This window comes from Microcaecilia unicolor, chromosome 2 (assembly GCF_901765095.1).
Source record: "Microcaecilia unicolor chromosome 2, aMicUni1.1, whole genome shotgun sequence".
NCBI classification, from domain to species: Eukaryota; Metazoa; Chordata; class Amphibia; order Gymnophiona; family Siphonopidae; genus Microcaecilia; species Microcaecilia unicolor.
This window is the reverse complement of record NC_044032.1, coordinates 332,690,661-332,834,839: the sequence shown is the minus strand read 5'-3', so window position 1 is coordinate 332,834,839 and position 144,179 is coordinate 332,690,661. Positions and strand designations below refer to the sequence as shown.

Genomic DNA, 144,179 nt, shown 5'->3' with positions numbered 1-144,179 from the left:
GTTGTGTTTCCAGTTGTAGTCCATGCGGTAGTGGCCATTTTTGTAAGCCAGTTTTAGTTCCCTTTCCTGTGTTAGCCACGTTACAGAACTTAGTTCTTACCTTGAATGTGGCTAAAAGAGGGCATTGTACAGCATTCTGCCAGCTCTGACCTACTGCTCATCTCAGTACCAGGGAGACTCGTTGCCAGTGGGGCACAACCTCTGATCTGCAGTTAACTGTGAGTAAACACGGTTATTCCAATAAAGGACGTTTTCGTAGAGATTAGTCTTCAGGTGTCAACTGGTGTGCCAAGGTTATATAGCAGCAATCAGTCCTAGAGGCCTGCATGTATGCAGGTCCCTGGAGCACTTTTAGTGGGTACTGCAGTGCACTTCAGCCAGGTGGCCCCAGGCCCATCCCCCCCCCCCCCCCCCACCTGTAACACTTGGGCTGGTAAATGGGAGGCCTCCAAAACCCACTGTACCCACATGTAGGTGCCCCCTTCACCCCTAAGAGCTATGGTAGTGTTGTACATTTGTGGGTAGTGGGTTTTGGGGGAGGGGGTTGGGTGCTCAGCACCCATGGTAAGGGAGCTATGCATGTGGGAGTGTTGTCTGAAGTCCACCACACTGACCTCTAGGGTGCCCAGATGGTGTCCTGGCATATCAGGGGGGCCAGTGTACTACGAGTCGTGGCCCCTCCCATGACCAAATGGCTCAGATTAGGACGTTTTTGAGCTGGGCGTTTGTTTTTTTTAGCGATAATGGAAACTAAAAACGCCCAGCTCAAAAACGTCCATTTTTTCGAAAATACGGTTCGGCCCGCCCCTTCACGGACCCGTTCTCGGAGATAAACGCCCATGGAGATAGGCGTTTCCGTTCGATTATGCCCCTCTATTTAACCTACTCTATTATCTACAAAGATATTTTGGGAGACCAGCATGTTCACGTCAGGGTGGGATTGCCATTTCCATGTTTGTAATGCCCTGAAAAAAAGATACTGTGAGACAATACACTCCCTTCTGAATTTCCCATCCCCCATAATTTCACCACATTTATACCTCTAATCACAGAAAAATGTTATACCGAATGTTCTCCTACTATTGTTTAGCTGCCCTGTCAGTTTCCTGTTATTTCCTTCCATTGTTCTATTGTTCTTCTCCATTGTTCTATTCCCTTAACGATACTTTGACTTTGTTTTAGCATAATTCCTCACAATGTAATCCATAACCAAGTTGTAAAAAACTGTATTTCCACCATTCACAATGTATTGTAAGCCACACTGAACCCGCAAATAGGTGGGAAAATGTGGGATACAAATGCAATAAATAAATAAATAAATCTATCACATGCCAACAAATCCATGAGACTCAAGCATAGACCAGTGTTTATAGATAATCTTCCTGATCACAGTAGTTTGACAGGAGTGTGGCAATACTTCATCTAGACCAGTGGAACAAAATGATAAACTGGTTTGTGTATTGCCACACTCCTGTCAAACTACTGTGATCAGGAAGATTAGCTATAAACACTGGTCTATGCTTGCGTCTCATGGATTTGATTCACAACCTATGTTTGCCTACACACGAGATCGTAATTTAGGGGAAATTTTATCATCAGTTAATAATCCCTCACAAGTTGATGGAAATTTTGACACAAATGGACACACCAGTTGTGGGAAATGTGTATATTGTCAACATGTGTGGCACACAGATGTGGTTATCAACCCTGCTACTGGAAAGCCTTATTTCCTTAAAGGATCTACAGATTGCAACTCTTCTCAAGTGGCTTATGGTATAGTATGCCCATGTACCTTGCGGTACATTGGGCACACTACTAGAAAGATCAAACAAAGAATTGGAGAACATTTAAGCAACTTGAGAATAAAAAAGCAAGAGGCACCACTTGTAGATCATTGGCAGCGAACTCAACATGATATTAAAGATTTAAAATTTGTAGTTCTTCTACGAATTCATCTACCACTAGGAGGTAATGCATCTGGTATTCTCCTCAGAAAAGAGCAGGAGTTTATTTTTCGCTGGCAAACAGTGACCCCTAGTGGTCTGAACAAGGAAATTGAATGGCAAGCCTTGTTGTGAACTTTTCCTGCGCTTACATATCAGCTGTTCTCTTCTTCAAATACTGCGCATGTGTGGGCGTTCTTTGCTGGCCTTTTCTCGGGTCGGATGGATTCTTGACCTGTTTTTGCTGCACAGTAAGTTTAAGATAGTATTTTGTTATTAAGAAATTTTTGGAATCACTAGTTTATAATACTGAGAAGGTTTTTATTGATTAAGTTTAGTTTTGAGGATTTTTAATGTATTATTTTTACTTTTATAGATTAAGTTCCCCTGATGACACCAGTTTAATGGCGAAACATGGCCTATGTTGGGAACAGGGAATTTAGAAATTCACATCACATGAACTGAGAAGAAAAGGTGTTATTGGAGCCTCTGTTTTAGATCAGCGTCCATGAACTAAAAGATGACTGGGGCGCTGTTTTGAGAAGATATTCTATGAACATTTACAATTTTGCTCGCACCAGCACCCAAGCTAAGTAACTTCAAACATTTAATAGCTGTTTTCATCTTAAAATTTCTTGATATTTTTTAACATTAATATCTGGCTGGTGGTAGGACGTGCGATGATGTGAGAACTGTGTGTAAATGCTTCTCAAAACTCTGAGACACTTTAGCACACCAAAAAAACTGAGCACATTTAATTTAATTATTGTTTTATTTATTTGTTATTTTTTTGTTTTTTGATTTAGTAATGAGGTTTCTGGCTGAGTTGTTGAGTATAATTATTGAAACCGATCCTTTAGGAAACCCAGAGTTTGGACAGTAAACCATATTATCGACAAAAAAGATGGCCGGCCATCTTTTTCGATATTACGGTTCCGGCCAGCTTTAGCGCCGCCGGCGATCTATTTGGCTGGCGACGTTCGATTATGCCCCTCTTAGTCTCCTAAATATCTTCAAAAACATCAACATACATGCTGTGCCATCATCTATTTTTGTTTCCCATTTCCCCCTACCCTAACCCCCCTCCTCCCCCCCTCCCCCCTTATCCCCCCTTTTGCTCTCCACCTTCCGCACTCCAGCCCCCCTTTCATATCCCCCCTATAAGTGGCTGTATCTATTCCCCTTCGTCTCCTCCCAATATCGTTTCCAACTGTATCCATTCTTCTGCTTGTGAATTATATTTTCCCCGATGTCTGTCTGTCAATTTTTCCAAACCCATCATGAGTCGTAATTTTTCCTTCCAATCGTGCTCCGTGGGACCCTTCTTCTGTTTCCATTTTACTGCTATAGTTGTTTTTGCTGCTGCTAAACACATCCTTTTGAGTCTACATTGCCATTTCTTCCCTCCTTTAGTCCCATAACCGAGCAAGCACCATTTGGGATCACATGGGAACTGTTCTCCAATCGCTAATGTTATGAATCCTGTGACTAGCTCCCAAAACCCCTGTATAATCAAGCATTCCCACCATATGTGAAAGTATATTTCCTTCCCTCGCTCACATCTCCAGCATACATCCATAGCATCAGGGTACATTGCTTTTATTCTGTCAGGGGTGTAGTACCAACGACTCATGACCTTATAGGCATTCTCCTTGACTAATACACATACTGATGCTTTTTTGACTTCCAAACACATTCTTTTCCATTCACCCCCCCCCCCCCCCTCTGAATTCAGTTTTGAGATCTTGTTCCCAGGCTTTCATATATGATAACTTTATAAATCCTGTACCCCTGATGTGCTCATACAATTTAGAGATTCCTTTACTTCCCTTATTGATTGCCCCCCATAAATTCTCAAATTTTTTGTTCTCTAGCCAATCCCCTTTGTGCCAGTGTTCCTTTACCATATAACTTTTGACTTGGAGATAAGCATACAGGTCAGTCTCAGGCAGATCATATTCTTGTCTTAGGACTTCAAAGGTTTTGAGTTGACCATTTACTGTTAGTTCCCAAAATCTAATCAAGCCTTTATCAAACCAGGTTTTAAATATCTTATTCTCCCGACCCCCTGGAAATCCTGGTTCCTGGGTTATCCAAGCATATGTTGATCTATATTGTGGGCCCCTTAACTTCCTTTTGAGTCTGCCCCATAATCTGAGCAAATGAGAAACAAATGGATTCAGTGTCAAGTTTTTATAATTAGTCTCTGGGGAAGACCCCCATAACAATGCATCTAGTCGGCCTTCTTGTACAAAGATATGCCCTAGCAGGGGCATAGCCACGGGTGGGCCTGGATGGGCCTAGGCCCACCCAGTTTGGGTTCAGGCCCACCCAGCAGCGGAGCGGAGGGAGCAGGCAGCGCTGATCCTGCATCTGCCTCCTTCTCTCTGACGGCAGCGCTTCCCAGAGGCTGCCTACCGCCACCACGATCTACCTCCTCCCTCTGTCTCACTCTCAACAGCAGCGGTAGCGTCGCGATTCAAACACGCTGCCTGCCTCCTGCTTCTAACCCGGAAGCGTCTCCTCTGCAGAGGAGACACTTCCGAGTTAGAAGCAGGAGGTAGCGTGTTTGAATCGCTATCGCTGCTGTTGAGAGTGAGATGTTCCTGCTTCTTGTGTGCAAGGGACCCCCCCCCCCTTTGTCATGCAAGCCAAAGAGACCTGAGCTGGCCCCGTACAGGTGAGGGAAGTGTCCTATACGGACAGATGTCCAGTGTAGGCTTCTTAGAGGATCCGGAGGAAGGAAAGGACATCGGTATCTGTAGGATCGGATCCTAACTGAGGTGCTTGTGAGCCCAGTGTGCGCTGCTTTCGCGCGTCATTTCTAATAATAGCAGAAACCGCTGACTCCATACAGGTGTGATGCATGTGCTTCTGCAGAGCCAGAAAAGGCAGGTCGCTCGCCTCTAAGGCAGAGACAGCCTTGTGGGTACTGAGTACTGTAATTGCTTTTGGAAGGATACTCTCCTAACCGTCAATGGTTCATAGAAAGAGACATTCTGGAGTCTGCATGTTTAGAGAGCCCAGGAGAGATGCCCTTACTCCGCTCTCTGTACTTCAAATCATATCCCTGTGCTATTAGTAAACTTCCTGCTTTGTGGTTTGCTTGTTTTCTTGGTTTGATACTGTACAGCTTGTATATGTTAAAAGGCATGTTAGTTTAAAAACTGCCCAAAAGTGTGGGACCCTACCCTAAGGAATATGCAGTATGGGGTGTTTTTTTTTTTTTTTGGGGGGGGGGGGGGGGCGGAGATAAGGATGGATAACTGCCTGTACTATCAGTTTTTAGTAGCAACTGTAAAACATGAAATCCTCTTTTTCAGCATTAATTTACCCTAAAGGGACTGTGGTCATTTTACAGGGAGTCACTTTACCAGTCTTATTAGTTTTTAGTACAGCTGCAGGGCAGCATCAAAGGAACAATGGCTTCTTGGGACAGAAAGTTTTATTATTACATGAGCTTGATATACTATTATTAGCATATGTACCTAGCATAGCACTACACAACACAACACAAAATAAAGAAGGCAGAAAAACAAGAGGTGGGGAAAACCTGGGGGGTTGGAGGGAGGGCGGAAGGGGGAGAATGAGGAGGTGAGATTAGATATGGCAGCAAGCAAACAAAGAGAGCAGGGGAAAGTGAGCTACATTGATGCAGCTCCCCTATACTTTGCAGTGGTACCCAAAACCCTGTTTATCTGCACATCTATAAAGAGTCGGAGCTAGGCTTGCTGTTTGCAAAGATTTATACTTCAGTTTCATAGACTGACATAGAGAAGCTACAAATCTATGCTTTACAATGGGTAAGAAGGTTACTTTCACTTGTTGCTCATTATCATTCATATCTCATAACAAACTTCCTTTCATACTACGTGACTTAAGTTTTTCACTAAACATTTAATATCAACTTATCTGAAAAAGGCCCTGAATCCCTTGCCACTGTGGGGTAGTTGGAAATGTCCAATAAAGTCCTTCAAACGTTTAGTAATCTTCAGACCTCAAAACGGTTCATTTTCAAGCATATTTTTATAGGAAATAGCCCTTGATTTCGGTCGGGAGCTGTTCTGAAACTGAAGTTACTGGATTTAGGGGTAGTGGTAATTCAAAATAGCTTGCATAAACAGTGGTGAAACTATGGAGCGATCATGAGTAGAGGTCATTATAATGATTGGAACATGTCCACTTTGAGAATCAGGTGCTCAACATTAAAAGTTTATATTTATTTACTTATTTATGGCATTTTATCCCACATTAAACATGAATTAAATTGGAACCTGGGATCATTTAATTTTTTTTTCCTGGAGACAGTAATGCATTGCCCCCCCCCCCCCCCCCCAGGCTCTCTCCCCGGCTATAGCCAGCTCTGCAATTTTGAGGGGAGGTGCACAGGTGGATGGGGGGGGGGGGGGTGCAGAGGTGGACCGGGGAGAGAGCCTGTTGTTAAACATTTACCAGCACACCACTGTCTAGTGCCCACCCATCCAACCTGTTGGCCCACCCAAAAATTGACTTCTGGCTACGCCACTGACATGAGAGAAATCTACCCTACTCCAAATTCCAATTTGCTTAAGCTGTGCTCAGTGGCGTAGCCAGAAGGCAATTTTTGGGTGGGCCAACAGGTTGGATGGGTGGGCACTAGAGTTGCCAACTTTTTTGAAAGAAAAAAAACAGCAAACCTGATGCACCCATGCTCTGTCCCTACCCCACTCCCCATAACTTCAATGAGGGTTGCAGTGCAGGCTTCAGTGGCTGCAGGCCAATTTAGAGCTAAGGGAAGTACAATAGACTGCACTATTCAGCCCCACTGAGCCATGGTCCTCCAACACATATATGGTATTGAAGCCAAACACATTCTGCATCCAGAGAACCTCCCGGCCCTCCACCAACAATGGATACAGAGCACAGCAAGGACAATTCTCCATAAAACTCATCATATAAAGAAATTTTGTTTTCTAGTGTAATCTCAATTACAGACATATTATAAATTAACTTTAAAAAATCTATAAAACAGAAGTCACTCAGAACCTTGAGCAAATCTACCATGCCAACACTAACTTCCAAAAACAAAGATCCTACCTATGAAAAAGAAGTGCCTTAAATATTATAGTAGGGCCCTACAATACAAATACATTTATCAGGAAAGCTGAACAAGCCAAATTACTACAGAATGCTACATGGAAACTTCATGCTAACAGAATACCTCAGTCACACACACAAGACACAAATGCCAAATACAGAATAAGTGACCACAAACTCTAGAAATATAAATTAAATGGAAACCCCAAGAAACTAGACCTTGCATGTAGTACAACACCAGAGAAACAAGAAAGAAAGGCATTTGCTCCTGTGCAAAATATAAAGATGGCACATGCCAGGGATGGTGTTAGGGGTTGGTTCCTTGGCCAGAGAAAGCCTGCATGCTGGAAGCTGAAGGCGCAGCCTGGTAATGGACTTTGGGGTCCTTTCTTAGATTTCTGCCCTGGACCCCAGCCATGTTTACCATCAACTTTGGCAAGATGTACATTCCAAATCCAACATATTATATTCACAACATTGAAAATAAAATATTTTTTAATACCTTTTTGTTGTCTGGTCATTTTTTCTCAAATCATATTGGTCCCAGTGTCTGGTTTCTGCTTCCCTCTGTCTTCTCTTAACTCACTTGCCAGGGTCTCCTATTTGACATTTCTTCTTTCTTCATGTCCATCATCCATCTCCCATCTCTGTTTTCCTATATTTCCTTGTTCATTATCTCCCCTGTGTTCATATCCCCTCATCCATCATCATTCCTCTGTGCACCTATGCACCCCATGCCCAGCATATCCCTTCTGCGTTCCTATTCTCTCCCTTATCTGGTATCTCCCCCCCCCCGTGTCCATATACCCCCCTCTCCAGTGTCCAGCATTTTATCTCTATTCCATATCCCCGTCCCCCCCCCCCCCCCCTTGGTCAGGCATTACCCCTCTGTGCCCATGTGCCATCCCCATACAGCATCTCACATTTGTGTCCCTGTCCCCATGCTCCCACCTAATGCCCATCATCTCCCTTCTGTATCTGTATACTTCCCTATGTCCCCTTTCTCCCTCCTCCACACCAATGTGTCCCTCTCCTCTCTGATCCCACCCCCCCAACCAGCTTCTCTTCTTCTCTTTCCTTCCCCTTATACATCTGGCTGTTTCTCCCTGCATATCATCATCTGCATATCCAGCACCTCTCCTTCCGCCCCCCCCCCCCCACACGTCCAGCATCTCTCTCCCTTTCATCCAGCCCCCCTACATGTTCAGCACCTCTTTCCTTTTCATCCAGCCCCCATACATGTCCAGCACCTCTCCCCTTCACTTCAACCCTCTGCATATCCAGCACTTCTCCCCTTTCCCTCCACCCCCCCTGCATATCCAGCATCTCTCCCCTTCCTTCCACCCCCTATATATCCAAAACCTCTTTCCTTCCTTCCAACCTCCCCTCTGCAAATCCCAAAACCTCTCTCCTTCCTTCCAACCTCCCCTCTGCAAATCCCAAAACCTCTCTCCTTCCTTCCAACCAACCTCCCCTCTGAAAATCCAAAACCTCTCTCCCTTCCCTCCAACCCTCTGCCCCTGGCACGTCCAGCACCCTGCTGTTCCCTCCCCTCCCTGGGCCAGCACGCAGGAAGTTACATCAGCGTGGAAGGCCCCGGAGCAGGACGTCGGACTCGGACGTCAGCGCTGCATCTGTAGCGTTGCTGTTAGGTAAAGTGTAAAGCGCCGCCGCGGGGGTGGGAAACTGTAACGGCAGCGCCGACAACATTAAATGAAGCGCTGCGGCAGGGGCGGGAGACGGTCACGATAAGGATCTGCTTCTGGGCGGGCGGGCCTGAGGCTAAACTGGGTGGGCCTGGGCCCATCCAGGCCCACCCATAGCTACGCCCCTGGCTGTGCTGCCCAATAGTACCATGTGACATTTTGCATAGCCCTTCCCCCCTGCTCCACCGTACCCCACATTATTTTCCTTGACAGCCGTGCATGATGTCCTCCCCAGATAAATTCCCCCAGCTCCGACTGTATTTTCTGTAACTCCCCCTTAGGGACCAAAATTGGCAAAGTTTGGAATAGGAATAGTAACCGCGGAAGTATATTCATTTTGACCGCCGCTATGCGGCCCCACCACAAGAGCCAGCCCGTCTTCCACTTACTGAGATCTCTCCGGATAGCCGCAATTAATGGTATATAATTCAGCTGATATAACACGTTGAGATCTCTCGGTATATGTATGCATTCTCCCAAATGAGCTTAATTCCTGAATGAGCATCGGTACCGTTAACAGGGGTGTCCCTATATAAAATAATAAATCATCTGCAATTTTGTGTTCCCTCCCCCCCATTCGAACCCCTTTCACTTCTTTTAGTTCTCTAATTTGCTGTGCTAAGGGTTCTATAGAGATGGCAAACAGTAACGGGGACAGAGGACACCCCTATCTTGTTCCGCGTTGAATATCAAATGGGCTCGACCATCCCCCATTTACCTTAATCCTGGCCACTGGATGTTCATACAACCTTTTCACTCATCCTATAAAAGGTCTTCCCATTCCCATTTCTGTCATTACTTCCCATAAGTACTCCCATTCAACTCTATCGAACGCTTTTTCCGCGTCCACTGCAAGCAGCATCATAGAGTTTCCCCTTCTCTGGGCTCCCCACATCAGATTAAGGGTCCTCCTAATATTGTCCGCCACCTGTCTATTTCGGATAAAACCCGATTGATCTTCGTGTATGAGAGATGGTAAAACCCCACTCAACCTATCTGCCAAAACTTTGGCTAGGATTTTTACATCCACGTTCAGCAGGGATATCGGATGTTATGATCCACACAATGTGGGATCCCTCCCAGGTTTTAACAGTACCAATATCCCTGCTTCCTGCATACTAGTCGGTAAACTCCTATCTACAAAATAGGCATTGCCCAGCCGGACCAACAGTGGCCCTAGCTCTCGTTGAAAGATTTTGTAATATTTGGCTGTGAATCCTTCTAATCCTGGGGACTTCCCTCCCTTTAGGCCTTTGATGACTCCTAATACCTCTTTCAATGTTATGGTAGCTTCAAGCGATTCTCTCTGCTGAGCCGTCACTCGCTGTAAGCCAAGGCTCTGCAGAAAAACCCTAACCTCCTCTTTGGAGGCCTCTGACTCCTTCTTATAGAGAGTCTTATATAAGTTCATAAATTGCTCTCTGATTTCCCCATCTTGGTGAAATATCAAATCTTTTGGGCCCTTTATTTTGGTGATCATATTTTTTATCCTTCTGTCCTTCAATCCCCTAGCCAGCAAATTACCTGCTTTGTTACTGAACTCAAAAATTTTTGCTGCATTAACTGCCTGTGATACTCCATTGTTTTCATCTGAATCGATTGCAATTCTGCTCTCCACTGTTTAAGCTCTAATAGTTGTTGGGGCTTCCTCTCCCTCTGGTGCAATGCCTCCAATCTAGCCAATTGTTTCCGTACTTCCAATTCATGCATCACCCTCTTCTTTTTCTTATATGCCCCCTTCTGAATTAGTACCCCCCGCACTACAGCTTTTAGGGCATCCCACAGTATCCCCTCCGAGACTTCTCCTGTATCATTGATTTCTAGATATTCTTTGATAGTTTCCTGCACCTCCTGGCAATCTGCCTCCCCGTCTAAAAGTGATTCATTAAGTCTCCATATTTGCTTTTTGCCCTGTTTACCCATCCCTTCTATTATAACCCAAACTGAGGCGTGGTCAGAGACATGTATGTTCTCAGTTTACGCCTCCCGTACATCCCTCCATATACTCCTGCTCCCCCAGATCACATCAATTCTTGCATATGTTCCCTGCACATGTGCATAATGTGTGTATTGCCTCTGGCCTGTATGCTTCAGTCTCCATATATCAATCAGGTCTAATTCACGCATCAGTCTATGAAATTATCGCCCAGTGTACCCTCCCCTTCTCTCCCGCCGATTGGAATGATTGAGTAACTCCTACCATCATCACTACCCCTTCTACAAAAGGAATCAAGCCCACCCTGATTGTATCGAAGTACTTTTCCTATCCCACATTTGGGGCATATACATTTATTAAAGTAACACTCTGATTATTCATCTTCCCTTTAATAGCTAGACATCTCCCTTCTCTATCCTTGTATATTGACTCTGTAATGAACTGCAAATGTTCTTTCACATAAATCACCAGTCTTTTGCAGGTTCAAGTTCCTTCTGTAGTTCCCCCTGAGGCGACAGACGGCCTTTCTTCCCTTCTACCGGCTGCCATTCTCTCTGCTCCTTCCTCCGCATGTTGCGTTGGGGTTGCTGTTCGATTTAATCTTCTCTCGGAACATCCGTGCACCCCATCTCTCGCAATACTTTCCATGCTCCCTGATGCAATTGAAGGCGACGGGTGTTATTTCCTACTGTAATTTGTAGTCCAAACGGGAACAGCCAGCGATATCTCAAACCAGCTTTTTGGAGATAATTGGTAACTTCTTTAAAGTCCCTCCTTCTTTGCAGCGTTTTCCGTGCTAAGTCTTGAAAAATCTTAGTTTTAACCGATTTCCAAGTGATCTCGCCCATTTCTCGTGCTCTCTTCCATACCCTTTCTTTTACTGGAAACTGATGGAAACAGGCCACTATGTCTCTGGGCAACCCGCCACTTGGTGAGCCAAGGCTTCTATGTGCCTGCTCCAGTTCTACAGGTTCCTTCCACTGGCCTTCCGCCATGTTAGTGTCTTGCTGAAGCAAAAAGGTGCAGATCTCTTTCACCACCTGTTCAGGATTCTTATATTGCTCCTCTTCCGGGATGCCTCGGAATCGTAGATTACACCTTCTCGTGCGATTCTCCAGGTCCTCCAGCATTATTTCCAAGTCTGCCCGAGATTGTTGCTTGGCTTTAAGGGACCCCCGGACTTCCTGCAATTCCGTCGTTAGTGCCTCTGTCTTCTCCTCATTTTCTGCCAGCCGGGTGCCTATCTCTTTTATTTCATCATGCAGCTCCGCTATGGTGGATTGTATACTGCGTCGAGTGGACACCATCTCTGTTTTGAGTTCTTTAAACCATCGGGCAAAATCCCGTTTGCTGAGCTCAGACTCACTTTCCAACTGCTCCTCGGGGTCCAGGTCTGAATCGCTTTCGTCGGCAGCCATCTTTGCTCCGCGTGGCCTGAGTCCCGCTCCTTTACTTGCGCTCGCTTTTTCAGTCCCGAATTTAAATTTAGCAAGTTTTTTCTTCGCTGCCATGTTAACTCTCAGTTTCGTCTACTTTGGGGAGCAAATGCCACAATTTTAGGTGAGGGAAGGTTCAATTCTGCTCCAGAGATAGCAGAGCTTACAGATTAAGCAGCCATCTCCAGGGTTGACGTCACTTCCTCCGATTTTCCTGTATTTTGAAATCTTGGATCCATATTATAGTTGACTTGAGTGTTATAAAGTACTTCTATTATTTTATTTTCCTAGAAAAATTTAAAATGTAATAACACTTTCTGAATGAAGTTTATAACCTTGAAGAAGTTGTAAAAAATTTGCAAAAAAAAAAAAAAAACCCCAAATTGTTTCAGATAATGTCTCTGGATAACTACCTAATTGCAGCAACACATTAACAAATTCAGTCAAACAGTTTAGAATTTGCAAAGGAACCTCATTCAACAAATATGATGAACAAACATCAAGGATACATGACTTCTTTAAGAGCCTAATGAGAAACTTCTGAAATGATGCAGATGAAACCCTGTCAAAATTTTCCCACATCCTTTCAGCACACCAACTGTGCACTTGACCCTATCTCTTCTGCCTGGATATCTATTACTCATCACTGTCTTCTTCCTTTTCTTCGCTAGATAGTCTTGCCCAGGGTACGGCTTCAAAGTCTCAGAAACATGCTCTTGTCTGACCGCTAATTTAAAAAAAAGCAATCATTAGACCCAAATTCTGCACTTAACCAATACCCAGTTTCAAATTTACCTTTTGTTTCGAAAAATCCATCAACTCCTTAATTTTGTGGATCATAATAACATCTTGCAATCTAATTGGCTGAATGAACTAGATGGCTCTTCCCATCCTATCATGGCTTGCCTCCTGGCCTTGTTTAGGGAGAAAAGGAATGGGACTTGATATACCGCCTTTCTGTGGTTTTGGAACTACATTCAAAGCAGTTTACATAGTATATACAGGTACTTCTTTGTATCTGGGGCAATGAAGGGTTAAGTGACTTGCCCAGAATTACAAGCAGTTGCAGTGCAAAATCAAACCCAGTTCCACGGGATGAAAGTCCACTGCATTAACCACTAGCCTACTCCTCCAGTTTCAGGCCCACCACATCTTAGAATTTTATGGTTTTCTCTTCTTCACTGAGTAAACCTGCAGGCTGGTAAATCTTAAGTGAAAAAAATCCTGTTCCACTTTTAACTCCCTGCACTGCTCCTATTATACCAATTTAATTAAAATCCACCCCAGCACTTATCCATACACTCCTCCTCTTCACATTCTAAAAAAAACCTAAACTGAGAACAGTGTTTTTGTGGATGTGACTTCACACTTCAAATTAAAGGCAGCAATCCAAGAAAATTAAAGTTACTTTGAAATCAACAAGCTAAGGGGCATGTTTTCGAAGCAGTGTTAGTGCCTTAATGCATGGCTGAACGCACGTACAGATGTGCGTTAGTTGCCATGCATTAAAGTCGGCATCTACATGCATTAGGTCATGCGTTAATGCCAGGGGTGGAGAAAAGGGCATTTTGTAGGCGTGTCTACAAGATATGCGAAGGGGCATAATGCAGGTGCTTCCTTGTGAGGACTTTTCGCCATGAATATAGGTGTTGTTAAGGGATTTTTTATTTATTAGCGTGCATCAGAAACGGAAATAGCATGATGACTCAATGCCTTTATCTACCTACGCCATCAGCCTATAAAGACACATTGTAACACCCATCAATCATTTCTTTCAAGATGGAGCTTTATCTAGCTGATGTGTCAGTAGCAGCAGCAGCATTTGTTGGGGTGTTGGGGGCTCAGGCCCCAGCACAGATTCTACCACCCATTCCAGCACAGGCACAGGGGATTCCAGTGCAACATGGAACAGCAGCAGCAGCCAGTGCAGAGGCAGCACCGGCGCCATAGGCAGGAACAACACCCCCGGCACCCATGCATTTCCCCCATCCGCACATTGCTGTGAGGGATGCGTGAGGACTGTGTGGTCGCCCTGTACCAGTTGAGCTCAGCAGTTATAGTGGCATTATATGAACATCTAAGGGCCGTCCTCGATCCCATTACAGACAGGTCCCACCTGATACCTGGTTTGACTAAGCTGTTGAGCTTCTTACATTGCGTGGCCTCCGGCAGTTTCCAACAATCCATGGCCACAGTCGGTGGCATGGGCCGCTCCTCCGTCTCTCACTGTATCCACCAGGTACTGTGTGCCATGATGCACTGGCTTAGGGACTATGTTCATTTCCCTAATACTAGGCAACAGTGGGAGGCCCTGGGCAACTAGTTTCAGAACATCGCAGGCCTACCGCACATGATGGAAGCAATAGATTGCACACATGTGGCCCTCGTACCATGTGAAAGGGAAGCGATATATAGGAACCATAAGCTCTTTCATTCCCTAAATGAGCAGGTGGTGTGTGATGCAAATATGCAAATCCTGAATGCGGTAGCCAGGTTCCCAGGTTCCCAGGTTCCCCATGATTCCTATATCCTGCATCACTCGGCTCTGTTCCAGCAGTTCGAGCAGGGCAGGTACAGCCACGGTTGGCTAATAGGTAAGTGGAACAATGATGTTTTTCAAACAAGTAATCCTGTTATGATTTATGTACTCAGTCTGTCATGCCTGTCATTTATTTAGCAACATCATAGTGTTAGAGAAAGTGGGGGAACTCTCCTTAGTCTATGTCAATGATTGGAATGCTGAGCTGACAAGTTGCCCATTCCAGGAGGGAGGCTTATTGGCCGGTCCTGATTTTAAACTTACATCTCAAAGCACTATGGTATTTGTAGTCCATGATTCTATTCATTGGCATCAGCCCTGCAGGTCCCATAATGCACCATGATGAGGTTGGCAGACATCCAAATCAGGCCAAAATTTCTCCCTCCTGGAATGGGTAACTTGGCACATCTGGGAATGATGAGATCATATCACAGCCCAGTGCTGTGTTTCACAAACCAAGGTCCCCGAGCCACCCCTGCCAGTCAGGTTTTACAGGATATGCACGATGAATACTCATGTGAGAGATTTACAGCCACTGCATCCACTCCATGCAAATCTCTCTCATGAATGTTCACTGTGTATATCCTGAAAATCTGACTGGCCGGAGCATCCAGGACTAGGTTGGCAACCGTCAATGTAATTGTCTGTCATATGCCTCGTGCCGCCATGCGGCTTCTGTGTGACTGCTGCTTCTCTCCAGGCTTCTCTCCAGGTGTTGTTACTTCACATTTCTTCAGAGCTGCTGATAACGCTTAGTTGTTTTATGGGGTAGGAATAGCGGCCAGGGTGCCATAAGTCCCCAATCTCTCTGGGAGCAACCGGTTGTGTAGAATTCAGGCATGCCAGCTGATACAGATGCAGGTCATACTGGAGATCCACTCCAGGGAAGATCCCACTGCATGCTGGGACCTGTACTCTACCATTTGATAGAGAATGCAAAGTGGAAATGTGAACTCTCAGTCAGTGTGTCTCAAACCTGGTCATGGAGCCTCCACAGCCACTCGTGTTCAGGATATACACAATAAATACTCATGTGAGAGAATTGCAGCCACTACACCCATTCCATGCAAATCTTTCTCACAGTGCCGTAGCGAGGGCAGCTGACACCCGGGGTGGGTCACCGCTGCGCACCCCCCCCCCCCCCGGGTGCAGCACGGCGCACCCTCCCCCCTCTGGAGCGCGTACTTACATCGGAAAGCGGCGAGGGATGGGCAGGAGGGCCAATCCGCCCCGACTGCATGTTGCTGGGAGCTGCGTCGGCTCTGCTGTTCCCTGCGCTCTCTGCCCCGGAACAGGAAGTAATCTGTTCCGGGGCAGAGGGAGCAGGGAACTAGCAGAGCCGACACCCCCCCCCCCTTCCTACACCACTGCTTTCTCATGAACATTCATTGTGTATATCCTGAAAATCTGACCAGCAGGGGAGCATCAAGGACCATGTTTGGGAAGCACTGCTCATAGTCCCCACATCCAAGCTGTGAGATCCATGACTGCATCCTCCCTGTTGTGTGAGTCTTGATGCCACTTGCCAAGCCTAATTTTGGTATATGTCTTCAACTTAGACTATTTTTCAACGGATCTGGGTTTTTGCATGTTTGTTAGTAGCTATCATCATCTAGCAGACACAATTGCTGTTTACAGTATGAGCGATAGTGCAGGATGTAGATCAGACACCGTGAACCCAGTATATGGGCCACAACAAGCTCCTCAGCTGTATCAGGATATCTTCATTGTTTTTAATGGGGAGATTCCAGCAACTATGACTGATATACACCAATGGCCCTCTTCAGTATGTGCTTTGGATGTCAATCACTATCACATGTTCCACCAAGCTCTCCTACCTTTGGAATATTACCCTAATAGCTGCCTAGTCCCATAGGCGCCCGGTATAAATGGCTTGGGGAGGCTAAGCCCCCCCAGCCGCCCGCAGCAGTCTCATTCTCCGACGCGACGCCGGCCTGACACGCCATCTTTATCTTTTCCATTCTTCTAGACCCATCCTCTCTGCAGTGCTCTGAGTGCTGCTGGCCGGCTCACCATCACCTGAGCGCCATGCCCAGCTCCGGCGCACAGCATCCCTCCTCCTCCTCTTTTTCTTGCCTAGAGATTAATGACGCGGGGATCCCAGATGGGGACAGTCAGAGCTCGCGCGAGGAAGGGGCGAGATGGATCGGCGGAACCTCGGAGGGTTGACTGACACTGACGATGGGTGGGATATTCGTGATGTGCAGGCTGTCAGCCAGTTAGCCTTCCCTACACGAGAGCGATGCAACTTCCTGTTCCGCGCGGGAGGGGCCGTCACTGAGTAGGGAAGGAAAGGCTCAACGCTGAAGGCTGGTTAACAGTGGTTGTCTGAGGTGTTCCCACTTCCTTCCCAGACCCAGACCATAATAATTCAAGAGGAAATTGTGGCACGCAGCGCACGTTGGATTTCAGGAGAGGTAGGTGCTAACTTTGAAGGTTTAAGTCAAAATAAAAAAATAAATATTTTGTTTCATGCAGATCTCTTTTGTTTAAACATAACTAAATGGGCTCTAAGCCCCTAATGCTTTTGGTTTTCTTATATTTTGTTTGTGATGACTTATACTGTGCCAAAATTGAAATTTGAAAACTGTTCTCTATCTGGTCGTTAATAAAAGGAGCTCATTGTGAATTTCCACCCTAAAAGGATGTTTTGTGGCTGTACATGACATGAGAATTGTGATATGATCCCTTGTTTCATATTGTTGACGGTCTGTGATGTTGTCCTTTTGGATGGTATATGGTGTATTAGGGTCAGCCCAGTGTAATATTTATGGTACAGTAAGGTTCTGAGTGTGTTTTTGCACAAAGTTGTGCATAATGGTTTGCAGTTGAGTGATTGTGGTTAGTATATGCCTTGAGTAACTACTTTATTCGACATATGATATATCTCATATCTAAATTTATTAAAAGGTATTAATTGTGACATATTTTTACTTATTTTTTTTCTGTGTTGTCAGACAATTATGGATGTAAGCTCCGCCCCCTTTAGCCTCCCCAAAAAGTTGTGCCACCAACCGCCTATGCCTAGCTCTCATTGTAGACGTAATGACAGAGCTGGAGATGGCAGCTAGGTGCTTCATATCATCTCATCCAAAGCAATCTATGTGCAGCTATTGTGGCAGTAGGTATCAGCCATGGGTGGAGAACACCCTCAAGTCCTCTATAGGACACTAACTGCGATGTGTGTTTTGGGTGGGAGAAAACAGTGTACGATACTGTTCACGGCGTCTGTTCTCAGCATATACAGTATTGGCCATAGGTCTCACTTCATTGCATATCTCACCGCTGTAGAATGTGTTAGGACAGTGTGATGGCATCATTCTTCAATTTTGTCCACTTACTTCCACATACATTGAAAGCGGAGCTACCAAGCCACCTCTTAAAGAAAGGTAGTCTTATTGCCTGGACATGAATGTTTACATATCTCATCCTAGTGCCTTATGCCACCTTCAGGGCTGATTTCCATTGATGAAATCAGGGAATCTCAATGCCACATTGTATTGGTATGTAATGGCAAAAGCAGGAACGGCCTCTTGGTCACGTACCTGAAAAGGGAACCTTGGCAGCTCCACATCCAGTGTGTGTCAATCTCTTTTTGAAACTCTGGAATAGATCAGAGGATCACCAATAATTTGCGCAGCAGTGGTCATTGGGTATACATGTCTTTCTGGATCTTCCCTGTAACCTCATGCTTGCATGGGTGCCTCGGTAGTAAGGTGTTGTAAGGCTAATGCTGCCACCTATCACTTCCTTTGTTGCTCGCTTTGTTCTCCACTCATGACCCCAGAGCCCACAATGTGGCCTCTGCACATAACATATGTAGGAGTTAAGCATGGCCAAATAGTTTAGGCTCCGATTGATGTTGGCCAATGTGAACATAATGTGCCCAGGAAGGCATAGCCTTTCTGTGTGGGATGAATTGTTTTGGAAGTGGCACCATTGAAAAGGTCCTAATCATAGCTCTTTTGAGATATGTCTGTGTGTTTGTGGTATCTCATACCTGATGTGAAACTAGTATTCACCCCTCTATTGCCACATGTGAGACAGAATACAGTTGTCGCAGCTGGCTTCTCATTCCACTGCATGAGCCTGTGACACCTGCAGAGGTGGCATATAATGAGGCCCACAGAGTGACTCGCGGGATCATCAAGTGCAATCTTTGGTATGTTAAAAAGTCACTTCAGGTGTCTTGATAGGACAGGTGGTGCCTTACAGTATGGCCCCGAGACTGTCACTGAGATCGTGCTGGCCTGCTGCATGCTGCACAATATTGCTGTCTAGCATCAGATCCCAGTGGAAATTAATCCGGATCTCCCACCAGATCCTCCATGTCACCCTGCAGGTGTCCAGGTAGGCACAGTGAGTGGGAGACAGGTGTGGCAACAGGTCATCGAGGAATACTTTACATGTAAGTTTGAACAAGCAGCATATAATATGTTCAGGTGTGTATTTAGGCCTCCTCATGTGTTCTACTGCAGAATGCGCTGTTCCTGTTGTACCCTGTGCACTCTCAACACAGATCCATCTAACATTGGCAGGTGAGCTATAGGAGAGATCTTTCACTATCTTAATCACAATGGGATAGTCACTGTATGACTGTTAGTATATGTGTTGGGGTTTTTTTTTTCTGGCCTTACCTATACAGCATTTTAGCATTACACCTATTCAGATGCTTGGCATGTCCCTGCATTTCCAGAAGGGGTTTGCAAAGACACAAATTTGGATGCAACATGGGTCCCATACTTGTCTGGACCTAGCTTTTGTTGAGTGGTGCAGCTGTCGCAAGTCAAACAAATCACAATTGTCTATGTATATATACATTTTTTCACACCATCACTGGATCACCTTCTGCCAAATGTCACTGTTTGCTAAACTAGATCCTGGACTCTGCTCAGCCAGTGTGGGCATCAGGATGTCCACAAGAATGACACATGACAGCAAAGTGCAGGCAGTGAAGGTAGCACATGGAAATAGTTCTCATTGAATATATTTTGTGGATATCCTGCAAACCTAAGTGCCTGGCCTGCTTCCAGCACAAGTTTTGATACACTTATGCTTATTCAGTTTGTGAGCTGTTGTCTTATCTCCAACACCTCAGGTGGGACACACAGTCAACTGGTGTGGAGCACTAAGTGTGAGTGTCTGTGTCATAGTTGAAGTGTGTATCCTAAACTTTAAGTGCCAAACAGATCAGTCTATAGCATCTTGCATTACTATTATGTGATGGTTAATTGAGCATAGGTGTATATGTTTCCAACGTCCTGTGGCGAGCTATCATCTGTAAAACTACATAGTCTACGTGTGGGATTTGTAGATATAGTAATGTGTAGCTAGGATGATGATAAATATCATGTTGTCTGGCTTGTCGTTGACCAAATGTACAGTTGCGGGTTGTCAGCTCATAATGTGTTTATTCACAAGGGGGTGTAAGCCCACAACAAGCCTAGGGCTTCCAGTGTGTCAAACCATTCCAAGATACATTTTGTTTCAATGTGCCTGCATACATCGTGGTTCACAGATTGCAGATCAGTCAACTGGCGTTTATTATCCCTGACATGATGAAAGTCTATCCGTGTGCAATGATGGGACCTCATACACCACAGATTGTGATTGTGGAGCTGATGGAGTTCTGAGCATGTGGTTCTCTCTTCCTCTTTATGATGGTGACTCTAACCTCCAATTTGACCCAGTCCCCTTTATCAGACTACTATCCTAGCTAGCTTTTTCTGTCTCTGGACATCCATTTTATAGGGACAGTTGGACTAATGTGCCTACCTCTATAGCCATCTCCAAAGGGCCATATGCAGCTCAATATCTATATGTGTAGAATCATCTGGTGTTACATATCCATCTACATTTGGATATGGAGTGCATTGTAGAAATGTTTCTATTTGCCCTCCATCCCTCTTCACTCAGTTCCTCCCTCTAATCTTTCTCCAGCTGTAGATATGTACAGACAGGTTCGGGGGACTGCTGCAGTGAGGCATGATGTCCTGCTACACCTTTGTGTATATCATTTTAACCAGATATTGTACTGTTTTCTCTCACCACAGGCAGATGCTTACTTTGTGTGCAGCACATCATCAACCTCTTACTGTTCTTGTATGTGGTACCTTACTTTCAGAATGAGGCCACTAACACAAATGTTTAGCATGGGGTTTCTGTGCTGAGTGCAGGTCCCGTGTCAGAGCTTCCTCATACACTCTCGTACAGATTGTATGTTTTACCAGATGGAACTTGTCAATACCTTGAATGTGGTCTGTTTGCACATTAAGGAGATCAGCCCCCACACGAGTCAAATTTCAATTCTCTGGGAAGGTTGTTTCTTAGTTTTTTTTTTTTACCTGCTTGGGGTGACATAGCCTGCCATGATATCCTCTGTAACATTATTCAAGATGGGTGTGGAGATTCTTCAGGTGAGACAAGGTGGAGCTTCCCCACATAGCTTTCTCGGGTTCTTGAGCATCACAAGCAGTGTAGTCGGAGTATACTTGCTGGGGGAAAAAAAGCATTACCTGCATTGAGTGCACTTCACGATTCTGGTCTCTGTACAATCTGATCCCTGTATGGATCATGTTTGAAACTGAGGACAAAGATATACTTCATCTGTTAGGGTGTGAGGAGGCCATCAGGTGCTCTGGGAGGAGTGACATGAGAGAAGGATCTCTGAACTACAATTCCACTTTCCCTCTTCAGCTTGGAGAAAAAATGGCTGAGGGGAGATATGATAGAGGTCTATAAAATAATGAGTGGCATGGAACGAATAGACATGAATCGCTTGTTTACTCTTTTCAAAAATACTAGGACTAGGAGGCACACAATAAAGCTACAAAGTAGTAAATTTAAAACAAATAGGAGAAAATATTTCACTCGTGTGATTAAACTCTGGAATTTTTGCCAGAGAATGTAGTAAAAACAGTTAGCTTATCAGGGCTTAAAAAATGTTTAGCTTCCTAAAAGAGAAGTCCATAAGGCATTAAGATAGACTTGGGGGAAAATGCACTGCTTATTTCTAGGATAAGCAGCATAAAAAGTATTGTACTGTTTCAGGTATTTGTAACCTGGATTGGCCACTGCTGGAAACAGGATGCTGGTCTTGATGGACCTTTGGTCTGTCCCAGTATGGTAACAAAACCATGTCTTTCCTGCTGCAGCTGAATCTGGTTCACAGGAAACGTTTTGCAGTTTTTTTCCATATATGGCAGCAGCAATACTGCTAGGGTTCCCACATTCCACCAGCCACATGGCATGACAACAAAATCAAGCCCCTCCCCCCCTAAAGCTACACTATATGCTATTTTGAGGTAGCTCTTCTGTTTGCCGTTTTGGAGACCAAGATCTGGTCCTTTGAGTAGAATGAATGAATAAAGTCAGTGCAAATCAAACTGATGTATCTTCACAAAAAATAACCCTCCCCCATCTCAAAATAGTTTCCACAATATACATTTAGGTTTGAACGTTGTTGAGCCCAATGTTCAGAAACTTCTGAGCTCCTAAATTTATGCTCCTAAATTAGCCTCCTAAATCTGAGCTTTTTACAAAACTGTGCTAGCGAATCCCACATGGCAAATGAGAAGAAGCCCATAGGAATTGAATGGGATTACTCTCATTTGCCACACCGAGACTCAGTAGTACGGCTTTGTAAAAGAGGCCCTTTGTGCCCTATTTTCAGACCAACTTAGGAACATAACTTCTCAGCTAAAAATTCATCTTAATTTGCTCATAAATTTAGGCCTGCCATTTCATTTGCCTAGATTTATAAGCCTAGGACTGAAAATCAGTGCTAAGCTCTTAACTTCTTTTCCTCAAGCTAAAGCCACCCCTATTGCCACCCACTTTTTATGCTCCTAAATTTAAGAGTACAGTGAAATTTTGTCAGCCTATTCACTCAATCCTAGTAGATTTTCAAAGAGGCCAATTTATGAGCATAAATCTCAAAGTTAAGAATATTAGTCCTTTGAATACTGGGCCCATTAATTTTATAATGAAGGAAAATACTTAAGGCCCTGTTTACCAAGGTGCGCTAGCATTCTTAGTACGTGCTAAATGCTAGAGATGCCCATATATTCCTATGGGTCTCTCTAGCATTAGCGCATGCTAATTTTTAGCACACAATAAAAACACTAGTGCGCCTATAGTGTGGTTTAGTTAACAGGGTCCTAAATCTCAAATGAGATTCACCTTTGCTGCATACCACTCTGAAGATAAAACAATGCATGCATAAAATTGCAATGGACTATATACACAACATGAAACTTTATTCTTGCTTTCTGTAACATTATATAGCCTTTACAAATGAAATACTATACAAATTAAACATAAAACTAGGGAAAATATCAAGGTTAAAAACCTTTAGTTACAGTTTTTAAAAATTCCAAACAAAAATTCTTAGCTTTTCATACATTTTAACTTAGCACTGGAAGCCAGAGATATATTTTACAGCATATATAAAACATCATAGGTTTAAAGCACTAGAAAAAGAAGTCCTCCATAAAATTCTCAAAACATGTACAGCATAGGCAATGACACTGCAACCTTCTCCTTCTTTCCCCTTCTATCCATCCTTACCACATTCTCGACAGTATCTCCATTTCTCTATCCATTCAGTCTTTGGACCCTATACTAAACCTGCCAACCTAAGCAACAACTATGAAGGCAACATTTAAGCAGAGCATCAGTCTCTGAACTAGTTGGGAAAAGCAAGACGACTTTAGAAACATTTTCCCAGCAAGTTCAAAGAAAAAGAATAATGGATGATAGCTTCACTGCAATCATAACAAAAGCTCCATTCATCAATCAATATATATTCAAAATTTTAAAAACAAGCAAAATGAGATACTCTAAAACACCAAACAGAGATAAATTCCAAATGTTTCTGTATAGATATCAGTATGTTGTGTGGAGGAGTGGCAACAGATGGGTGTGTCTCATTGGTGTAAAACTGCAGGTGTGGCAAGGTACGTACAGTATAGGACCATGCTATATTATGTGGTGCCCTAGGTAGCAGCAGTGGGAAGGGCTGCCCCTTCAATGTTATGACTGGCCAAGGGAATGTTATATGTGAGGCCTTTTCTCTGGGGGAATATGTGAATGTATGCATAGGTGTTTATGCGGGAGGCAGACTACATGAATGGTGTCCCTAAATGTAGATCAATGTAGCATGGGTTATGGGTATGTGTGGATCAAAGTGCCATGTGCAAGAGAGCTTGGAAGAGGAGAGTATACTTATGAATATATATATATATATATATATATATATATATATATATATATATATATATATATATATATATGAAATTAATTATATATGAGTTGTATGGCTTAGGGGGTATATGCAGTACTGTTGAATGGGGTATCTAAAAGAAGAGCAGACTTTGTAGAAGTAATAAAACAGGTCACCTATGTAGGAAAATGTAGATGCCTATTTACATCCTATTTTATGGACATGGCCACTTATGTGTCTTTATACAATACTAGGGATAAACCAGGAAAAATCACATCTAGTCTGAAGCCGCAGATATTCACACCTAAACTCTGTCCCTGAACATATATACTTTTATGGAACCTGCATGTGGGCACCTTCTTGTCATCAAACATACTTCTTTATGCATGAAATAGCTATGGTAATTAGCAAATGTAAAATAGCCATAATGTGTGAAAAATCCTTTATAAAATAACCTCCTATGTGTGGTAGGTATGTAAAGTGATGACTGGGGGTTTTGGAAGATGGACAATCTGAAAACTTCTTTTGTACCCCCCCCCCCCCATAACATTTAATAGCACACTATAATAAAGAAATGTTTTATTTTCAGGAGGAGATCGGAGGATTCATTCTCTCAAAATGGTGACCTAGTTCTGGTTTTTCAACTTATCATTATTTCTAATTTCTCTTTCCAGCATGTCAAATGCAGTGATGTTCTGTTCTTTTATTGGGAGAACTCTGGCCCCAGAGAGATGGAGGGTGAGACTCACTAGACAGAAGTTACAAAACAGCTGCCAGACAGCATCAATACTGAAACCATGGGGATAATTCTATAAAGAGCGACCTAGTTGTAGGTGGCAAGAAGGTGGACAAAGTGAAGTTTATTCATGGCCATGCACATCAATAAATCATCTCTTCTAGAATACCTACTAGCAGAAAAGTACACTCCATGATGTGATGGTGCTTACTTTGCCACTGAGCGTCCACATGGGCAGAGTTTAGATACAGCATGAAAAGGCACACAAATACTACTTCTACTAATTTCAACAGCACTAATAGATGTACAGAGCACTGTACACACACATGTAAGACTGTGCAACAGAGCTTACAATCTATTCAAAGAGAAATTAGGGATCAGGCAGTTGCATTTATTAAAGGAATGATTAAAACATGGTTATTAAATAGGTAACAAGTTGAGAGTTAAAAGTAGCTTCAAAAAGGTGGGCTTTTAGCTAGATCTGAATAGGGCTAGAGATGGAGCATGCCATACTGATTCAGGAAATCTATTGCAGGTGTATAGCATAACACGGTGGAAAAACAGAGGCAGCAGTTGATTATAATTAAGTGTGGGAGATGATCATAGCACTAATGGAATAACAAAACAGAGTGAAAAGATCCTAAGATAGATCCCTGAGTGGGATCAAAATAGAGGAGGATCCACCAGAGCCTATACAACTATGATAGGAGAATGAGAAGAAAACCATGACAGATCAGAACCCAGGAATTCAAATGAGCACAGCATATCAAGAAAGAGGTGGCTATTAATAATGTAGAAAGCAGCAAATAGGTCAAGAAGAATGAGGATTGAATAAAAGCCCTTGGATCTGTCCAGAAACACATCTGTACAAAAATAGCTCAAGATGGAAGAACTCAACAATGCAGCAGTTGTTGATACTTTCTCAGCTAGATTACTGTAATGCACTGTACTCTGGAAATTCTACTGGTCTTCTGAAACTTCCAAAGTGAATGCTTTTAAGGTTATAAAGATACAATAGTTTCTCCTTTGCTGTTACAATTTCATTGTTTGCCAGTTCAAGTTCATATCATACTTGTTAGTTGATACAGTTTTTAAAACCTTCAGAATATCTGACATATTTAACTGAATTGCTGACTTCACACACATCTCATTCTTTACATTAATCTTTCCTTCTGTTAAGGGTATACATTTAGGACAAGTATTTAAAAAGTTCCTGCTTATATTTGGAACAATTTGCCTTTGACTATCAAAACAGCAACCTTATTTTTCTTTTCAAAAGTATTTAAAAACATATCTATTTCAAACATATATGGTTCACAAATTGTTAGTGTCAATTTTATGAATTAGGCCCCCCTTTTATCAATCCACAGAGTAGCTGCCAGTACAGTAATGATGACAGCCCATTCACTTTACATGGACTCCATCAACATTGCCACACAGATTGATAAAAGGAGTTATTAATATATTTGAACTTCCCAGGTATGTTTGCTGGCTTCTTTTGTGAAATCTGCCTTGAATCAATTTTGGGAATGTGGGTAGACTAAAAATGTTTGAGATTAGATGAGTAGGAGAGACAAGGGTGGTAAGTTTGGAAGAGGAGGGCAGAAGATGTGCAGTTTCACAGATAATAAATACAAAGTAATAGAAAAAAAGCAATATACTACTACTAATAATCATTTCTATAGAGCTGCTAGACGTACGCAGTGCTGTACATTGAACATGAAGAGACAGTCACTGCTCGACAGAGCTTATAGATACATGATTCTGCATCAGGAATCACTGCACAGAATAGATGTAAACCTCTCAAATTATTTTCATACAATATTTGTCAAGCTGCAGAATCCTGTATAAGTTGCAGGTAGCAGCAGAGTTCTTTTTTGGAATCCCAATGTAGAGATAATCACTATATTTCAAGCCAGTGTTCAAACAAGCCTAAAAAAACATGAGTTATCCTACTGAGTAAGGGTCAACCTAGCCTGTTTCCAACAGTGGCCAGTCCAGGTCCTGGATCCTTTAGCTGTCGTCATTGAATATATGTTGAAATCCTCTGCTCAGCGTGCAGCGGAAGCCAAGGAAGTAAACAGAATGTTATGAATTAATAGGAAAGGAATAAAACAGAGACTATAATGCCCCATAATTGCTCCATGGTGTGACAGCTCCTCAAATATTGTGTGCAATTCTGTTCACTACATTAAAAAAAAAAAAGATATAGCTGAATTAGTAAAAGGTACAGAGTAGGACGACCAAAATGATTAAGGGGATGGAATGACTCCCCTATGGGAAAATAATAAAAAGAGGTAGGACTCTTAAACCTTAGAGGAGACAGCTGAGTGGAGATAGAATACAGGTCTATTTTTGAGTGGAGTGGAATGGGTAGAGATGAATTATTTACTCTTTCCAAAAAGTACAAGGACTAGTGAGCATGCAATGAAGTTAAATAAATTGAACACAAATCAGAGAAAATATTTCTTTACTCAGCATATAATTAAGCTCTGGAATTCATTACCAGAGAATGTGGTAAAAGCCATTAGCATAACGGGGCTTTAAAAAAATGTTTGAAGAAGTTCCTTGAAGAAAAGTTCATAAATTGTTATTAAGGTGGACTTACGGAATATTCACTGCTTATTCCTGGGATAAGCAGCATGGAATCAATTTACTCTTTTGGGATTCTGCAAAATGCATATTAGATGGATTGGCTTCTGTTGAAACAGGATACTGGGCTTATTAGATCTTTGGTTTGTCCCAGTATGGCAATGCTTATGTACCAGAGAAAGAGTATACAGTCTAAGCCAGTCAACCTTCTAGCCCTTGGAAGAAGATAGAGGACAAAGCATGAAAAACCATCAGGAAGGAGAACTCTGTTTGTGCGCCATACTTTAGAAATGACCTTACACACCAGGAGCAAATCAGATAAAGCCCTGGAATCTGTGGAAAACTAGAGCCAGTGACATATATGGGGTATAACAGCAGAACAGCATGAAGTAGCTACAGCACATGGCTAAGCTCTATGCTGAAGGAGGGAATAGCGACCATATTCAAGGACTGGATCTGACATTGCCTAGTTTTTTCATCAAGGAGCCGTAATGCTGGAAATTAAATGAGCGTTCCCTCACAAACTCTGAATTGGACTGTGACTAACTACTACTACTACTTAACATTTCTAGAGCGCTACTAGGGTTACGCAGCGCTGTACAGTTTAACAAAGGCCAGTCCCTGCTCAAAGGAGCTTACAATCTAAAATGCGAAATGTCAAGTGGGGGAAGTCTAGATTTCTGAAAAGAGGTATGGTGGTTAGGTGCCGAAGGCGACATTGAAGAGGTGGGCTTTGAGCAGGGCTTTGAAGATGGGTAGGGAGGGGTCCTGATGTATGGGCTCAGGGAGTTTATTCCAGGCATGGGGTGAGGCAAGGCAGAAAGGGTGGAGCCTGGAGTTGGCGGTGGTGAAGGGTACTGAAAGGAGGGATTTGTCTTGAGAGCGGAGCTTATGGGTAGGAACGTAGGGGGAGATGAGGGTAGAGAGGTAAGGAGGGGCTGCAGATCGAGTGCATTTGTAGGTTAATAGGAGAAGCTTGAACTGTATGCGGTACCTGATCGGAAGCCAGGTAGTAAATCAGGAAAAGCCTATCAGGGTAGCACACTGTTTCAGGAAGCTGCATCTGAGCTCCAATCCATGAGATCACTGCTCCAATACCTCAAGGCAGTGACTAAAAGCTAGCCAATATATCTTTGCCAAGGGAAACCCATACCTCTTACCTGGCTGAAGTTCACATTTTTTAGCTTGGTGATTTAGTCGAGTACTTTTGTAGCGATTTTATATTATTTTTTATTTTAAATTGGATGCCTCTTTATACACGAGACCCTGATGAAGCCATAGGCAGTGGCAAAACGGGTCCCACTGGACTGGGTTCAGAAATGCAAAGAACAATGTTTTTCTCTGTGCCTCTATCGGGCACTTTAAGAATCCATGCTAGAAGTTAACATGGATTGAAGAGTATAATTGCTTCTTGAATTCTGTGGGAAGTTTTCAGTTTTTGATAATAAATGTGAACACGAGTACTAATGAGAGATCTTTTTGGATATTGGGTTTGGTCTCTCTTTTCCTGTTAAGACATTTACAATTTACCAGAATGGCCACCAGTCAGTGGAAAACTGTGTATGGATTTACTAAGAGTGAGGCTAGAACTTGCTACCTGGACCTTCCCATTTCAACATTAAGGAGATTGAGGGTAATGATTCTTCATCTTGGATTGAACTTTTAAATTTGAAGATTAATACAACTATTCTAGCCGAATACTGCAAAACTGAATAGTGAGAGGTTTTAGGATGTTGAAAGAACAGCAGGTGTTCAAAGATGATGCTGATTTTCTTGAGAAATGGAATCAAATTCTTAATGTGCTCATGTACTTTTAATGTTACTCATTATTGATAGGAGTCAAGAGACATTCAATACTGAAGTAAAGGATAGCGTCACTAAAAATTAGTATGACAAACAATATGCCTCATTCATGAAAATACTGAAAAAAATGTGATGAACCAGATTATCACAAGAATAGAGTATATCCATGGATGTACAAGTCTCAGTAATATAAAGGTTCTGAAATGTCTACCAATCTGTCTACAGGCAGCAAGTTGAGCATTAATGATACTTCAAGTTCAGGTTCAAGTGGAGATAGCGATTCTAGGCCACTTTTTTTTTTTTGGCCAAAGGGGACAGTCAAGGGTGCAGGACACAAGAACAAGAGGGTCCCAGAGATTTAGAGGAAGAGCGAGAACACGGAACAAGTGTTGATCAATCTTTCTAACAGAGAGTTAAACATTGATTGTCTCTTGTCCCCTCTAGATTGAGAGAGATTTTTCAGGCCCTTATTAGTCAAGGTACGTTTCCATGGTAAACCACCAAATCCTGACAAAACTATTTTAAATCCACATTCAACTTGGATGCCTATGGGTGTTATAGCTTCACAATTAGAGGTTTTCAAACAAAATGTTTTTGAGAGAGGTGGCTAATTGGGCAAAACAGCAGAATTATGATTACAATTTACCCAATAAATTGAGAACTGTACCTAAAAGTTTGAAAGAAGATCTCTCAATTATAATAAGGAAGGCAGATAAAGAGGGTGCTGGGGCGACATTGAATACAAATGATTATAGCAGTGAGATTCAGAGACAATTAAATGATGATTCCACATACAAGAAATTATCGTTAGATTCCATTAAAAGGTTACAAAAATATAAATAGAAATTGACTACAGAGATTACAGATGTTTAAACCACAGGCACCCATTAACATCAGTATTTTATATACTGCCCAAGATTCATAAGAGCATTGAGAGTCCACCAGGAAGACCCATCATGGCCTCCACAAATTCACTCTTAGAGCCCCTGTCTTGTTTAGTAGATGAATTTTTGAAAATGCAAGTAATCAGTATAAGGGATATCTCACATTTTTTAAAATCTTTTTGTCAGAGATAGAGCTTGCTGGTGTTGCATACATAATGGCTACTTTTGAAGACTTCTTTATACACCTTTATACTACTACTACTACTACTAAACATTTCTAAATTGCTACTAGGGTTACGCAGCGCTGTACAATTTAACATAGAGGGACAGTCCATGCTCAAGGAGCTTACAAACTAAGAGACAAGTGAACGGACAGTCCGATAGGGGCGGTCAAATTGGGGCAGTCTGGGTTTAGTGAACAGAATAGTTAGGTGCCAAATGCAGCATTGAAAAGGTGGGTTTTAAGCAAAGACTTGAAGATGGGCAGGGAGGGGGCTTGGAGTAAGGGCTCAGGAAGGTTGTTCCAAGCATAGGGTGAGGCGAGGCAGAATGAGCGGAGCCTAGAGTTGGCGGTGTTGGAGAAGGGTACAGAGAGGAGGGATTTGTCCTGTGAACGGAGGTGACGGGCGGGAACATTGGGGGAGATGAGGGAGGAGAGGTAGTGAGGGGCAGCAGACTGAATGCATTTGTAGGTAAGAAGGAGAAGCTTGAATTGAATGCGGTATCTGATTGGAAGCCAGTGAAGTGACCTGAGGAGAGGGGTGATATGAGTAAATTGGTTTTGGCGGAATATGAGACATGCCGCAAAGTTCTGGACAGATTGAAGGGGGGATAGATGGCTAAGTGGGAAGCCAGTGAGGAGTAAGTTGCAGTAGTCAAGGCGAGAGGTAAGGAGAGCATGGAAGAGAGTTTGGGTGGTGTGTTCAGAGAGGAAAGGGCGAATTTTGCTGATGTTAAAGAGGAAGAAGCGGCAGGTCTTGGCCGTCTGCTGGATATGCGCAGAGGAGAGGGAGGAGTCAAAGATGACTCCGAGGTTGCGGGCAGATGAGACGGGGAGGATGAGGGTGTTATCAACTGAGATAGAAAGTGGAAGAAGAGGAGACGTGGGTTTTGGTGGAAAGACGATGAGCTCGGTCTTGGACATGTTCAGTTTCAGGTGGCGGTTGGACATCCAGGCAGCAATGTCGGATAGGCAGGCTGATACCTTTGCCTGGATCTCTGCGGTGATGTCTGGTGTGGACAGATATAGCTGGGTGTCATCAGCATAGAGATGATACTGGAAACCATGAGATGAGATCAGGGCGCCCAGGGAAGAGGTGTAGATTGAGAAGAGAAGGGGTCCAAGGACCGATCCCTGGGGAACACCAACAGATAGGGGGATAGGGGTGGAGGAAGATCCATGAGAGTGAACTCTGAAGGTGCGGTGGGAGAGATAGGAAGAGAACCAGGAGAGGACAGAGCCCTGGAACCCAAATGAGGACAGTGTGGCAAGAAGTAAGTCATGATTCACAGTGTCAAAAGCGGCGGTTAGATCAAGGAGGATGAGGATGGAGTAGTGGCCTCTGGATTTGGCAAGGAACAGGTCATTACAGACTTTAGAGAGTGCTGTTTCTGTTGAGTGAAGAGGGCGGAAACCGGATTGAAGTGGATCGAGGATGGTATGAGAGGAGAGAAAATCAAGGCAGCGACTGTGAACGGCACGCTCAAGTATTTTGGAGAGGAAGGGTAGGAGGGAAATGGTTTTTTGAGGAGAGGTGTGACTATGGCGTGCTTGAAGGTGTCAGGGACAGTTGCAGTGGAGAGAGAGAGGTTGAGGATATGACAGATGGAGGGGGTGACAGTATGAGGGATGATGTTAAGTAAATTGGTGGGGATGGGATCAGAGGAGCAGGTGGTGGATTTCGATGAGGAAAGAAGGCGAGCGGTTTCCTCCTCGGTGATGACAGGAAAGGAGGAGAATGAGGCCTGGGTTGGTTGGGTGAGGGTTGCAGGGTGAAGAAGAGATGGCTTGGTAGTGAACTCAAGGTTGATCTTTTGCACCTTGTCGCGGAAGTAATCAGCCAAGATGATACCCTTAGAGTCATACAGGAAATTCTTAATAAAAGGGAGAGGCCCTACACTGTTCCCACTGAATTTCTGTTAAATATCTCACACTTGGCGATGAAAGAAAATGTTGTCACCTACTTTTCTTGCAAATTAGGGGAATAGTGATGGGAGCAACATTTGCCCCATTAGTAGTTAATCTATATAAATCTAAATTTGAGGACAGTTGGGTGTACTGTTCACCTCTTTCTGAAAATATTGTAAAATGGCTATGTTACATCAATGACATTTTTGTCCTTTGGAAGTGCACTAATGATGAATTGGCAATGTTTTCCAAAAGGATCACCACGTGATGACAATCTTAGCTTTTCAGTAAAAATAGCTATTGATAAAATACATTTCTTAGATCTAGAGATCACACAAGATAAGTCTGAATTCACAATTAAAAGTATTAAGCAAGCCCACTGATAGGAATACATTCCTATCATATGAAAGTTCTCACCCTTAAATGCATTAAGTACACTCTACCCTTGTCACAATTTCTTAGAATCAAAGGAAACCATTCAGCACTACCAGATTTTAACAGTGTTCATGAATAAATTACAACAAAGAGGATATCCAAAAAAACGTTCTGAAATCTTCTTACAAAAGAGCTAGATTTTATAATAGAGATTTTTTGTTAGAACCTAGAGTAAACAAAGTGGAAGATACAGATATACAAACCTGTCCTTAAGTTCACTTCAAGAGGTTCAGAGGTAGCGAACCTCCCTCCGATGTTTGCTGAAGTTGATTTAAGGGTGGCATTTGCACGTGAAAAGAACTTGAAAGAAATATATGTCCAGTTGAGGTTAAGACTACTTGTATTGTGAAAAATATAGTAAATGGTCACTTTAAATGTAAGCAATGCTGTATATATGATATGACGCTGCAGATCAAAAAATTTAAAAATCTTCGTAATAGTAAAAGTATATAGTTTACAGCATTTCACTACTTGTAAAAGCGAGCTTGTTGTCTACATCATCTGTGCCAAAAATGTTATGTTTGGATGATCAACCACTGTCTGAAAGTTCGGCTACTTGAACATAAGTTAAACATGAAAAAGTGCAGGAGCAACGCTCACCTCATAGATCATTGCATGGAACTGTTACATTAATTCAAGGATTTGAGATGTTTTGCTATTGATTGGAAATCTGCACACTAACGTGGAGGGAATCATTAACAGAGAAGTGAGGCAAAGAAGACTTACAGATAAAACACATTACAACCTGCAGGTCTAAACCAGGAAATATACTTGACGGTATTTCTTTGAAAATGACTTTTTGTTTTTCATTGCTGTCAGTTTTCCCGATTTGAACACTAGAGGGCAGCAGCACCATAGAGTTTAATAGTAATAGGCTGTATAGTACATTTTATTTTATTTTTTTGTTGTTACATTTGTACCCCGCACTTTCCCACTCATAGCAGGCTCAATGCGGCTTACATGGGGCAATGGAGGGTTAAGTGACTTGCCCAGAGTCACAAGGAGCTGCCTGTGCCTGAAGTGGGAATCAAACTCTGTTCCTCAGGACCAAAGTCCACCACCCTAACCACTAGGCCACCTTTGTGATAGTTTTGTATATGGGAAGTATGGTTAATATACAGGTTTGATATATGCTATAATAAACTTTTTTACGTTTCATATGCAGCATAGGTTTTTTAAAGTGCCAATTTTGGTGTCTAACGTCAGCAGCGACATGCGGTCTCCGCTCAAAGTAAGTGTCTAAAGTTCACATTTTTTGGTTTGGTGATTTAGTCAAGTATTTTTGTAGTGATTTTATGTTATTTTTTTTTAATTTTAGATTGAATCCCTGTTTATACACAAGACCCTGAGGAAGCCATAGGCAATGGCAAAACAGGTCCCATTGGACTGTGTTCAGCAGTGCAAATAATATCACTGCAAATCTATGTCAGGAACTTTAAAAATCCATGCGATGAAGCTACAAAGTAGTACATTTAAAACGAATCGGAGAAAATTTTTCTTCACTCAACGTGTACTTAAAACTCTGGAATTTGTTGCCAGAGAAAGTGGTAAAGGCGGTTAGCTTAGCAGAGTTTTAAAAAGGTTTGGACGGCTTCCTAAAGGAAAAGTCTATAGACCATTATTAAATTGGACTTGGGGAAAATCCACTATTTCTGGGATAAGCAGTATAAAATGTTTTGTACTTTTTTGGGATCTTGCCAGGTATTTGTGACCTGGATTAGCCATTGTTGGAAACAGGATGCTGGGCTTGATGGACCTTTGGTTTGTCCCAGTGTGGCAATACTTATGTACTTATGTAACATAGATTGAAGAGTATGATTGCTTTCTTGAATTCTGTGGAAAGTTTTTCTTCATTTTTTGATAATACATTTTGAGTACTACTAGAGAGATTTTTTTTATTATTTTTAATGTGTGGCTGCAGAAGATGCCACAGTGTGTCTTATGAATGCCAAGACTGCGCACCAGCCCTGGATGCCTGCAGTGCACCAATGTGAGGGATACCAAGGGCATTTATTTGAAAGGGTGTTGGCAAGAGATGTGTCCCCTCTTGAATCTGCATCCCAAATACTAGATAATACTTTCATATTGGGAGATGTGAGATGCTATGGAAACTGTAGGCAGCAAGTCCCACACCCCTTTTGGGCAGTAGGTCCCAAAGCAAATGAAAGAGGAGGAAGTTAAGCAGGAATCTGCCTGTGCCTTTGCAAAGGCTGAGCAGAGCAATGTCTATTGTCCCACCTATATGAGAAATGTAATTGACTGTCCTGGACACCCGGAGACTATCAGCAGAAGGTGATGCTATATAGACTGGAGTGTGCCATTGCCAAATCAATGCTTAGACCTGTGGTTAATAGAGGTCACACACAAAACAAATCCTGGATAAGCAAGTGCCAGCTTGAAGGGAACAAACCATGGGGAAGAAGAGAACCCCAGCCCCATCATTGAGACTTTGAGTGCCTGCAAACTGAGGGCAAGTTCAAGGCCTACTATGGAAGGCATCATAAGAAGGGGCTAGCTGAACAGGGGGGCTTAGTTACAAGTCTGCATGGACACCATGAAGCTATGGGTTGCTGCCTTGGAAACTTGTTTCCATACCCAGTGGAAAAGTGAGGCTAAGGATCCCACCATGCATGCAGTGCTAGCCCCCAATACCTATAACCATAAAATTGAATCAAGAACTTGTCATTAGCCTGGATTTAGGAGTGCTTCCATTGCATAAAATTGACACCCCCTCCCCTCTAAAATTCTAAAAACAAGCTGTAAAACAATATATATATTTTTTTAATTTTTAAACAATTTGTTTCTCTAGAGGTATGAATAGGTAAACAGTCCTCTCAAAGAATATGAAAATTAACATTTATAACTCAGTTTTCCAGAATTTTTCCTGGTTCAAGGGGTGCAAGCGTAAGTTTAAAATAGTGCTAAACCACCTTTGAACGGAGGGTAGGTGGGCAGAATGCATGGAAAAGTGGGTTATAAATTAAAGCAACATCTCTCTCATAAGCAAGATGGCTTTTACTATCTTGACATCAGAAGGAACCACAATGACAGTAAACAACTCTCTATGATAAGATATCAAATAATCTCTGGTAATATTAAATGGATTATACAGTGTTTGATTCCCCTTCAAGAATGCTAGAAAGTAAGCTCACATACAACTAATAGTATATCAAACCTGATGCACAAAAAGGAGAAATTAGTTCTTACCTGATAATTTTCTTTCCATTAGTTCTTCACACTATTCCAGGACAAGTGGGTAGTTATGTCCATTGAACAGCAGGTGGAGATAGAAAATCCAGAACTGAGCACTACCTAGCCACGTGCTAACCGCCTAGTTCCTCAGTACTGTACATAAGCCAGCAGAAAACCAACCTAAATGCATGAACAGCAACCAACAAACAAACAAACAAGGCAAAAAAAACCCAAAAACCAATGACAGGATCCAGAACAGTGAAAAGGCAGTCAGAAGCTAAATAGGCCGAAAACACCGGGAGGGCTCCTGGAATAGTGTGAAGAACTAATGGAAAGAAAATCATCAGGTAAGACCTAATTTCTCCTTCCATTACTTTCTATCCCACTAATCCAGGACACGTGGGATGATCAAAAGCAATCCCTGTGAGGGTGGGACATCGGCCCTGCTGCTCTTAAGACCGCTGCCCCAAAGAACACATCTGACCGTACAGCAACATCCACCCTATAATTCTTGCTGAAAGAATGCAACGATGACCATGTCGCCACCCTGCAAATGTCTACCAAAGAAGACAAAGATGTCTCTGCCCACAACGTCGCCACACGCCTAGTCGAGTGGGCCTTCTAACCCAAAGGCGAAGCCTTCCCTGCCAGGATGTAGGTGGACGACACCGCCTCCTTCAACCAGCGGGCAATGGACGCTTTGGAGGCCATTAGGCCCAACTTCGGTTTACCAAACAAAACAATCTATCCAAGTGACAAAACTTATTAGTCGCCTCCAGATACCAGATAAAAACTCTTCGAACATCCAGAAGCCGCAAGGACGCATACCGGCTCCCCACGTCCTGCTAACGAAAGGAAGGCAGCTCTACCAACTGAGTAAGATGAAATTCCGAGACCACCTTGGGCACAAAAGATGGCACTGTTCGTAGAGACACCCCCTCTCCGAAAAACAGAGAAAGAGGTCCCTGCAAGAGAGCGCCTGGAGCTCAGAAACATGACGGGCCGAAGCGAAAGCCACCAAAAATACCGCCTTCAGAGTAAGATCTTCAGGGAAACCTGACGAAGAGGCTCAAAGGGAGGACGCTGAATTAGCCAGTCATCTAGGTAAGGGTGCACTCGAACACCCTGCTTCCGGAGGAAGGCTGCCACCATTACCATCACTTTGGAGAAGGTCCGTGGGGCCGTAGCAAGGCCAAATGGGAGCGCCTGAAACTGGAAGTGCTGACCCAGTACCGCGAAACGAAGGAACTGCTGATGGAGGCCCCAAATTGGAATATGAAGGTACGCTTCTTTCAGATCGAGAGAGGTGAGAAACTTGCCCTCCCGCACGGAGGCAATGACGGACCTGAGGGTTTGCATTCGAAAGTGTGTAACCCGCAGGCACTTGTTGACACTCTTGAGGTCCAGAATGGGCCTGACCGTGCCTCCCTTCTTGGGGACCATGAAATAGATGGAGTACCTCCCGTCTGCGCTCGTCGAGGGGCACGGGCCCAATGGCCTGAAGAGACAGTAACGCCTGAACAGTGGGCTTGACTTGTGCCTCTTGGACAGAACCTCGACACGGAGACTGTAAGAAGAGAGGAGTGACCGGGCGGCAGAATTCTAACCGGTAACTGTCGTGCAGGATGTCCAGCACCCAGTGATCTGAGGTGATGGAGGACCACGCGTCCTGGAAGAGGTCCCCTATCGGACTGAACGCGTGGACCAATGCACCATCATTGCAACTGTCGGGCAGGAGGACCTGTCTTGCCGGTCCCCTTCCTGTCCCCTCGAAAGGACCGACGGGGCTGAACCTTAGGACATTACCCAAAGGCCGGGAAACCTGGTCTGTATTTCTTACTGTCCTGAAACCGAGGATGAGAGAACCCGGACTGCCGACCAGATGACCTAGGCCGATCCTCATGCAGCTGCTGCGGTCTAGACTCTCCGAGCTCTTTCACCAGATTACTCAAGTCCTCGCCAAACAGTAACTTCCCCCGAAAGGGCAGCTTGACCAACCGGGCTTTGGACGCCGCATCTGCAGATCACGCCCAGAGCCACACCTGTCGCCTTGCGGAGACTGCCGACATACCCTTGGTCAAAGCCCTAAGCATGTCGTACACGGCGTCTGCTAGATAAGCGAGACCTGCCTCCATCCTAGCTGCCCGCGAGACACTCCTGGCTCCCAACCTTTGATGCCATTGCAGACAGGCATTGGCCACAAAGGAACTGCAAATCGCAGCCTGCAAGCCCAAAGCAGCCACCTCAAAGGCCTGTTTCAGGGCCTGCTCCAATTTCCTATCCTGAAGGTCCTTTAAGGCCACCCTGCCTTCCACAGGCAAGGTTGTCTTCTTGGTGATCGCTGTCACCAAAGAGTCCACCTTAGGAAAGCCCAATTTCTCCCTTTCCTCCGGAACCAAAGAGTAGAGACGGGCCATGGCTCTCCCCACTCGCAGACCCGCCTCAGGGGTATCCCACTCTGCAGAGATTAAATCCTGAATATCTGGATGCATCGGGAATGCCTTAGAGGGACCCCTAAGCCCCCGCATGGGACCAGACTGCTGGGAACCTGAAGAATCCCCCCCCCAGGTTCAGATATGGAGAGAGTCGATAAGGACTCCGAAATCAACGCACCCAATTCATCTTTTTGAAAAATCCGGAGCACCCGAGGGTCATCCCCGTCTCCCGAGGGAAGCTCCCCCTCCTCTAAAGGCTCCAGGACCGAAGGGCCCCCGATGAAGCGGACTCCACGTCTGACCCCGGAGAAACGGGTGAACAACTCTCCAAAGGGTCGTCCAACAGGACAGGCCGAAATCTCTTGGGAGGAGTAGGGGCTGAGTCCGACTCTGCACCCCCCGGGACCCCCGTAGGCAGAGCAGCGCCCCCCTGCTTCAATAAAAATGCCTGGTGCATTAACAAGACAAATTCCGGGGAAAAAGGCATACCCTGATCAGGTAAGCCCAGCCGATGGCAGACGGAGGGGGGGGGGGGAGCGGCGGTGGTGACCTCGGGAAGGTGGAGGGGGAGCAGCGGGGGCAGAACCTTGAGAGGAGGTGGGGGCGGCCTTTCCCCGGGCCATGGCCCAGTCTCTCGGCGGCCCTGAGACTGCCCCTTTCTCTCCCACCGGCAGAGCACGTTCCCTGACCACGGAGGACAAAATGGCCGAAGTTCCCGCCTCCGTCAGAGAGGAGTCGCCAAGAGATCCCCTAGGGACCCAGAGCGCTGATCCAGGCCCGTTATCCCCAGAGAAAGACCACCAGGATCTCCTCCTCCACTCGGGGACATGGCCCGAGGAGTGTCTACCTGCACAGAAGGAGCAGCACTTCACCACCTCAGCGGGGACCAACATGCCGCAGCGCCAAAAAACACCTGGTCAGAGGCCCGACTCGCAAGAGCACACTGCAAGCCCACTAACTTGCTCCCTCTTATTTTTTTTTTTTACTTTTGGCGCTAGTGTTTAATAGAAAAAAAGGCGCGCCGCAGGAACCGCACGACCATTACCACGGCCTGCTAACAGATCTCCAACTCACCATCTGGATCCTGAAACAGGGTGTGCACCCCCCAAACTCTCCAACCTCCTCACCTCCACAGCCAGAACTGACACCGCCGGACTGGAGCCCGTTCTGATACGGCCAGAAGAAACGTGGCTCGCTCTCTTTTTTTTTTGTTGTTGGTTGCTGCACAGACACTGCCACAAAGAGGCTCAGGAGGGAAATAAAGGGAAGAAAGCCTCCAGGCGGGAGCAAGACAGGGACCCAGCACCACCAGGTATGTCTAAATTTCCTCAGGTGTGACTCAACTGGGAACCAGTCACCAACTGGACCAGGAGAAACCAACTGGAACACAGAGAGGAACAAAGTATGTCCATCCACCTGCTGGAGATAGAAGATACTGAGGAACGCGGCGGCTAGCACGTGGCTAGGTAGTAGTGCCCAGTTCTGGATTTTCTATCTCCACCTGCTGGTCGATGGACATAACTACCCACTTGTCCTGGAATAGTGGGATAGAACGTAATGGAAAGCATTTGTAACACCTGCAGAGGATTTCAAAGATAGTCAAAATCAGATCATGCTAAGATTTTCCGAAGTATTAGCAATAAAAGAAAAGAAATCTGTTAATTTTCTGGCAATACATGCTTTGTACAAAACTGATTAGCATCACTTGCTCAAAGCAATCTGCAAATATCACTTTTCCATTCGACTGCTGCCTTACATTAATTCTAATCTACAAGAAGAGATGTGGTAGTCTGAGACAGCAGCAGTTAACTTGTTCATGGGGACTCTATGATCTCTTTATTTAGGAAACAGTGCCCTCAGCCTTTGGCTTTGAGCATTACAATAGAACCTCAGTATCTGCATTATACATCCAACATCTCAGTACTCTCCATAAATCATTACTGGAGAAAACATTAAAGATTTCAACAGAAGACCCCTGTGTTCATACATCTATTCCATTAACATTTTGTTTTTGTGCTGTAGTTGTCTATTGAGTCCTCTGTGATAGTTTCATCCTCTTCAATATCTTTCTTGATTTTCTTGCCCTGTAAGTCAAAGATTTCTTCAGGGGGGAAGCCATGGGGGTCTGCCACCTTTACCGCCAGCATGTCGAGGGTTAGCACAGAGCCGGCAGGGATCTTCACTTTCGCTACCACTGACTTGCCCAGCTGTAGAAAATATAGGGTGTTTGTTAAGAAAACCAATGTAATTTAGCTTACCTCAATCACATTTTAATTCTGCCTGTGTTACTTAGCCAAGATTGTCAAACAGATTGCTTACTATTCATAACAATTACTGGACGGAACTACACTGTATTACATAGGGTATTAATACTTTTCAGATCACTATATTACAACACAAAAGGAAATCAACAAAATCTGCAGTAATTGAAAGTTTCATTAAAAACTATTCCCGTTTACACAAGCAGGAAAAGCATGTAGAACACGGCCTATAGAATTCTTTGCAACCCCTTCATGCATGTGTTGTGTGTAGCTATATTGTCTGTGTGCTTTTAACTTAAAGAAGTGCACAACATTTGTAGGTGGGAATAGTGTTGGTGGGCAAATTGAGAAGTTGCTCTAGATGACTAGGATAGTTAACGGTAGTTTGGGGGGGGGGGGGGGGGAGAAGATAGTTTGAAAGGAAAATTCCCTTACTACTTCTAAGTTTCTAATATGCAAAGCTGGGACTGCTCACCTATAGAAATGCACTGGACCATTTCTTTGAGGGTCTTATTTCACTGAACCACCAGTCCAATTTGGTCCATTTTCAAACTCTGGAGCCCTTTTACTAAGCAGCTGTAAACACTAATACACACTTACTGACTGCTAAAGGCACTACAGTGAAACATGCTCAGGATTTCCACAGTAGTTCTGGGATGGGCACAAAGCAATCCCGCGCTAAAAAATATAAAATATTTTTTAGTGTAGGGGCATGTATTGAGAAGAGTAGGCGTGCCCTGCACTGATCAGTTAGCACAGGTAAATCACCGTGTGCTGCTAATTAGCGCGGACTTAGCACGTGAGCCCTTAATACCTACAAAATAGGTGGCAGTAAGGTCTCACACAGTAATGGCATTAAGCCAATTGGGAAATTACCGCGTGGCCATTTTACAGCCGCGCTAAGTGGCCTCAGCACGTGAGAAATCCACATGCTAAAACAGCACAGGCCACATTTTAGCACAGCTCTGTAAAAAGGGCCCCTTTGTATTTTCACCTTTTCTCCCAATATGTCAAATTTGATCCCATTTTGTTAATTTTCAGAGTGGTTTTGCCCTCTGACAAATAGATGGGCAGACAGATATTCTTGACCTCTTTTGCATAATTCTTTCCAACTTCTATTGGTTTGGAAATAAAGCTATAAAGCTGAACAATTAGTTTTGATGTGTTTTATAAAGCTACCAATTATAAACCAAGCTAATAATTATAGTGATCATGAAATTGATTCTCATCCATTAACAAGCTCATCAGCTCTCTGTAATCCCTTCCTTTATTAGGAGCTTCTGGTTTTCACTCATCTATATATATAAAAGGCACCATCAACGTTCTAATGAAGCCTCACTTCCGTTTTGCATGGTGGTGTAGATATCCGGTTTCACGAATCACAACCACATCCACACTAAAGGGGCAGGAGTAAGGAGTAGGGAAACACGTGGAGCGTGTTTCCCTATTCCTCCCCCAGCCTACAAAGCAACCCTCACTGCCCCCCCAAACGAAACACCCTGAACCAAAGCCCCTACCCCCTCTTCACCCCATCACACAACCCCCTACACCAAATACCCCCCTCGCAGCATCACACAAGCCCCTCTTCCTGCCACATCAACAACCCCCCCCCCCCCTAGGAGCGCCTCCAGAGACGACAGTCCCCCCTACACCCCCTCTCCCAAGTCGCCGCCACTCCCCCCTCTCCCTCTGCCCAGCAACTTTCCCTCCAGTCCCGCCCACAAACCCACCCAACAGACCTGCCGCGCCGCTCCCATCTCTGCCCGAAGCTGCAGTACCGGACCAACAAAAACAACATCGGCTCCGAACTGCTCCTCTCCTGCTGACTCTGCTGCCCGAGTTCCTCCCCTCCCCCTGCTGTATCGTCAGGGCATGGTTGAGGATCTCAAAGCACAGAACACCCTTCCTCTCTGTTGCGTTGCCGGACGAAGTGAGTGCAGAGAAACTCAACCGCTTCCTCCCCCTTACTTCTTCCTTCCCTCCCCTTACATTTAAAACAACACCAGGGGCTTACAACTCTGCCTCTCTCTGTTTATTCTCTCCCTCAGCCAGAGAACTAGCATTAAACTGACCTGAGTGGAAATTGGACTCACTCAAACATAGCCAGCAAGCTCCAATCTGCAGCTCTCCTGCTGACTCTGTTGCCCGGCCTGCTCCCCCCCCCCCCCCCCCCCCCCCCCCCCCGTCTCGCCAGAGCATGGCTGAGGATCTCAGTGCACTGAACCCCCTTCCTCTCTGTTGCAGTGTCAGACAAAATGAGTGCAGGGAAGTTCAACCGCTCCCTCCCTCCCTTTACATTTAAAGCAACACCAGGGACTTGCATCTCTGCCTCTCTCTGCTTATTCTCTACCTTCGCCGGAGAACAAGCATTAAATAGCCCTTGCGAGTGGAAATCGTAAAACTGGTGTACAGAGAAATGGGAGTTACTTGATGCTTTTCTTGACAACTGACCTCTTCTGTATGCCCTATTTTCCAGACTGCCAACAACACTCTTTCTACACATTCACTCTTTAGGGGAGAGGAGAATCGATGGATGGCAAAAGGGGGGGGGGGGGGGGGGGGCAGGGGAAAGAGGAGAATCGCTGGGTAGCTGGAGGGGGCGCAGGGGAGACAGGAGAATAGCTGGGTGGATGGGGGGCAGGGGAGAGATAACAATCACACACACATTCACTCTCACAGACACACTCACACACGGTGCTGCCACCCACGCAGAGGGGGGGAGAGGCAGGGGGTCCTGAGACCACAAGGGAGGGGAGGGGAACGCAGAGGGGGAGGGGGTCCTGACACCTGAGAGGGGGGATGGGGAGGGGGTCCTGAGGGGACAGGTATCTCTGTCACACACACACTCTCACAGTGTCTTCCTCTCTCTCACTCTCACACTATGTCTCACACTATATCACATTCACTCTGTGTCACACAGTCACTGACACACACTCTCGGTCTCATACACTCGGTCTCCCAGAGAGACTGTGTATCGCACACATACTCTCTCACACTCTGTCTCACACACACACACTCTCTCACACACAGTGTATCTGTGTGAAACACACTCTCTCACACTCACTGTGTCTCACATACTCATTCAAACAAACACACTGTCATCCTCACACACATACTCTCTCACAGACACACTCACACCCACTCACTCTCTGTCACACACACACACACTCGCATATTCACTCGCTCTCTCTCACACAGTCACTCCCACACACACTCTCACAAACATACACACTCCAAGACCAATCTTGCTAGCGCCCGTTTCATTTGTGTCAGAAACAGGCCTTATTTACTAGTTTTCTATGTTATCAATAGAAATCAAACAAAATAAAACATGGAAAAGAAAATAAGATACCTTCTTTATTGGACATAACTTAATACATTTCTTGATTAGCTTTCGAAGGTTGCCCTTCTTCGTCAGATCGGAAATAAGCAAATGTGGTAGCAGATAGTATATATAAGAGAAACATCAAAGCATTACTTTGACAGTCTGACAGAGTGGGAGGGTGGGGGTATGCATGGGGACATCAAAGCATTTCATTGATATCAAGTGGGAATCGAACTCAGTTCCTCAGTTCCCCAGGACCAAAGTCCACCACCCTAACCACCAGGCCACTCCTCCACTCCCAAAGTTACCTCAAGAAGTCAGACTCAGCATGCAGCAATACTAGAAAAATTGAAACTTGCATGCAAAATATCACAGATGCACATTTCCAAAAGCTGAAATATTCCAATTAATAAATTCTAAATAAAAAATGTTTTCTACCTTTGCTGTCTGAGCATTTAGTTTTTCTATTAGCTTTGGTCCCAGTGTCTTCCGTTTTAATCAGTGTCTTCTTTCCTTTTGATATCTTTTCTCTCACCATGACCACCATTCTTCTGTCCCCTTATGCGTCCTGTCCTACCAGCTGTAGCCCTGTCCCTATCCTTTCTCCAGTTTCAATATCTGCCCTCAGTGTTCCAATCTAGCCCTTAAATTCAGTCATTTCCCCTCCATCCATATCCAGCATTTCTCCTCACTCCCCTCCCCTCTATCCATGTGCATCTGCTTCCTCTGTCTTCCCTCCCCTCCATCCATGACCAGCATTTCTCCTCTCTCCCTTTCACTCCATCCATGTGCATCTCCTTCCTTTGTCTTTCCTTCCCTCCATCCTTGTCCAACATTTCTCCTCTTCCCTTCCCTCCATCCATGTGCATCTCCTTCCTGACTTCCCTCCCCTCCATCCATGTCCAACAACTCTCCATTCTCCCCTGCCCTCTTCTCCATCCATCCATATCCAGCAAATTTCCTCTCCCCTACCCCCATTCATCCAACCATGTCCAGCAATTCCCCCTGCCCTCCCCTCCATCCATCCATGTCCAGCAATTCTCCTCTCTCCCCCTGCCCTCCCCTCCATCCATCTCCAGCAATTCTCCTCTCTGCCCTGCCCTCCATCCATCTATGTCCAGCGATCTCTTCTCTCCACCTGCCCTCCATCCATCCATGGCCAGCAATTCTCTTCTCTCCCCTGCCCTCCCCTCTCCTCCAGCGATCTGTTCTCTCCCCTGCCCTCCCCTCCCCTCCATGTCCAGCGATTCTCCCTGCCCTTAAGAAGAGTGTATGAGGCCACAGATGGAACAAACAGGCAAACTCAGGAGTCCAAAGGAAGCAATACTTTATTCATAACCTGACACGGCCTTTGTTTCGGCTATCACCTGCATCAGTGCCACCCCTCCACCAATTTGATCCACCCTATCACCGTGATATCAATTGTACCCTAGTTATCACATTGGTTATCTTCTTTCCCCCCAAGCCTCATAAACAGACCTTTTTAAACTGAGAAACAGCTCTGGAGTGAGAGGGCAGAAGAAAATGGTGAAAGGGAAATGACTTAGGAGTAATATAAAGAAAATAATTCTTTACAGAAGAGGGTGGTGGATGCATGGAACAGCTTCCTAGTGGAAACAAAGGCTGAACCTGAACTGGAAAAAGCAGAAGATCCTCTATGCTTGTCACATGAGAGAGGAAGGGTTAAGTAGAGATTAGCAGATAGCAGACTGAGTAAACCATATGGTTTTTATCTGCTGTCATTTTCTACATTTTTCTGTCTACCTCTTCATTTAGTGGTACGCATTCTAAAATTCCCATTTTTTAAAGACTCCAGGCATTTGCATACATACAAGTGAAATAATTTGCATTTGTTAATTTCCATTCCTTGAGTCCATACCAGTGGGTTATGTTACCCTACCAGCAGATGGAGACAGAGAATCTGAATTTTCCAGTGCTATCACCGATATAATGTTTGCTCCTAAATTAGGAGCATAATCTATTTTGGAGCATAGAATATGCTCCTAAATTTTAGGAGCATAACCTTTATAGAATAAGGACCTAAATGGATAAATACCTTGTCTCTGCAGGCAGTTTCGCAGGGCAGAAGCTGTTTGATTGGAGAGCCCATTGCTTTCTCAATGGTGCGGATGGATTTCACTAATTCAGCCAATTCAGATGGCTCCAGAGAAGCTGCGTGATCACTTCCTTTCCAAGTTTTATCTAAAGTCACATGACGCTCCACAACCTTTGCACCCATGGCTACAGCAGCTATTGTAATAGCAATACCAGTTTCATGACCAGAGTATCCAATGGGAATATCAGGAAAAGCAGACTGGTATGCCTTAAAAAAAAAATAAAATAAAGATGCACAGTTGATGACTATAGTATATTCTATACACTATCAAACTTACTAATCATTCTGTACTGGTATTCAATGTTCTCTGATTATTATGTTGTTCACACTTGCCTATATATACACAATTACTTGCATTACTCATGTTCTAAAAGCACTGATGTTTACGATGACACATATGGAATGTACTGTAAATTTTTAAAACAGTACTTTAACTTGTAGCAGATCTATTAAAAGAAACAAATGTGAAATGAGACAGAAAAAAAAAAAGAGTAACAATTCTAACAAGTGTTAGTTTTCAGCAGGGATGCACATTCATTTGAAATGATCATTTCCCATGTTGTTCAAATAAACACGAAACATTCTGCTGTATGCCCCTAGTTCCTAGATCGTTATATTGTCACAGTTTCTAGTTATGGTCATCCTCTGAATGTAGCAAAATCACCGAGTGCCCTGCCTTGGCATAGGTATTTTATACTAGCTTCAAGCTAGGCTTAGACATCTCTACATATCCTGACTAGTAACACAAAAGTTTTTAAAGCAGTGACTCATCTTAGTAGGTCCACCCACGCTAAATTAGTAACACAGTTTTAACATCAAAAGGTACTTACTGATCTTTCTATTATAGTTCTCTATGAAAAATAGCAAGTTCATCTGATTTTACAGATTTTTCGTTCAAATTTGATTTTTTAATTTTTTAAGATCTAATTTTTTAGAGGAAGGAAAAGACCTCAGATGCTCAGCCTGTTGTCTCAGCTTTTTACAACAAAAAAAAGGTGTGTGAACGTCCTCACAGATCTAAAAAAGAAAACCTTATTTTCAAAAAGATTGTTATAAGATTTTAATTAATTCTTTTCTGATTATTCACATTAATTGCTTTTACTTTGTTTTAACACTTTTTAAAAATGGAGGAAGCCATTTTCCAAAGCTGTCAATACCACAGGGGTAGACTTGCAGGCATTTTCTCAGGTAAAAGTGTTAATCTATATTAAAATTGAAACTAATGAGTTGAAGTACAAGAGTTCATGTACCTCTGGATTTTACTTATAAGTTCTTTTTGCGATCAGGAAACTAAGAATGTGACGCTGACGGTTTGTCTCCCGAAGAACCAGACTGTGAAACGGAGGCGCTCTGTTGAGCAAACCGAAAAAGAAAGAGAAGAATTTCCTCTGAAACGGATAAGTGTCCTCCAAGTCTCAAGGCTTCAATTTAAAAATACAGTTTGGAATTAAAAGTAAAAGCAATTAATGTGAATGATCAGAAAAGCAATAATTAAAATCATATAAAACATCTTTTTGAAAATAAATGAGGACGTTTTTTAGACCTGTGAGGACGTTCACACGGCTTTTTTTGTTGTAAAAATTAAGAAAAAAAGCCGAGCATTTGAGGTCTTTTCCTTCCTCTAAAAAAAACATTAGGGCCCTATTTACTAAGGTGCATTAGTGTTTTTAGTGTGCCTACACTTAGCATGCGCGCTAACCATGTAGGCGCCTATAGGGATATTACATAAGTACATAAGTAATGCCACACTGGGAAAAGACCAAAGGTCCATCGAGCCCAGCATCCTGTGCACGACAGCGGCCAATCTAGGCCAAGGGCACCTGGCGAGCTTCCCAAACGTACAAACATTCTATACATGTTATACATGCCTACATATTGTAGGCATGTACATGGTTAACGCGTGTTAAAAATGTTAGCGCGTGTATAACACTGCTTAGTAAACAGGTCCCTTAGATCTTTAAAAAAAAAAAAATTTAAATCTAATTTGAACGAAAAAAAAATCTGTAAAATCAGATGAACTTGCTATTTTTCATAGTTTGAGTATACTTAGCCGCAAGATTTTATTTATTTATGACATTTATATCCCACATTACCCTAAACAAGCTTGAGTTCAATGTGGCTTACAACGAACAGTATTGGATACATAAAGAATAATGCATAAGAAAGTAATTTGTTGTAAGAATCCAATTTTACAATACAGTATCTTAAACATACTGGGATAGCTATGGATGTTTAATATTTAGAAAATCTATTATGAATAAGAAATTGAACATGAAGCAAAGAGAAAGTTAATGGTAAATAGATATATGCCATAAGAGCATATATCTCTCTACAAACTAATCCTCTATGAGTCCCCCTTCTCAGCTAAGATGAACTGCTACTACAATCACCTTCCCACTAGCTCTGGCAGTGAAACAGCTATTCTGTGGATCCCATAGCAAGCCCAAGCCACTGACCTTTATTACACGGAGATTGACATCCTCTGGCATAAGAGGGTAGGCACTAGTACACTGGAGAATACAGAACTGTTGATTAACAGCTTTGACAATTTCATAAACACGTTTCATGGTGTTCATTGACTGCATGCCACTAGAAATCACCATTGGTCGCCCTTAGAAGAAAAAAAAAGGAAAAGAACAAAATGTAATTTTCAAGCTTCAAAAAATTTAAACAGATGACTGTAAAAACAGCTTCAATTTAGGGACACAATAGTGTCATGTATTAGCAGAGATTCATTTTACTTAGGTGTCATAAAATCATTACAGATATGGTTGGCCACTCTTATCAGTAAATCATGCTAAGGACTTATTTATACCCCAGGTTTACTGTACTGCAATCTAACAAACACTGCCTGGTGGTAAATGTTCAGATTATGGGTGTTCAGGATATAACCTTATGATGTTTGGTCCGTCTAGTTTTATCACCAACTGTCACCTGTTTACAAAGGTAGTAGCAAAAATTACTTCCAATCAAATGTCTTATTTTTTACTTTCAGGATTGGCCTAGATTTAAGAAATGTATCATTTTTGATTAAAATAAGCTTTCCACATATTAGGGATAATTTTATAAACAGGATGCTTCTGCAAGAAGTCCAAAAGTCACCTATTTTAAGCCTATTTTATAAAGTCAACATAGGCATCTATGTGTCTTTATAAAACAGGCTCTCAGAATCAGCTCATGCATATTTACATGTTCTGAAACTGGTGAAAATGAGAGCATGTACTTTATTCCTTAAATTCTACATATGGCACTAAAAAAAGGTGAACACTCAATATGCACATGCAATTTAATTGAACAAGCCAATTAGCACCAATAATTGGGAACTAACTGGCAACACTTTGAATTTATGCACGTCTGCCTAGTCGGTATATATGAAGAGAAGCATTCAAATTATTGCGCATGGATTCAAAAAGGGGATGTGGCCATGGGAGAGGCATGGGAAAGTTAGGGGTACTCCTAGAATTTGCATGCATTACAGAATATGGTAGATCCATGCCTAATTTGGGCAACATTTACTGAACGTAGACTTGTGTGTGTACCTGAATACTTCATAAATATATGCATATATTGCAACTCTGCTTCTGCTCCCCCCCAAACTATGCCACATAAGTACAGTGTTGCCATACTGGGACAGACTGAAGGTCTACCAAGCCCATTATCCTGTTTCCAGCAGTGGCCAATCCAGGTTACAAGTACCTGGCAAAATCCCAAAATAGTACAATACATTTTATGATGCTTATCCTAGAAATAAGCAGTGGATCTTCCACAAGTCCATTTTAATAATGGCTTATGGACTTTTCTTTTAGGAAGCTATCCAAACCTTTTTTAAACCCTGCTAACTGCTTTTACCACATTCTCTGGGAACGAATTCGAGAATTTAATTACATGCTGAGTGAAGGTATATTTTCTTTTATTTGTTTTAAATTTACTACTTTGTAGCTTCATTGCATGCCCTCTAGACCTAGTATTTTTGGAAAGAGTAAACAAGCAATTCACCTCTACTCGCTCCACTCATCATTTTTTATAGACCTCTATCATATCTCCTCAGAGCCCTAGAGGCATATTTTCAAAGCACTTAGCCTTCCAAAGTTCCATAGGTTTCTATGGAACTTTGGAAGGCTAAGTGCTTTGAAAATATGCCTCCTAGCCACCTTAGCCTTTCCTTATAGGGAAGTCGTCCCATCCCGTTTATCATTTTCGTCACCCTTCTCTATACCTTTTCTAATGCCACTATATCTTTTTTTGAGAAGCCTCTGCATATCATTAAAAAAAAAAAAAAGGTAGGGGCACCTTTTTCCATGCACCTACATTTTATCATATGCAGCCACACAATTTTATAAAAGCATTTTTTTGTATGTGTGTTACACAGGATTCACATGCAGAAAAGGCTTACATTACCACCTTATTGCCCTGCCCCATACCAGACAGAAGGACAACATAATAAGGACCTATGAAGATTGAGGCCAAAACCCTTGTGGAATCATTGCAGAACTGATATGCAATGCAGAAGAAATGTTAGGGTAGACGTAGCATTCTAGGAATGCTCATTTTTTGTTGTTGTTGTTACATTTGTACCCCGCGCTTTCCCACTCATGGCAGACTCAATGCGGCTTACATGGGGCAACTGAGGGTTAAGTGACTTAGAGCTCTAAAAGTAATCTATTCTGCTAGCAAATATGCTGAAAAGAAAGGGGAATTTTCAGGACAAAAAATGTATATAGATGGTAAATGTTCAAAGGTGCCACTGACATGGGTTTAAAAAACAGCAACAGTTAACACTTGTACATTAAGCATATAAAGCAAATGGATTTCTAGGTAACTGAAAATATGCACATAGGTTTGTGCATTCTGTGAAAGTAAATACATAAAAAGGGCGGCTTTCTGAAGGATGTTTGGAGATCTTATATTAGATTTATGCAGATATATGAGATTTTCAAATGGTAGCACCTAAGCAGCATAGGGCTAAATTTACACACAAGGGGGTAAAGTGTGTACACATTTTACTGCATGGGTACAGGCAAATTTTTGCAAAATGAAAAGGATATACTTCCATTTTCAAAGCTTTTTCAAGTAATTTATGCAGACGTTTATGTAATTCTGTGCCTGAATTTATTTGCGTACACAATTCTCTAACATGTATACAACTTCTGCTCAATCTAGCTAAATTTACAAGCACACTAGTATACTCACATATCAAAGGGCAATTTTACCAAAGCCTATTTCTACAGGTAAAACACTGCTTCACATTGAAATGCTCTAGAAAACTGCCTTCCATGCTAAATAAATATACCTGTGTGTATATACAGCTAAATAATATGGTCATTCACAAAGGAAAAATATTCAACATTAAGGAATCTTTCCAATGTGGTATATATCATTCAGTGTAAAAAATGCAGTGAAGGATGCTACACTGGAGAAGCAAGTCAGATGCTAAAGAAGAGATTTAATTTACACAGACACCATATGAAAAATGCTACTACCAACCAGGATGGCACTTCTGTGGGGCAACACAACCCATCTTCAAATCCTTGCTCAAAGCCTACCTCTTCAATGTCGCTTTCAGCACCTAACCATTGTACCTCTATCCAGGAAATCTAGACTGCCTCAATCTTGATTGACTGCACTTTTTGTCCTTTAGATTGTAAGCTCCTTTGAGCAGGGACTGTCCTTTGTTAATTGTACAGCGCTACGCAACCCTGGTAGCGCTTTAGAAATGTTAAATAGTAGTAGTAGTAGTAAAACCAGAACACTGTACCAGTGATTTTATGATAAGAATCCTAAAAGGGAACTTTAAAACAATACAGGAACGTAAGACCTTTGAAGTCAGAATGATTAAATATTTTGACACCCACCAGACAGGACTTAACAAAGATCTGGGTTTTCTAGCCCATTATAAACCATAAAATTGTACTGCTGTGTCACCCTCCTGTCTCCATGCATATCTCCCTGCCCCTCATCCACCCGACTCTCCCTGTCTCTTACCTACCCACCCCCATCCTGTTAGTCTGTCACTGAAATGCTTTGATGTTTCACTTATATATAATGTCATCTACCAACATTTGCTTATTTCTGATCTGACGAAGAAGGGCAACCTTCAAAAGCTAATCAAGAAATGTATTAACTTATGTCCAATAAAAAAGGTATCATCTTATTTTCTTTTCCGTGTTTTATTTGTATTGATTACCTCAAAAAGTGGACTAACACGGCTACCACATCCTTCTACAGCTAAATAAGAAAGTGATTTTCAAGCATCTCTCTCATCTTTGAAGGTTGTGTCATTGAGTACAGGCTTAAACTTTGCAATTAAGGGATAACATAGTAACATAGTAGATGATGGCAGAAAAAGACCTGCACGGTCCACCCAGTCTGCCCAACAAGATAAACTCACATGTGTATACCTTGATTTGTACCTGTCTTTTTCAGGGCACAGACCGTATAAGTCTGCCCAGCACTATCCCTGCCCCCCTAACCACCAGCCCCGCCTCCCACCACCGGCTCTGGCACAGACTGAGGACTTGCTCTACACTGTATTTAGTGGCCTAAGGTGTTACATGACTGGTTAATTCGATTCCACAGTGGGAAGTAAAGGAGTACAGTGAGGCTGTCTAATTCATTTTATTGAAAATAATAGTAACTTTTAAAAATGCTCACTTTGCAGTTATTTATATTCTCAAAAATAACCTTATGGTGCTGACTCCTAAGGTGAATCTTAGCATCAAGAACTATGACTGGGATTATTCTTCCCAATGTGCATAAATTTGCATTTGTTCACATTAAATTTCATCTGCCATTTGGATACCCAGTCTTCTTGTAATTTTTCACAATCTGCATGTGTTCTAACAACTCTGAATAGTTTTGTGTTGTCTGCAAGTTTAATCACCTCACTTGCCATTCCCATTTCCAGATCAAATAAAACAGAGATTATAACAGACTGAATCACCACAGACAATCTTGACCTCCTATTCATCACTGAAACCTGGATTCATGACCTTAAAGACCCCATAATCTTAGATTTATGTCCTCCAGGATACAAAATTACCCACTGGACAAGAAAAGGAAAAAGAGAAGGAGGAATAGCCATAATATACAAATCCGAATTCACCATCACGACCACAGCCAACTCCATTCTACCACAACTTGAAATCGCTTCGGTAAGAATTAATCACCCAAACTTGCAAGAACACCTTAACGCAGTCCTGCTTTACAGACCGCCAGGCAACTGGCAAGATTCCCAAATACACTTTATGGACTTTATCTCGAAAACTTGCGTCTCTACCTCAAATCTTATCATAATAGGAGATATCAACTTGCACCTTGAAGATCTCAACTCAACAAGCACCCAAGAATGCGAAGATTTCCTACAATTATGGGATCTTCACAGGACAAACACGCAGCCAACACATATCAAAGGACACACACTAAACATTGTCACATACAAACTCGATCCTGACTCAAACCTTACACTGATAGACACAAAATGGACACCCGCACCATGGACTGATCACTATAAAGCAAACATCACTCTCCAATGGAGAACAAAAGACTTACAGAACAAACAAGAATGTAAAACCTACACTACGAGAGAAAAAATAGATCCAGTAATATTCTGGCAACAGATCTACTATAACGGATGGACAATAAAGACAGACACAAACCAATTTCTCCAAGAATGGGACGATAGATGCAGATTCATATTAGACAATATTGCACCAATCCAAACCAGAACCTCACAGAGAAAGAATTCAATACCTTGGTTCAATGAGGAACTGAAAAACACTCAAAACACAAGTTAGAAGGTTAGAACGTGCATGGAATAAAAAGAAAGACGACCCCACACTCAAAGCCTGGAAACAACTCCAAAGAAAATACAAATATACCATAAGACAAATCAAGATACCTGTCAGTACCATCGACTATGCTGAACTCCTTGACTGTTTAGACCCGGACCCTGGCGTATACCCAGCAGACAGAATATGGACCAATTTCGAGACATTAACAGAGGAAACCATTTCCCAAACGCTCAAAAGATTTGCCAAATCTAACTGCAAACTAGACATATGTCCAAACAACCTTATGACATCTGCTCCTCAACAATTTATAACAGACATAACGAAACACTTGAATTACATGTTACAAAATGGAATCTTCCCGAAGGAGAAAGGAAACATACTACTCACCCCCATACCCAAAGACGCAAAGAAAAGTCCCAGTGAAATAACCAACTACAGACCAGTAGCATCCATTCCCTTAATAATCAAACTAACGGAAGGGATGGTAACCATACAACTTACAGACTATCTAAACAAATTCTCTATACTCCACGACTCCCAGTCAGGATTTAGGTCTAACCACAGTACCGAAACAGTACTAGTTACACTCATGACCAAATTCAAACAAATGATTGCAACCGGAAAGACATGGTTGATCATGGAATACTACTACACATCCTTGAGTACTTAGGAATTGGAGGTAATATTCTCAACTGGTTCAAGGGATTCCTAACCAAATGATCATACCAAGTGACATCTAACTCGACTACTTCAGCCACATGGATACCTGAATGCGGAGTTCCACAGGGATCCCCCTCTCGCCGACTCTATTCAACTTAATGATGATACCCTTGGTCAAACTATTATCAAACCAAAACCTCAACCCATATATATACGCAGACGATGTAACCATCTACATCCCATTTAAACAAGATCTAAAGGAAATCTCCAATGAAATCAACCAGTCTCATGCACTCATGGGCGGATGCATTTCAGTTGAAACTTAATGCAGAAAAAAACCCAATGCCTAATACTCACCTCACAACATAACACGAACAAATTCACTACCATCAACACACCAAATCTGAACCTGCCAATCTCAAACACCCTAAAAATTCTGGGAGTCACCATCGATAGTCACCTAACACTCGAGAGTCACGCGAAAAACACAACCAAGAAGATGTTTCACTCAATGTGGAAATTAAAAAGAGTAAGACCTTTCTTCTCAAGAATCGTTTTCCGCAACCTGGTACAATCAATGGTGCTAAGTAATTTAGACTACTGCAATGCACTCTACGCCATCTGCAAAGAGCAAATAATCAAGAAGCTTCAGACAGCCCAGAACACAGCAGCTAGACTCATATTCATGATGTATTGTAAGCCACATTGAGCCTGCAAAGAGGTGGGAAAATGTGGGATACAAATGCAATAAATAAATAAATCATTAATAAATATGTTAAATAGCACTGGTCCCAATACAGACCCTTGGGGCACACCACTATTCACCCTCCTCCAGCAAAAGACTTGGCCATTTAACCCTACCTTTTGTTTTCTAGCTATCAACCAATTCCTAATCCCCAATGGCGGCCAAAAAGCAAACAGAATGCTAGGAATTATTAGGAAAAGGATAGAAAATAAGACAAAGAATATTGTCTCTGTATTGCTCCATGGTGCGACCACACCTTGAATACTGTGTGCGATTCTAGTCACCATATCTTTAAAAAGATATAGCAGAATTAGAAAAGATTCCAAGAAGAGTGACCAAAACGATTAAGGGGATGTAACTCCTCTCATCTGAGGAAAAGCTTAAGAGGTTAGGGCTCAGCTTGGAGAAGAGAAGGCTGAGGGGGGATAATGATAGAGGTCAACAAAATACTTAGTGGTACAGAACAAGTAAACATAAATCGATTTTTTACTCTTTCAAAAAGTACAAAGACTAGGAGATACTCAAAAAAGTTATATGGTACTACTTTTAAAATGAACAGGAGCAAATATTTTTTCACTCAACGAATAGTGAAGCTCTGGAACTCGTTGACAGAGGATGTGGTAACAGTGGTTAGTGTATCTGGGTTTAACTTTGGACAAGTTCCCAGAGGAAAAGTCCATGGTCTGCTATCAAGATAGACCAGTGGCGTAGCCAAGGGTGGGCCCGGATGGGCCCAGGCCCACCCAGTAGCAGCACATCTATGATGTGGCTGGCAGGGATCATCAAGCCGGGGCAGCCAAAAACTCCCAACAACGGTCCCTCCTGCATACCTTGTAAATAGCAGATCTTCGCCTGCAGTGAGCAGCGACTGATACATACTGCTTACACTGGTCCCACAGCCTTCCCTCTGATGTATTCCTGCCTATGCGGAAACGGGAAGTTGTATCAGAGGGAAGGCTGTGGGGCCAACATGAGCAGTGTGTATTAGTTGTTGCTCGCTGCCAGTGAAAATCTGCTATTTAAAAGGTATGCAGGGGAGGGAGATATTTGAGAGACCATATGGCATGCAGGTGAGAGAGGGAGAGACCAAATCACTTGTGGGACAGGGTGGAGTTCTTCTGCCCACCCATCTTGGGCCCAGGCCCACCCAAAATTGGGTGTCTGGCTACACCCCTGAGATAGACATGGGGAAGGCCACTGCTTGTCCCTGGGATCAATAGCGTGAATCTTGCAATTTTTTTGGATTCTAACAAACAAAAGAAAGGGGAAAAAACAAAAGCAATACTCAAAAAGGGGGAGAAGTGGGGGGAAAAAAAAAAAAAAGAGGAAAAAGGACCCGGGGGCATCAGATATTCATCAGTGGCAAGGCTATTAGGTCTCCTATAGCACAAAGCTATTCCAAACCCTTGAGCCAAAACCTCTACTTTATTCATCATTTAAATTTCTATTATGAATGCATTTACGTAAGTACATAAGTAATGCCACACTGGGAAAAGACCAAGGGCCCATCGAGCCCAGCATCCTGTCCACGACAGCGGCCAATCCAGGCCAAGGGCACCTGGCAAGCTTCCCAAACGTACAAACATTCTATACATGTTATTCCTGGAATTGTGGATTTTTCCCAAGTCCATTTAGTAGCAGTTTATGGGCTTGTCCTTTAGGAAACCGTCTAACCCCTTGTTAAACTCTGCCAAGCTAACCGCCTTCACCACGTTCTCCGGCAACGAATTCCAGAGTTTAATTACGCGTTGGGTGAAGAAACATTTTCTCCGATTTGTTTTAAATTTACTACACTGTAGTTTCATCGCATGCCCCCTAGTCCTAGTATTTTTGGAAAGCGTGAACAGACGCTTCACATCCACCTGTTCCACTCCACTCATTATTTTATATACCTCTATCATGTCTCCCCTCAGCTGTCTCTTCTCCAAGCTGAAAAGCCCTAGCCTCCTTAGTCTTTCTTCATAGGAAAGTTGTCCCATCCCCGCTATCAATTTAGTCGCCCTTCGCTGCACCTTTTCCAATTCTACTATATCTTTCTTGAGATGCAGTGACCAGAATTGAACACAATACTCAAGGTGCGGTCGCACCATGGAGCGATATAACGGCATTATAACATCCTCACATCTGTTTTCCACACCTTTCCTAATAATACCCAACATTCTATTCGCTTTCCGAGCTGCAGCAGCACACTGAGCAGAAGGGTTTCAGTGTATTATCGACGACGACACCCATATCCCTTTCTTGGTCTGTAACTCCTAATGTGGAACCTTGCATGACATAGCTATAATTCGGGTTCTTTTTTTCCCACATGCATCACCATGCACTTGCTCACATTAAACGTCATCGGCCATTTAGTCGCCCAGTCTCCCAGTCTCGTAAGGTCCTTCTGTAATTTTTCACAATCCTGTCGCGAGTTAATGACTTTGAATAACTTTGTGTCATCAGCAAATTTAATTACCTCGCTAGTTACTCTTATCTCTAAATCATTTATAAATATATTAAAAAGCAGCGGTCCTAGCACAGACTCCTGAGGAACCCCACTAACTACCCTTCTCCATTGTGAATACTGCCCATTTAACCCTACTCTGTTTCCTATCCTTCAACCAGTTTTTAATCCACAATAGGATTTTTCCTCCTATCCCATGACCCTCCAATTTCCTCTGTAGCCTTTCATGAGGTACCTTGTCAAACGCCTTTTGAAAATCCAGATATACAATATCAACTGGCTCCCCTTTGTCCACGTTTGTTTACTCCTTCAAAGAATTGAAGTAAATCGGTCAGGCAAGATTTCCCCACACAAAAGCCGTGCTGACTCGGTCTCAGTAATCCATGGCCTTGGATGTGCTCTGTAATTTTGTTTTTAATAATAGCCTCTACCATTTTCCCCGGCACTGACGTCAGACTCACCGGTCTATAATTTCCCAGATCTCCCATGGAACCTTTTTTAAAAATGGGCGTTACATTGGCCACCCTCCAATCTTCCGGTACCACGCTCGATTTTAAGGATAAATTGCATATCACTAGCAGTAGCTCCGCAAGCTCATTTTTCAGTTCTATCAGTACTCTAGGATGAATACCATCTGGTCCAGGAGATTTGCTACTCTTCAGTTTGCTGAACTGCCCCATTACATCCTCCAGGTTTACCGTGAAGTCAGTAAGTTTCTCTGACTCGTCCGCTTGAAATATCATTTCCGACACCGGTATCCCACCCAAATCTTCCTCGGTGAAGACCGAAGCAAAGAATTCATTCAATCTTTCCACTACGTCTTTGTCTTCCTTGATCGCCCCTTTTACCCCTCGGTCATCCGGCGGCCCAACCGATTCTTTTGCCAGCTTCCTGCTTTTAATATACCGAAAAAAATGTTTACTATTTTTTTTGCCTCTAATGCTATCTTTTTTTCGTAATCTCTCTTGGCCTTCTTTATCTGCGCCTTGCATTTGCTTTGACACTCCTTATGCTGCTTCTTGTTATTTTCAGACGGTTCCTTCTTCCATTTTCTGAAGGCATTTCTTTTAGCCCTAATAGCTTCCTTCACCTCACTTTTCAACCAGGCCGGCTGTCTTTTGGAGTTCCGTCTTTCTTTTATAATTAGTGGAATGTTTGGCCTGGGCCTCCAGGATGGTATTTTTGAACAGCGTCCATGCCTGTTGTACAGTTTTTACCCTCTCAGTTGTCCCCCTAAGTTTTTTTTTCCACCGTTCTTCTCATTTTATCATAGTCTCCCTTTTTAAAGTTAAACGCTAACGTATTTGACTTCCTGTGTATAGTTACTTCAAGGTTGATATTAAAACTGATCATATTATGATCACTGTTATCAAGCGGCCCCAGTACCATAACGTCCCTCACCAGATCATGCGCTCCACTAAGGACCAAGTCTAGAATTTTTCCCTCTCTCGTCAGTTCCTGCACCAGCTGCTCCATAAAGCTGTCCTTGATTTCATCAAGGAATTGTACCTCTCTAGCATGTCCCAATGTTACATTTACCCAGTCTATATTTGGATAATTGAAGTCACCCATTATTATCACATTGCCCATTTTGTTTGCGTTTCTGATTTCTTTTATCATTTCTGTGTCTACCTGCTCATCCTGGCCAGGCGGACAGTAGTACACTCCTACCACCGTCCTTTTCCCTTTTATAAATGGAATTTCAACCCACAATGATTCAAAGGTGTGATTTGTGTCCTGCTGAATTTGTAATCTGAGTCAAGGCTCTCGTTAATATACAATGCTACCCCTCCACCAGTTTGGTCCACCCTATCAGTACGATATACTTTGTACCCCGGTATGACAGTGTCCCACTGGTTATCCTCCTTCCACCAGGTCTCAGTAATGCCTATTATATCCAATTTTTCATTTAGTGCAATATATTCCAACTCTCCCATCTTATTTCTTAGACTCCTATATTAGAAAATATAAAGACAAAACTCAAACCACACAAGTAGCTCCTAAAGTCACTACATCTGAGGCACTAAACTTAAAGCCTCACTAAAGTTACAAAAAATTGCAATAAGAGAACAGAAAAGAAAAGAAAAGAAAATAAGCGGCTACTTATCCTGCATTTGCATGCTCAGAATTGGCCAAAGGTAGGAGACTAATAGCCTTGCCACTAATGGATATCTGATGACCCCGGGTCCTTTTTCCTCTTTTTTTCACTTCTCCCCCCTTTCGAGCATTATGTTAGTGTACTCTGTTCCCTTTGGGTATATACTACTTCAGATTCTGTCAAGTACTTGTGACCTAAAATGGTCACTGCTGGAAGTAGGATGCTTGGCTAGATGGATCACTGGTCTGACCCAGTATGGCAAATAAATTGTTTATTATTTATATTATGCATTTATTTTGTTTTAGAACTGTGACCAAACAGTGAACTATATAATTATGAAGCAATTACTCTAACCTCCAAACAGCAGCAGATCAATGTTGTGATATCACCAGTTATGGCGGTAACTATATCTGACTTATTACCATGTATGGAAACATAAGAACACAAACCTTTAATCTGTACCTGTATATAATAAATATGCACCAGATACTGAGGCAGAGTTTCCTTCCTTTTTTCCTGTGTTTTGATTGCCGGGTTTATCATTGTTTCTACTGTCTGACTTTTTTTTTTTTTTAATGTAAATATGTGCAGTAACTGACAAGCTGATAAGTAACAGAACACATCAATTATTCTACTACTACTACTTAACATTTCTAGAGTGCTACTAGGAGTTTTTGTGCACTGAGCAAGAAAAAGGATTGGGCAAACAGCAACTGATGTTCAGGGATTTGTCTGCAAATTGTATGCAAATTTCTCAAATGCTTATTCTTTTTTTTTCAACACTTGATATATCGCAAGTAATCAGAAGACCCAACCCAACCTGTTTTAAGCCCTTGAAGATTAGAAGTGAATACTACTGTTTTACAGTGTTTATCCCTGCCTGCAATTTCAGGAAATGATAAATTGCATCAATTTTCTGGATAGACCATGGACCCTACAGTGGTGGAAATAAGTATTTGATCCCTTGCTGATTTTGTAAGTTTGCCCACTGACAAAGACATGAGCAGCCCATAATTGAAGGGTAGGTTATTGGTAACAGTGAGAGATAGCACATCACAAATTAAATCCGGAAAATCACATTGTGGAAAGTATATGAATTTATTTGCATTCTGCAGAGGGAAATAAGTATTTGATCCCCCACCAACCAGTAAGAGATCTGGCCCCTACAGACCAGGTAGATGCTCCAAATCAACTCGTTACCTGCATGACAGACAGCTGTCGGCAATGGTCACCTGTATGAAAGACACCTGTCCACAGACTCAGTGAATCAGTCAGACTCTAACCTCTACAAAATGGCCAAGAGCAAGGAGCTGTCTAAGGATGTCAGGGACAAGATCATACACCTGCACAAGGCTGGAATGGGCTACAAAACCATCAGTAAGACGCTGGGCGAGAAGGAGACAACTGTTGGTGCCATAGTAAGAAAATGGAAGAAGTACAAAATGACTGTCAATCGACAAAGATCTGGGGCTCCACGCAAAATCTCACCTCGTGGGGTATCCTTGATCATGAGGAAGGTTAGAAATCAGCCTACAACTACAAGGGGGGAACTTGTCAATGATCTCAAGGCAGCTGGGACCACTGTCACCACGAAAACCATTGGTAACACATTACGACATAACGGATTGCAATCCTGCAGTGCCCGCAAGGTCCCCCTGCTCCGGAAGGCACATGTGACGGCCCGTCTGAAGTTTGCCAGTGAACACCTGGATGATGCCGAGAGTGATTGGGAGAAGGTGCTGTGGTCATATGAGACAAAAATTGAGCTCTTTGGCATGAACTCAACTCGCCGTGTTTGGAGGAAGAGAAATGCTGCCTATGACCCAAAGAACACCGTCCCCACTGTCAAGCATGGAGGTGGAAATGTTATGTTTTGGGGGTGTTTCTCTGCTAAGGGCACAGGACTACTTCACCGCATCAATGGGAGAATGGATGGGGCCATGTACCGTACAATTCTGAGTGACAACCTCCTTCCCTCCGCCAGGGCCTTAAAAATGGGTCGTGGCTGGGTCTTCCAGCACGACAATGACCCAAAACATACAGCCAAGGCAACAAAGGAGTGGCTCAGGAAGAAGCACATTAGGGTCATGGAGTGGCCTAGCCAGTCACCAGACCTTAATCCCATTGAAAACTTATGGAGGGAGCTGAAGCTGCGAGTTGCCAAGCGACAGCCCAGAACTCTTAATGATTTAGAGATGATCTGCAAAGAGGAGTGGACCAAAATTCCTCCTGACATGTGTGCAAACCTCATCATCAACTACAGAAGACGTCTGACCGCTGTGCTTGCCAACAAGGGTTTTGCCACCAAGTATTAGGTCTTGTTTGCCAGAGGGATTAAATACTTATTTCCCTCTGCAGAATGCAAATAAATTCATATACTTTCCACAATGTGATTTTCCGGATTTAATTTGTGATGTGCTATCTCTCACTGTTACCAATAACCTACCCTTCAATTATGGGCTGCTCATGTCTTTGTCAGTGGGCAAACTTACAAAATCAGCAAGGGATCAAATACTTATTTCCACCACTGTATATACAAATTCCCTAGCCTAGACTGGAATGGACACATAACAATTCGATGTGAAGGAATTTGGAAGGGTAGGTCTTTGGCAAAATTGATACGGAAACGCCACCATGACATGACATCTCCAAGATGTTCTGAAACACAGATGTATTCCATTCATCCCTAATGGATGACTCCACTGCAACTTTAGCATGCATCAGTCTGGGCCAGTGGATGTTATTTCTGCAAACTCCCATCATCATGGACATTAGGGTCAAATAAACATTGAAAATGACAGCAGATAAAGACCATACAGCCTATCATATCAGCTATTAAGCTCCACAGTCTTTTTGTCTTCCTCAGAGATCTTCTGTGCTTTTTCCATGCTTTTTTTAACTCGGATACAGTCCTTATCTCCACCAGGAAGATGTTTCATACACCACCCACACTTTACTTGAAGACATTTTTCCTCAGATTAATCTCAAGTCTATTCCCATTTATCTTCTTCACCCTATGAACCATTGTTCCAGAACATTGCTTCAACTGAAGGAATCTCAGCTCAAGCTGAATTGAGTAATTTATGCCCAACAGTAGCAGCTCCATTCATTCATCCCAGCCTGAAATGTGCTCCTTTTCAGACAACTGTTCAAGTGGATAATCACATTACTCCCCATTCTAATGTTAAAGTACTATGACTTCCAGACATATTAATTCAAGCTCATTAGGCTCATGCTTTTTTTCTCCCAAAGTTACATACAGGTATAGTATATTATATTATAAAAAAAATCATTATGCCAATGCCAGGCAAAAAGACAAACTTGGTGCTGCAGATAAAGATTTCCTAGAATAACTAGTTACATTCTGTGATTAGTATGTACCTCCGAGTATATGTATCCTTGAGATCCAAACAGCACAGTCAGTCTCCTTTGTTTGCAAAGGAACTAATGCTGCCAAGGGAAATCATACTAAAATTTGTGTATACTTTCTGTCCCCTAGGATGGGACAATATCCTCCAATTTTCCTGGGTAACAGATGTACTTAAGAGTTAAATCCCCACCCTCTTTCATGCATTAAACAGATTCAAGTATTCTGACATTTAAGAAAGAGAGTGCCACAATGGTTATGCTCTCTAGATCAAGAAAAAAAACAACCCTGGTTTAGCTGGACTGTTGCATGAGACCTAGAGCTTTTGAACTCCAGAGAAGGCCTCAAAGCAAGTAGAAAAAACAGGATGCATCTTTTCTGAGGGGGGGGGGGGGGGAGAAACCTTCTATGCTACATGTTTTGAAGCTGGTAAACAAAGTATTTGCTGCAATCTATAGTGACAAAAAAAATCTCCCTCTTAAAACAGGGTAACTAGGCATCCCTAGCTTAAGAACGCTGATCCTTGTAGGTGATAGTGTAAGCAAGCAAAGTTCAGTAGTACAAACATTGGGATTGTTCCGTGAGCAACAGTTGCTGCTGGGGAGTGGAAAAAAGTAGGGCAGGGCAGTTTAGCTGTTTTTACCCAGTTTGAAAGCTTGAATGAGGAGAGATCAAGTCTCTTATTAAATCTGTGTGCCCTATTACTTCAGGGCTAGACCCTTGACCATTCAGATTATTATTATTATTATTATTACACTAGTAAAAAAAGGCCCGTTTCTGGAGCCAATGAAACGGACGCTAGCAAGGCTTTCCTGTGGCCCCCCCCCCCCCCCCCCCACCGAACGCACCTTGGTTGTTAGTGAGGGCATTGCGCCGCTGTGGCCGCCGTCGATCTGTGACTATGGCCCCCCCCCCACCCAACGCACCTTCGTCGTGAGTGGGTGGCCCATTGTGGCGCCCTGGCCGTCATCGACGTGAATGAATTGCTCCGCCTCCGCCCTCAACGTCATAATGTTTGATGCGAGGGCGGGGCCCCGAGACTGTGATTTTGTTGGCTTCAGAGCTTCAAACTTACGAACCTTGGCTTCAGTGACGTCATCAGACAATAGAACGTTGAGGGTGAGTTTTATATATATAGATTTGTATCCCACATTATCCCACCTTTTTGCAGGCTCAATGTGGCTTACAATTCATCGTGGATACTGGAAATAGAAAAGAATGTACATTTGGTTTTACAGCAAGTTTTGGGTACATGATGGTGTAATACATAATACTGGAAATAGAAGAGAGTGTACATTTGGTTTTGCAGAAGTTTTGGGTGAAATACATGATAGTGTTAAAGCCACAGACATTAGATACATGATAGTGTGAAAGCAAAAGACATTAAAGAACATGCCTGGATATCATAAAGAATGTAGAGTTACGCGTGTTGTTCTTTATGATATATTTTGTTGAAGAGATAAGTTTTCAGGAGTTTGCGTAAATTGGTCATTTCATAGACCGTTTTCAGGTTGCGTGGCAGTGTGTTCCAGAGCTGTGTGCTTGTATAGGAAAAGGTTGATGCATGCATTACTTTGTATTTCAAGCCTTTACATTTGGGAGGATGAAGGTTGAGGATTGTGCGGGAGGATTTTTTTGCATTTCTGGGTGGCAGTTCTATTAGGTCTGACATGTAGGCTGGGGCGTCACCAAGGATGATTTTATGGACCAAGGTACAGAGTTTGAACGTGATGCGTTCTTTGAGTGGGAGCCAGTTGAGTGGGGGTGTTGCGCTTTCGTATTTTGGTTTGCCGAATATAAGTCTGGCTGCTGTGTTCTGGACTGTCTGGAGGTTTTTTTTGAGTATTTGCTCTTTGCAGCCAGCATAGAGTGAATTACAATAGTCCAGATGACTAAGTACCAGTGATTGTACCAGGTTGCGGAAGACATTCCTTGGGAAAAATGGTCTGACTCTTTTTAGTTTCCACATTGAATTGAATGGAACATCTTTTTAGTTATGTTTTTTGCATGATTCTCAAGTGTTAGGTGTCGGTCAATGGTGACTCCAAGGATTTTTAGGGTGTCTGAGACTGGTAAACTTAGATTAGGTTATTGATGGTGGTAAATTTCTTTTGTTGTATTGCAAGGTGAGTACTAGGCATTGGGTTTTTTCAGCATTTAGTTTCACTTGAAATGCATCTGCCCAGGAGTTCATAATGTGTAGGCTTTGGTTGATTTCGTCAGAAATTTCTCTTAGATCATGTTTGAATGGGATAAAGATCGTTACATCATCAGCATATATATTTGGGTTTAGATTCTGATTTGATAGTAGCTTAGCCAAGGGTGTCATCATTAGGTTGAATATGGTCGGTGAGAGGAGGGATCCCTGTGGAACTCCGCATTCAGGTGTCCATGTGGCTGATGTAGTCGAGTTTGATGTCACTTGATAAGAGCGGGTGGTTAGGAAACCCTTGAACCATTTGAGAACGTTACCTCTGATTCCGAAGTATTCGACGATGTGTAATAAAATTCCATGGTCAACCATGTTAAATGCGCTTGACATGTCAAATTGTAACAGTAGTATGTTGTTGCCGTTTGCTATCAATTGTTTGAGTTTGGTCATAAGCGTGACTAGTACGGTTTCCATACTGTGATTAGAGCGAAATCCTGACTGGGAATCGTGCAGTACCGAGAACTTGTTTAGGTAATCTGTGAGTTGTTTGGTCACCATGCCTTCTGTTATTTTGGTGATTAAGGGGATGGATGCTACTGGTCTATAGTTCGTTAGTTCATTAGTATTTTTCTTTGCATCCTTGGGTATGGGGGTGAGTAGAATGTTACCTTTCTCAATTGGGAAGAGTCCATTTTGTAGCATGAAATTCACATGGTTAATTAGATCCATTATAAATGGGGGGCCGACTTCATGAGGTTGTTTGGGCATATATCTAATTTACAGTGAGATTTGGCGAATCTTTTAAGTGTCTGTGAGATAAGATCTTCTGGTAGTATAGTGAATTCAGTCCAGATCCTGTCTGCTGGGTGGATTCCGGGTTCTGGGTCTAGGCATTCTAGGAGTGTAGTATATTCGATTGGGCTGGCTGGTATTTTGAGTCGTAGTTGTATGATTTTCTCCTTGAATTATTTCGCCAAGTCGTCGGCTCCTGGAATGTCTTTGTTGTTGGTGGTGACTGGGGTTATGTCTAATAATTTATTCACGAGTTGGAAGAGTTTGTGTGTGTCTTTGTAATTTGGCCCGACTTCAGTTTTGTAGTATTGTCTTTTGGTTTGTCTTATGGTATATTTGTATTTCCTTCGGAGTAGTTTCCAAGCGTTAAGAGTGGGATCATCTTTTTTTTTGTTCCACGTACGTTCTAGTTTCCTAATTTGTGTTTTGAGTTTTTTCAGTTCTTCATTGAACCATGGTATTGAGTTTTTCCTGTGCGAGGTTTTGGTTTGGATTGGGGCAATGTTGTCTAGTATCAATTTGCATCTATTATCCCAATTAGAGAGGAATTGGATTGTGTCTGTCTTTGTTGTCCATCTGTCAATGTAGATCTGTGCCAAAATTCAGCTGGGTCTATTTTTCCTCTTGTGGTGTAAGTTTTTCGTGTTTGTTTGTTAGGTAGGTCTTTCATTCTCCATTGGAGGGTGATGTTTGCTTGTGTCATGCTGCAGGACAGTCTTTCATGGGAATTATGCAATGTAATTCTTTAGAGTCTGATTATTTTCCTTCATTGTTGAAAAGGTAATAAAGCAAGCCCATTATTGAAGAGATCTTCTATGGATCTAATGAGACCACAACATTACTGCCCAGTTTATAACCTGCCTTATTTATCTAAGCTCCTTGAAACAGCAGTTCTGAAATCAGTTTTTTGAATATGTTGAACAGCATAGTTATTGGATATTTTTTTTTTTGGGGGGGGGGGGGGGGAGAGGTCTTTCAGGGTTTAAATGATTCCCCAGTGCAAAGACTGTTTTGATGGCAAGTTTGGATAGCTTAAACAATAAACAAGAAAAGTTCAATTCAAAAGAAAAAAAGAAAAACTTAACTAGAAAGGAAGGAAAAGCCTCAAAGAGCTCCAAGTCAGCAGTGACCTAAATTGATCACAAGGATCTACTCATCATCATCTGCAAAAACCTTCCATTTTTCAGTGTAGAGTCGCAACTTGCAAAACCACAAAATCAAAATACCCACAAATAGTATCAAACTTCTTATTCTCTAGATGTCAATGCACAATATAGCCATTTGCTTAGTGCACATTTATCTTATAGGGCTCGGCTTCGTTCATCTCATATGAGCCACCTTCTTGATTAAGAAGTCCCTTATGACCAGTGATGGCCAGCGTTTCACAAAAATCTCTTATCGCTGCTACATCAGGGTCCATTCACCTGGGGTTCTCTTAACAACGATGACATATCCAGCTGCGTGTAGCAAGTTATTTTGGATAGCTTACAGAACAGTTTGGATTAAGAGGATGGATGTACTATGTGGCACATAGCAATACCATATCTAGGTCTTAAAACCGCAGACTGCTGGTTGGCTCTTGACATTAAGAAGTTAAGGATAACAGGTATCTACTCTTTCCTGGAGTGGTGGGGAGGAGGGAGGTTGGGAGGGGAGGGAGGCATTGTTAATCTTGCTAATTAGGGGCAGCAGGGGTTTACTGTTCACTACTTTAAGAGCTCGAGGATGCGCAGGTTGGCAATGTGTAACATGCTGGATTGTTAATAATTGGGGGGATAACATGAGTTGCGGGGGGGGGAGGTAATGATCAGGGTGGGGATGGGAGAAAATTGGACAGTTTTGATGACGAATATCAGCGCTTTCATAGTGGCTGGTATGTTTTGATATTTGGACTGTTAAGCGCTAAGCTTGTTGGCCATGTTTAATATGTTGAACCATCAATAAAAATATTGAAACATAAAACCGCAGACTGCTGTTCCTCGTGGGGCTCTACTGTCTCCTTTAACATCTATTTGGATCCCTTGGAAGATATTATAATCAGACTTTGGTATTTTACAATCATATTTTTCTGATGATATTCAGTTTTATTTTTTCATTTAAATTTTTTTTTATATACTGTCTTAAGCCCGAAAGCTAATCGTAGAAGGGAACATTCACTACAGCAGGTATTTTTCTTTCCCTGGAGGTCTCACAATTTGAGTTTGTAATTGATCACAAGTAGATGCATGGGATTTGAACCAGGCTCCCCTGGTTCTCAGCCCACTGCTCTAAACCGTAGGCTATTCCTCCACTTGTGCCATTGAAAATAGACTGGGATGGCTAAACCCCTAGACTGTTTCCAGGGAGTTAATAATTGGATGAGAATGAGCAGGTTAAAGTTAAATTTGGCAAAAAAACAGATAAGCCTTAAGCAAGGAAGCCCACTACGGAGTTTTTGTGGCCACTGGTTAAGTGGAATGGAGTGGAGATTGCTTCAGGGGATTGCGTACAGAATTTAGGAGTACATTTAGATTCTGGGTTGATGTCTGAAAACCACATTTTGGGTGTGGTGCATAGAGGGTTTCATTATCTAAGACAGTTGCAAAGGATCAGATACCTTTCTGCTCTGTCTAATTTTGCACATATATTATATGGTGAAATTTGTTCTTACCTGAATTTCCTTTCCTTGAATTCTACTAGACCAGTCCAGACAAGTGGGTTATGCTCCCCAAATGTCACGTTTACAGGCTGGAACCTAGGTTTGTGAGCCCTTGGGCCACCGCCGCGAAGCGGCAGGCAAAACCACCCCACACCAGAAGCAAGGCAGAACGGACGTACCGGCAAATCCAGGCGGTCAGCCAGCAAGCAGAAGACAGGTCCAGGCAAAGGTTCAAAAGGCAGGTGGCAAGCAAAGCAAAGTCTCAGGCAAAGGTTCAAAAGGCAGGTGGCAAGCAAAGCAAAGTCCAGGTTTAGGCAAAGGTTCAAAAGGCAAGCAGCAAGCAAAGGCAAAAGTCCAGGTTCAGGCAAAGGTTCAAAAGGCAGGAAACCAGGAAAAGCAGAAACAGGTCCAGACAAAGTCTCTCAGGCAGAAGTGCACAAGCACCCACATACCAGGGCCTAAGACGCAATGCAAAGGCAACTGCAGAGATTCCAAAAGGCTAATAAGCCCAGCAGCACCTGGAACTCAGATGCAGCAATCACCAGACAACTACAGTGGTGGAAATAAGTATTTGATCCCTTGCTGATTTTGTAAGTTTGCCCACTGACAAAGACATGAGCAGCCCATAATTGAAGGGTAGGTTATTGGTAACAGTGAGAGATAGCACATCACAAATTAAATCCGGAAAATCACATTGTGGAAAGTATATGAATTTATTTGCATTCTGCAGAGGGAAATAAGTATTTAATCCCTCTGGCAAACAAGACCTAATACTTGGTGGCAAAACCCTTGTTGGCAAGCACAGCGGTCAGACGTCTTCTGTAGTTGATGATGAGGTTTGCACACATGTCAGGAGGAATTTTGGTCCACTCCTCTTTGCAGATCATCTCTAAATCATTAAGAGTTCTGGGCTGTCGCTTGGCAACTTGCAGCTTCAGCTCCCTCCATAAGTTTTCAATGGGATTAAGGTCTGGTGACTGGCTAGGCCACTCCATGACCCTAATGTGCTTCTTCCTGAGCCACTCCTTTGTTGCCTTGGCTGTATGTTTTGGGTCATTGTCGTGCTGGAAGACCCAGCCACGACCCATTTTTAAGGCCCTGGCGGAGGGAAGGAGGTTGTCACTCAGAATTGTACGGTACATGGCCCCATCCATTCTCCCATTGATGCGGTGAAGTAGTCCTGTGCCCTTAGCAGAGAAACACCCCCAAAACATAACATTTCCACCTCCATGCTTGACAGTGGGGACGGTGTTCTTTGGGTCATAGGCAGCATTTCTCTTCCTCCAAACACGGCGAGTTGAGTTCATGCCAAAGAGCTCAATTTTTGTCTCATCTGACCACAGCACCTTCTCCCAATCACTCTCGGCATCATCCAGGTGTTCACTGGCAAACTTCAGACGGGCCGTCACATGTGCCTTCCGGAGCAGGGGGACCTTGCGGGCACTGCAGGATTGCAATCCGTTATGTCGTAATGTGTTACCAATGGTTTTCGTGGTGACAGTGGTCCCAGCTGCCTTGAGATCATTGACAAGTTCCCCCCTTGTAGTTGTAGGCTGATTTCTAACCTTCCTCATGATCAAGGATACCCCACGAGGTGAGATTTTGCGTGGAGCCCCAGATCTTTGTCGATTGACAGTCATTTTGTACTTCTTCCATTTTCTTACTATGGCACCAACAGTTGTCTCCTTCTCGCCCAGCGTCTTACTGATGGTTTTGTAGCCCATTCCAGCCTTGTGCAGGTGTATGATCTTGTCCCTGACATCCTTAGACAGCTCCTTGCTCTTGGCCATTTTGTAGAGGTTAGAGTCTGACTGATTCACTGAGTCTGTGGACAGGTGTCTTTCATACAGGTGACCATTGCCGACAGCTGTCTGTCATGCAGGTAACGAGTTGATTTGGAGCATCTACCTGGTCTGTAGGGGCCAGATCTCTTACTGGTTGGTGGGGGATCAAATACTTATTTCCCTCTGCAGAATGCAAATAAATTCATATACTTTCCACAATGTGATTTTCCGGATTTAATTTGTGATGTGCTATCTCTCACTGTTACCAATAATCTACCCTTCAATTATGGGCTGCTCATGTCTTTGTCAGTGGGCAAACTTACAAAATCAGCAAGGGATCAAATACTTATTTCCACCACTGTACAGGTGTTGTGCAGGGTCAAACAACACAAGGAAACCTGGCAGCCTGGAAGATCCGGACCGGATCTAGCAGGAATCTGGAACGGGTGATGGTCCATAGCAGCCACCCGTTCTGGCCACCAGAGGGCGAGGAAAGCACGGACGTAACAGTACCCCCTCCTCAAGGCCCCCCCTACCTCCACAGGGAATTCAGGTCTCCACGGGTAGCAATGATGGAATCTACGGAGGAGCCTCAAATCATGACCAGGGGTAGCTTGGCTAAAGCTTGAACCAGAGTCAAGACTGGCATCCGGACAGACATCAGCGCCGGCCCTCGGACCGCTCTCAGGACTGGACCTCGAAGCAGACTCAAGGCACTGCTTGGATGGAACTCGGAGCAGGCTCAGGCACATCTCGGCTGGAACTCAGGGCAGGCTCAGAAGCTTGACTGGAACTCAGAGCAGGCTCAGGCACTTGGCTGGAACTCAGTGCAGACTCAGGGATATCTTGGCTGTAACTCAGGACAGGCTCAGAGGCTTGACTGGAACTCAGAGCAGACTCCGGCGCTTGGCTGGAACTCAGAGCAGGCTCAGGCGCTTGGCTGGAACTCAGAGCAGACTCCGGCGCTTGGCTGGAACTCAGCGCAGGCTCAGGGATATCTTGGCTGGAACTCAGGGCAGGCTCAGGGATATCTTGGCTGGAACTCAGGGCAGGCTCCGAAGATTGGCTGGAACTCAGCGGGGACTCAGTAGTTTCAGAAAGTCCCACGCCTCCTGCGCACGAGCCTGGAACTCAGGACTACTACTACGTCTCCTTTCAGCCTCGGCTTCAGGAGTATCCCGCAGGGCTGGATCCGAGAGAAGTTTGATGCGGTACTCGAAGAGCCAGGTTGAAGGATCAATAGTAGAAACTGGGTTTATAAGGAACCCAAGCCACCAGAGATGTTCCTTCTCAGCTGCAGCTTCAGGAGTATTCTTCAAGGCTGGATCAGAACGAAGTTTATCACGGTAATTCTGGAGCGTCATCCAATGATCACAGTCAGAAACTGGGTCGAGACCGGAATCCGAACTGGAACTAGGAACTGCACCCGGGCAGAGACCCGGATTGCTAACAGAGGAAAAAGGCTGGAAACCCAGCGGGTCAGGTGATCTTGCCGAGCTCATGGCCTTTGCATTCTGTCACGTTTACAGGCTGGAACCTAGGTTTGTGAGCCCTTGGGCCACCGCCGCAAAGCGGCAGCGGCAGGCAAAACCACCCCACACCAGAAGCGGCAGAACGGACGTACCGGCAAATCCAGGCAAGGTCTCCAGGCGGTCAGCCAGCAAGCAGAAGACAGGTCCAGGCAAAAGTTCAAAAGGCAGGCGGCAAGCAAAGCAAAGTCCAGATCCAGGCAAAGGTTCAAAAGGCAGGTGGCAAGCAAAGTAAAGTCCGGGTTCAGGCAAAGGTTCAAAAGGCAAGCAGCAAGCAAAGGCAAAAGTCCAGGTTCAGGCAAAGGTTCAAAAGGCAGGAAACCAGCAAAAGCAGAAACAGGTCCAGACAAAGTCTCTCAGGCAGAAAAGTGCACAAGCACCCACATACCAGGGCCTAAGACGCAATGCAAAGGCAACTGCAGAGATTCCAAAAGGCTAATAAGCCCAGCAGCACCTGGAACTCAGATGCAGCAATCACCAGGCAACTACGGGTGCTGTGCAGGCTCAAACAACACAAGCAAACCTGGCAGCCTGGAAGATCCGGACCGGACCGAGCAGAAATCTGGAACGGGTGATGGTCCATAGCAGCCACCCGTTCTGGTCACCAGAGGGCGAGGAAAGCACAGACGTAACACCAAATCAGATGGAGGCAGAGAACACCGAGCATTCAGTGACATTATCATTGGTATAAGCAGTGGTACAGCCCCAGAATTTGCAAGTATACTACTGATAAAGCAAATCTGAAAGATACTCATTAACCAAATTCATGCCCAAATGACTGACGGCAATGTATCTGGTTATTCCGCAAAGAAACAGAGACCAATAACAAAATGGAATACAACATACTCCAGAAACTATAACATACACTGGCATATGTGAAGTAGCGAGTTTCTCCCCCCCCCCCCCCCCTCCAAAACCCAAGCCACTGGAGTCTATGAAATCCCTTGCTGCTGTCACCCCTTTTACATAGGTGAAACCAGCTATACCATAGAAGGTAGGATACGAGATACCATGAACATAACAGTCTAACCAACTATAGCCTTCTGTATGATGAAAACTGTTCATTAAAAAATTGAAAATTTAAAAATTCGTTATGCTGAATGTGAATGGCATCAAATCCACTGTAAAACACTCAACGGGGCATTTTCGAAAGAGAAGGACGCCCATCTTCCGACATAAATTGGGAGATGGGTGTCCTTCTCTCAGGGTCGCCCAAATCGGCATAATCAAAAGCCGAATTTTGGCGTCCTCAACTGCTTTCCGTCGCGGGGACGACCAAAGTTCACAGGGGCATGTCGGCAGTGTCCCGAAGGCGGGACGGGGGCTTGGTTAAGAGATGGGCGTCTTCTGCCGATAATGGAAAAAGAAGGGCGTCCCCTCACGAGCATTTGATCGACTTTACTTGGACACTTTTTTTTCAAGACCAAGTCTCAAAAAGATGGCCGAACTGACCAGATGACCACTGGAGGGAATCAGGGATCACCTCCCCTTACTCCAACCCAAAAAAAAAAAAATTTAACATGTTTTTCCAGCCTCTATGCCAGCCTCAAATGTCATACCCAGCTCCATCACAGCATTATGCAGGACCTTGGAGCAGTGGGTGCAGTGTACTTCAGGCAGGCAAACCCAGGCCCATCACCCCCCTACTTGTTACACTTGTGGTGGTAAATGGGAGCCCTCCAAAACCCACCCAAAACCCACTGTACCCACATGTAGGTGCCCCCCTTCACCCCTTAGCCCACTTAGCCCCTTAGGGCTATGGTAGTGGTATACAGTTGTGGGGAGTGGGTTTTGGGGGGTTCAGCACACAAGGGATGGGAGCTATGCATTGGGAGCAATTTGTGAAGTCCACTGCAGTGCCCCCTAGGGTGCCCGGTTGGTGTCCTGGCATGTGAGGGGGACCAGTGCACTACGAATGCTGGCTCCTCCCATGAACAAAGGGCTTGATTTTGGTCGTTTTTGAGATGGGTGTCCTTGGTTTCCATTATCGGTGAAAACCGAGGTCGCCCATCTCTAAGGTCGGCAATCTCAACATTTAGGTCAACCATCTCTAAGGTCGAGCTAAATGTTGAGATTTGGGCGTCCCCGACCGTATTAATCGAAATGAAAGATGGACGGCCATCTTGTTCCGATAATACGGATTTCCCCGCCCCTTCCCGAGGATGTCCCATCTTGTTTCGATAATATGGATTTCTCCGCCCCTTCCCGAGGATGTCCTTAGAGATGGGCGTCCCCGTTCGAAAATGCCCCTCCAAGGGTACTTAAATGTTTGGGAAAAAAACTGCAGGCGGACATAATGTACAGGCAGGAAACCCATCTTACAAGTGCAGAACACATTACATTGCAGAGGAACTGGGTTGGGGAAGTTTACTCATCTGCTTTTAGTGGCACACAAATGGGGAGGGGGGTCACTATTTTGATCCATAAACAGCTCCCTTTTCACCTCCATAAGCAAATCCAGGATAAAGAGGACCACTTTATCATCCTGGAAGAGTAGTGGGGCTTGAAATTTTTACTGTGTCATGTTTACGCTCCAAACGTGTATTGCCAAACCTTTTTCTCCACCCTTACAGCCAGTTTGGTAGGCTATCTGGAATATCGACTGGTTCTGGGGGATGATCTACATGTAACAGCAGACCCTCCCCTTGGATTGTAACCCCCCCCCCCCCCCAAGCCTACACGGTGGGGTCATGATCATCGAGGTGTGACTTTTCTCTCTCAATAGTTAGATTTGTTAGATGTTGAAGTATTTGCATCCATATGACCATAACTACTTTTCAATCTAATGCCCATAATGTTTACGCGAAACTTGAGTACCTCCTTGTTGTACAGAGCCTTTTTTCTAAAGTGCAGGAGATATGGATCCCCCCCTCCCCCCCGGTTTCGGACTACGCCCTGGTTAAACTCTCTCTCACAATCACTGGAAGGAGATTTCCTGGTGCTTAGCACCCCACTTATACAAAGATATGGAATTTCACAGTTTTTGAAACAAAAATGGATGTAGTATTGGGGGAATAACGCCACCACAGATGTTGGCCCAGTTAAGGGGGAAAGGGAAATGGTACTTATATACCGCCTTTCTGTGGTTTTTGCAATTACATTCAAAGCGGTTTACATAGTATATACAGGTACTTATTTGTACCAGGGGCAATGGAGGGTTAAGTGACTTGCCCAGAGTCACAAGGAGCTGCAGTGGGAATCGAACTCAGTTCCCCAGGATCAAAGTCCACTGCACTAACCACTAGGTCACTCCTCCACTCAGTTAATTTTTGGCAGGCCTCTTAAGACTGTGTTACAAGGTCACATAATTTCTTGTATATCCCAGAAGAAAAAGAGAGAGGGAGTTCTAACTCACCAGGCAGCTTCATATGTTTAGACAAAAGTATATTCAAAACTTGGATCCTGTGTCCAAGGTGGAATACCAGGATATTCGCCGCAAGATAGAGGGAATTTTGAATGTTAGGGCTGAATAATTGTTATATTATCAAAGATATAAATACAAAAGAAGGCGGTGGGCCATCAGAGCCAAGGTACATCGCTGTGTTGTTAGCCAGGGAGTCTGTTACAAGGGGGGCCAAGCCTGACTCCTATTTCTGGCAACCGAAATACAATGCTCCTCTCGCTTAATAGTGGATGCACAAACTACGGTGTGGCCTGGGAAGTTCAGCGAGTGGGAGCCAGAAGTCAGCAGCAGTGTTGGAATAGATTCGTTGTTTATTAAGGGGTTAATTGGGAGGGGGGAGGGTGGTGCAAGGGAAGGCTCTCAAGAGGGCTAAGCTGGGAAAGAGTTTGAAGTTTATAGTTTCGGACATGTTAATTAAAGTGTTGTTTTTGGGGTACTGCAGAATTAGTGGATCTCATGCGATGTATAAGCATTAAGCCTAAATGGAGGCCTCTGAGTAGATTGCCCACAAGGGAAAGGGGGGGGGGTAGGGGGGTAGGGATAAGGGGGGGAGGGAAGGGGGGAGGGGGGAAATTAAAATTCACGACGACAAAGTAAGGATATACTATGTATAGTTTGCCACGTTGGTGTTACGTATTGATTCAAGATGGATCTGTCTAACTTATGTCTTGTGTCGATCATCAATAAAATGATTCAAACATAAAAAGTTGTAAGGAGGGGAGGGGGAGGGGGGAGGAGAAAATGGGGGGGGAAAAAGTGATAGACGATGTTGAATATGTTGTTGGCATGTTGACTTGTATACTGAACCAAGCTGTATGAATACTCCAAGTTGAATTGTATTATGTATATCGTCAATAAAAAGTTTAAACATAAATACAAAAGAAAAGCAGCAGCCATAACATTCACCCAAGAAGAATCAAAAATCAACTTCATCCACACCATCAAACATCCCCCAGATCTTCCATGATAGTACCCTGGCTAACCAAAAGATCCAAAAGCCTTGTGAAAAAAAAAAAATTTTCAATTTTGACTTAAATTGGCACAAGGAAGTTTCAATTCGCAAATCATAAGGCAAATGATTCCATAAATAAGGTGCACACCAAAAATAGGCACTGCCCCGTGTTACTGAAAGACACGCTTACTGCAAAGCTAAGTGCGCAGACCATAGAGCCTACCGTAGGTGATAATATTGTATCATTGAAGCCAGATACACAGGTGTCCGTCCATACCTCACGGGTCAACCTCAAGATCTTATAAATAGGCCTATACTCCATCAACAGTACATGGTAATGAACATATAAAGGTGTAACATGTTCTAGCCATCCAACCCCTCCCAGAAGCCTAAACTAGCATTTTGCAATGTTAGCAATCTTCTAAGAAGATAACGAGCAATTCCTAAATTTCTATAGTCCAGCTTAACAATAACCAGGGAATGAAGAAACAAATCCAAGGTCTCATTATCAAAATATGGGCACACCAAGGGCAACCTATGCAGAGCATAAAATGGAGGTCCTGATATAGTGAGTTGCAGTAGTCCATTCTTTCCACAATGGACAAATCTGACAGATGTGTTGCAAACTTAAAACACATGGGAAACTTAATGCTCCACTGATATCAGGATATCCAGCTGAATGCCCAGACAAGTGACCTCCTTTTTTGGGCTTTTTCACAAAACAAACACAGAATGATAAATTCCCTTCTGTGTGGCTGATGCGCAAAAGTATGCTAGGTTTTCCATACTGATTAGCTCAGATTTAGTGCACAATTCTGCAGCTGCACAATGCAAAAACTAGTTTTGAGCATAAGCTAACCATGCACAAGCCTTACACAGACAACAGTGTACGGCATATTTAAATCCAAGCTAATGAAGCTATTAGCTATTTGGAGTAGATTGCACAGAAATGCACAGAAGACCAAAAGGCTAAGCTCAATGCCTGGGCTTTAATGCAAGGTCTGGGGCAGTGAAAAAGCTTAGCTTGTTGTTCTGCAGTCAACATTAGCAAGACTTTCATGCCCATTTCTTCTCTTTACTGTGAGAATATAAGATCAACAACTTTTTTTCTGGGTTCCATGAGTAACAAGACACAACTGTGTGCAAGGTGCGCAGGAACAAAGAGCAAACTGCTGAACTGTTGAGAGTCACATGCATACACAGGTTCGAACACACAAAAAAAATTGTCAGCATATGGATTTGATTGCTCATGCATTTGCTGAAATGCTATTCTGCACATGAATTTTTACAATACCAATATTTATGTGCAGAATAGCATTCTAGCAGGTGTGTGCCTGCAACTCCAAATGCCAATTTCTGTACAGAGCATAGCTGCTACTAGTGCAGACACATGTATCCAGTGTACCCTACCATGTTGTCCTGGGTATATTTGCATACTATTTGATTATTGCACTGAAAAGCAAAAACTTTAGCATCACTATTGCATTGGCCCCTATCTACTAACCCATAATAGATCAGACTTTGCCAGATTAAGATGGTGTCATTCCAGCCCAGTTGCCAATTTAAGCTTGGACACAGCTGAATTCTAGTCAGACAACTGAATGTCATCAGCCAACAAGAAGAATGTCATCCCCAAATCTCTAACCTTGCCTAGTATGCTTGGGAGAAACTAGCAAGCTGTAAGGGGAAATATTCAAGGGGCAGATTTTACAAACTTCTCTCTCATCACCAAGTACACTTAACAGTCATCATCCTAGGGAAATGGAAAGGAAATTAACTTTCGACATATTTAAATTAGACCTGAAACTCTACTTAGTGGCAACATATCAGACCTTTAGTAGAACCATTTTGGAATGTACATAAGAAGTGTTCTGTTGCCAGCGATATAGAACGTTTCTGTTTACACCACTACAGCACCCAACTTTTTTGAGTTACCAGGAATGATGTTATGTTCCACATATTTTACAAGATTCTACGCAAATAACAAAAGAATAAATCTCAATAGATGGAGGCTACAATAGTATAGTAATAAACTGTCAGTGAAACGAACTTAACAACTTTTGGAATAAAGGTGCGTTTTAAGAAATTTCTGAGGAAAAAAAAAAAAAGTAGGTAGTTCTCTAAGCTGCCTAGGGAAGATATTCTATAACCTACCTCCCTGAAAGGGAAAGACAGAAGGAAAACAGAGTTTCATCTTATGACTCATGCTTTCTACTAACTGATTGCTAGGAAAATGTAAAATCTTAGTAACCCCATTCAGACTTCAACCATAAAAGGATTTAAAATTCAAAAAGCCTATTTTAAAATCAATCTAGCTCATGCATTATGCAGGACTACACTGTGCTTTAATCACCCACAAATCTTAGAATTTGAACTCGGAACTTTTCAGCTCCAACAAAAGAATCTTTCCAATTACCATGTTTCCAACAGTAGCCAATCCAGGACACACAATCCAGGACACACCTACCTGGCAGAATGTCAGAGTGTATTAAAATTCCAAGCTGTTGATCTCCCGGATATGCGGTGGCTTTTTCCCCATGTCTACCAGGTTTATAGACCTTGCCTTCAGAAACTTGTCCAAACCTTTTTTTTTTTTTTTTAAACCGACACCAACTGCTTTTACCACATTCTCTAGCAACGAATATTTTTCACTTTAAGCATAATAGAGGGCCCTGTTTACTAAGGTGCGCTAGTGTTTTTAGTGCACATTAAAAATGTTAGTGCACCTACAGCACAGCATAGTAAACAGGGCCCTCTATTATGCTTAAAGTGAAAAATATTTTCTCTTATTTATTTTAAATATACCTGAACTTCGTTGTGTCCCCTAGTCTTTTAATACAGACAAAAAGTTGTGGTTACTAGTTTACTGAATTAATGTATTAAAATATAAAAACAAGTTACTAAGAACAGCAACAAGAAAAAAATTCAGTACAAAAAGGCAGCTAGGACTGACATACAAAGTACCACCTTTAAAAATAAACATCAAAATGGTCACTCACCTTTCTTTGCTGTTTTTTCTAAATATGGAAAGTTGTTGGTGTCCCCAGACCCAACTTTTAAAAAAGGGACATTCAGTTCAAGCAGAAACTCTACAGCCATCTATGACAAAGAACAAGTTTTAAGTAAATGACAATGATGCATCTATGATTCACCAGTACAAAAATGAGTAGGGAAAGAATGCAAAACACGGCTCAAGTAATTCTTCACAACTCCTTTGTATGTGTATGTTTTGGGGTCTGCAGGTGTATCTAATCAGGATAGTAGAAAAAAAAAAAGCAGAGAGAGTTTGAAATTCCTTAACTGCTACTTTCAATGATGAACTAGGACACTTTTTTTTTGGTGGGGTGAAGGATCTATTTCTCTAGAACCCCAAGTCTGCAGTGGTCCATTTTTTAAAACCATGGATTTTCACCAATTTTTCCCCCACAATTTGATCCTATTCCATTTCAGAGCTACTTTCCCCCAGACATTCTCAGCCCCCCATTATTAAAAATTTATTTTTATTTACTTTAGTATAGAAAACCCTAATACAAAGCACACTAATATATTGCAAAGTGCACTAAGAACACTGTAGCCTCCCACCCCCTACCTTCCCCATCAAACACCCAACTCAAAATTCCAGAGGAGTAAACAAAATATGGTTAAAATCAAGCGGCGGGGGGGGGGGGGGGGGGGGCAGGACACAACATTTATTATCCTTCCAAAATATTAAGACAATTAATCTAGTACAATAATATACTGTAAAAACAGAGAAACAGATTAGCCAGGAATATTCCATCAAGTCTACAGCAATGAACCTTTATGAATGCTGGAGTTGGAACCAAGATAAGAAAGGCACCCATAACCTTTCAAACTTGTCCAGTCTTCCTTGCTTGTCAGCGGTTAATTTGATCACGTAACAAGCGTCCTAGAGAGCTCTTTACACGAATGGAAGCGTAGGCAGATCCCTTGAAAGCCATCGCTTTGCCACCTCGTGGCGAATAACCACTACACATGAGAAAAATACCTTTGATACATTCTTCATGACCAGTGCAGGTGGCAACTGCAAAAAGGAGAGGGCTGGGTCAACTGGTATTTGGATGCCAAAAATACCAATAAAGACCTTTGCGTACTCTTCCCAGAGACAGGGTATTATAGCACATTTCCATCAAATGGGCATATAGATGCCCACCTGTCCACAACCTCACCAGCACAAGTTCCCTTGCCCACTAAAAAATTAGCAGTTTGAGATGGAGACAAATACTAACTGTATAAGAGCCCCATTCTCCACTAAGTTGGCAGATCATTAAATGAACTCCCTAGGTCCCTTTCCCAGTGGAGGATATATTTAGGTTTAATGACCACTCGGTCTCTCTAAGAGATCATAAATATGGGATATCATTATAGGTTGTCTAGCGTCCCCACACATTAGCTCCTCAAAGGGATCCAGAGACCCCGCTAGTCAAGCTTTAAGAGGGGAGCCTTGAAAGAGGTGTCATACCTGCAGGTAAAAGTAAAAAGGCTTTATGGGGAATGTGATACTCAGTTTGCAAATCCTGGAACGACTGAAACATCCTGTAAGAAGCAAAACAGATATACACTGCTTTCTGTTGGACAATGAATAAAGGGATGTTGAAATTACATAATGGTAGCGCTCAAGTATCAGGCTTTCTAAGTCGCATCCCTCTGCCTATGCAAATCTTGAGTTTTTTTGCTCCTGGGAACAATGGACAGCACCAAACACAAGGCCCAAAGAATATAACAATAAAAGCCGATTTATTTACAAGCAAGTAAAACAGTCAATGATAAAACAAAGATAATTAGAAGGTAAAAGTTATGTACAAATACTAGGTAGCTCAAAGAAAAGCAAGAAACAAATGCTCATTAAATGGTACATAGGAAACACACATACTCCCCTAGGTCAGCAACTTAGACCGCTTGCTTATTACCCAATAGCACTACAGAGCTTGTACACATCCTGGAAGTGAAGCAAGTTTCTTTTTTTTCAGCACTTGATATACCACAAGTGATCTCTGAGGTGTCTATGCGGCTTACAATTTCTATTACAGGTACTTGCACTGTCCCTAATGGGCTCACAAATTATATATTGTTCCAGGGGCAATGGAGGGCTAGGTGACTTGCTCAGGGTCACATGGAGATGCAGAGGGAATTGAACCTGGTTCCGCAGGATCTCAACCCTCTGTTGACTGTTAGGCAGCAGCAGGAACTGAACCTAGATCCCCAGGTCTCCAGTCTGCTAAATTAACCATTAGGCCACTCCTCCACTTCATTTTCCTTCGGGATGAAGATGTAGGTCAGCAGGTGAACAATCTGGCAGAAGAGCTCTGAAGTGTCCCAGCAGCGCAGAGATGAGTAGAGTAGCTCACTGGAGTTTATGAGATGATGATAACACCAGACAGACAATGAGAACTTAGATCTGAGGGGATAACTCTTTTATACATTGGCTCCACCTAAAAGAATGTATCGCGTTCAAAGTCTGCACCTTGGTCCACAAAATCATTCACGGTGAAGCCCCAATCTACATGTCAGATCTCGTAGATTTGCCAACCAGGAACACAAAAAGGTCAGCACGCACATACTTGAACCTCCATTACCCCAGTTGCAAAGTACTCAAATATAAATCAATCTATGCATCCAGCTTCTCCTACTTAAGCAAGCAAATATTGAACGCACTGCCTAATGTCATAAAAACAATGCACGACCTAACAATCTTCCGAAAACTACTGAAAACCAACCTGTTCAAAAAGGCATACCACAATGATTCATCCTAAATACCAGACAACGAAATATTAACAAAACTAAACAAAGCCGAACTCCCTCACTTATTCGGACACGCGTAACGCGTTATGCACCATCACCTCATTTCCCATACCGGAAATGAACTTTCTATATTTGACTGTCTAACTACCCTGTAATTTATTCTATCATCCATGAACATTAACGCAATACCACTTTGTAATATACCCTTATCGTATACATGCTATACCACTTTGTATTTCTCAGATCCGGAAGTGGCGACTGTCACTAAGGCATTATTTTTTTTTGTTTGTTTTGTTACATTTGTACCCCTCGCTTTCCCACTCATGGCAGGCTCAATGTGGCTTACATGGGGAAATGGAGGACTTGCCCAGAGTCACAAGGAGCTGCCTGTGCCTGAAGTGGGAATCGAACTCAGTTCCTCAGGACCAAAGTCCACCACCCTAATCACTAGGCCACCCTTCCACTCCATATGTAAGCCACATTGAGCCTGCAAATAGGTGGGAAAATGTGAGATACAAATGCAACAAATAAATAAATATAGTGCCAACAAGAACATTGTTCCAAAAGGTAAAAGTAAACAATTCATTCTGTTCTGGCCATTCTGATTTCAGAAACCACAAAAATATCCATTTTACATAGTAGATGATGACGGCAGAAAAAGACCTGCACGGTCCATCTAGTCTGCCCAACAAGATAAACTCATATGTGCTACTTCTTGTGTATACCTTACCTTGATTTGTATCTGCCATTTTCAGGACACAGAACGTAGAAGTCTTGCCCAGAACTAGCCCCACCACCCAAACACCAGCCCCGCCTCCCAATCTCGGCTAAGCTTCTGAGGATCCATTCTCTTCATAGCCGTCAAACGTTCCATCTCACAGCTATACCACAAGTTGGAGATCCACCTAACCCCTTCCAATGCTGTGCTAAATTTAGACGGGCAGCATGCTTGGCATGTCTAACTAACAAGGACTGCTGAAGTGTAAGACCCAATGGCTTCCATCCCAACAAGAACACAGCTGGGTGCCACTGGACATCTCTACCCACCCACAATTGAATCCGAGACTGAATCGCCCTCCAAAAAGCTCTAGCTTTAGGACACTTCCACCAAATGTGACCCATCGTCCCCGGGACCAAATAGCCTCTCCAACAATTGGGGGACTCATTGGTAAACATATGATGAAGATGCACTGGCGTAAGATACCAACGATAAAATACCTTAATTGCATTTTCCTTCAAAGCAACAGCTAATGAGGATTTCAAAAGTGCTCTTTCCACGAGCAGCCAATCTGCATCTGATATTTCAATCCCTAACTCCTTCTCCCAATTCCGCCTATGGAGAGTATAAGGTTTAAGACGTCTAGCCAGGTATCCATACAAACAGGTAATCAGCCCCCAAGTGCTCCTAGAGTCCTCTCATAAGTCCTCTAAATAAGAATCTTCCCTCATAATAATTTACGTCATTGAAGATACATTTCTTGGAACTGAAATCTGTTTAAACCCAAGTGGCTGGGGTAACTTAACCTGAAGTCCTTATCTCTGCACAAGAAGTCCATGATGCAATGGTTGTAAGGTGATTGCATCAGCTAAGTGGGCCACAGGCATCTTCTTGCTGAATTGAAGGTCTTAGCAAATCACATTCAACACCTTCACATCCCAAAGTGGAGCAAAAAGTAATAATGCAGAGTGTGAGGCTGAACAAGAAAAGGCTCCCCCTCCCCTCAATAAGAAGTCATGCATTATGGACCATAATCTTACTTTATGCATCAAGATAAGATTGTTGTATTCTTTCCCAGGGGCCCCACAGTAGATGCTGTTAAGGGATCTCACCCAAGCCTCTGGATTAGTCTCCCCCCATTCCACAAGTGACTTAAGTTGTGCTGACCTAAAGTCAGGCAGACCCATCTCTACCTTTTCTTCTCATCAGCACCTCCTCCAAATATATGAAAGAAGTTTACGTTGACGGTGCATTAAAACAAACAATCTTAAGTATGGAATAAAAGGTCTAACTCAAGTACAGAAACCAAGGTAGCACCATCATTTTGCTGACAGCAATGTGCCCCAACCACATACAGGACAACCCATGCTAGTGGGTAATATCCTGAAACACTTTATCATAATTCAGTTTGTACAGGTCATCACATTTAGGAGTAATCCTGACGCCCAAATACTCGATATGCCCCTTGGCCAAACAAAAAAAACAGCCCTTAAATGCTGTGCTCTAGCAGGGTCTAAAGCCTATGTTGAAATAAGGTGAGGGAGGGAGTGCTCCGGATCTACCTGTTAATAAAATATCACCTGTGATCAGAGATCTAAAACTCCTCCTCCCCAGCCTGATCCCCTTAATGTTGTGAGTTCATTCTGGTAATAGCTGCCAGGGGTTCCAACACCAACACAAAAAGCAATGAGGATAGCAGATATCCCTGATGCATTCCTATGGCTAGAAGGAAGGAGCCAGAATATCCCCCATCAACTATAATTTTTGCCGACAGTTTAGAATAAAGAGCTGCTACCTAAGCACAGAAGTTAAGCTCAAAATCCATAGTATACAGGATCTCCAACATAAAGGCTCATTCGACTATCAAACAACTTTTTAGCAGCAATAGCTAGCAGCACAATTGGTATCTCCCACTTCTACACATACCAGTTCAGGTGTAGCGCGCATCTTACATTGTCACCTGTACTTCTTCCCAGGATAAACCCACTTTGGTCTCACCAACACCCCTTATGAGCACATTTAATCTAGTGGCCAGAATGATAGCTAGAAGCTTCATATCCAAGTTGAGAAGGGAAGAATCAGTCTATAGGAAGTACAGAGTTTCAGATCTTTCCCCAATTTTGGCAAAATGGTTATCCCTGCTTCCAGCATACAAGGAGCTAAAGGATATCTGTGTAGAGCTTTATTAAAGACTAACATAGTAACATAGTAGATGACGGCAGAAAAAGACCTGCATGGTCCATCCAGTCTGCCCAAGACAAACTCATATGTGTATACCTTACCTTGAATTGAATTTGTACCTGTCCTTTTCAGGGCACAGACCATATAAGTCTGCCCAGCAGTATTTCCCGCCTCCCAACCACCAGTCCCGCCTCCAATCACCGGCTCTGGTACAGACCGTATAAGTCTGCCCTCCCCTATCCTTGCTTCCCAACCACCACCCCCTCTTCCCCCCACCTGCTCCGCCACCCAATTTCAGCTAAGCTTCTGAGGATCCATTCCTTCTGCACAGGATTCCTCTATGCATATCTCATGCATGTTTGAACTCCGTTACCGTTTTCATCTCCACCACCTCCCGCGGGAGGGCATTCCAAGCGTTCACCACCCTCTCTGTGAAAAAATACTTCCTGACATCTTTCCTGAGTCTGCCCCCCTTCAATCTCATTTCATGTCCTCTAGTTCTACCGCCTTCCCATCTACGGAAAAGATTCGTTTGCGGATTAATACCTTTCAAATATTTAAATGTCTGTATCACATCATCCCTGTTCCTCCTTTCCTCCAGGGTGTACATGTTCAGGTCAGCAAGCCTCTCTTCATACATCTTGGAACGTAAATCCCATACCATCCTCGTAGCTTTTCTTTGCACCGCTTCCATTTTTTTAACATCCTTCGCAAGATACGGCCTCCAAAACTGAACACTCCAGGTGGGGCCTCACCAATTTCTTATACAGGGGCATTAAAACCTCCTTTCTTCTGCTGGTCACTCCTCTCTCTATACAGCCTAGCAATCGTCTAGCTACGGCCACCGCCTTGTCGCACTGTTTCGTCGCCTTCAGGTCCTCAGATACTATCACCCCAAGATCCCTCTCCCCGTCCGTGCCTATCAGACTCTCCCCGCCTAACACATACGTCTCCCTTGGATTTCTACTCCCTAAGTGCATCACTTTGCATTTCTTCGCATTGAATTTTAATTGCCAAATGTTAGACCATTCTTCTAGCTTCTTCAGATCATTTTTCATGTTTTCCACTCCCTCCGGGGTGTCCACTCTGTTGGAAATCTTGGTGTCATCCGCAAAAAGGCAAACTTTACTTTGTAACCCTTCGGCTATGTCACTCACAAATATATTGAACAGAATCGGCCCCAGCACCGATCCCTGAGGCACTCCACTACTCACCTTTCCCTCCTCCGAGCGAACTCCATTTACCACCACCCTCTGGCGTCTGTCCGTCAACCAGTTCCTAATCCAGTTCACCACTTCGGGTCCTATCTTCAGGCCGTCTAGTTTATTTAAGAGCCTCCTGTGGGGAACCGTGTCAAAAGCCTTGCTGAAATCTAAGTAGATGACGTCCATAGCACGTCCTTGATTTAATTCTCCTGTCACCCAGTCAAAGAATTCAATGAGATTCGTTTGGCACGATTTCCCTTTGGTGAAACCATGTTGTCTCGGATCTTGCAACTTATTGGCTTCCAGGAAATTCACTATCCTTTCCTTCAGCATGGCTTCCATTACTTTTCCAATAACCGAAGTGAAGCTTACCGGCCTGTAGTTTCCAGCTTCTTCCCTATCCCCACTTTTGTGAAGAGGGACCACCTCCGCCGTTCTCCAATCCCTCGGAACCTCTCCCGTCTCCAAGGATTTATTAAACAAGTCTTTAAGAGGACCTGCCAGAACCTCTCTGAGCTCCCTCAGTATTCTGGGGTGGATCCCGTCCGGCCCCATGGCTTTGTCCACCTTTAGCTTTCCAAGTTGTTGATACACACTCTCTTCTGTGAACGGCGCTCTATCCACCTCGGGAGCCAAAAGATCAGAGAAGATCTTGAATTTAGAAGAGAGGCCATCCAAACCTGGAGACTTTCTTGTTTAAGCCTTTTTATAGCTTACTGGACCTTCTGAAGTTGAGATTTCCTTATCCAGGGAAGCTTTCTGACCATCCATAAGGACTAAGCAGCTGAGCTTTCCACAGATAATTCAGTATCTCATGCTCATCAGTCATTCCCTCAGATGAATATCGAGTTTGATGGAATTTTAAAAAGCAGTCCCTCATTGCTCTGGATGCTGATGTTCCCTACCAGTGTCATCTTTTAAGGAAACTATGCGAGACTGCATTTTACATGCTCCGAATTGGTGCGCTAATTGTTTACTTGTACGATTTCCCTCCTCAAAGTAGACCTGCCTCACCAACTGCACATCATGGGTCACCTATTCTGCCCAAATTTCTTCCAAAGACATGGAGTGTTATTAAGCATTTTTGAATATCCTCTGTAGGGTCCTGTGCATACTGGTTTTCAATTTGATTTCAATTTGGCATCTCAAAGGTCTCTTTCCTTTAATTTACTAGCCCACATTATAAGGTGCACTTGAATAAATGCCTTGAAACTATCCCAGACTAGACCCACAGAATGTTCAGGAGTAACAGTGAATTGAAAATATAATAGCCTGGTTGAGATCTTGCACATGCTCATTACTCAGATGGCTCTCATTGAGTTGCCAAAATTGTAGTTTGCAGTACAGCATGGTCCTTTATAGGACACCCAAATGGGTGCACGGTCTGACCAGACAATCGTCTCCATTTCTGTTGCGCCTACCCTAGGTATGAGACCTTTATTCACTACTACTACTACTACTTAACGTTTCTAAAGCGCTACTAGGGTTACGCAGCGCTGTACAATTTAACATGGAAGGACAGTCCCTGCTCGAAGAGCTTACAATCTAAAAGACAAATGTACAGTTAATCTGAAAGGTCAGACAGATTGGGGCAACCTATATGTTCGAAGGGTTAGGTTCCGAATGCAGCATTGAAGAGGTGAGCTTTAAGCAAGGATTTGAAGATGGGTAGGGAGGGGGCTTGGCGTAGGGATTCAGGAAGATTGTTCCAGGCATAGGGTGAGGCAAGGCAAGGCAAAATGAGCGGAGCCTGGAGTTGGCAATGGTGGAGAAGGGTACTGAGAGGAGGGATTTGTCGTGTGAGCGGATGTTGCGGGCAGGAACGTAGGGGGAGATGAGAGTAGAGAGGTATTGAGGAGCAGCAGACCGGGTGCACTTGTAAGTAAGGAGGAGAAGCTTGAATTGGATGCGGTATCTGATCGGAAGCCAGTGAAGTGACTTGAGGAGAGGGGTAATATGAGTATATCGGTTCTGGCGGAATATAAGACGTGCGGCAGAGTTCTGAATGGATTGAAGGGGGGATAGATGGCTGAGTGGGAGGCCAGTGAGGAGCAAGTTGCAGTAGTCGAGGCGAGAGGTAATGAGAGCGTGGACCAGAGTTCGGGTGGTGTGCTCAGTGAGGAAAGGGCGAATTTTGTTGATGTTGAAAAGGAAGAAGCGACAGGTTTTGGCAGTCTGCTGGATATGCGCAGAGAAGGAGAGGGAGGAGTCGAAGATGACCCCGAGGTTGCGAGCAGATGAGATGGGGAGGATGAGGGTGCCATCAACTGAGATAGAGAGTGGGGGAAGAGGAGAAGTGGGCTTAGGTGGAAAGACGAGGAGCTCGGTCTTGGACATGTTCAGCTTCAGGTGGCGGTTGGACATCCAGGCAGCAATGTCGGATAGGCAGGCCGATACCTTGGCTTGGGTCTCTGAGGTGATGTCTGGTGTGGAGAGATAGAGCTGGGTGTCATCAGCGTAGAGATGATACTGGAAGCCATGAGATGAGATCAGTGAGCCTAGGGAAGAGGTGTAGATAGAGAAGAGAAGGGGTCCGAGAACAGATCCCTGGGGAACACCAACAGATAGCAGGATGGGAGTGGAGGAAGATCCATGAGAGTGCACCCTGAATGTGCGGTGAGAGAGATAGGAGGAGAACCAGGAGAGAACAGAGCCCTGGAACCCAAATGAGGCCAGGGTGGCGAGAAGTAGATCGTGATTGACAGTGTCAAAAGCGGCAGAGAGATCGAGGAGGATGAGGATGGAGCAGTGGCCTCTAGATTTGGCCAGGAGCAGGTCATTGCAGACTTTAGAGAGTGCTGTTTCTGTCGAGTGGAGAGGGCGGAAGCCGGATTGGAGTGGGTCGAGGATGGCATGAGAGGAGAGAAAATCAAGGCAGCGGCTATGAACGGCGCGTTCAAGTATTTTGGAGAGGAAGGGTAGGAGAGAGATGGGGCGATAGTTGGAGGGGCAGGTAGGGTCAAGTGATGGTTTTTTGAGGAGAGGTGTGACTAGGGCGTGCTTGAAGGTATCAGGGACAGTTGCAGTGGAGAGAGAGAGGTTAAGGATGCGACAGATGGAGGGGTTGACAGTATGGGCGATGGTAAGTAGGTTGGTGGGGATGGGATCAGAGGAACAGGTGGTGCATTTCGAGGAGGAAAGAAGGCGAGAGGTTTCATCCTCGGTGATCTCTGGAAAGGAGGAGGCCTGGGTTGGTTGGTTGAGGGAGAGGGTTAATGGGTGAAGAGGGGGGGTGGGGGGCGATGGCTTGGTAGTGAACTCAAGGTTGATCTTTTGCACTTTGTCGTGGAAGTAATCAGCCAGTGATTGAGGAGAGAGTGAGGGGGGAGTGGGAGCGGGGGGCACCTTGAGGAGAGAGTTAAGGGTGGCGAAGAGATGATGGGGGTTGGAGCTGAGAGAATTAGTCAATTGGGTGTAATAGTCCTGTTTTGCAAGGAATAGGGAGGAGTGGAAGGAGGATAGCATGAATTTATAGTGAAGGAAGTCTGGATGAGTATGAGAAAGATTCAGAAAGATATAGTTGACAGGAAAAGGAGTCATGGGGAATAGAATAAAAGATGTAGTTCTATACATGTCCATGCGTATGCACCACAAAGAGGGGGAGGAACAGTAAGACCTTCAGTGGACACTTGTCTGCACAGTCTCTCTCACCTACTGGAAACACACTGCCAGCGGCGCCTGTCTTTCACAGCAGAGGCAGACTGGCATCTATTATTAAGCTGTGCATCATATTCTGCCTCAGGCAAAAATTGCTGTGCCTCCTCTTTAGATCGAATGCAATGAAGCTGGCCATCTTTACTAAAAAGGAGGGCGAACAGAAATAGCCATTGGTAGTAGAAACCTTCAGCTCGTGTGGTGTGGCTCCGTAGCTCATACCTCTGCCAAAGGGTTGCAGCAGCTATGTCCTGATATACAGACATCTCATGTGTGTCACAAACTATCTTAGGTCTGACTGGAGCTATTCTTAAGATATTTTCTAGCTATGAAAGCATGTAACAATATCCTTAGTCAGATTTGGGCATACCTTTCCCAGAGCATAGTGAGCACAAACAATTTCAAATAGATTCTGGTGGCACTGTTTCATCTCCATCAGAAAGAGTAAGTGCATGTGTTGTCATACTGCGACAGACCAAAGGTCCATCAAGACCAGTATCCTGTTTCCAACAGAGGCCAATCCAGGTCACAAATATCTGGCAAGATCCCAAAACAGTACAATATATTTTATGCTGCTTTATCCCAGAAATAAGAGTTGGATTTTCTCCAAGTTCATTTTAATAATGGCTTATGGACTTTTCTTTTAGGAAGCTATCCAAACCTTTTTTTTAAACCCTGCTAAGCTAACTGCTTTTACCACATTCTCTGGCAACGAATTCCAGAGTTTAATTACACATTGAGTGAAGAAATATTTTCTCTGATTCACTTTAAATTTATCACTTTGTAGCTTCATTGCAATTTTCTGTACTACTAAGTAAGTGTACTCTGGTTGCTCGGAACCTGAGATTATATCAGTGGAGCAGTTCTCTAAATCCTCCGGTTAGTTGTAGATCTGCTGAATCACTCTCATCACACCCAACTGCTTTTCCAGTGATTGAAGAGCCTCAGTATGATCCTCTATTCTCATGTCCAAGTTCTGCCAGCTCACCTCTGAGATGTGCTCCAAGTGTGGCCAGCTCCAAGCAGACTGCTTTAAGATCAGTTTTTCATTCATGGACCCAGTCCCATATTTCACGTCAGAAAACTGAGTAAGGTCAACGCCTCACTTTTTTGTAGCCATACCAGATTGTTGTTGGTTGTCTAAATCACTATCTGGAAGTAATATCGGCTGTTTGTGCCAGCGGATGCCAGAGATATACAGCAGATTTGGAGAAGGAATTATGGAGCAAACAGCTTAAGAACCCTCCCGGTAATGTTATTTCCTCAGCATTCTCAACACCTTATATATAAATTTCTTTACAACATCGGTCATGTTAGAAAGTTCAAGTTTAATAGATGCTTGATACACTACCCAATTAGGGATCCTTCTGAGCCATATACAAGCAAAACATTTTAAATAAAAAAGAGCAGAAACGAAATACAATAACAGGAAAAGGAAAGAATAAAAGAGCTCAAAGCTACACTTTGTCATATCACTGTAAATAATGTCATATCACTGTAAATAAGTAGTGCTTACTACTCTGGATTATACAAACCATGATACTGTTTATGCTGCTCGGAGAAAGTTGCATTTTGTTAGTTTGACTCTGCTAGCTTTTTCTTGAGAGATGACGTTGTTCTGCCCCCTTATTCATGGAGGAAGGGTGCATGGTTATGTAAATTTCGTGTGATTATTATTTGTATTCAATTGCATTGTCTGTGTATAGACAGCACTGTGTACTAGGGCTGCTCTCCCTATAGTTTGCCGTTTCCTGTGATTAACTCCTTTTGAGCTTTCCCTATTGGCTCTTAGTTGTGGGCCTGTGCCAGCCTTCCCTCTCTCCCGCTGGGGGCTACGGAGTCCCAGTCTTCCTAGCATACCTTTGTGATCAGCAGCTCTTCTAGGGGCTGATCCCTCCTTAATCCACTGTGATTCCATCAAAATTCTTGATGCTTTGCACCTTGATAATACATTAGATACTCATGCTCGGGAGTTTCTTGAATTTCTAAATACTCTCAATTTTGATCGGCCCAATATACCTAGTTCTCACAACAAAGGTCATACTCTTGGGTGTTCTTGTGATGTCTTACGTTAATTCACAGGATTTTAATTTAAGTTTTAATGATTGTTCTCAGCTTCAACGGACGGATCATTTTTAAATTTGATTTTACTATTTTTGGGGCGAGATGTAGAAACGTAGCTCTAAAGTTTTGAGGAAAACCAAAGGCAGGTTAGATAGATTTCGACTTATTTTGGACTAAATCACAAAGTTTGATACTATTTCTCCAAATGATCTATCTGTTCAATAACTGGTACGATTACGCCTCAAAAATAGTAGACAACATAGCAACATATAAAATAAAGACTAAGATCTTATGTAAATCAGAACAATGGTTCGATGAAGAACTCTTAATTAAAAAGAAAAAAAAAAAAAAGACTCCGGAGAAAATCTATGTTTCCGGAATATAAAAAGATCTAAGATTCCATTTTACAAATGATTTGAGTACTAAAACGAAACATGAATTTTATTCCATTCAAATAGGGGATAATAAATTAGATGTCCATAAACTATTCCACTTGGTAGACAACCTTTTTGGTATCACCAATTTCTGAAAATAGTTTCATCTCACCTTCTGCTTCCATCTTCGCTCGTTATTTTGAAGAAAAGGTGGCAATTATTCGAAGACAAGTATATTCCGATATTTTAGAAGAGCCCATGCTAATGAATTATGTGAATGGCACCCCAGCAGATAGGTTATGGAATGATTTTATACCTATGATTCCTGTTGACAAAAAGACTTACTAAGTCTAACTGCAGCTTAGACCCATGCCCAGGATTTCTATTGAATAATATGAATGATGGATTTTTGACTGCTCTATTTGGTTCAATCAGTGTCTATCTGAAGGTAGATTCCTAAATACTGGCAGCAAAATTGTCTTAACACAACCAAAGAACCTAAATGGAAATCTGTCTTTCCCCAATAATTATTATCGCCCAATAAAATCTATTCCACTGTTTACTAAAGTTATGGAAGGCTTCATTTCCAAACAATCAGATGATTTGCATTCATCTCAGTCAGGGTTTCATAAAAACCATAGTACAGAGACAGTGGTACTTCCATCATTACTCATAGTAAAGCTTTATTAAGTCAAGGGCAGAAAGCAACAGTCATTCAATTTGATCTATATGCGCCTTCGACCTGGTAAACCATAACATCTTGTTAACCAGGTTGAGTAATACAGTGCAATCCGCTTAAGTGCAAGGGTCTGGGACCAAAGAAATACATGCAGTTAACCGGAGCGTGCACTTAACCGTTGTGACCCAAAGAAGCTTGACATCTGATAAACATATGTACAGTACTGTTTATATGTACAGTACACAGTCTCCGTTAACTGATGTTAGGCTTACTTGAAGTGAGTCTGACGTTGGTGCCAGGCAAAATGGTAGAGACTATTATTAAGAACAAAATTACAGATCATATTCAAAAGCATGGATTAATGAGACAAAGTCAACATGGATTTAGTGAAGGGAAATCTTGCCTCACCAATCTACTACATTTCTTTGAAGGGGTGAACAAACATGTGGATAAAGGGGAGCTGATGATATTGTGTATCTGGATTTTCAGAAGACGTTTGACAAAGTACCTCATGAAAGACTCCAGAGGAAATTGGAGAGTCATGGGATAGGAGGTAGTGTTCTACTGTGGATTAAAAACTGGTTAAAAGATATAAAGGAGTGGCCTAGTGGTTAGGGTGGTGGACTCTGGTCCTGGGAAACTGAGGAATTGAGTTCGATTCCCACTTCAGGCACAGGCAGCTCCTTGTGACTCTGGGCAAGTCACTTAACCCTCCATTGCCCCATGTAAGCCGCACTGAGCCTGCCATGAGTGGGAAAGCGCGGGGTACAAATGTAACAAAAAAAAAACAAAACCAGAGAGTAGGGTTTGTTTGTTTTTTTGTTACATATGTACCCCGCGCTTTCCCACTATTGGCAGGCTCAATGCAGCTTACATGGGGCAATGGAGGGTTAAGTGACTTGCCCAGAGTCACAAGGAGCTGCCTGTGCCTGAAGTGGGAATCGAACTCAGTTCCTCAGTTCCCCAGGACCAAAGTCCACCACCCTAACCACTAGGCCACTCCTCCACTCCAAAGCTTAAATGGTCAGTATTCTCAATGGAGAAGGGTAGTAAGTGGGGTTCCCCAGGGCTCTGTGCTGGGACCGCTGCTTTGACCTACAGCTGTGGGTAATTAGTGAGGTAATTAAATTTGTTGACGACACAAAGTTATTCAAAGTAGTTAAATTGCGGGAGGATTGTGAAAAATTACAAGAGGACCTTACGAGACTGGGAGTCTAAATGGCAGATGACGTTTAATGTGAGCAAGTGCAAAGTGATGCATGTGGGAAAGAGGAACCCGAATTATTCCACGTTAGAAATCACCAACCAAGAAAGGGATCTAGGTGTCGTCGTTGATGATACGTTGAAACCTTCTGCTTAGTGTGCTGCTGCGGCTAAGAAAGCAAACAGAATTTTAGGTATTATTAGGAAAGGAATGGAAAACAAAAATGAGGACGTTATAATGCTAGATACGGACTCTATTTGCAGAAGACAACAATTCTTTCCCAGCAACTGAAGTGTAAGTTGATTTTCTTTGTTTGTTATGATTGCTACATTAAAGAAGAGTTGGATTAAGAATTGGAGAGACTACTGGTAAAATGTTTACTTGGGAATGGTTTATGCTAGCTACTGAAGCTTTGTGACCACACCTTGCCTAGAACACCATAGACATACTGTACAAACTAGACTACAATTTCTGCAAGCTTAAATCTTATGTTCCATTCAATTTACAGACATCATATCAAAGCTTTAAGTTACTTTCTCTGTCCCTAGTTGGTTCACAATCTAAGCTTTTATACCTGAGAAAATGGAGGATTAGGTGATTTGCCTAAAATCATCACAAGGAGCTGTAGTGAGAATTGAACCCAGTTCCCCAGGTTCTCAGCCCACTGTACTAGCCATTAGGCTACTCCTCAGTGGTTTCAAATCAAATCTTTGGAAAGGGCCCAGAGATCTGTTTTTCAAGTTAATGAAAAATATGCAGATTAGCAAAATTAGAGCAAGAGAATCCAAACTTACCTCAGAAGTAAAACCTGTAAGATTAGTTCACACATCACACAAGTGGTCAGATGGTTTCTTTCGGACTCTTTTTTTTTTTTTTTTTGGAAGGCCTTTAGACATACTCATATATAGTATGTCTTGGGCTGGTGTCACCATGCAGCAACTTTCAAATACAATTGTTAGGCTTAGATTTGGAGAGAAATCTCCCAATGTGAGGTGGTAAAGTGCATGATGGTTGACTTACTGATTTCACAAGGAACCCATTAAAAAGGTAAACAACTTTCCTTTCTGTGACCAGACTTCCTATGTGATTTGAGAGCCAAGATGGTTCCCCAACCAAATGGTACAAGAGAGATCCTGCTGTTTTTGTTGAGTTCTGACATCCATTGCTTAACATGGTCTGCAATAAAAGAAGGTAAATTGTAGCAGAAAGAGGCCAAGTGTGCTGGTCCAATTAGGATTTCTAATACAACCTCAGTCTTCTCATTTTGAGGGTGAAAGATACATGTGCAACAGTGGCTATAAGGCCTAACATTTGCAAGATGACTGTGGTAGACTCCTACATAGCAGCGAGCCTGAAAGACGTAATACATTACAGACAGATATCTGTGTTATAGCAGACAAACGTTTGTTTGATTTGTGTCTAGACTAGCTCCTATGAATTAAATCTGGTTTGAAGGTTGATAAGAAGTTGATAAATAAACCAAAGTCTTGAAGGAGATGCAGCGAAGAGCGACTAAAATGATAGCGGGGATGGGACGAATTCCCTATGAAGAAAGACTAAGGAGGCTAAGGCTTTTCAGCTTGGAGAAGAGACGGCTGAGGGGAGACATGATAGAGGTATATAAAATAATGAGTGGAACAGGTGGATGTGAAGCGTCTGTTCACGCTTTCCAAAAATACTAGGACTAGGGGGCATGCGATGAAACTACAGTGTAGTAAATTTAAAACAAATTGGAGAAAATATTTCTTCACTCAACGCATAATTAAACACTGGAATTCGTTGCCGGAGAACATGGTGAAGGCGGTTAGCTTAGCAGAGTTTTAAAAGGGGTTAGACGGTTTCCTAAAGGACGTCCATAAACCACTACTAAATGGACTTGGGAAAAATCCACAATTCCAGGAACAACATGTATAGAATATTTGTACGTTTGGGAAGCTTGCCAGGTGCCCTTGGCCTGGATTGGCCGCTGTCGTGGACAGGATGCTGGGCTCGATGGACCCTTGGTCTTTTCCCAGTGTGGCATTACTTATGTACTTATGAGATAAATTGTTTTGTCACTGAGGGGGAGTGCAAAAGCTTCTTATGAAGGTGCCAGAAGCCAGTCTGAGATATAGAAAGACAGAGGCTCCTGTGTAGACAAGTTGCTATGATGAGGCATTTCATGAAAACCCTGGGGATCACAGAAAGGCCTAAGGAGGGCCAGCAGGATGTATGTACAGGAAGCCTTAAAATCCAGCAAGTACAGCCAGACAATCTCCTCATAAAGCAGAGGAGGATGTAGGGGGAGAGATGAGATCCCCGAGGTCTAGATTAGGATGCAATCCTCTTGTCTTCTTGAGAAGCAGGGAATGTCTCAAATAAGTCTTGATTGCTTTCCTGAAGTGAAACTATATCTATGGCATCTTCTTGAAGCAAGAATGTGACTTCCTCTCCTTACATAGTAACATAGTAGATGATGGCAGAAAAAGACCTGCACGGTCCATCCAGTCTGCCCAACAAGATAAACTCATATGTGCTACTTTTTGTGTATACCTTACCTTGATTTGTACCTGTCCTTTTCAGGGCACAGACCGTATAAGTCTGCCCAGCACTATCCCTGCCTCCCAACCACCAGCCCCGCCTCCCACCATCAGTTCTGGCACAGACCGTATAAGTCGCTTTGCAGACTTTCCTCTCCTTGAATATTTTATGCAATTCTAATTTCTACATGTCAATAAAAGATTCAGCAGAAACAGAAAATGTACAGAGAAGGGTTACCAAAATGTTTAAAGGGAATGAACAACTCCCCTGTGAGGAAAGGTTAAAGAGGTTATGGCTCTTCTGCTTGGAGATAAAGGTCTATAAAATCCTGAGTGGAGTGGAACAGGAAAACTCAAATATATTATTTTCCATTACAAAAAATAAACATACGAACTACTTAACCCCGAGAGGAAGAATTATACAATCTTACTACTTTTTGGGATCCTAGCAGGGCCTTGTAACCTGAACTGGCCACTGCTGAAACAGTATATAGAGGATGAAGGACTTTTGATCTAAGCATGCCAATTCTTATGTTCTAAGCACATTGGCATGGATCCGAGGCAGCTGACAGCAGGGTAAGGGATCTTTTAGTGGAAATGGTGAATCTATTCTAACAATGTTCAGAACCCAGAAATCAGTTGTGATTTTCTTCTACTTCTGTTTTGTTCTCTTGAATCCATTCAAAAACCGATACAGTTCTAACCACTATCCATCTGTTCTTGTAATAGAAATCTAATAAAACTACAATAGCATAAAAGTTTGCCTCACATTTACATTATACAAAACCCTGTCCTACTGAACATTAGATAGTAATTTTCATGAAAAGCTGATCTACTGAAAATAGATGTAAACCTCACCTCATCCATTCCAGAGGCTGTAAAAAAAATTCCTGTCTCCTTGGCATATCTCTGTAGCTCCCTGTACTGATCATGGCTGAACTCCAGGTGGCGTTTGTGCTCTCCGTATGTCTTTCCCCAGGAGTGATTAGATGTATATGGTCTCTCCAAAGCTCTCTTATTAAATTTATGCTCTAACTCACTCTTCTGGAACTTGGCACAGTCAGCTCCACATTCCTGGAAATAAAACAAACAAAAACAAAACTGTCAAAAATTGTAAATAGCTCAATTTGCATCTTCAATGTAAACAGTTTATATAATCACCCCCCCAACCAGCATTAAAAAAACAAACCTCCATTTTACAACAAAATGGACACTCGATATAAAAATAAACTAAAAAAGAAAAGAAAACATACAGCTAAACCCTTCAATTTCACATCAAAAGTCCCAATAATCAACTCCATTTCTGACAATACCCCCATCTTTCTGGGCGCTCAAAATTAAAAACTCAAATCTGTTGAAATCACTACCCATCACCTATTCTCTCCACTTTCCACCCCAACCAAATAAAACCAGATTCCTCTATCCACCCACCCACTACTCAAAAGGGAACTCTTCCCAAACCACAAGCCAGGAACAGTACCTAGGTTAAAAATCGAGATTAGGACAATGCAATGACACATACTAAACTCAAAACTAATGAAAACAGCCAAGATTTTAGTTTTTCTGAAAGCAAGTGTCTTCAATCACATGGAGCTACTTTTCACAGTAATACACCTAACAGATTGCATTTAACTTTGCTTGCTCTGTCAGGCCACAAACATAAGAATGTAAGTGTTGTCATACTGGGCCAGACCGAAGGTCCATCAAGCCCAACATCCTGTTCCCAACAGTGGCCAATACAGGTTTCAAGTACCTGACAAGTTCCCAAAACAGTACAACACATTTTATGCTGCTTATCCCAGAAATAAGCAGTGGATTTTCCTCAAGTCCATCTTAACAATGGCTTGTGGGTTTAGGAAGCTAGCCAAACCTTTTTAAACCCCGCTAACCTAACTGCCTTTACCACTCTCTGGCAACGAATTCCAGAGTTTAATTACACATTGAGTGAAGAAATATTTTCTCCGATTTGTTTTAAATTTACTATTTTGTAGTTTCATTGCGTGTCCCCTAGTCCTAGTATTTTTAGAAAGAGTAAACAAGCAATTCGCATCTACCCATTCCACTCCACTCATTATTTTATAGACCTCATCTCCCCTCAGCCATCTTTTCTCCAAGCTGAAGAGCCCTAGCCATTTTAGCCTTTTCTCATAGGGAAGTAGTCCCATCCCCTTTACCATTTTCATTGCCCTTCTCTGTACCTTTTCTAATTCCACTATATCTGATTTGAAACGCGGTGACCAGAACTGCATACAGTATTCGAGGTTCGGTCGCACCATGGAGCAATATGAAGAATTACAACATCCTCATTTTTGTTTTCTATTCCTTTCCTAATAATACCTAACATTCTATTTGTTTTCTTAGCCACAGCCACACACTGAGCAGAGGGTTTCAACGCATCATCAACGATGACACCTAGATCCCTTTCCTGGTCGGTGACTTCTAATATGGAACCATGCACCACGTAACTATAGTTTGGGTTCCTCTTTCCCACATGCATCACTTTGCACTTGCTCACATTAAATGTCATCTGCCATTTGGATGCCCAGTCTCCCAGATTCATAAGGTCCTCTTGTAATTTTTCACAATCCTCTTGTGATTTAACAACTTTGAATAACTTTGGGTCATCAGGAAATTTAATTACCTCACTAGTTACTCCCATCTCTAGATCATTTATATATATGTTTAAAAGCAGCAGTCCCAGCACAGAGCCCTGGGGAACCCCACTATCTACCCTTCTCCATTGAGAATACTAACCATTTAACCCTACTTTCTGTTTTCAATCTTTTAACCAGGTTTTTAATCCACAACAGAACACTACCTCCTATCCCATGACTCTCCAATTTCCTCTGGAGTCTTTCAGGAGTACTTTGTCAAATGGCTTTGGAAAATCCAGATACACAATATCAAGCAGCTCACCTTTATCCACGTTTGTTAACCCCTTCAAAGAAATAAAGTAGATTATTATAAAGAACAAAATTACAGAGCATATTCAAAAGCATCAAAGATTTCCCTTCACTAAATCCACGTTGGCTTTGTCTCATTAATCCATGATTTGACTATGCTATGTAATTTTGTTTTTATAACAGTCTCTACCATTTTGCCCCGAACCAACGTAGACTCACTGGTCTATAATTTCCCAGATCACCTCTGGAACCTTTTTTAAAAATTGGCATTACATTGGCCACCTTCCAATCTTCCAGTACCATGCTTGATTTTAAAGATAAATTACATATTACTAGCAATAGTTCTGAAAGTTCATTTTTCAATTCTATCAGTACTCTGGGATGAATATCATCCAGTCCAGGCAATTTGCTACTCTTCAGTTTGACAGATTACACCATTGCATCCTCCATGTTTATGGAGATTTCATTCAGTTTCTCTGACTCGTCCACTTTGACTACCATTTCAGGCACCAGTATCTCTCCCAAATCTTCCTCAGTGAAGACCAAAGCAAAGAATTCATTTAATCTCTCTGCTATGGCTTAGTCTTTCCCGAGTGCCCCTTTTACCCCTCAGTCATCCGGCAATCCAACCGATTTTGCCGGCTTCTTACTTTTAACATACATAAATATATATATATATATATAAATATATATATATATATAAATATATATATATATATATATATATAAATAAGTTTTTACTATGTGTTTTTGCCTCCAACGCAACCTTTTCTTCAAATTCTCTCTTTGCTTTCTTTGTCCGTGCTTTGCATTTAACTTGCTGTTCCTTATTATTTTCAGTTGGATCCTTCTTCCATTTTCTGAAGGATTTTCTTTCAGCTCTAATAGTTTCCTTCACCTCACTTTTTAGCCATGCCGACTGTCATTTGGCCTTCCTTCTTCCTTTTTTTAATTAATGGAATATAACTGGCCTGGGCTTCCAGGATGGTATTTTTGAACAGCAACTACACCTGACTTTTAACCTTTGCAGCTGCTCCTTTTTTTTCCACCCTTCTCATTTTTTTGAAAGTTAATACCAATGTATTTGATTTCCTGTGTGTACTTACTCCATAGCCGATATCAAATCTGATATTATGATCACTGTTATCAAGCAGCCCCAGCACCATTACCTCCTACACCAGATCATGCGCTCCTTAAGGACTAGTTCTAGAAATTTTCCTTCTCTTGTTGGATCTTGTACCAGCTGCTCCATAAAGCAGTCCTTGATTTTGTCAAGGAATTTTACCTCCCTAACATGCCCTGTTATATTCACCCAGCCAATATTGGAGTAATTGAAATCACCTATCATTATTGTGTTCCTCAGTTTGTTAGCCTCCCTAATTTCTGGTAACATTTCTACATGTCTGTATATCCTGGCCAGGCGCATGGTAGTACACTCCTACCAGTATCCTTTTCCAATATACAAATGAAATTTCAATCCATAGGGATTCCAAAATGTGTGTTGTGTCCTGCAGAATTTTCAATCTATTTGATTCAAGCCCTCCTTAACATACACACAATATTACTCCTCCACCAAGTCGATGCACCCTATCACTACGATATAATTTGTACCCTGCTATGAAAGTATCCCACTGGTTATCCTCCTTCCACCAGGTCGCAGAGAATACCTAATTTTTCAGTTAGTGCAATATATTCTAACTCTCCCATCTTATTTCTTAGGGTTCTGGCATTCACATATAGTCATTTCATACTATGTTTGTTGTTTCTATTTACATCTTGCTCAGCAGTTGACAGTGACAATTTGCAATCTTTAGTCTGCTTTTTATTTAAATACATCTGGTCTACTATGGTCTCTATTGCAACCTTGCTTGCTATCAGGATACCCTATCTCCCCTGTTTTTTTTAATATCTTTGAAAGATAGCGTGTTCCGAACCATGCGTTTCTGAACAACTGTTGGCCTTCCCCCAGTTTCTAGTTTAAAAGCTGCTCTACCTTCTTTTTAAATGCCAATGCCAGCAGACTGGTCCCACCTTGGTTAAGGTGTCGCCTATCATTCTGGAACAGACTCCCCCTTTTCCAGAATGTTGCCCAGTTCCTTACAAATCTAAACTCCTCCTCCCTGCAATATCATCTCATCCATGCATTGAGACTCCAGAGCTCTGCCTGTCTCTGGGCCTGTGTATGGAACGGGGAGCACTTCAGAATCTCTAGGGTAGCATTTTCAAGATTTGCGCTTTCTACCTAGCAGCCTAAATTTGGCTTCCAGAACTTCCCTCCCACATTTTCCTATGTCAATGGTACCCACATGCACCAACACAGCCAGCTCCTTCCCAGCACTATCTAAAATCCTACCAATCCTATCTAGATGGCAAGCGAGATCCGCCACCTTTACACCAGGCAGGCAAGTGACCAGGCGATCCTCACGTTCACCAGCCACCCAGCTATTTACATGCCTAATAATCAAATCACCTGCTAGAACAGCCATCCTAACCCTTCTCTCCTGGGCAGAAACACCTGGAGACACATTACAGAAAGTGCTCCCAAAAGGTCTTGATGTGCATGAGCTCTGCAAAATGTTTGATAGTGTTCCTAAAAATTCATAATCAATCATTTAAATCTTATGGAAGCTGTTACACTGTGCCTCCTACAGCACAGCACCTAAAAATACCTGGGAAGGTTGTAGCTTACCTGCATTCCTCCCAGATCCCTCTGTGGCAACTCCTGAATCCACCCCGGTTGCTTTGCACTTCAGCTGCAAACATCAAGCTCCTTCTAGTCACGAGCTAGAAAGGGCACACTATCCGATCACTTTAGATTAGTATTTCTTCTCTCTCCATTTATTTCAACTCCACTACAACCCGCCACTCAGCATTCTTTTGTGCCACCCCCTCCCTTCTAGAACTTCGCTATGAACAATCCTACTCCCAATTATCAGGCTCGCCTTAAAACTTACTTGCTCTCCCAGACCTTTTCTATCCTCACCCCTTAATCGATCTGGCTCTGTTGCTCATCCTGGAACAGATGTACCTCATTTCCCTCCTAGCTGACTTCCATTCTGTGCTATCCCTATTTTTATTTTTACTTAGTTCCTTTCTATTGTATTGATTTTATTGTACAATGCTCTGATTTTTCATTAAAGGGTGATATATCAAGTCCCAAATAAACTAAAATTACACTCTCTCCCTAATGCCAATTCTGTCTAATCGTATTCCCCATTTAAATTTAAATCAATATAAACCTGAAGACCTTACCATCATCTACATTCATCATCTCAACATCCATTCATGTAGGTTTCACCCCATTCATACATTTTCTTCCTTTGAAGTTTACTCCATCTGCCGATTCAATCCAGCATGACTTCAGAAAGCTGCTCATTTATCAAGCCCCAGATATGTCCTCCACTTTCAAGTTCAAATTCAGATGTTTGATATACCACCTATATATCCAAAACTAGTCTAAACAGTTTACATTTTAAATTGTCCATTACACAACTAGCTTGAACACAGACTTTTCTCTTCTTCAAGCTTGTCTTGTCAAGGTCTCAGAAAACGTTTGGCGAGTCAATAAAACTACAGCTTCCTGGCTCACTGGAAACACATCTTCCCTGAAATTGTCCCGGTTTTATTTGGTACACCAGCCAGTCACCCTATTCAAATATTTAGGCATCATTTTGGATTCCAAGTTGAAATTTATCACTCAGCTATCCTTGGTTTTGAAATCGATGGGGGGGGGGGGGGTTGCTCTCCGCAGACTTAGGTCTGTAAAGAATTCCCTGGACTTCGACGCTCTACATATGTTATAAACATGCATTTATTGGATCCCGGCTGGATTATTCTAATATCATCTATGCCAAGCTCCCTAATTCGGAACGCAAACATTTACAAACGCTTCAGAGCACCATGGCACGACCATTTGGAGGGAACTTATCGCCCCTTTACTTCAAAATCTCCACTGGCTCCCCATTCAAGATTCAGTACAAAATCCTTAGGCTAGCTTTTACAGCGATCCATAGTGGCCTACCGGGGCATTTGGCTTCACTTACTATCCCTTATGTCCCTGCATGCAATTTCCGTTCTCTGAATGACTTTAGACTGGTTCTTCCCAATCCTCACCAGACATTGGGAAGTCACACAAAGAAATGCCTTCTATTTTATGGCACCATTTTTATGGAATAGTTTGCCCTGTGATATCAGATTAGAACAATCTCTGAGAAACTAAGAATGTTCTAAAAACGTTTGTTTTCCTGTGCCTATGATTAGATTCTGGGGGTTGTCTTGGAGGCAAGGCTGTACTCAGAAATCAGATTTACTTTTATGTCAGGAGTGTGCTCTCGTTATGAATGTGGTCTTTCCTATCATAAAATGGAACTCAATATTGAACATTTTTATTTTTTAAATGTACATCACTTTCATGTACCTGTTAAAAAAAGGAGATTCATAAAGTTTTAATAAACATAACTGAAAAAGGTGCAAGCAAAATAAAAAATAAATAATAAAAAAAGGAAATTTCTGGCTCTCTCTCTTTCTTGAACCATTTTCCATGTCCCTCATTCTTGAGGGAATTTAACTTCCACACTGACCACCACTCCAACTTGACTTATAAGCTGCTCACTTAAACTTCTTTATATGACCTCCAACTATGCTCTACCACCCCTACTGACTAGCATGATTCACTACCTCGATTTAGTCATTTCCCCCAATTGCTCTCAAACTTCTCCACCTTAGTCCTTCCCCTCTATACCATCACCTGACAACTTTCATACTTTACCATCCCACCTCAACCTCGTCTTGTTCTGTCACCATGAATATATTTAGGAATGCCTAGACTATTTACCTTTCCACTCTTCACCACTGTCAATCTCTCCTTCACCTACTACACTATTATTGCTAACACACACACCATTACCAGGCATACTTAGCACTTTATATTAAAATACAACCTCTGCTTCATGAAGCAGGTATTTTCCCACCCCTTCCCCACCCTGTAATGCGCACCAAACCCCAGCATTGGTCAGAATTCACTCACGTTCCTGTGCACTCCCTTCAGGTCACCTCTGGCTAAACTACATTCACATGCTGACTTCATACATTTTTTAATTCATGCCAACTTCTTCCAGTCTGCTATTGCACTCAACACGTAAGACTACTATGCCTATCTGACATACTCCCTTACCTCCAACCTCAGCATCTCTGTCTCGCTCAACTCCCTCCTCAATGTGTTTCCACCTCTCCCCATCCCATTCCAGTCTTTACTCACATTATGGCTATTTGTGTGACAAGGTTCAGATGGAGTTCTTCACCTCCCCTTTTGTCCACATCATTCCTGCACCCTTCCTTCTTTTTCTAAGATCACAGAGGAGGGAGCAAAACAGTAATTCACTAAATATGGTAGGCCAGAGACATGTATAAAAATTGTTTTGCACTCTGGAATAATGATACGAACCACATCTCCTTATTTAGCTGCTCCAAACTCAAACTCCTTCTAATATATATTTATATTACTAGACTAAAAAAAAAAAAAAAAACAACATAACTGGCAACAAATTTTATTACTTAGAAGAACTATAATAGCAGCAGATGTATTTACAAGAATGGAATATCTATATAAATAATTCTCACCTCCAACGTTCAGTGGAGCACTGAATCTACTGTTCCTAGGCTAGGCTGTCAGCACCACTCACCCTCACTCACAGACCCACCCTCCGCCACGCCCCTTCCGGACATAATTCTCACCTCCAACGTTCTAATGAGGCCAAATCGGAAAGCTCATGGTGTAGATCGCTGTTCCACCATGACTGTGTGCCCCGCCCTCACGTCAAATGTCATGACGTCAAGGGCGGAGCACTGACACTGAGCGAATGGAATTGGGCGCCCATCAGCTGACACACACTATGACACAGGATCGCGCAGGACACAACGGAGAACCAGGAAGCAGCATGCGGGACTAAACTGAACCGGCAAGTGGAGGCACCGATCAGGCTCGTGCCCACCAGCTGACACCGATTCTGCCAAAAAAATTAGAAACGGCAAGCACAGACAGTGAGAACCGGTAAGCGCTGACAAACATCACATCGCACCCATCAGCTGACACTCACTCTTACACAGCAGCGCACACAACCGCGAAGCACCAGGCGCTAGCGAGTGAGCAACCCAGCCTGAATGTCAGAGGGAGGGAGCGAGCCTGCCTGAACGTCACAGGTACGGATGGAGGCAGGCAGCGAGAACAACGCAGGGACAGCGGGAGCGACATAACCAGCCAGCCTCAACGTCGGATGGAGGGAGGGAGCCAGCTTCAATGTGGCAGTGGGACGGAGGGAGCCAGCTTCAATGTGATAAAAGAAAAAGGGAGGGAGGGCCACCACCCTAAAAGGCTGAGGGAGGGGGGCCAACGACCCTGAAGCTGGGAGAGGGAGGGAGGGAAGGAAAAAGGAAAGGGGGAGGGGAAGGAAAGTGCTGAGGGAAGACAGGGGGGAAGTGGAAGGAGGACGGCAGACAGAGGGGGGGCCTGGCGCACACTCTCATTCTTTCTCACACATCCACTCTCACACACACAGCCTCACTCTGTCACACACACACTCACACATTCACTCTCTCAAACATACACACTAAGGAAAAACCTTGCTAGCGCCCGTTTCATTGCTTTATGCAATAACACAAAATCAGGGGAGAAAAACTCGCCCTGGGCACCCAGATCCCGTCTGGGGCTAGCAGCTCCCTGAATAGCCTCAATTCGAGGTCCCCCCCCCCCCCCCCCCCACGGGCTCAGGGCTCTCCATCTCTACGGAGGCCGCGCCATGCGGAGAATTCAAAACGGCGTCCGCTGCCAGCTCTGAGCGGGAAGAATCATCGCTCACCATGCTCGGGCCAGCTCTTAAACCTGTACAGCACGATTTACAGAGCCCCGCTGCTGATTTGCGCTTGCCACACCGCGAACAGCGCTTTACATTCTCTGCAGCCATCACCGAAAACGGCGGGAAAATTCACAATGGCGGTTTCGTGCCAAAAACGCCCCGATCGCGGACCAACCCGGAGGAGTAAGAAATCACTCTTACCTCACCGGACCGAGTATCACAGCTCCGGTCCCATAGAAGAATCAAAGGAAAACCTCTGTTCCATTTTTTTTTTTTTTTTTTAACGCTGTGAGGAAAGCAGAGGTAATAAGAACTCCGGAGGCTCAGATGAGTGGGAAAGGCAGGGAAAGGCGAACCAATGTGCCTGCATCCACTGAGTGGGAAAGGACAGGGAAAAGCAAGCTAATATGTCCACATCCACGGGGGCATGGGTAAGGCAGGGAAAGGGCTAACCTATGTGCCTTCAAAGTGAAGCTGCTATAGCCTCTAACACCCCGGCTAACAACTGGCAAGCCAGGAGCCACCCCCAGGCAGATTTTTGATGGAGCTCGAAGAAGCTGCAGCCACCCTGCTTGGGGAGATAGAGAATACTGAAGAGGCAGTGGAGCTGGCTGGCCATGAGGCACTGTGAAAAGTTGAGTGCTCTCTATCTCCCCCTGCTGGTTGATGGACACAACCCATACGTAATGGCTTCATCAGCTTGATGACAAGGAAATAGCTGATCATCACCACCACATTGATACTCTATCCTCATTTGGACCTTAGGAATTATTTCTTCCGTTGTTCTTGTAACTTAAGTTCTGATGGATCCTCCTCCATCAAAACTCCACTATCAATCAGTGCACTCAGGTCTCTGTTATGGGACCTCTCTCTCCCTTTTGCTCCAATCTCCTCCTATACCTTTCAGTACCATCTGTATGCTGATGGATCTTAAATCTGCATGAAATTTCACCCAAAATCTTTAAATTTCATTCTTTAGCTCACCAACTAGTACCATGCAATCATGGGAACATGATCTAAACACCCAACTAAATGAAAAAGAATGGGAAAAATTCTGTTTCAAAACTACTCGTACCACCAAATCAGCGTCCATTTCACAATCCATGTTCTACCTAGCACACAGGGCCCTATGGACTCCAGCTAAACTCGCCAAAATGAATACGACAAAAACCAAAAATAATATGAATAAATGTTGGACATGTGAAAAGGATGTTAGAAATCTCAAACATATTATTTATTCTTGTTCATTTGTTCAAGATTATTGGAACTCTGTATGGAACACAATATCATCTACCTTGAATATTCAAGATGTTTTAACATATAACATAGTCATATTTGGATCCCTAATGATACAATCACCACTAGACAACTATCAAGCACAATTATTAGACATAATGTTACATCAAGCCTTAAGAACCCTTTTCTTTTGTTGGAAAGACCTTACCAAAGTAACGTATTTAACTTGGTGGAATTCTGTGTGTATATTAGCTAAATATGAATATGCTGCGGCTGAAAAATATAACTCACTTGTTAAATACAATAAAATATGGACTTCTTTACTAGATCAACTACATAATAACCTCTCTTAGTTGAATTTATGTATGACCATGACTTGTATAGCAATAATTCTTGTATAATCTTAGTCTGAACATGTATGCTGATGCTTTGTTATTGTTAATCTGTTATGCTGGTTATTTGCTTTTATTTTAGCCATTTGTTATTGACTACAAAACACAATAAAAATAGTGGAACAAAAAAAAAAAAAATTGTCATTCTTGTCGGATACTGAAGCCTAAACATGGCCAAGACATTTCCTTTATCTTCTTGAACACACTACAACTTACCTCTGTGGACAACATTTCCATCTTCCTGGTACTCTCAGCCTATAACTAGTGTGGAGCTTAAAAAAAAAAAATATATATATATATATATATATATATATATATATATATATATATATATACATATATCCCCTAGAACTGTTCCTACCTTAGCTAAAAATATTTGCAAAACTTTTGAACCTTTCATTTGAATATCACAGGTAGCTCAATCATCTCAAAGTTGGCAAAACAATAAACATTAACAAAAATGAAGAAACACAAATTTGTTTCATGAATCAGTTCTGTATCAACTATGCAACATACAATACAAGTCCAAAAATCCAGACTGCTCGGGGATTGAGTCAGTCCGGATTTTTACATTTTCTAGATTCTCAGACAGTACTTTTAAAATTTAAATTTAAGGTCAATTTTGTTCATTTATTCATTAACAAATACAGAAAGCAGGAAAAACATACTGTAGAAGTGCAAATTAAGAAAAAAAGTGAATACAGTAATGTAAACTGTATCCATTTCCAGCGTCTCTCCATCTCTTCCCCATCCTGTGTGCGTGTGCGTCCACTTCTCTCTACCCAAAGGAGGCGGCCCAGACCACCCATGGCCCCCTCATGGCTATGCCTTCCCCTCCCTCCCAACCCCCTCCCCGACATGGTCCAGCATCTCTCCCTTCCCTGCCCATGGCTCCCCCGGTATACAGACCTTAAGTCTTCAGTGCTGCAGGACCAGCGGCAGCCTTACTCACAGACTGCCTGTGGCCTGCAACATGCCTTTCCCTCTGACCCATCCTGCTCATCTGAACACAGGAAGTTGTATTGGAAGGAAAGGCACAGTGCAGGCCGAGGCAGCCTGTGAGTAAGCTTGCCGCTGGTGCTGCAGCACAGAAGACTTCTAAAAAGGTCTGTACACCAGGGGAGCCGCAGGCAGGTCCGAGAGGGGAGGTTGAGCTATCGGACCAGGGGGGAAGGAGGGAGTTGGAAACACAAATTTAAAGGGTCTAGATTCTCAGGTGATCCAGACATCTGAATGTCTGGATTTCTACTGCATTCAGACAAACATTTTGCCACATACAAGCCTATAATGCTGTAGAAAAGCAACAAAATTAGCAAGAAACTGACACTGGCAGATCTACACACTATCTGAATAAACCTGCCAGTGCTGCTCAATAATTTGTAAGAACTTGACTCGTCTTGTGCCACGAGGTCACTATTTTTTTGATACTTTACTGCCATCTTCTCTCATTTCTATATAAATAATGATTCTATAAGACTGACTCTTGTTTGTTTGTTTTATAAGATTGGGCACAAATGGTGTGATATATATATTTTTTTCATAGTACGATTATGATGTTATCCAAGACTGTTTGGACTGGAATTTAGGATTTTTTCTTCATTTGTGTTCTTCTTTTTCTCTTTTCATTTTTAGTCTTATGATTATGGTGATATAAGTCTCAACACATTTGGAGAGGTATCCAGTTTTCACCATTATTTGGTAGGCATGAGAATTTTTCATATGTTTGCTATATATATGTTTTATTTACATTTGGACTTACATAAATTATTTTTTACTAGTTTCTCTATTTTTAGTGTTATATATAAGTCATTTTTATATTTTGGTGGACTATATGTTATGGCATAGATATGTTTTTATTCATATATAATATTGATATATATGTATTTATATTTATTTATATCCCCTGACGCAGCCCATGAATGGGCAAAACACTGCCTGTGTCGGGCATTGCTGATTGATTAAACTTTGTTTGGAACCTTTGTTCTTCGTCTTTTCTGCTTTTTTTGTCGTCATCTTGGATTCTGCAGATAGACTGCCCTGTTGCTTTCTTAGACAATATTTGGATCCTATGCTGTTAAATTTTCAGATAATTATTTGCTCCCCTGGACAGAGACACTGTTGACCCTCTTGTGTATATTTTTTCCAGCTTTCATTGGGTTAGAAAGAATTAAAATAAAAGCATCTTTAATGACAGCTTTCTGGAATTTCATGCTTCCCTATATTGTTCCAAAAAAAAGAAATTGATGATTCTGAAATATGTTGCTTCCTGGATAAGGTTAAGGTCACTGGCCTCTCAGAGGAAGATGAGGTATTTCTGGACAATGTGTGAAGTCAATGAAGTCTTAGACTGGCACATGGCAGTAAGCTGTGGCTCAAGCTCCTTCATCTTTCTGTGCAGCCTGGGCCAGGGTGTTGCACTTTGAACCATATGAGGATTCAAAGCTGCCCAGGAAGTGAAAACAGTGGTGTTGCACCTCAGCTGTTATGTACTAAATCTCAGGAAGCCAGGATCAACACAGTGAATGAGAGTGAGTGGAATGGAGGGGGAACTTGGTGTGAAAGTGAGGTAGTATGGGAGTAAGAGTGAAGGATGGAATCACAGTAGGACTGAAGGAGAAATGAAAGATCCCCTCACACCCTGCCTCCTGAACCAGCCCCCAGCTCATGTCTTGCAATTCCATCTCCCCACCCCTCCTCCCCCTTCCACGCCAATTAAGCAACAGGAGGACAGCAGTAGCAATACCTTGGGCCATATATTCCTTCTTTGTGCCAGGAACCCAATGTTGGATACTAGGTAACCGCACGGTTCAAAACCGTAGTCAAGCCCCTGGCAACAGAGGGGAGATTAAGGCACAACACACCATCACTCTCCTCCTACTCTAATGCCTGATCAGAACATGAGGGTATCAAGCAGACGAGGGGAGGAGAGAGTCAAATACACCGCTGGGCAGCCTTGATCTCAATGACCTAGCTTGGTCCCCTCTCCCCCAGTCTCTCATCATCATGGGAAACTGGGGGCTGTACATATATCAAAGAAAGCAACATGAAAAAGTAGTATAAATCTATAGAGTACATCAGAGGATTTGGCATTTTGACTTTATTTACTAAGGGTCTTTTTTACTAAGGCGCACTAGTGTTTTCAGCACACACTAATATTTAGGGCGGACTAAACATTAGCAGCATCCATTGGACTATGTGGACATCACTGAAGTTTAGTGTGTGCTAAAAACGCTAGTGAGCCTTAGTAAAAGACCCCCTAAACCTTTAAGTGAATAACCTCTGAGAAGAATCCTAGGTGAATTTATATAGATGCAGAAATTTAACAAGCGAGCACCACCAAAGGGGAGTAGTGGAAATACTCAACAATGCAAAGAGAATCACAGAGATTAGATCTGGGCAGAACAGCTGAGAAATCTAAAAGGGAACTTGGAATCCAGATAGAGAGAGAAGAACAAAACATAGGAGACAGCTTTGTGGGTGCTTAAGCACCCCCAATATTGAAAAAGTGCTGTGTCCAATGAGGGACAATTTTGAGTTTAGCATCCTTATCAATTTGAAAATTTATCTTCTATGGAACCGAGTGGTGTTAACTGCGCCACAACTAATCATTCAACAAGGAAGGAAAGTCAAAAAGTGTACATAAGAACCACGTTACAGTCTCACCTGAAATAGAGGCTTAGAACAGTATGATCAGAGACATCAGACTTTGCAAAGGGAACTTCCCAAATTACAACATATAAAAAAATAATTGCTTAAGAACATAAACTGGTAAACTGAGACAATACATCTCTACCTGTAAAATGTTCTATTGCTTGACTGACAATTAGTAGAGAGTGCATTATCCCCCAGATTCTACATAGTTTGCCCAAAGTTGAGCATGGCTCCCAGATGCACATGTAACTAATTAGTCAATTAGGCAACAATTACTGGAGCTGACATAGAGTTTACTGCCACTTATTAAGAATTAACCACATATCTGCTCTACGCCCTGTACCATAACATGCACACCTAAATTTCATAGCGTGCGGGGGCATGGCCATTCCCAGAAATTAAGAATACTTAATTTTATATGTCTGCCACCAGTTGGGCACACGGAGTTACACCAGGTTTCAGCAGGCATAAGTCCGTATGCTAAGCATTATTCTATAACGCTAAGCAACCTTTACAGAATTGGCACCTAGCATGGATTTTAACAGCGCTTAACTTTGGGACTGTATCTGGCCCTCTGGCTCTTTGTTCCTTTCAGTTTTCTCTGTTTTAGCATGGAACAACATTGCTGCTGGTGACCTGTACAGCTTGCCTGGAGTAGAACCACTGCCGCCCTCCACTGCTCCAGCAATGTGAGCCCTGGCCTTGGCCAGGACTTGACTTGTCCTCATCAACATCATAGAGGTCCACAGGCTGATTCACAAGATCATCTATGGAGAATCTCCGAGCTACATGACCGACCTGATCGACCTACCCACCAGAAACACTTCGCAATCTTCACAAAACTACCTCAACCTGCATTACCCTAACTGTAAAAGACTCAAATATAAATCCATGTTTGATTGGAACGCCCTCACCAGACCCATTCGTTCTATTAAAGACTACCTACCCTTCAGAAAATCGCTGAAAACCCATCTATTCAAGGAATCTTATCCAAATGCCACGACCTAACCCTATGAACCCACCTATTCATCACCTGATCCTGTGACAACGGCAATGACTCAGACCACGCTTCCTCCAATTTTTCCTTATGCTTACTCTGACCCTATCCCCTGAATATATCAATCTAGCCTAAAACTAGCACCTTCTCCTACCCCCTCTCCCTTATAATATTACCTATCTACACATCCCCATTACTCTGCTAAGCTTAGCCTGTTTTCTCCACACTACACGTTGTAATCTTACTGCTATGTAAGCCGCATTGAACCTGCTATGTGTGGGAAAGTGCAGGGTACAAATGTAACAAATAAAACCATCTTGGACATGGTATGTTCTTTGTTTACATTACGGTCGGTGATCAAGGTACACATGGAACAAGGATGGTATGGACGTCTATCTTGGAATCTGCTGTACTGATGCTCAATCAGCCTCTTGCCCAGGTTCCCATATCATATACCATTTCATATATGAAGGTTTAATGACACGTTGAATATATGCTAGATAAACAGGAACAAAATCTATATTTATATACTAAGGGAAAATAAACAAAGATCTATTATTTAATCCTACAGGATAAATTCCATGTACTCTGCATTACAGAATCTTGGGTGGTCATTGGGACTCCGATACAGTCCCATTTAAGTCATTGGACTCCAATACAGACCCAGTTAAGCAATATTTTTAAGAGAGGCAGAGGTGTTTTAGTGATTAATTGAAGGAGTTGAATTTCACAAAACTACATTTTGAATTTGGTGGCTTGGCTAATCAATTCCATTAAATGATTTTCTTTATGTTATTTAGAGTCCAACTACTCTTCACTTTTGGAGTTTGTTTTGTCCTTTCAATTGATTTTAGCAGACTATGAGGTGTATTGTTAAACACTTAGACTTACATAGTAACATAGTAGATGACGGCAGAAAAAGACCTGCACGGTCCATCTAGTCTGCCCACGATAAACTCATGTGTATACCTTACCTTGATTTGTACCTGTCTTTTTCAGGGCACAGACCATATAAGTCTGTGCAGCAGTATTTCCCACCTCCCAACCACCAGTCCCGCCTCCCATCACCGGCTCCGGCACAGACCCCGTATAAGTCTGCCCTCCCCCATCCTAGCCTCTCAACCACCAACCCCTCTTCCCCCCGCCACCCAATTTCAGCTAAGCTTCTGTGGATCCATTCCTTCTGCACAGGATTCCTTTATGCCTGTCCCACGCATGTTTGAATTCCGTTACCGTTTTCATCTCCACCACCTCCCGCGGGAGGGCATTCCAAGCGTTCACCACCCTCTCCGTGAAGAAATACTTCCTGACATCTTTCCTGAGTCTGCCCCCCTTCAATCTCATTTCATGTCCTCTCGTTCTACCGCCTTCCCCTCTCCGGAAAAGATTCGTTTGCGGATTAATACCTTTCAAATATTTGAACGTCTGTATCATATCACCCCTGTTCCTCCTTTCCTCCAGAGTATACATGTTCAGGTCAGCAAGTCTCTCTTCATATGTCTTGGAAAGCAACTCCCATACCATCCTCGTAGCTTTTCTTTGTACCGCTTCCATTTTTTTAACATCCTTCGCAAGGTATGGCCTCCAAAACTGAACACAATACTCCAGGTGGGCCTCACCAACGTCTTATACAGGGGCATTAAAACCTCCTTTTTTCTGCTGGTCACACCTCTCTCTATACAGCCTAGCAACCTTCTCGCTACGGCCACCGCCTTGTCGCACTGTTTCATAGCCTTTAGGTCCTCAGATACTATCACCCCAAGATCCCTCTCCCCGTCCGTGACTATCAGGCTCTCCCCACCTAACACATACGCCTCCCTTGGATTTCTACTCCCTAAGTGCATCACTTTGCATTTCTTCGCATTGAATTTTAATTGCCAAACGTTAGACCATTTTTCCAGCTTCTTCAGATCTTTTTTCATGTTTTCCACTCCCTCCGGGGTGTCCACTCTGTTGCAAATCTTGGTGTCATCCGCAAAAAGGCAAACTTTACCTTGTAACCCTTCGGCAATGTCACTCACAAATATATTGAACAGAATGGGCCCCAGCACCGATCCCTGAGGCACTCCACTACTCACCTTTCCCTCCTCCGAGTGAACTCCATTCACTACCACCCTCTGGCGTCTGCCCGTCAACCAGTTCCTAATCCAGTTCACCACTTCGGGTCCTATCTTCAGCCCTTCTAGTTTATTCAAGAGCCTCCTGTGGGGAACCGTGTCAAAAGCCTTGCTGAAATCTAAGTAGATGACGTCCATAGCACGTCCTTGATTTAATTCTCCCGTCACCCAGTCAAAGAATTCAATGAGATTCGTTTGGCACGACTTCCCTTTGGTGAAACCATGTTGTCTCGGATCTTGCAACTTATTGGCTTCCAGGAAATTCACTATCCTTTCCTTCAGCATGGCTTCCATTACTTTTCCAATAACCGAAGTGAGGCTTACCGGCCTGTAGTTTCCAGCTTCTTCCCTATCCCCACTTTTGTGAAGAGGGACCACCTCCGCCATTCTCCAATCCCTCGGAACCTCTCCTGTCTCCAAGGATTTATTAAACAAATCTTTAAGAGGACCCGCCAGAACCTCTCTGAGCTCCCTCAGTATTCTGGGGTGGATCCCGTCCGGCCCCATGGCTTTGTCCACCTTTAGCTTTCCAAGTTGTTCATATACACTCTCTTCCGTGAACGGTGCTCTATCCACTTCGTTTTCAGGTGTACTTTTGCCAGTCCCTCTCGGTCCTTCCCCAGGATTTTCTTCAGTAAAAACAGAACAAAAGTATCTATTTAGCAAATTGGCTTTTTCTTCAATAGCGTTTTGTTGTATCTTTTAGTCTCACAATCCCCTTTTTAGTCTTTCTCCTTTCACTAATATACCTGAAGAAGTTTTTGTCTCCCCTCCGTACATTTCTAGCCATTTGTTCTTCCGCTTGTGCCTTCGCCAGACGTACCTCTCTCTTGGCTTCTTTCAGTTTCATCCGGTATTCCTCCCCGTGTTCCTCTACTTGAGATTTTTTGTATTTCTGGAACGCTAACTCTTTAGCCTTTATTTTCTCAGCCACTTGCTTTGAAAACCATATCGGTTTCCTTTTTCTCTTGCTTTTATTTACCCTCCTTACATAAAGGTCTGTGGCCCTGTTTATTACTTCTTTTAGCCTGGACCACTGTCCTTCCACTTCTCGTATGTCCTCCCAGCCCATAAGCTCCTTCCTCAGGTATTCTTCCATTTTGTTAAAGTCAGCTCGCTTGAAATCCAGGACTTTGAGTTTGGAGTGGCTGCCATCCACATGAGCTGTTACATCAAAACAAACCGTTTGATGGTCACTGTTTCCCAGGTGTGCAGCCACTCGGACATTTGACACACTATCCCCATTCGTGAGCACCAGATCCAACGTGGCTCCCTCCCTCGTGGGTTCGTTCACCATTTGTCTGAGCAGAGCACTTTGGAAAGCATCCACAATCTCTCTACTTCTTTCCGATTTTGCAGACGGAACCTTCCAATCTACATCCAGCAGATTAAAATCTCCCAACAGCAGCACCTCTCTTTTCTTCCCCAACTTTTGAATATCAGTGATCAGGTCTTTATCTAGTTCTTCCAATTGTGTCGGGGGTCTATAGACAACACCCACGTGGACCAAGGTTCTATCCTCTCTTTTTAAGGTGATCCATATTGCTTCTTCCTTTCCCCACTTCCCTGTCATTTCAGTTGCTGCGATATCATCTCTCACATACTGAGCTACTCCTCCACCTTTACGTCCCTCTCTATCCTTCCTAAAAAGATTATAGCCTGGTATGTTTACATCCCATTCATGGGAACCATGGAGCCATGTCTCTGTGACTGCAACTATGTCCAAGTCAGTCTCCAACATCAGGGCTTGAAGGTCATGAATTTTATTGCTTAGACTGTGAGCATTTGTGGTCATTGCTTTCCAACTACATTTCCTAGTATGTGTTTTGGGTTTAGTGATTTGTGAGTGTCTTTTGTCTTTGGGTACCTTCTCCTCTTTTTGTTCCCTCTTCTTTGCTTTTTCTTTTTTTTCTGCTTCAATTTTAGTTTCAGGAACATCACAGTGCTGTAGTGGAGCAAAAGAATTTTGTAGTGGCAACACTTGTGCGGATGGATGCTTCTGTGTCACATGACGAATTCTGCCTGAGCCTACTGTGAGCCATCTGTTCCTTTGTGGTTTTATTCTCTGAGGCAGTGGTGAGAAGTTATGATTCTGCACAGTCCTATAAGTTGCTTTAATTGCATCTAATTCTTGCATTGCTTTATATAGCTCTTGTTTTAAAGTAGATAGCTGAAGGCAGATAGGACAAGCTTTAAGTTTCCAGATGATTGGCCTTGAAACCAAAGCAGCACAATTATTGCAGAGAATAAAAGTCATCCTGATTGGTTGAAATGGGTATGAACAGGTGTACTATGTTGGAGTATCCGCCTGCAAGACTGCCTGTGTATGACTGTGGAGTAAAGTTAATAAGGTTTGGTTTGTCTATAAATGAGTGGACAACCCTGGGGTGGGTGGGATTATAAGTCCCAATGGGTCAGCTTAAGTGCTGCTATCAAGGGAATTCTCTAGTTGAATGGACCAAAATGGTAGTGTCTGATCCAGCACGTTACAATTTATTATACTTTTTAAAACTGCCCTAAGATATTAATAACTTTCCTTTTAAATAAATCTAGATATTGCCAATAATTATAGCAGTGTCAGCTATGTAAAAATGCCCCTCCCCTCTATCAGAGTTTGGCAGGAACAGAAAGAAAGAAAGTAAGACAGAAAGAGAGGTTTCCCAGTGCTAATTAAATTGATTAAGCAACAAGCCTTAAAAATTTTAGACAATATCAGGTTCAGTCCCAGCACCTAATGCCAGTCAATTTGACAAGAGTATGGGATTTAGGGGTCAGAATAAACCTGTCCTTTTTGTAGGAGCTTGGTTCAGTCCCAGCACCTAATGCCAGTCAATTTGAGAAGAGTATGGGATTTAGGGGTCAGAATAAACCTGTCCTTTTTGTAGGAGCTTGGTTCAGTCCCAGCACCTGGAAGGTGGAAGTAAGAGTGGAATCAAAAGAGTGGAATCAATAGTAACTTATGGAACTTTGAAAATGAGCCTGTGTGTTTTAATGGATTTCAACTTACACTTCAATGTTTTCTCTGCATCTTCTTTGATATGTTAGCTACTTTTGGGTTTTCTCAGATTGTATCACACAACACTCATAAGGCTGGCCATATGTTGAGACTTGATATTTCTCTCTAAGCATCTACAATACAGCTTGATGTCTAGGCCACTGTCTTCCTTGGTGTCACAGTCCATGTGTTAAACAAATTTGCTTTAAGGACCTCCATCAACATACAGTCTGGCTCTACCACTGACTTACACCACAGGATTTTATTTATTTCAGCAGAGTTGCTATACCGCCAAAGACCTACACATAGGCATCAAAGCAGCTTACAAAATTTGAAATAAAATAGAGGAAAGGAACAGAGCGAGGCCTACTTAGTCTTAGATAAAGAAGTGGAGAACAGGCGCGTCTAAGACTCGCTTAAAGCAGATTGTTGGCTGATTCCTGACATGGAGGGGTAGTTCATTCCAGAGTTTGGGGCCTAGGTACCTAAATGCAGAGTCACAAGAGATACTGAGGCATAGAAATGAAGGTGAAGAGCAGGGAGATTATCATCAGCAGAATGGAGGAAGCGGAGGGGAGCATAGGGAATGAGAAGATTAAGGTAGAAGGGGACACAGGGAAACCAGGATTTGTACATACGAAGAACTTTGAATTTTATACAGGCAATAACCGGAAGTCAGTGCTTGTCATGGAAGAAGGAGGTAATGTGATCAAACTGGTGCAAGTTATGAAGACCCTATTTAAATATTTCAGATCTTATGTCATGGGTTCCAGGGGTGGCCAAAGACAATCTGCCTCCTGTGGCAAAAAATAAGCTGCTGCCCTGGCTCCTCCTCCACCACGCCCTTCCTTCCCCAACCCCCTTCCCCAAATTTACCTTTTCTTTCAAAAGGTGGAGGCGACAGCAGCAGCAGTGATTCCCGTGGGCTGCCCTGCCGCCGGTCCTGGCCCCTTCTCTGTGCTGCGGCCCGCCTCAGAGCAAAACAGGAAGTTACATCAAAAAGGCAGGCTGCAGTAGAGTGAAGTAGCCGGAACCAGCAGAAGGGTGGCCTATGGAAATCACTACTGCATCTGTCACAGCCATCTTTTAAAAAACAAGAAAAGAAAAGTAAGTTTGAGGAAGGGGGTTTGGGAAGAAAAGGCAGGGGATGAGACTGCCTCAGAAGGGGGCCTAATGGTAGGGCCACCACCGATGGGTTCCCCAGCTTTCAGGGATTCCTGTACTAAAGGGAGAGGAAGGGATAGTAGATGGCATGGATGAGCAGACTGGATAGGCCATATGGTCTTTACCTGCCTTCATTTTTCTCTATTTCTAAACACTGATAATGCTATGGCATTGTGGAATACTACCGTCAATGAGGCCTTGGATCAGACTGCCTGTAAGAAGGAAACTGATAAGCTTCAGCCTAAATCCTCCTGTTTGGTTCAATAATGATTAAAAATCTTGAGATGTGAACAGATGAAGTCAAAGGGTTTGGAGGCAATCACGCTCCCAGACCCTGAATTTTATTTTCACAATTCTTAGGGTCATGGTCCCAACGCTTTTCCAGTACAGTGATGCTGTAATGTTTACAGAGTTTCCAAATTAATGACACACCACCTTGTTGTGCCTTTCTACATAAATGTTTTCCACCACCAGCACGTCACAGCCAGCTACAAGATGAGTAAGTTTCCAGCTCTTTCTTGCAGAATTTCAGTTCTCCTCTCCTTAGCCTTTCATGTGTCCAGGCTTGATCCAAGTATGGCTCCTGGAGTAATGCTTTATATTTCCCACTGTATTTGTGCATTTGCTTTTCTTTGATCTACTTCTTTATAATGCTCCCATTTTGCAAGTTCTGTTGGTTCTATTCCTGTATTTATAGGTGTATTCTCACTCATTCCTTTCTGTTCATTGGAATATCTGTCCAAGCTTAATGACCTCTTGTCCTGTAAGACAGGGAGAGGATCTTGCATTTACTAAACTAGTCAAAGCAGGCACATCTTTAATGCCAGCTTCCCTAAAGACTGCAACAATTATTATTCACCCCTTTTAAAGAAAGTTTATCAGTATTCTAAAGGTTCAGGAATTCTATCGTCCCATCCCTTTCCTCCCTGAAACAGCTAAGGTGATCAAAAAAAGTCACTCATATAGCTAGGCTACTATGCTTATTAGTACAGCTTCCAGGACACACAGCACTAAAATGGTTATCCATTCTACAGTTGACAATTAGACAAGAATTAGCTCACTACTGTTGCCATCTTAATTTTGTGGACATCTTGGTCATTCAGCCTCACAGGCATTGTCCTCATCTAGTTCTCTTCATACCTTACTAACAGATTTCAGAAAGTCTATCTAAATATTTCCTGTGCTGCTTTACATCCTTTAAACACAGAAGTTCCGCAAGACTCCGCTGTCAGTTTTGGGTTTTAATCTGTATTTGATTCCACTGTGACCTAAATGTTCATTATCGGCTATATTTATTTATTTTTATTTGTTGCATTTGTATCCCACATTTTCCCACCTCTTTGCAGGCTCAATGTGGCTTACAATACATCATGAATAGAGAGAATGCATGAGAAAGTATACATTTAGTAATAACAGAAAGATTTTGGGTAACATGATAATGATAAAACATGGTAGTGTTTTAGTAAGCAATCATAGTAAGAAATATTTAAGAAATATATAATAACTAGTAAAAAAGCCCCGTTTCTGATGCAAATGAAACGGGGGCTAGCAAGGTTTTCTTCTGTGTGCATGTGGGAATGTGTGTGTCCCTGCCCTCTCTCCCTTCCCCTGTGCTGTCCTCTCTGTCCCCTCCCCCCTCGGAGTCGAGTCCTTCAGTGTTAAGTTTCCTGCTCTGCTGTGTTTGTGTTACAGAGATAGTGAGGGCTTCTGCCCTCTCTCCCCTCCCCCCTCTGAGTCCTTCACTGTTACAGAGAGAGCGATTTGATTTCGTGCTTTGCTGTGTTTTCCTTCACTGTTTGTGTTAGAGAGAGAGCGAGGGCGGGGCAGACACTCATGGGGAAACCGGATATCTCTCCCCCTTCACACTTCCGGCTGGAGGCTTCATTTAGAACATTGGTGGTGCCTTTTATATATAGAGATTATATAGAAAATGTACATTTAGTAATAGTGAGAGAAAAAAACATGATAGTGGTTTGGCAAGCAAATATTGTAGGGGCATTTCTGGATCTGTGTACAGGAGTTCATATTTATTGGTCATTGTTGTATGCCTTGTTGAAGAGATGGGTCTTCAGTAGACTTCGGAAGTTGGCTTGTTCATAGGTCGTTTTTAGGTTTCGCTGCAGCGTATTCTAGAATTGTGTGCTCAGGTAGGAAAAGGTTGATGCATGCGTTAGTTTGTATTTAAGGCCTTTACAATTTGGGAAGTGAAGATTAAGGAATGTACGGGATGATTTTTTAGCATTCTTGGGTGGTAGATCTATCAGATCTGACATGTAGGCTGGTGCGTCTCCGTGAATGATTTTGTGAACTAGGGTGCATATTTTGAACGTGATTCATTCTTTGAGTGGGAGCCAGTGCAGTTTTTCTCGTAGGGGTTTAGCGCTTTCGTATTTTGTTTCACTGAATATGAGTCTAGCTGCAGTGTATTCTGAGCTGTCTGGAGTTTCTTGATTATTTCCTCTTTACAGCCGGCATAGAGTGCATTGCAGTAATCTAGATGACTGAGTACCATTGACTGTACCAGGTTGCGGAAGACGGTTCTTGGGAAGAAAGATCTTACTCTTTTTAATTTCCACATTGAGTGGAACATCTTCTTGGTTGTATTTCTCGTGCGACTCTCAAGTGTTAGGTGTCGGTCAATAGTAACTCCAAGAATTTTTAGGGTGTCCGAAATTGGAAGATTCAATTTTGGTGTGTCAATAGTGGTGAATTTGTTTGTGTTGTATTGCGAGGTGAGAACTAGGCATTGGGTTTTCTCTGCATTGAGTTTCAACTTGAATGTGTGCGCCCATGTGTAGGCTTTGGTTGATGTCATTGGAGATTTCCTTTAGATCTTGTTTAAATGGAATATAGATCGTTATGTCGTCCGCGTATATGTATGGGTTAATGTTTTGGTTTGATAGTAGTTTCGCCAAGGGTATCATCATTAAGTTGAATAAAGTCAGTGAGAGGGGGGATCCCTGTGGAACTCCACATTCAGGTATCCATGTAGCTGATGTGGTCGAATTAGATGTCACTTGGTATGGTCGTGTGGTTAGGAACCCCTTGAACCAATTGAGAACGTTTCCTCCGATTCCAAAATATTCGAGGATATGTAATAATATTCCATGATCAACCATATCGAAGGCGCTAGACATGTCGAATTGTAGCAGTAGTATGTTCTTGCCAGTTGCAGTCATTTGTTTAAATTTATTCATGAGGGTAACTAGTACTGTTTCCGTGCTGTGGTTAGACCGAAATCCTGACTGGGAGTCGTGTAGTATTGAGAATTTGTCTAAATAATTTGCGAGTTGTTTGGTTTCCATCCCTTCTGTTAGCTTGGTTATTAAGGGTATGGATGCTACTGGTCTGTAATTGGTTAGTTCACTGGCACTTTTCTTTGTGTCTTTGGGTATGGGAGTGAGTAGAATGTTTCCTTTTTCCTTCGGAAAGAGTCCAATTTGTAGCATATAGTTTACGTGATTCGTGGTCTGTTATGAATTGATGGGGGGCAGATGTCATAAGATTGTTTGGGCATATATCCAATTTGCAATGAGATTTGGCAAATCTTTTGAGCGTTTGGGAGATAAGATCCTCCGATAGTATCTCGAAATTGGTCCAGGTTCTGTCTGCTGGGTATACACCAGGGTCTGGATCTAGGCAGTCAAGGAGTGCAGTGTAATCGGTGGTGCTAACCAGTATTTTAAGTCGCAGTTGTACAATTTTCTCAGTGAAGTATTTCACGAGATTGTCTGCTCCTGGTATGTCTTTGTTGTTGGTTGTGATTGTGTGACATCTAGTAATTTATTCACGAGTTGGAAGAGTTTGTGTGTGTCTTTGTAGTTCGGTCCGATTTCATTTTATAAAATAATCTTTTAGTTTGCCTTATAGTATATTTATATTTTCTTTGAAGTTGTTTCCAGGCGTTAAGTGTTGGGTCGTCTTTCTTTTTATTCCACGCACGTTCTAACCGTCTTACTTGTGTTTTGAGTTTTTTCAGTTCTTCAGTGAACCATGGTGTTGAGTTCTTCCTATGTGAGGTTCTGGTTTGAGTTGGGGCAATATTGTCTAGTATTGTTCTGCATCTGTCGTCCCATTCTAGAAGGAATTCGTTTGTGTCTGCTTTTGTTGTCCATCCGTTGTGGTAGATCTGTTGCCAGAATATTACTGGGTCTATTTTTCCTCTCGTGGTGTAGGTTTTTCGTTCTTGTTTATTAACTGTGTCTTTTTTTCGCCATTGGAGGGTGATGTATGCTTTATAGTGATCTGACCACGGTGCGGGTGTCCATCTTGTATCTGTTAGTAGAAGGTTTGAGTCTGTATCGAATGTGTGTGTGATAATGTCTAGTGTGTGTCCGTTGTATATTTGGTGCATGGAGATCCCATAGTTGTAGGAACTCTTTGCATTCTTTGGTGCTTGTTAGGGTGAAATCTTCAAGGTGCAGGTTGATATCTCCTATTATGATAAGGTTTGAGGTAGAAACACAAGTATTTGAGATGAAGTCCATAAAGTGTGTTTGTGAGTCTTGCCAGTTGCCTGGCAGTCTGTAGAGTAAGATTGCATTGAGGTTTTCCTGCAGGTTTGGGTGATTGATTCTTACCAAGGCGATTTCAAGTTGTGGTAGAATGGATTCAGCTGTGGTTGTGATTGTGAACTCGGATTTGTATATTATGGCTATTCCACCGCCTCTTTTTCCTTTTCTTGTCCAGTGGGTGATTTTGTATCCTGGTGGGCATAGATCCAAGATTATGGGGTCTTTGAGGTCATGGATCCAGGTTTCAGTGATGAATAGAAGATCAAGATTGTCTGTAGTAATCCAGTCTGTTATAGTCTCTGTTTTATTTACTAAGGATCTGGCGTTTATGTACCCCAGTTGGATTGAATGGTAAGGTTTGGTTTGGGGCTTAGATGTGTTGATTTTTATTAATTGCCTGTTTTCTTGGTATCTGGTTTGTTGTTTCCTTTCTTCCTTCCTGTTGGTTGTGTCCGTGTGTGTTTGTTCTTCCTTTTAGTTGATTGCTGTTCTTTTGGTCTGATGAGTAGTAACTAGATTGTCTGTAGGGTTTGTGTATTGTGGGTAGATTGTTGTTTAGATTGTAGGTGGTCCATGCGTGGTAGATTAGGGGAAGGAAATAAATTATCATGAATAATTTGTTGGTATTCATGTTGGTTGTGGTTCGTGGTGTTTGGCTGTGCTTAAGGGAATTAGTGAATGAAATTACGTGTGAACATTAAGCAGTGTCAGTATGAGGCAATGTCAACATCAAGCATTATTGACAGATGAGTAGTGAGAAACTAGTTTTAAGCAGTATCTATATTGAGCAGTCTTATCATCAGTTGGTATTAGCATTAGCAATATTAGCATTTAAGCATATTCGATAAGATAGGATAAATGTCTCACTTATAAGCTACCGTCATCCAGTTCGTTCAGGAGCAGGTCGTATAATCCTGTGAGCTACTTTAAGGGTTTAATAGGTTGTTGTGGAAGTGAGTCTCTCTAGTTTTTTCTAGCAGGCCAAGCAAAACACAGCAGACAGGCAAAATCACAAGCATCCTATCTAATTCAAAATAAAGCAAAACAAGACAGACAAGCAAAATCACAGGTAGCCTAGCAGCAGCATCTCTTATCGGGACCTTTTTAATTTTTTCTTTCCCTCCGATTCTGTTCCCAGACTTGATGGCTACAAATCAGTTACTGAATCTCTCTAAATCTGAGATTGCAGTGTTTAGTCATTTGTACTCTTTGGACATTCTTTCATGATTGACTTTCAGTGATATACAGATATCTCACAGCAGCTTTGTAATTTAAGGATCACTCTGACTCCACCATCACCATGAAGGCACAGATTAAGGCAATTCTCCAGTTTTCTTTTTAACACCTTAGCTTAAGACCGTTAAGTAGGTTAAACCCACACTGTATGAATTTCCAAATTGTTCTCAAAGTTTCGATATGGCTAAATTTGATTACTGTAACTCACTCTATTTAGCCACTTTTCAAACACATTTGAAGGCCCAGCAGCTACTTCAAAACGCTGATGCCCATTTAATAGGTACACTCTTACAATATGGGGTGGTAAAGCCCCACATGGGCTTACTGCACGTTAATCTGGAGCTACTGCCGGCCCAACGCTGGCGTTGACAGTAGTTCTAGCCCCAGTGGGCGCCATTTCCCATGCTAGGGAAAAATTGTCCTGTATTTTTTTTAGTGTGGCACTAACCCGCAGTAATTTGGCAGTGCCAAGTGCTACCCAGTTACCACCAGGTTAGCGCGGGAGCCTTTACCACCACCTCAACGGGTGGCAGTAAGTGCTCTCTCCCGCATAGCCAAGCAGTAAGAGCATTCTTACCTCATGGCCCTGTCTTTTTTTTTTCAGCCTTTTTACCCGCTGCAGTAAAAAGGGCCACAGAACACAGCTAAAACAGTCCCCGCCACTAGCACAGAGCCTTTTTTACCACAGCTTGATAAAAAGAACCCTATGATATGTTGCCAAATCTCAAGGTATTGCACTGGCTGCCTATGCATTTCGTATCAGATTTTTCTAACTTTAGAGGAGTGGCCTAGTGGTTAGAGGACTAGCTTTGAAATCCAGAGGTTGCCGGTTCAAATCCCACTGCTGCTCCTTGTGATCTTGGGCAAGTTACTTAACCCTCCATTGCCTCAGGTGTAAACTTAGATTGTGAGTCCTCCTGTGACAGAGAAATATCCAGTGTACCTGAATGCAAATCACCTTGAGCTACTACTGAAAAAGGTGTGAGCAAAATCCACACCCCCCCCCCCCATATTAAACAACTGAATTCACTTAGGAAAGTACTATTTAAACTAGGACAAGAGTCCAATGAAATCTCCAGAATTTCATTCATATCTCGTTAGCATTTCTTCAGATGAAATCCAGTTTGCCTTGGAAAATTTGAAATGCACGGATCCTAGAACAATTCTCCATCATTTCCAATTTGAGTTACAATATTATCTTTAACTAAGGATGCTGTTGAGGAGACTAATTTGTTTACCTTCAGTTCCAACAAGTCGAGGATTTTCCATGATCTGTAATCAGAGTAGTATGTTCTGCAAGAGTTCCAGAGAGTTCCCCAACTCCATCATACTAAATTTGCCAGTAAGAACTTTATCCAAATTGTCTATAGCAGGCCACTTTCCAAAGGTTTTTTGGTAGGCAACTGTAAGCACTGAGAAGTCTGGTCTAAAGACTTTCTTACGCATAGCCAACAAAGACCTATTTCCAGATTTCAAAAGTGTGCTCACTTACCTTTCCATCACCATCTTTCATCAAAGGAGAAGATACCACAAATAGCTCAGCATGTTCAACACCTAGCTATTTTTCACTTTGCATATATCCCGCAGGCTCAGGAATAACAGTTCCGGGTTGTGCCTGGCTCTGTATATCTCAGGTGTGAGAGATGTTTCTAAAGCCAAATAAAATGTCAATTCTCCCATTCTCATGGTCTCCTTCAGCAGCTGTTCTTCTGAGTTAGTCTCCAAGGGATGGTTGTGGCAAAGAAAAGTATCAACTGGACAAGCTGCTACAGCATTTGGAGTGCTGCCTGAACCAGACTTGAAAACTCCTTTCCCTCTTTTACCCATTCAGGTAACAGGTAAACAAAAAAAAAAAATCACCGCTGCAGCTCACCTACTCAGCATTACTACCAACATTTTGTTCTGTCCTCTTCATATCAGACTTAAGATCATATTGGTAATTCACAAGGTGCTAGAAAAACACAGTACCATATTCTTTTGATAGTTCTAAAAATTATAAACCAAGCAGAGAGATATTACAGGTCCAAACAGACAAAGCACCTGACCATTCCATCCCTGACTACAATACATTTCACTGAAATGAAGTCCTTTGTCTTTTCTATCCCTAATTCCTGTGAACACACTTTCAGCTCTCTCGGGCTTCTAGCTGACACTATGCAATTCAAGTGACAGCTTAAAAAGCTTTTCTTTTTACTCAGGCTTTTGAAAGCAGATGGTTTTACTAATGATCTTGGTAGAATGTCATTACCTGTAATGAGTAGTAAGCATATGTTGTACAGTATGGCATGAATCATTTGATCTCAGCAATGGTTTGTTTTTAGACTAGGTATCTACTACTTCAACAGCAATGTGCCATAATTTATACATACAATTTTAATTTTGTTTTTGCTGTTTTCTTTTATTGTATACTTTGTTTATCCACGGTATTTTTAGGAGGAATATAATAAGTACAGTAGTCTCAATTATCAAACAGGACTGGCCCATTGTCGGGTAAGTGACAAATTGGATAATCTCAGATTCCACCCTGAACTCTGTCCCTCCCACAGCACCTCATGAAACCCTCCCACCCCACAAGTGCCAGCAACCCCGCCCACCCTCCCAAACAGATGCAGCTCCCCTACTCCGGGACTCCCTTAAAGTTCCTCCTCACTCACCAGCAGCCACAGGGGAGCCTGGGAGGCCTGTGCCCCCTCACATGTGGCATCAGCATCTGCTGCTATGGCTGGTGGGGATCCCTAAGCCCCACCAGCATTCTCTCAACTGCTCCTGCCCCCATGCACATATGAAAACAGAACATGCGCAGGGTAGACATTTACTATCTTACTATATAACTGAGTGTTTGTACCAATAATGAAGCAAAACAATACTAATACGAGGACATGACCTATCGGTTTGAGCAATAGGCCGAGAACCTGGGAAGCCAGAGCTCAGATCCTGCTTTGCTAATGACATGCCTTAGGACCTTACCTCCCACTGCCTCAAATACTCACCTGGATTGTAACCTCTTTAGAGGTGGGAACATATTGTATCTAGTACCGATCACCGCAGTATAGTGCTGAGTAGATCCAATAGTGCAATAAAAACAGTTTTATTATTACCTCAGAAGTTACCTACAGAAGTTTGCATTTATCTGCAGGATTTTTTTTTCTCTTAAAAACATGCCTAACAATCTTCCATATTCTTCCCTCTTCTGAAATAACTCTACACAAATGCACACATTATTCCTCACACTGACTGTGAACAGTTTTTTAAAAGCTTATTTCCACAGGAAAAATGCTCTTCCACCCGCAAAAATGGTTTTCATTATTACCATATTGGCTTCTAAGCGCGAGTCACCTATTCAATTACTATGTAAGGCCACACTGAGCATTGTGGTGGGAAAGCGCGGGGGTACAAATGTAATAATAATAACTCTCGGATATTCTGAATTTTCCTGTATTATTAGTTGATAAAACAATCGACGAACAACTATCTTTCGCAATTCTCTGAAGACGTATTTCTTCAACAAGGCCTACAATGAGAACCTACAGCCCCACTAATCCACTTCACCAACCCATTCAGTTATGAAAGCCCACCTTCTATAAATACCCTTATAAATCCCGTCCTTCTTTCTTCCCCTAATTAACCTCTACACAATACTAACTATAATATACTGGAACAACTATGTTAACAATACTATGAAAGCCACATGAGCTTGCAAATAGGTGGGAAAATGGGGATACAAATGCAATAAAAAATAAAAATAAATAAACGCCAGATGGCGTAGTTTCTCTCCAGATTTTTCAGGTACATGGAAGCTTGGGCTCAGCATCATTACACTAGGAGACTGATTAATAAATATAATTTGCTTCATAATATCATGCGATAATGGCACGACCTTTCTGGAGCAAATTAGCATACCTGGAAAAGTTAAGTTATATATATATCAAAAAGGATAACATTTAGCTACAGCTTGTTAAAGTTATTACACTAAGTTCAAGTGCACAGGTGCTTTGCCCCAATACTGAAACAGCTTTGTACACAGACCTATGAACACGGAAATGCCTCGCCCTTTGAAAATCGCAGCCAGTCTGTACCACTGACCGTATACCATTTTAGTGAGTCATTTAGCTTCTTTTCTAATTCATCTAATTCACGAAAAAGTAAATGACAGTAAAACCAAATTATACCTTATGCCTCCTCAATATAACTGTGACATCGCACAAATCTTCATCCAAAACCTCACAAACTACCAAACTAATCATATAAATAATTGTTATGCAAGGCCTTAGCGAAAAGGGTGACACAATCGTAGACAACACTGCAAAAAGAAGAAAAAGAAATCCACCTATAAAGAGGAAGAACGGCAACCTTGTACCTAAGAAGTCAACTCTATTACTGCCCCTATCGGACCGACCGTTCACCTTGTCTATTAGATTGTAAGCTCTTTGAGCAGGACTGTCTCTCTTTGTTTAAATTGTACAGCGCTGCGTAACCCTAGTAGCGCTCTAGAAATGTTAAGTAGTAGTAGTAGTACTGCCATTTCCAATCTGTAATCATTATAATGGAGTATAATTAAGTGCAACGTACCGTTCCTTTTACACACAAGCTAAAAGCTTACTCTTACAACACTATGCAAGAATCTCCTCGCCTATAAAGCCTACGGCTGCAGAGAGAGGAAAAGAAAAAACGCATCTCCTAAGCCCCCAATTGCCTCCACCGTACCTTTACCATACGTATCATGCGCTTAGCAGTCTCCAGGTCCCCCTGATGATTCTGGCCAATTTCGGGCAATAATAAAGCAGGGCTGATCTCCCCCGATCCGCCGCCCCGGGCACAGCTCGAATTCTAAAACCATTGCACTGTAACTCAGCAAAAGCAAGAATAATAACAGCCACCGCACGAAAGGACAGTCGACAACGTAAAGCAGACAGCTGCGAAGGACCCAGTCACGTGATTTGCGTGGAACAAGGAACCTTCGTATGATGTCATACACTCGGAGAGGGAGGGGGAATGGCAAGGAGGGTTGATTGAGAACAGGACATGCTTGACGTCAAAAGGTTGAAGCCACTTACGTTACTCTATTGCTCCCCTTCCCCGCGCACGGCGTGCAGCCGTCGACTCGTTCTGTGTTCACTTAAAACAAGGCAAACATGCTTATAGGCTGCTGCATCCGTTGTCGTTCTTTATTGTTGGTAGCATTTTTATTTAATCTCACTTGTGCAGCATACGGATATACACAGAGGCAGTATAATAACGAAATAGCTTTTCGTAGGTAATCTATATAATCATTTGTACCTCAAGGTTCTCTGGCTGGCTGGCTGGGTTCGTAACATGTTGGTGATGTCAGCTCACCTCCAGCGTTCCCTTCCCTCTCAGTGTCCCGCCCTCACGTAGAGACAAAATGATGTCAGAGGAGGGCGGGACACTGAGCGGGAACGCTGGAGGCGACGCAAAGCCAGCCTGCCTGCCGCCGCTCCGACCAGAGGTAAAGAGTAGTTACTTTCCTGTAGCAGGTGTTCTCCGAAGACAGCAGGCTGCATATTCTCACAAGTGGGTGATGTCACGTCGGCCCCCGGAGGATTTTCAAGCAAATCTAAAAATATCTCAACGGCGTTGTGTCGCGCGAGTGATCGCACCGCGCATGCGCGCACACATCTTCCTGCTCGCCGCGCGGACACGCTACTACTACTACTACTATTTAGCATTTCTATAGCGCTACAAGGCATACGCAGCGCTGCACAAACATAGAAGAAAGACAGTCCCTGCTCAAAGAGCTTACAATCTAATAGACAAAAAATAAATAAAGTAAGCAAATCAAATCAATTAATGTGAACGGGAAGGAAGAGAGGAGGGTAGGTGGAGGCGAGTGGTTACAAGTGGTTACGAGTCAAAAGCAATGTTAAAGAGGTGGGCTTTCAGTCTAGATTTAAAGGTGGCCAAGGATGGGGCAAGACGTAGGGCTCAGGAAGTTTATTCCAGGCGTAGGGTGCAGCGAGACAGAAGGTGCGAAGTCTGGAGTTGGCAGTAGTGGAGAAGGGAACAGATAAGAAGGATTTATCCAAGGAACGGAGTGCACGGGAAGGGGTGTAGGGAAGGACAAGTGTGGAGAGATACTGAGGAGCAGCAGAGTTAAATCCAAAAGATGAAGGAGACAACTCCAAAAGGGGAGGTGGGAGGGTTTGTGAGAATATGCAGCCTGCTGTCTTCGGAGAACACCTGCTACAGGTAAGTAACTACTCTTTCTCCGAAGACAAGCAAGCTGATATTCTCACAAGTGGGGTATCCCTAGCTCCCAGGATTACACAACACAACAAACAGTGGTCAATTGAGCCTCGCAACGGCGAGGACAGAATAAAAATTGACCTGAAAAGAAGAAACATCTAAATGAGAGTGTAGCCTGGAACAGAATAAAAACGGGCCTAGGAGGGTTGGAGTTGGATTCTAAAACCCCAAACAATTTCTGCAGCCCCGACTGCCCAAACCGACTGTCGCGTCGGCTATCCTGCTGAAGGCAGTAGTGAGATGTGAATATGTGGACTGAGGACCACACCGCAGCCTAGCAGATCTCTTCAATAATGACTTATCTTAGATGAGCCACCGACTCAGCCAAGGCTCTAATAAAGGGAGTCGTGACATGGCCCTCTAGAGTCAGTACAGCCTGGACAAAAGCGAAGGAGATGCAATCTGCTAGCCAATTAGAAATGGTGCGGTTCCCGACAGCAACTCCCCTCTATTGGCATTAAGCGAAATAAACAACTGGGCGGACTGTCTGTGGGAGCTTGTCCGATCCACGTAAAGGCCAACGCTCCTTTGCAGTCCAAAGTGTGCAGCTTGCTTTCGCCAGGACTTGTATGAGGACGAGGAAAAAATGCTGGCAAGACAATTGACTGGTTCAGATGGAAACTCCGACACCACCTTTGGCAAGAACTTAGTGCGTGCGGAGGACTACTCTGTTATGATGAAATTTAAGGAAAGGAACATGAACCACTAGAGCCTGAAGCTCACTGACCCTACGAGCTGAGGAAACAGCCACCAAGAAAATGACCTTCCAGGTCAAGTACTTCAGATGGCAGGACTCAGTGGCTTGAAAGGAGCTTCCATCAGTTGGGAGAGAACGACGTTGAGATCCCATGACACTGTAGGAGGTTTGACAGTGGGCTTTGACAAAAGCAAGCCTCTCATGAAGCGAAGAACTAAAGGCTGTCCAGAGATAGGCTTACCCTCTACATGACAATGAGAAGCACTAATTGCACTAAGGTGAACCCTTACTGAGGTAGTCTTAAGACCAGACTCTGATAGGTGTAGAAGGTACTCAAGCAAGGTCTGTGTAGGACAAGAAAAAGGATCTAGGACCTTGCTGTCACACCAGACGGCAACCTCTTCCATTTAAAAGAGTAACACCTCTTAGTGGAATCTTTCCTGGAAGCAAGCAAGACTCGGGAGACACCCTCAGAAAGACCCAAGGAGGCGAACTCTACGCCCTCAACATCCAGGCCGTGAGAGCCAGAGACTGGAGGTTGGGATGCAGAAGCGCCCCCTCGTTCTGAGAAATGAGGGACGGAAAACATTCCAATCTCCACGGTTCTTCTGTATATAACTCCAGAAGAAGAGGGAACCAGATCTGACGGGGCCAAAACAGCGCCATCATAATCATGTTCCTTCGGTCTTGCTTGAGTTTTCAGCAAAGTCTTCCCCACCAGGGTATGGGAGGATACGCATACAGAGGGCCTGTCCCCCAATGAAGGAGAAAGGCATCCGATGCTAGCCTGCCATGGGCCTGCAGTCTGAAACAGAACTGAGGGACTTTGTGATTGGACTAAGTGGCAAAAAGATCCACTGAGTGGAGCCCCACTCCCGGAAGATCTTTCGAGCTACAGTTACGCTCAACGACCACTCGTGCGGCTGCATTATCCTGCTCAACACGTCGGCCAGACTGTTATTTACGCCGGCTAGATAAAAGGGCTTGGAGAAACATACTGTGTTGGCGAGCCCACAGCCACATCTGCACGGCGCCCCGACACAGAGGGCGAGATCCAGTACCCCTTTGCTGTCGAGGTAGACATCGCAACCCGATTGCCTGTTTGAATTAGAAGAATTTGGTTGGATAGCCGATCACTGAAAACCCTTAGAGCGTTCCAGATCACTCACAACTCCAGGAGATTAACCTGGAGACGCTTTTCCTAAAGGGACTAAGGTCCTTGAGTATGGAGCCCATCTACATGTGCTCCCCACCCCAGGAGGGATAAAACCGTCGTCAGCACATTTTGTGGCTGAGGAAGTTGGAATGGACGCCCCAAAACCAAATTGGAGTGAATTGACCACCACTGAAGGAAATTCCGAAAACTGGCAGACAGTTGGGTCACATCCTCTAGATTCCCTGAAGCTTAATACCACTGGGAAGCTAGGATCCACTGAGCGGATGTAATGTGTAAACGTGCCATGGGAGTTACGTGAACTGTGGAAGCCATGTGCCTTAGAAGTCTCAATATTTATTGAGCTGTAATCTGTTGAGACGGCCAATCGTTGGGATAAGGGAACACATGCACTCCCCGTCTACGTAGAGACCCAGCAACCACAGCCAGGCACTAGAAAAAAAATACTCTGGACACAAATTGGGTAAAAACATCCTGTAAGTCCAGAGAGCATAGCCAATCGGTTTTCTGAATTATGGGAAGAAGGGTGCCCAAGGAAAGCATCCTGAACCAAATATTTGTTCAGGCCCCTTATGTTTATGAAGGGACGCATCCCCCCCTGTTTTCTTTCCCACAAGGAAGCACCTGGAATAGAATCCCAGCCCCTCTTGCCCTGGTGGAATGGGCTCGATCGCATTGGCGCTGAGAAGGGCGGAGAGTTCCTCTGCAAGAACCTACTTGTGATGGGAGCTAAAGGGTTGAGCTCCCGGTGAGCAATTTTGAGGGTTTGATTCCAGATTGAGAGTGTATCGTAACCGGACCCCGACAGGCAGAACGGCCGGTACGGACAATTTATATAGTGGGTATGCTGAATTGGAGTCAGTCAAAACCCCGTCTCTGGTTTTTTGCTGAGGAGCTGCAGGGGCCTGCTTAGGTGCACGCTGTTGACTAGAATGAGCGTGCTGTGGCAGCGCCTGAACCGGCTGTCGAGAAGCAGGAGTATACGTACGACCCCTTGAGGCGTAAGGAAAAAACTCTCTTCCCGTTATAAAACTTCCGAGAAGAGGAAGTGGATGCACAGAATATCTGCAATTTTCTGCTGATTCATCTCCAGGGTGGAGGCACGCAGCCATAAGAGTCTCCGCATCACTATACCCAGAGCAGAAATCTAGATGTTACATCGCAAGTGTCGAAAATGCCCCTGGACAGGAAGCAGCGACACACCTTGTGCTGCCTGACCACCTGGTGAAAAGGATTAGCCTGCTCCGGTGGGAGTGCTCGTAAGATCCGGTAGGACTCGATTTTGAAGGCGATCATGCCAGCCTGGTACGCCGTTCTCCCAAAAGAGGCTAAGGTTGTATGCTCTGGCCCCGGGGGCGCCGAAGCAAGTTTCCAGAGCTCCTATCTGTTCTGAGAGCAGAATCCACCACCCCAGGCCTAATGAAACTGGAGTCCCCTTGGATCCGATACTGGGATTCAGTCTTCTTGTATCATGAAAAAGAACTGTGGCAGAAGACTTAGGTGGAGATGAATAGTCCAGGACCTTGAGCATCTGGGCCTGGGCTGACTCACAATCTCCACAAGGAAGGGAATGGCCTCAGACAATACCAGCACAAAAGATGAAAAATACAAAGTCTCCGGAGAGGAGAGCTGCTGTAAGGTGAGAAAGTCGAGACAGATAGAAGATCTAGAGAATCCTCAGCAGAGAAAACTCCATGACCGTCATGGTCATCAGATGAGGCATCATCAAATTGAGCTAACAACTCAGACAGAGCAGCTCAGACCGAAATCCATCCAACATGGAGGCGCGGTGACCTCAACGACGGGGACGAGAAGTTGACTCCCCAGGCGACTCCAGTGAAGGAGAATCGACCCAGTAGGCTACCTACACTGATACCGGAGGCAGTACCGGTGAAGGGGATCTGATCCCAGGCGAAAAGCTAGGTGCCACAGGAGCCGCTAGCACCAATGGCACCCGATGGTACCGAAGCCTAAGGCAGAATCTGCAAATGCTGGGGAATCGATATCAGACTGCCAGATAACCTGCGTATCCATAACAGAGATGGGACCCATGGTACCCCTGGTACCGATGGCACTCTGGTATCGATGGTACCCATGATACCTGGTACTGATGGTACCCATGGTACCCATGATAGCTGGTACCCAATGGCATCCATGGTACCCGATGGTACCCATGATATCTGGTTACCGATGGTACCCATGATACCTGGTACCCATGGCACCCATGGTGCCGATGGTACCCATGATACCTGGTACTGATGGTACCCATGATACCTGGTACCGATGGCACCCATGATACCTGGTACCAATGGTACCCATGGCATCCATGGTACCGATGGAACCCATGGTACCTGGTACCCCTGGCACCCATGATATCTGGTACCGATGGTACCCATGATACCTGGTACCCATGGTGCCGATGGTACTCATGATACCTGGTACTGATGATACCCATGATACCTGGTACCCATGGCATCCATGGTACCGATGGCACCCATGATACCTGGTACCGATGGCACCCATGGTACCGGTACCTATGCCACAAAAGTAAAGCTTACCTATAAGTTTCGATTCCCATGTCAGGCACAGCCCCTTGTGACTCTGGCAATTACTGAACCTTTCCTTGCCCCAGGTACAAAAAGTACCTGTATATATAAGCCACAATGAGCCTGCCATGAGTGGGAAAGGGTACAAATGAAAAATAACAAGGTTTAATTATTATTTTAAAAGAATACTCAAAAGGGTAAAATAAAAAAGAGATTTAACTCCGAGGACCTGAAGAAACACGAAGCGCTAACAAACCTTGTCTCCTCAGATGTGGAAAAAGAAGAACTGAGGGGCGTGTCCGCGCGGCGAGCGGGGAGGATGTGTGCGCGCATGCGCGGTGCGATCACTCGCGCGACGGAACGCCGTTGAAGAGATTTTTAGATTTTGCTTGAAAATCCTCCGGGCCCGACGTGACGTCACCCACTTGTGAGAATATCAGCCTGCTTGTCTTCGGAGAAGATGGACTGCTTAAAGGCAGGGCAGCAGGAAGGACAGAGTCTGGCCATGGAGGGGAGGGGAGAATTGCTGCACATGGATGGGATGGGAGGGCAGGGCACAGAATAATCACTGCACATGGATGGGAGGGCAGAAGCGAATCGCTGGATTCAATGGGATAGGAGGCGAGGGGGACAATCGCGGGACACATGGGAGGGAAGGGCAGGGCAGAGGAGAATCGCTGGACATGGAGGGGAAGCCAAAATCGCGGGACACGGAGAGGAGGGCAGGGCAAGGACAATCGCTGGACATGGAGGGGAGGGCAGGGCAGAGGAGAATAGATGGACATGGAGGGGAGACAGAATCCTGGGATACGGAGGGGAGGGCAGGGAAGAGGAGAATTCGTGGACATGGAGGGGAGGCCAGAATCGCGGGACACAGAGGAGACAGCAGGGCAGAGGAGAATCGCTGCACATAGAGGGGAGGTCAGAATCGCGGGACACAGAGGGGATGGGAGAGGCGGGAAGAATCGCTGGACATGGAGGGGAAGGCAGGGAGAGAGAGGAGAATCGTTTAGACGAGAGCTTCCTAGGGCCCATTTCATTTTTGACGAAACGCGTTTTGTTGCACTAGTTTGTTATAAATCGTAATCAGTGTGTCAATTGGAGGGGCTGGTTATAGGGATACCCTAACATGTTATATTGTACATAGATTTTTTTTTCTCCTGGTAAAGGACCACTAAAATAGACATCATGTTATGAGAATCTGGTGCTCAACAATCAGAGTTCTGTCTACTTATTTATGGCAGTTATATCCACATTAAACATGAATTAGGTTGAAACCTGGGAGCATTTAAAATCCAGAGTCAGTCTACGGACCCTGTTACTAAGCCACGGTACTGTTTTTAGCGTTGCACTATGGGTGATTTAACATTTAGTGCATGCTAATCATTAGCATGTGCTAAAATGCTAATGCGCCCTTAGCCTGCTTAGTAAACAGGGCCCTAAATGTCATGTTCAGCATACTATTAGCCGCCAAGTTCATACAACGTTAATTATGTTCAGTGGAAATAATCTGTTGGCTCAGGCTGCCTGCTATGTGAATATTCCATCAGTGTTTCATTATTGCTACCATGTATTACATATTATGGGCATTTGCTTTAAACTTTGTTTTAATTTGTTTATCCAGACCTTAAATGCACATGGTTTTGCTTTTTAAACCGAAAGGTGAATCCTAAGGTGGTTGAACAATTAGGTATGTTGTTTCTGACCTTATTTGTTTTGGAGTGCTCTGGGTCCTGCTGTACATCTGCTGTCTGGAATTTGGAAGATGGAAATAAGAAAATAAAAATTACATTTTGGATGTACTCTGTAGAAATGTTTACTTTTGCAATGTGATGGATGCCTGTTCTGTTTGCTCTGATTTCTGAACATGTGGCATCATTAAAGGACAATTTTTTTAAATGCCCAGTTGGATATATATGTGTCGCGTGCTCGAGGACCTTGGCATACTGTCAGGCTTCTTCCCCGGAAGCACTGGGTTCGTGAGCCCATGGGCCACTACCGTGGAGCGGCAGTGGCAGGCAAGATCACCTCCAAGGTAGAGAGAAGACAAAACTGGACCGGAACCCTGGACTGGAGTTCTACACCGGAATACACGGAAATGGAACGCACCGGACGGTCGTGCGCACTGGAGTGGAGCCCGCTGGACTGGAACACACTGGAGGGCCCCACAGGACTGGAACCATACAGGAGGTGAAACCCGCTGGACTGGACCACACTGGACTAGGCTTCACCTACGCTTGACCACCTTTCCCCGAGGGTTGAGCCCTCAGGTTCTGGCAGCCGGTAGGACTTACAGGAAAACCCAGAACTGGAACTTGCAAGCAGGAACAGCAGGATGAAGATCCAGGAGTGCCCCCTGGCACCTAGGCGCAGGCAAGGCAGACAGGCAGGGACTGTCCGGGTTCTGGCAAGTCGGCAGGTTTAAACCAATGACTAGTAAACTGTACCTAGGCTAATAGAAACGCTATACCCAGGCAAACCAATCATACACAAGAAACATACACAGAGCACACTCAGGAGACTTGAAAGCTATACACCAGCTAACAACAAGCTGTGCCCAAGCTAACAAGTCATGCACTGGAAACAAACACAGAGCACTAGCAAAGCTATACACAGGCTAACAAGCCACACGGTGCCTAAGCTGGCTAGTCTAAACAAACACAGAGCACTAGCAAAGCTTATACACAGGCTAACAAGCCACACGGTGCCTAAGCTATCTAGTCAAACATAGAAACTCACACAGAGCAAACAGAGCACTCTATACACCAGGGCCCTAGATGAAATGCAAAGGCCAGGGCTGAACTCTCTAAGTGATTAATAAAGCCCTTCCACACCAGAGGCACAGCTGCAGCAATCACCTTGCATCCAAACAGAGCTTGCACACCAGAGAAGTCAGCCCAGCGGGAGCCATCTTGGATACTGGCATAGAGGAGTCGGGCAGCAGCCATCTTGGAAAAGGCATAGCCCACACAGGTGAGGTTCAGTAGGGCAATCAGAACACAGAGCCAAGAGAGAAACTAAGACAGAGACAGACACAGAGACAAGCAGAAGCCAGCACAGCCACTGACTCCAGAAACAGGGTAAGTCTGAGGGTGGTCACTGGCCACAGACGTAACAATATGCTAATCTCAACTTTGTAAATGTTTCAGACATATCCATCCATTTGCTTCCCATGATATAACTGAATTTTATTATTCTGTCTCACTGTATTTTCAATGTAAGCCACATTGAACCTGACTTTGCTTGGGATAATGCGCAATATAAATGTTTTTTTTTAATATTATCTTTATTCAGGTTTTCCATAACACCACCATAGGTAACATATAACCTAGCCCATACAGAGCAAAACACCCATAAACAATATCAACAACCACAAAACCATTGAGCTTGCTCTATAATACTAGGGCCCACCAGTTCAGTAACAGTGCTATTAACTAACATACCCAAATAGCTGGACATAGCCCCAAACAGTCTGTGAAAACCCTCACACAATTTTTCCTTTTTGATGTCTAGTTAGCCCATCCCCCTCCCTCACTTCCCCCTTCCCATCCTTCCCACTCCCCCCTTCCCATTTCCTCCCCCCTCCCAGTCAGACTGGTGAAAGAACCTCACTCCCCTTCCCGTCCTCGGGGTCTACCCAACCCCCTCATCCAAAGTCCCTCTCCATTGGGCACATCTCTATCCCGCCTAACCCCTACTCTCTATCCCCCAAGCTCACCCATTTAAGAGCAAACTCCTCTCCCTATGTTGCAATAACTCCCAGTATGGTTCCCATATGGTCTGGAAAGTTTTCCATTTCTTCTCCTCTGCATTACTCACTATTCGGCGCTCAAAAAGCGCCAACTCAAAGAGCATTGCTTTCCACATCTGAAATTGTGGGATTTTACGCATGCGCCAATGTATTAGAATCGTTCTTTTTTTTTGCTAATAAAAGCGCTTTCGCCAAAAACAAATGTTGCAGCCCAGACTCCCCCTGTAACTGAACCCCCCTCCACAAACAAAAAACCCTCTGGTGTATATCCTCTACTCTGGCCCATACAACGTGTCAAGAACTCCCCCACTTTGCCCCAAAACACCTGTGTCCTATTGCAAGCCCAAAACATATGCCCTAGGGTAGCATTATCTGCCCCACATTTCGGACATCCCCCCTTCTGTGCAAACCCCGCTCTATATGCTCTCCAAGGGGCTATGTGCATCCTCATAAGGAACTTATATTCCCGTTCCCTTTGTGATTCATTAAGTGAAATCCTCGCAATATTCTTTAGGAACCTCTGAAGCAGCTCTACCCTCACCTGAACCCCTAGATCCTTCTCCCCATGCTTCCGCCACACCTACCAAAGATAGATCTGGCAGTTCCTCCCACAGGGCCTGTACGTGCCCACATAGCCGGGGCCTCTGCATATCTTCCAGTTTCAGGCATTCACCCCACCTTTTGTGCAAAGCTAATACTCAAACAGTCCACTGGGAAGGAAGCCACATAATGCCTCACTTGCAAGAACCTAAAATAATCCGACCTCTTCAGTCCATGTCGAGCACTCAAACTCTCAAAAGGAAGCAACTTACCCTCAGCATCTAAGAAATCCACTACCCTCCTTAGCTCCTTTCCTGATCCTTTACTAAAGAACAAGTCCCTCCTTACTCCCGGACTAAAATCCAAATTCCCTCTCACCGGTAGGTAAGGAGAAACAAATCTGTTCCCTCCCAACACCCTGCAAATTTCCTTCCAAACCTTCCTCATATACCCCCAGATCCATGCCTCTTCACCCCCCTAGCATGGAGCAAATATAAAGCAGACACAGGTTGTAAAAAACAACTCTCCACTTCCATTGGGGTAAATCCGGAAGTACCCCACACCCAGTCCCTAAGATACCTCATCCCACAACCTAAATTATAACGATGTAAATCCAATAACCCCATTCCTCCCTTAGATCTCGGCAACATAAGCATAGTCAGAGCTATCCTCCCTCTCTTCCCCTTCCATAGAAACACACGCAACACCTTATACAATTTCTGTAAGTCTCTCTCCTTCAACCATATAGGTAGAATCTGCAGTTTGTAAAGCCACCTGGGCACGATGATCATATTATACAAAAAAAATCCTCCCAGTAAGATTCAATGGCAATCTCACCCACATATTCAAACACTCCACTGTGCTACTTAACAATGCACGTACATTTCTCTCATAAAGAGTACTAAGATCAGCTGGTATCACCGCCCCCAAATACTTCAGCGTTCCCCCTGCTTCCTGCAATGGAAAATCGCTTCCCAGGTCTCTAATCTGCACATTTACGGGGAGTGCCTCTGATTTAGATACAGTTATCTTAAGTCCTGAAAGCTGTCCGAAATCTCTAAACGCCTGTAGTACCACCGGCCAAGCATTACTAGGGTCCGTCACTAACAACATGATGTCATCCGCGAAGGCCATACATTTCAAAGGAGCACAACTCTAGGACACTGCCACACCCAGTATTCTCTTATCCCCCTAATTTGCTGCAAAAGAGGCTCCAAAAACAATATATATAATAGGGGCGACATGGGGCATCCCTGCCTCGTGCCCCTCTCTAAAGAAAAAACTTCCGATGCTACCCCATTAACCATAACAGCCGCTGTGGGGTTAGAATATAATGCCTGAATGGCCTGTATAAAAAAACCTTCCATACCATAGTGACCCAGAAGTGTAAATAAAAAAGACCACTCCACCCTGTCAAATGCCTTTTCTGAGTCAAAACTAATGGCCAGCGCAGCAGTGTTCAGTTGCAAACATCTCTCCAATCCCAGAAGTAGTTTCCTAACATTCACCCCAGCTACCCTGCCCTTCACAAATCCCGCCTAATCTGACCCCACTAACTTTGGCACCACCCCTGCCAATCTCTCAGCCAATACTTTCGCTAACAATTTTCAGGTCAACATTAATGAGAGATAGGGGCCCTATACGACCCAGGTTGTAAGGAATCTTTCCCGGGTTTAGGAAGCACAGTAATCAATGCCTGGTTTAACTCCCTTCGAAAAATACCCCCCTGTATGATACTTCTCATAATACTCACCCAAGTGACCGCAGAATCTTCCCCGTTAGATTTTATAAAATCTCCTCCGCTAAACCCATCTGGCCCGGAGATTTAATTAAGCCCTGCAAGCTCTTGATACCCTCTGGAACTCCCCCCCCCCCCCCCCCCCCACACACACACACACACTTATTGGCTAGTTCAACTTGTTCTGTTCATCAACTGTCAATTTAGGTAAATTACACTCCTTCAAATATGCTTCTACATGCTCTCTCTGCCCCCCCCCCCCCCTTCAGCAGAGTAAAGATTCTGGTAAAATTGAGCAAAAAGCTGCTCCAACCTTTTCTGCTCCGTTACCACCTGGCCCCCTGGCTCTCGCAGCGCTTCCACTACTGATTGGCCTGACCAATTTTTGACTAAGTTTGCCAGCAGCTTACCCGATTTGTTTCCATATCTAAAACGCCTCAGTTTGTAATAAAAGGCATTTTGTTGCGCCTGATCTTGGAGCATTGTATTGAGTGCCCCCTGCACCTTTTCCAAAGCATGCCTACCAGCTTCAGTAGGATGAGAGTTCCATTGCTTCTTTAAGACCCTAATCTTTCTCTCCAGATCTACCATTTTACTGACATGTTGCCTTTTTCCCTTAGCCATATAGGCTATAATATCTCCCCTTATAACAGCTTTCCCTGCCTCCCACAACAGAATCGGCTCCCGCACATGCACTTCATTATTAGAGAGATATTCATCCCATTTCTTACCAAGGTACGTGCGGAATCCATGATCCTGATATAGGTGCACCAGAAACTTCCACCTCCCCCATGGCCCCCCTCTCATCCCTTCTACTTCCCACTGGAGAGATATAGGCGTACGATCTGAGATCACTATGGGTCCTATATCTGCAGCCTTTACTAGATGGAACATATCCCGGGTTACAAAGATGTAATCAATTCAAGATTTGGTTGCATGAGCCTTAGAGGTATGAGTAAAATCTAAGTCCAGGGGATGTAAGATTCTCCAGGGATCTGCCAGATCTAAGCTAGTCAGAAAGACTCCCAATCCATCCTGTGATCTTGGTCTGGCTCTCTGTACCCCAGCATTGGTATCCAGATTCTGGTCAAGTATGGTATTGAAATCCCCCATTAAAATCTTAGGCCCCAATATCCCAGATAACTTCTCCATCAACCATTTGAAAAAAACCCTCTGTGCCACGTTAGGAGCATACACCGACACCACAGTGAGAGGCAATTGACATAATTTACCTTCCACAATCACAAATCTCCCATTTTCATCTTTGGTGACTCTTTGATGTATAAATGGAACAGCTTTACGAATGAGCAACACTACCCCTGCTTTACAAATCAGAGTGGACGCATAGAAACATTGCCCCACCCATGAGCGTTGCAATTTCTGATGTTCTACATCACTGAGTTTAGTCTCTTGCAGCCCCACAAAATCTGCTTTATGTGAGCCCAGATACTGGAGAATTTGTGCTCTCTTAATGGGTGAATTCACCCCACACACATTCCATGATATACAAGTTAACCGTTTAGAATTCCCCATAGTAAAGCAACCATGCTGTCTCCCCCTCTACAGACCATCTAGCCATCTTCCTCCCTCGCCGTGGAGCCCAGCCTTATCCATAGCAGGTGTCATATAGCAACCACTCTACCCTTGCCCCATTATCCACATACACTCTCCTCTCCCTCCCCCTCCGTACACACTGCATCCGGTCTCTACCCTCCCCTCCCCCCTTCCGTCCCGTCCCCCCCCCATACCCCACTCATCCGCCCCCTTACTGCCCTTCCCCCACTCTCCCATGTCATAATCGTGATGTTAACCCAACCCCCCTTCCCCTTTAATCTCCTCTCTCAATCACACTATTCCACACATTCACTTACACATCCCATCTACTCAGCCATCCCCCCTTTTCAGCTCCCAATTAATATTCCCCCATATCACACATGCCCCCACTCACCTTCAGGCACACACTAGCAATGACATCTCAAAAATGGGAAAATAACATTATAGTAACTTCCTTATACTGTTCTAAATGGCATCCTCTTAGTCGAAGTCCATGCTGCTTTTCATCACTTCTGCTCCATCTCCTAAACCGCCTCCACACTACTCCATATTGCCTCAATCTGGGAACCATTGCAAGATCTGTTTCTTCGCCGCCTCGCTGGTCTCAAATACATGATTCTGTCCATCTCTCATCACGCGCAGCCTTGCTGGAAATTACAGGGTAAACCGCACCTGTTTTTCCACCAATTTCTGACAGACCGCTGAGTACCCCTTCCTCAATTGCGCCACCATCACAGAATAATCCTGGAACAACAGTATTCTGGCATTGCGATAAGTCAGACCCTGCTTGGCCCTATACCTCCTCAAGATGTACTCCTTCTGGGCAAAGTTCAGGAAGCGTGCCAACACCACCCTCGGCCTCGCTGCAGCCTCCTGCCATCACCCCACTCTGTGCGCGCGCTCAATCACTATGGGGCCAACCTCCGACCCCTGCTCCACCAGTTCTGCAATCCATTTCTCCAGGAGCAGCGTAAGATCTTTTTTTGCGCTGCGACTCCGGCCATCCCATAATCCGTAAGTTGTTTCTATGCGACCTGTTTTCCAGGTCATCAAGTTTAGTATTATAGCCAGCCACTTCTTTCTTGAGGGAAGCCAGCTCGTCTAACACTTCTTGTAGGCTTTTACTTTCCTTGCTTCCTCAGGAGCCGTGCATCAACTTTCTTAAACTATCAAAGGACGGTGTCACGCATTCAAGTGATCACCTACAAAGTAAATATATATCTATTACTTATAGCGAAAATTTTCAACACAAGCTAGTGTACAATCCTCGCTCTGAATTATATATTATATCCATAGGCGGTTGGTGGCCCAATTGTTTGGGGAGGCTAAAGGGGGCGGGGTTTGGGGTGGGGCCAGGG

The 144,179-nt window shown here is 43.4% G+C and overlaps 1 protein-coding gene across 1 annotated transcript; it reads right to left on the bottom strand.

Moving 5' to 3' along the window:
• Positions 1–39,890: 39,890 nt before the first annotated feature.
• Positions 39,891–129,493, bottom strand: LOC115463653 (sialic acid synthase-like). The gene is given in 7 exon segments (XM_030194360.1): positions 39,891–40,292; positions 45,728–45,994; positions 48,244–48,398; positions 79,143–79,242; positions 97,360–97,575; positions 129,262–129,324; positions 129,326–129,493. Coding segments are annotated over 7 exon segments (1,080 nt in total). The 5' UTR covers positions 129,395–129,493; the 3' UTR covers positions 39,891–40,082.
• Positions 129,494–144,179: the final 14,686 nt, after the last annotated feature.